This window comes from Capra hircus, chromosome 1, assembly GCF_001704415.2.
Source record: "Capra hircus breed San Clemente chromosome 1, ASM170441v1, whole genome shotgun sequence".
NCBI lineage: Eukaryota > Metazoa > Chordata > Mammalia > Artiodactyla > Bovidae > Capra > Capra hircus.
This window is the reverse complement of record NC_030808.1, coordinates 134,329,264-134,473,442: the sequence shown is the minus strand read 5'-3', so window position 1 is coordinate 134,473,442 and position 144,179 is coordinate 134,329,264. Positions and strand designations below refer to the sequence as shown.

The 144,179-nt window shown below is 40.9% G+C and overlaps 2 protein-coding genes across 12 annotated transcripts; one reads left to right on the top strand and one right to left on the bottom strand.

The window, feature by feature from the left end:
- ANAPC13 (anaphase promoting complex subunit 13) lies at nucleotides 48,718–54,653 on the bottom strand. 7 transcript variants are annotated; one of them, XM_005675549.3, is made up of 3 exons: nucleotides 54,632–54,653; nucleotides 53,187–53,317; nucleotides 48,718–49,121 (listed from the first exon to the last, which is right to left on the bottom strand). In XM_005675549.3, the coding sequence occupies exons 2-3, from the start codon at nucleotides 53,283–53,285 to the stop codon at nucleotides 48,996–48,998; spliced, it is 225 nt and encodes a 74-aa protein (XP_005675606.3). In that variant the 5' UTR covers nucleotides 53,286–53,317; nucleotides 54,632–54,653; the 3' UTR covers nucleotides 48,718–48,995. The 7 variants fall into 7 exon arrangements, with proteins under 7 accessions (XP_005675606.3, XP_005675601.1, XP_005675603.1 ...); XM_005675544.3 differs by lacking the exon at nucleotides 54,632–54,653 and adding an exon at nucleotides 54,285–54,399; XM_005675546.3 differs by lacking the exon at nucleotides 54,632–54,653 and adding an exon at nucleotides 53,998–54,189.
- On the top strand, nucleotides 54,396–138,558 carry CEP63 (centrosomal protein 63). 5 transcript variants are annotated; one of them, XM_018050943.1, is made up of 15 exons: nucleotides 54,396–54,473; nucleotides 64,873–64,941; nucleotides 67,423–67,600; nucleotides 84,833–84,928; nucleotides 85,761–85,883; nucleotides 94,052–94,165; nucleotides 118,086–118,319; nucleotides 118,576–118,715; nucleotides 122,146–122,283; nucleotides 125,567–125,681; nucleotides 126,978–127,175; nucleotides 128,491–128,577; nucleotides 134,214–134,419; nucleotides 135,197–135,482; nucleotides 137,340–138,558. In XM_018050943.1, exons 1-15 carry the CDS (start codon nucleotides 54,442–54,444, stop codon nucleotides 137,496–137,498), a joined length of 2,175 nt encoding a protein of 724 aa, XP_017906432.1. In that variant the 5' UTR covers nucleotides 54,396–54,441; the 3' UTR covers nucleotides 137,499–138,558. The 5 variants fall into 5 exon arrangements, with proteins under 5 accessions (XP_017906432.1, XP_017906449.1, XP_017906459.1 ...); XM_018050951.1 differs by lacking the exon at nucleotides 54,396–54,473 and adding an exon at nucleotides 54,718–54,850 and having other exon boundaries at nucleotides 137,340–138,557; XM_018050960.1 differs by lacking the exon at nucleotides 135,197–135,482 and having other exon boundaries at nucleotides 54,398–54,473; nucleotides 137,340–138,556.

Sequence of the window (144,179 nt, the reverse complement as noted above, 5' to 3'; positions counted from 1 at the left end):
ATGAACCATCCTTGGTGAAGGAGAGGAAAAGCAGTGCACAAAAACCCTCGGACTGAGGCTGTGGTGGCCAAGGTCAGGCAGGGGGAGCTGGTGACCTCAGCCTGTGCGGGGTCGACCAGGAGTCCAGCTGGCACGGCCACAGGAGCTGGTGGGAGGTCTGGCTGGAGTGTAAGACTGAGTCATCCTGGGACGGCGGAATCCAGGGGAGTCACCCCTGTGAGTGATGATCACCTTGAGGAAGGATGTCACGGATGTATGTGTCTGGAAGGTGAGTCAGGGACCCACAGAACAGAGGTCTCAGCAGTCCTGGGAATGGCTTCCTCTGTCACCTTGTTCTGATGTGTTTTCTCTCCTGAGTGACTTCAAAGGAATGAAAGCTTCACAAGTGATGTTTCTACAGCAAAATGAGCGGGTGTGCATCAGCGCTCGGAAATTGTGCAATTAGAGGTTGATAACGCTCCTCTCCCTCCCTCCCTCCCTCCCTCCTTGCTTCCATCATGTCTGTATGCGTCTTTTAGATATTTACTAAACATCTGCCACATGCAGGCACATGACTGGGAACAGAGAGACGATCGAGACACGAATGGTCCCTGCTCTCACATCGCCTGTGCCTAGAGCAGGAGAAGGACACGAAACAATCCCAGATACCCACCAACAACCTGGACCTAGTCTGGGGGCTCTGAGTGCCTCTAACAGGGGCCTAGGCAGACCTGGAGGGCCAGGAAGGACAGCACACTGAGGAGGAGACAGAAAGGGAGCAACATTCCCGGGAAGTGTGCTCCAAGCAGAGGGGCAGAGGAAGTGGAGGCTTTGAGAAACAGTGTGGTCAGCGGACCTGAGAGAGGGGAGTGACCGCAAGGGCAGGAGTCAGGCCAGGCAGGGTCTGGGGCTGCGCTGAGGATGCTGAGATTTATCCTAAGAGCAATTCTCAGGTAGGGGACGGTGGAGGATGGGTCCCCAGTAGCTCTGCAGGGTGGCTTTGAGATCCTGCTGGTGGACTCTTCTGACCCCACCATCAGTCACACCTGTGGAAAGGTGTGAGCTCACAATCAGGGAGAGGCTCAGGACTGGGTGTTCTGCTCCAGGAGACTGGCTTCCAGGTGTCATCCTGCCCAGACCCATGGTGGGTGACTGTGGGCAGATGCTTCAGTCTCCCTTACTGTAAAGTGGCTTGAGTATGACTTGGATCAGTGTGTTGAATTTCGAAGGATAAATGATTGCAGGAGGCAGGGGGAAGCCTCGTGCTCTTTCAGTGGAGAGTCTAGGCCCAGACAGAGGATACTGACAGCCCTGCTCCAGCCAGCAAACTCTGGGGTCATAGAACATAGCTGTCTCTTCCTCGTGAGGTGGTACCTTACTCCAGGTATTGGAGAAATCCCAAGGAAGAACCAAGTAGTTCCCAGAGACTTTGACATAGGAAGGAGTCCAAGCTCTGGAGTCAGAAAGGACTTGGACTTGCTTTGTGGATCTGCTTCTAGCTGTGTGGCCTTGAGCAGATCACTTCATGTCTCTAAGCCACATGTCCTCATCTGTGACATGGGGACAGTTGCAACAAGTTGCAATGCTTACCAGTTGTTTCAAGATGGTGTTTGTAAGTAGTGGAGGTGGGGAATGTTCTGAGAGAGGGGGCTTCCCACCTGCATTCCTAGAAAGGAGACGCTTCCTCTGTCATCAGAGCCCTGCAACAGTCCTTATTACATCAGCCATCTCTGCCAGGAAGTCCTGCCCTGTCTCTCTCTGCATGGCAGCTGGAGCCCATCTCCCTTGATGTGTCCTAAGTCAAGCCTGGCAGCATATGGGCTCCAGGACCCCTCTCCTCCTTGCCCCCTTGGAGTTCATGGAGACAGGGAGTGTTGGTCCCACTGAATCCAGTGCAGGAAAGCTCCCTGGATTGAACCCTGTCAACGCAGGCACAGAAACTACCCCCTCATCCCTATCTTTGGGCCACATGCCAACACCTACGCCTACAGCTCTAAGCCTTCCCAGGACCAGCACAGGAGAGACCCACCTTGAGATGAGCAGGGGGCCAGGATGAGGATATGGGGTTTCTGGGGCTGCAAACACACACAGACATATGAACCAACATGGACACACATAATTGCATAATGCATATAAATATGTGTCAGGGGACCCAGAACCTAGAAACTCCCCCAGATAATTCAGTCCATGAACTGAACACATAATTGTGTAACACACACAAAGATGTGTCAGGGGACCTAGAACCTAGAGACCTCCCAAATAATTCAGTCCATGAAAATGTTACCTAACTTTTCCAGATCTCAGATCTCCTGTCTGTGAACAGGGATGGTAGTAAGAGGGTAATGTGGTTAAGGTCACACATAAGGTACATGGAACCTGGCAGGGCTCAGAGTGGATGCTCAAGTGTTCCTTAGCTGTGATTCATTACAGCTAGAAACCCTCCTAGGACACAAACAGACATGGGAACACCAGGACACCAGGCCCGTGGGATCGGATCACAGTTCGGTTCAGTTCAGTCGCTCAGTCATGTCCGACTCTTTGCTACCCCATGAATCCCAGCACGCCAGGCCTCCCTATCCATCACCAACTGCCAGAGTTCACCCAAACTGATGTCCATCGAGTTGGTGATGCCATCCAGCCATCTTATCCTCTGTCGTCCCCTTCTCCTCCTGCCCTCAATCTTTCCCAGCATCAGAGTCTTTTCCAATGACTCAACTCTTCTCATGAGGTGGCCAAAGTATTGGAGTTTCAGCTTCAGCATCAGTCCTTCCAATGAACACCCAGGACTGATTTCCTTTAGAATGGACTGGTTGGATCTCCTTACAGTCCAAGGGACTCTCAAGAGTCTTCTCCAACACCACAGTTCAAAAGCATCAACTCTTTGGTTCTCAGCCTTCTTCACAGTCCAACTCTCACATCCATACATGACCACTGGAAAAACCATAGCCTTGACTAGACAGACCTTTGTTGGCCAAGTAATGTCTCTGCTTTTGAATATGCTGTCTAGGTTGGTCATAACTTTCCTTCCAAGGAGTAAGTGCCCTTTAATTTCATGGCTGCAATCACCATCTGCAGTGATTTTGGAGCCCCCAAAAATAAAGTCAGCCACAGTTTCCCCATCTATTTCCCATGAAGTGATGGGACCAGATGCCATGATCTTAGTTTTCTGAATGTTGAGCTTTAAGCCAACTTTTCCACTCTCCTCTTTCACTTTCATCAAGAGGCTTTTTAGTTCCTCTTCACTTTCTGCCATAAGGGTGGTGTCATCTGCGTATCTGAGGTTACCGATATTTTTCCTGGCAATCTTGATTCCAGCTTGTGCTTCTTCCAGCCGATCACAGGTATACACATTTCCCAGGTCTGGCCACAGACACAGGTGCAGGGGCCCATCCGAGAGAAGCCCATTGGTGGCCAGTGTGGTGGGGCTCATCTGGTTTGGCCTCGGCCCAGTGAGGCCCGCTCTGTCTCAGTCAGACTGCAGGAAGAAAAAAGAATGAGAAAAGAATTTGCCTGGCAACTTCTAACGAGCAGAATTTTGAGACAGAGTGTGGAGGGAGACCAGGGAGAGAATGGTGTGAGGAGGGTCCGAGGGCTGGGCCTGAGACATCAAAGCTTCTTTCAAGAGGTCAGTTAGTCAGTTAGTTTGCTTTTAGCTCATAGCTGGGCTTGCTGTGTAGCCCCCACCTTAGCCTCTGCCCCTTCAGTGGAAGCTGTATTGCCAGCAGCATCTGGCGTGACAGGTGTTTCGAGATGATCCAAGAGAGCGGGCTGCGTCCCCATCTGAGTTCCTGCAGGATAGGCCACTCTTCAAGACTGAGATGAAGAAATTAGAACCTGCTGACCAGCACAAAGGGAAGGGGCCTGAGGCCTCTGGGAGATGGGGATTGGAGTCGTTTCTATGGCTGGAGGGCTATTCAGGTGACCAACTTCTGGATCATAAACACAGCAGAACTCTAAGCACATAGGCCCAACTCTCGCAAAAACAATATCCCCAGCTGCTAAGGGTGGAGGGAGGGTGTGGGGATTGTGAGGGTTTAGTAGGAGGAAGCTCTGTGAAAGGTGAGTGTGGGACAGCGGGGGAACCTGAAACAGGGTTAGACATGAAGGGCTCCTCTAGGAACCTTCTCTCAGTTCACCAAAAGACTTACCATGATCCCACACTACTTACATTTAAAAGGAGTCTGTGAGTGAATAATTAGTCCCTATCATTTTTTTCTTTCAAGGATGAAGTCCTCCCCCCTCCCCCGCCCCCATAATCTGTGATTAACACGCACTGACTCTGGATGTCAGGGAGGATTAAAGGAGGGGTTAGGCACTTTTGAACAAAAGGTGGCCATCTGGCTGCTGCAGGTGCAAGGGCTGGGCTGGAAGGTGGCAGATGGTTTGGTTTTCTGAAGACAAATTAGGGAATATGGAAGATGACAGATGGGCAGGTGTTGTGAAAGAGTTTTGCCCAGGTGAAACAAAGATTTTTTTTTTCATTTAAATTGGGGCTAAGCACAAGGATTTCATCACTGTTTATTAACTGCCTTTCAAACTTTGCCCGCAAATGCAGGAGGAATCTCTCTATGGCATATTAATTTGGGAAAGAAACAATAAAAAGAAGAGAAAGGAGAAACGAGGCAGGCCTAGCATCCCTTATCTGCAATTTCAAAATGTAAAACAGTTCTGAAAACTGCAAGTTTTTTAAAAACTCATTTGGCAGCACGATCTGACCTGAACTGACCTGCAGCTCTTCATTCTCTTTATCCCATGTAGTGCGAACGTTTGGTGCTGAAATACTGATGCATTTGACTACTGAGTCCTGCCAAGGTTCCACTGGGGTTTTACACAATAAAAGTAAAATATATTACATTAACTTTCTAAAATTCCCAAAGTTCTGGATTCTGAAACACATTTGGACCCAGGGGTTTGTGGATGGGTCCCAGCCACTTCAAGACTGAGATGAGGAAATTAGAACCTGCTGACCAGTACAAAGGGAAGGGGCCTGAGGCCTCTGGGAGATGGGGATTGGAGTCATTTCTATGGCTGGAGGGCTATTCAGGTGACCAACTTCTGAATCATAAACACAACAGAAATGTAAGCACATAGGTCCAGGCGGGTGGTCTGCCTAGTGGTGGGTCTCAGCCTGGGACGCCCAGGTGAAAGACAGTGGAGGAGAGGCTTCAAGAAAAGGCTGCAACTCTTTGTTGAGCAGGTGGGGGACACTTGGGGAGGGGATGGGGCCATTTGAGGAGGATTAGAGAAGGAAATGGCAACCCACTCCAGTGTTCTTGCCTGGAGAATCCCAGGGATGAGGGAGCCTGGTGAGCTGCCATCTATGGGGTTGCAGAAAGTCGGACATGACTGAAGCAACTTAGCAGCAGCAGTGGGGGATACTTATGAAGGGGTGGGGGACAGGGAGGGGTGGGGGACACTTGGGGAGGGGTGGGGGACATTTGGGAGGGGGTGGAGGGATACTTGGGAAGGGGGACCAGAGGTATACTTGGGGTGGGAAATGGGCATACATTTGGGTTGGGGGAGCTGGGGGTTGGTGCATGCCCAGGCTGGTTCTGCTGACTCAAGGATGTGACATTAAGAAAGGAGAGAAGCCCTTAGGAAAGCTGTCTTCCTGTATGAAGTGATAGTACACTTTGAAATAGTACTAGCAAAGTATTTTGATGGCAGTTCTCTTTTTAACAGACTCTTTAACAAATGTCCACCTGCCAAGCCATCCCCACTCCTTTTATAACACCTTTCAGCAGTCTAGGGTGTGGTTTTTCTATTCCCTGACTTGCCTTTTCGTCTCCATTAGGTGGGTCCCAGTCCTGTGTCCCTGCAGTGTCCCTTCCTGGGCAGTGAGGAGGAAGGTGGAGGTGGGAGGGAGCAAGCAGAGCCAAGGAATCATAAATAGATTCCACCTTTCTCATTCTTCTCACTGAGGCGTCCTGAGCTGCCCCAACAATAGCAGAAGCTGCAGCCACGGCCACAGAAGTGTTGTGTTACCCAGGACCCAGCATCAGGTAAGAGCGGGTGGCTGCAAAGGAGGGTGGAGTCAGAGGGGTCCTGCTGGCTGGAAGCTCCAGAGCAACTGATGAGAAAGGCTAAACAAGTAAACAAGTGAACATCCAGAGAGCTCTCATAATAAAGGAGAAAGCTTACCCGTTTCTTGGACAACTTTTAAAACGCAGAGTGTAACTCAAAAAGGAATATTCTGTGTGGTGTTTGTGCAGAGAATGCTGAGTGACTTGCATCTTTAAGAGCGGTTTTGCCATTGATACAAAGGTAAATTCTTAATGATTTCTTGTTGACATGATCAGCAATGGAAGACCTGAATGAGGCTCCAGACCAGTGATTCTTCAGGGGTCACTGTAAATGTGCAGCATAAACACTCCTGTTACAAAGGCAGCCGGGCAGCATCTGGGAGGTCCCTGCACAGGGCGCAGGAAGAGATGCTCTGGGGCAGGGCTTATCGCCAGGAGAGGCTAAGGCTCTGGGTGGGAACCTGGAATCCTCTTCACAGACTGAAGAACTTCCAAAAGGAGGAGGAATCAGGGAACCAGGACCAATGGAAGGAGTCTCCATAGTCACCTTCTGTCTGCCTCTGTTGAGTCACCTTCTGTTGGCCTCTGTTGAAGGAAGAGTCCTTTGATGGGGTGGGCTCTGGGGAGAAGAGATGGGCTCCTCATCATCAGAGGTGGTGAAGCAGAGATTGGCAACTCCTTGCCAGATGGGCTGCAGAGGGGATTCACGTGTCAGGTCGGGGATTAAAACATTCAAGTTATTGAAAGACAGAGGATTTCTGAATCCATGGGTGTAGGGGGTTAGGATTTAAAGTTATCTTTGGAGCCACTGATCGGTCCTTCCTCAAATCTCAGATTGTGAGTTTCTGAAGCCAGTGGCTAGGCACTGTGTCCCTCAGCTGCTGGGGAGGAGAGGTTGAGGACCTCTGGGCTGCTGATCTCCCCTGAGGGACTTGGAGCAACAAGTACCTGGGTAACTAAAGACAAATACTGAGTAAGAGCTTCCTAGGAGTATTTCAGTCCAGGAAGGGAAGCTCATCTCACATTTGACAACAAACATACTTTCTAGGGGGTGGCTTCTTCCCCATGTAAGCAGGGACCCCCCCAAACCCCGCTGCATCCATTGGCCTGGCAAGGGGCTGCTTCTGGTTTGTGGGTGATTGAATACAAAAGATGGATATCTGCTAATACTTAAAAGCAGGGGAAATGTGGCGCTATCTAATTTATGTCTAGTACCCACTGCCCGTCCCCACTCTAAGCACCATCCAATGGAACTCTTCGCAATAATGGAAATGTTTTCTGATCCAGTATGACAGCCACCACCACAGGTGGCCACTGAGCGCTTGGAATGTGGCTAGTGTGAATGAGGGACTGAAATTTTAGTTTCCTTAATCTTCATAGATGTAATTTAAATGCTGCCTAAGTCATTCGGTTGGTAAAGAATATGCCTGCAATGCGGCAGATCCAGGTTCAATCCCTTGGTCAGGAGAATTCCCTGGAGAAGGAAATGGCTACCTACTCCAGTATTCCTGCCTGGTGAATTCCATGGACAGAGGAGACTGGTGGGCAACAGTCCATGGGGTGGCAAAGAGTTGGACGTGACTGAGCAACTAATACTTTCACTTTCATTGTCTATTATACCAGACAGCACGCTGCTAGAGTATCTTATTTGTGGGTTCTTTGTTCATAGATTCAACCAACCTCAGATCAAAAATATTCAGAAAAAAAAATTCCAGAAAGTTCCCCAAAGCAGAACTTGAAATTTCAACTATTCATATAACATTTACATTGTGTTAGGCATTAAAATAATTTAAAGTATACAGGAGGATGTGCATAGGTTACATGTAATTAGCATGCCATTTTATATAAAAGACTTGAGTATCCTCGGATTTTAGTATCCCAGGAGGTCCTGGAACCAATCCCATATGGATATCGAGGGACAATTATACTTATTCTCTGAGAGCAGAATTTGTGTTTTAAAACAATCTTCCTATCTCCAACTCCTTGATTAATACCAGTAAGTAAGTATTCTATAAACAGATAGTAAATGAAAGTGAGGACCTTCTGGGAGTTTTCTGGAGAGGGCATGGTTAGAATCTGAAAGCCCAGGCACTGCATTTAGTAGATTAATATAGAAAGCGAATCAATGGAGATTGTTGGCTGGTTTGTCTGCAGTTTTGTTCTCATCACTGGCTTTGGAAATTGCTACCATTTAAACCCTAGTTCACTATGCTTTGACAAATGTACACAAATGTGTCAGTTCAGTTCAGTCGCTCAGTCGTGTCTGACTCTTTGCGACTCCATGGACTGCAGCATGCCAGGCCTCCCTGTCCATCATCAACCCCCGGAGTTCACTCAAACTCATGACAATTAAGTTGGTGATGCCATCCAGCCATCTCATCCTTTGTTGTCTCCTTCTCCTGCCTTTAATCTTTCCAGCATCAGGGTCTTTTCAAATGAGTCAGTTCTTCATATCAGGTGGCCAAAGTATTGGAATTTCAGCTTCAGCATCAGTCCTTCCAATGAATATTCAGGACTGATTTCCTTTAGAATGAACTAGTTGGATCTCCTTGCAGTCCAAGGGACTCTCAAGAGTCTTTTCTGACACCACAGTTCAAAAGCATTAATTCTTCGGTGCTCAGCTTACTTTATAGTCCACCTCTAACATCCATACATGACTACTGAAAAAACCATAGCTTTGACTAGACGAACCTTTGTTGACAAAGTAATGTCTCTGCTTTTTAATATGCTGTCTAGGTTGGTCACAACTTTTCTTCCAAGGAGCAAACGTCTTTTAATTTCATGGCTGCAATCACCATCCACAGTGATTTTGGAGCCCCCCAAAATAGTCTGTCTCTGTTTCCATTGTTTCCCCATCTATTTGCCATGAAGTGATGGGACTGGATGCCATGATCTTAGTTTTCTAAATGCTGAGTTTTAAGCCAACTTTTTCACTCTCCTCTTTCACTTTCATCAAGAGGCTCTTTAGTTCTTCTTTGCTTTCTGCTATTAGGGTCGTGTCATCTGCATTTCTGAGGCTATTCATATTTCTCCCAGCAATCTTGATTCCATCTTGTGCTTCCTCCAGCCCAGCATTTCTCATGGTGTACTCCGCATAAAAGTTAAATAAGCAGGGTGACAATATACAGCCTTGACGTACTCCTTTCCCGATTTGGAACCAGTCTGTTGTTCCATGTCCAGTTCTAACTGTTGCTTCTTGACCTGCATACAGATTTCTCAAGAGGCAAGTCAGGTGGTCTGGTATTCCCATCTCTTGAAGAATTTTCCACTTTGTTGTGATCCACACAGTCAAAGGCTTTGGCATAGTCAATAAAGCAGAAGTAGATGTTTTTCTGAAACACTCTTGCTTTTTTGATGATCCAGCGGATGTTAGCAATTTGATCTCTGGTTCCTCTGCCTTTTCTAAATCCAGCCTGAACATCTGGAAGTTCACAGTTCATGTACCGTTGAAGCTTGTCTTGGAGGATTTTGAGAGTTAGTTTGCTAGTGTGTGAGATGAGTGCAATTGTGTGGTAGTTTGAGCATTCTTTGGCATTGCCTTTCTTTGGGATGAGAATGAAACTGACCTTTTCCAGGCCTGTGGCCACTGCTGAGTTTTCCAAATTTGCTTCCATATTGAGCACAGCACTATCACAGCATCATCTTTTAGGATTTGAAATAGCTCAACTGGAATTCCATTACCTCCACCAGCTTTGTTCATAGTGATGCTTCCTAAGGCCCACTTGGCTTGGCATTCCAGGATGTCAGGCTCTAGGTGAGTGATCACACCATCGGTATTATCTGGCCATGAAGATCTTTTTTGTTTAGTTCTTCTGTGTATTCTTGCCACTTCTTCTTAATATCTTCTGCTTCTGTTAGATTCATAACATTTCTGTCCTTTATCGAGCCCGTCTTTGCATGCAATGGTCCCTTGGTATCTCTAATTTTCTTGAAGAGATCTCTAGTCTTCCCGATTCTATTGTTTTCCTCTATCTCTTTGCATTAATCACTGAGGAAGGCTTTCTTATCTCTCCTTGGTATAATTTGGAACTCTGCATTCAAAGAGGTATATCTTTCCTTTTCACCTTTGCCTTTCACTTCTCTTTGTTTCACAGCTATTTGTAAGGCCTCTTCCAGACAACCATGTTGTACACAAATGTATAATCACCACCAAAATCAAGATATAGAGCATTTCATCCCCACAAAAGCCCTCTTGTACTCAGGGTTAGTTTCCTGGGTGTGTGACTTGTGCGTTTATATGGGGGCTCACTGGTGGCTCAGATGGTAAAGTGTCTGTCTACAATGTGGGAGACCTGGGTTCGATCCCTGGGTTGGGAAGTTCCCTGAAGAAGGAAATGGCAACCCACTCCAGTACTCCTGCCTAGAAAATCCCATGGATGGAGGAGCCTGTTGTCCATGGGTTCGCAAAGAGTTGGACACGACTGAGTGACTTCACTCTTCACATTCAGAAGGGCCATACACTTGGTTTAACGCTCTGCTGCCCCTGCCTTGACATTCTTAATAATTTTTTAATAGGGGGCCCCATGTTTTCATTTTACACTGGGCCCCCACAGATTATGTAGCGCCTCACTGACTCGATGGACGTGAGTCTGAGTGAACTCCGGGAGTTGGTGATGGACAGGGAGGCCTGGCATGCTGCGATTCATGGGGTCGCAAAGAGTCGGACATGACTGAGTGACTGAACTGAACTGAACTGTTAGTCCCCCTTCAAAACTGATCCCCTTCAACCACCCCAACCTCAGGTAATCACTGATCAGTTTTTGTTGCTCTGGGTCAAATTTGTCTTTTTTAGAGTTTTGCTACTGAACCAAATCTTGGGTTTGCTCATCTGGTGTGCAGCAAAGCCAATGTACTGATACCAGGTTGTGGTAAAGGAAAGTACAGTGTTTATTATGGGACTAAGCAGGGAGAATGGGCAGTTCGTGCTCGAAAGACCAGAACTCTCCAGTGACTTTTAGGAAAGGATTTTTAAAGACAGTGTGAGGGAGAGGGTCACAGGGTATATGATCAGCTCATGCACAATTTTCTGATTGGTGGGTGGTGAGGTAATTGGGAAGGTCACAGAGGTCAATGTTATCAGTTTTCAGGCTCCAACCAGCTCATGGGGGTTCAGTTCAGTTCAGTTTAGTTCAGATCGGTTGCTCAGTCATGTCTGACTCTTTGGGATCCCATGAACTGCAGCACACCAGGCTTCTCTATCCATCACCAACTCGGGAGCCTGCTCAAACTCATGCCCATAGAGTCGGTGATGCCATCCAACCATCTCACCCTGTCATCCCATTCTCCTCCTGTCTTCAATCTTTCACAGCATCAGGGTCTTTTCCAGTGAATTAGTTCTTTGCATCAGGTGGCCAAATAGGGGGTTCATCTGGGGGTTATTATGCAATTAGCTTCATCTGCTTGGTGGGGGTTTTAGTATCTGTGGAACCACTCAAGGATATGGCTCAGGATATTATCTACCGCTTGAGGAGGAAATAAATGTCCTTGATTTTGTTTTATGGCTAAATTATTGTTATTTTGTCTTGCTCAAGTGTTTTCCTTTGTTTCTGTATTTTCTCCCTTCTCTGGTTAAATTTGCTCTTTGGAACTTGAAGAAGTCCTAGGAAGCTAAATTAGCTTTTCTATAAATTAGAGCTGTGGGTCATGGAGTGTGTATCTGGGAAGGCCTCACAGAATCCCACTCAGTTTCAGTTTCGTACAAATGGACTTATAAACTATGCACTTTGTGTCAGGCTTCTTTTACTCAAAGCTCTTGAGGTTTATCCTTTTTTTGTGATTAGCAGTAGTTTGTTCCTTTTTTATTGTTGACTCTTGTGTCCTATTTTATGGATATGCCATAATAAGCCTATCCTTTCACTTGTAGGTTGTTTACAGTTTGCGTATTATGAATAAAGCCTTTGTGTGGAAGTAGGTTTTAATTTCTCTTGAGCAAATACCTGGGCATGGGACTGCTGTTGTAGGATAAGTGTTCCCCTTCATGGATCACAGCCTTGTCATGACGAAGGGGCTTAATTAACTCAGTAAAGCTATAAGCCATTCTGTGCAGGGCCACCCAAGATAGATGGGTCATAGTGGAGAGTTCTGACAAAATGTGGTCCACTGGAGGAGGGAACGGCAAACCTGATTCTGGGAACGATTGAAGGCAAAAGGAGAAGAGGGCAGCAGAGGATAAGACGGTTTGATAGCATCACCAACTCAATGGATGTGAACTTGAGCAAACTCCAGGAGATAGAGGAGGTCAGGGAAGCCCAGCATGCTGCAGTGCACAGGGTTGCAAAGAGTCAGACACAACTTAGGAACTCAACAACAAAAACAACAAGGATAAGTGTACGACCAACTTTTCAGAAAGTGCCAAATTATTCTCCAGTGTTCGTACCATTTGGTAAGCTCACAAGAGATATGTGAGAGTTCTGGTTGCTCCACATTTTTGCTAGTACTTTGCCCATCTTTTTAATTTTAGCCATTCTAATGGGTAGGTTATATCTCTTATTGTGGTTTTACTTTGCATCTACTTGGCAATTAATGATGTTAAGCATCATTTCATGTGTTTTTGATAATTTGTACATCTCCTTTTGTGGTTTCTGTCCAAATCTTTTGTCCTTATTTGTTTTCTTATTATTGAGTTCTTTATATATTTTAGATCTACATTTTTTTTGTCAAATGTATGTATTTATCAGATATATTTTCTGCCATGTTGTGTATTACCTTGTATTCTTAATAATGTCTTTTAAAAGTAGAAGTATTTTTAACTTTGATGGACTCCAATTTAATAATCTTGTCTTTTATGGTTTGTGCTTTTTGGTATCCTAAGAAATTTTGCCTACCCCAAGATTACACAAATTTGCTCTAAGTTTTCTCTTAGAAATTTTATAGTTTATTATTTATCTTTATGTCAATGATGCTGTTTTTTGAGTAAATTTTTGTGTATGGTATGAGATAAGAGTAAAGGCTCTTTTTCTTCTTCTTTTTAAAATATTCTATATTCAGTTGTTCCAGCACTGTTTTCCCAGAAACTTCTCTCTCATCATTAAATTACCTTTGTGCTTGTGTCAGAAAAGCAATGGCCACACATGGGTCCATTTCTGGATTCCCTGTTTTGTGCCACTGATTAATATGTATCCTTAATATGATATGTTAATACCATATTGTCTTGATAATTATAGTATTTAGCAAGTGTTGGAATCAGGTAGGTAAATACTCCAAATTTGTTGTTCATAAAAGTATTTTTAACTAATCTGGATCCTTTGTACTTTTTATAAATTTTAGATTCCACTCATGAACATCACATGATCAGTTTGGGTAGATTTGGTTTCTTAATCATATTGAGTCTTCCAATTCATGTACTCTCTCTCCATTTATTTAGTTCTTCTTTAACTTGCTTTAGTGATGTTTTATAGTTTTGAATACATGTCTGCACATTTTTTGTTAACTTTATTCTTAAACATATCATGCTTTTCCATGGTATTTTACAAATGGAATATAACATTTCTTTTCTAATTTGTATTGATACTATATAGAAATACTTTTGATTGATTTTTGCATATTGGCTTTGTATTCTGAGTTCTAGAACTTATTAATTCTAGTAACATTTTGTAGACTCATTAGATTTTTCTGTGTATGCATGCATGCTTAGTCATTCAGTTGTGTCTGTCTCTTTTCAACCCTATAGACTGTAGCCAGGCTTTTTCAACCCTATAGACTATAGCCAGGCTTCTCTGTCCATGGGATTTTCCATCAGTGATGCTATCTACGACTGCAGTTTTCCTTATGGAAAGATATTTATTTACAAATTAACTTTTTTTTAGTAAGCATGTGACTATTTAGACTCTATTTCTTTTTCTGTTTGGTAAATTGTATTTTTCAAATAATTTGCCTCTTTAAGTTGTCAGATTTATTGGCATAGGGTTGTTCTTAATACTTCCTTTCATCCTTTAATATCTATAGCATCTGTAATGATGTGTCCTCTTTCATTCCTGATATTAGCAATTTGTGTCTCCTCTCTTCTTGGTCAATCTAGCTTGTCAATTTTATTGATTTTTTTTTTAAAGAAACTAGAGGTTAAAAATTGATGTTCTTATTGTTTGTCCATTTTCATTGATTTTCACTCTTTTGACTTTGGGTTTAATTTGATCCTCATTTTTTAGCTTCTCAAAGTGGAAGCTTAGATAATTGATTTTAGACTTTTTCAAATATAAGCATATAAAGCTATTAATTTTTCTCCAACTACTGCTCCAGCTATATTGTGCTGATTTTGGTATGTTGTATATTCATTTTAATTCACTCTAAAATATATTCATGGTTTCTTCTTTGACCCATAGTGTATCAAAAAGTTTACTTTTAAATATCCAAATATTTGGGGAATTTTTCACCTAGATATATTTGTTACTGATTTCTAATTTAATTCTGAGTGGGCAGAGAATATATACTTCAATATATTTATATTTATTGAGACTTGTTTTGTGGCCCAGAATATGGTCTATCCTAGTGAACATTTCATGTGTACTTGAAAAGAATGTGTATTCTGTTGTTTTTGGTGTGAGTGTTCTACAAATGTTATTATATCAAATTGGTTAATTACTGTTCAAATCTTCTAAATACTAGCTGGTTTTCTGTCTACTTGCCCTATAAATTAATAGAGAATGTTGAAATATCCAACTGTAATTAAAGATAAATTCTAGTTCTCTTTTCAGTTTTGTTAGTTTTGCTTCAAGCTGCTTGAAGTTTTATTTTTGGGTACATAAACATTTAGGGTTGTTATGTCTTCTTGGAAATTGACCCTTTTATCATTGTGAAATGTCCATTTTTATCTGTGATTATATTCTTTGAACTAAAGCCTACTTCATTTAATATTAATATAGTATTGTTAGCTTTCTCATAGTTAGTATTTGCATTTTATATCTTTTTCTCTAAACTCTTTTTTTACTTTTGACTTCTATGTGTCTTTATGATTAAGGTAGGATTCTTACAGACAACATATACTAGGGACTTAAAAAAAAATCCAGTTTGTGTTTCACTTTATCTCCACTTTTAATTTTTAGCTATATGTCTTTGTTTTATTTTTAATAATTACAACAGGATTTATAATATATTGCTATGTCTTTAACTTATCACAGTTTACATTTAAATAATATTAATCACTTTGGGTATAAGATAGAACTTTACAACAATATATATTTTAGACCTTAATCCTTTGTACTGTTGTTATCATATATTTCACTTCTGTTACAATATATTATTGTTTCTTTGAACAGCTATCTTTTAAATAAATTTTTTAATGTGGTAAAAGTATTTTATATTTACCCACTTATTTGCTATTTTGGGAACTTTCATTCGTTTGTGTAGGTACAAGTTTCCATCAGAGTCATTTTCCTTCTGTCTAAAAAGGTTCTATTTATATTTATAAAAAAATTCTATTTCTATTTATAAAAATATTATTTTGCAAAGCAGGTCTGTGGACAATGAATTCCCTCAATTTTTGTTTGCCTGAAAATATCTTTATTTCACTTAAAATTTTTTAAAAATTTATTTTGGCTACACTGTGTCTTCATTACTGCACACAGGCTTCCTCTAGTTGCAGAGAGCCGAGCCACCCCTCAGTCACAGTGCCCAGGCCTCCACTGCAGCAGCATCTTTTGTTGCAAAGCACAGGTTCTGGAGTACAGGCTCAGTAGCGGAAGCGCACAGGCTTAGTTGCTCTGTAGCATATGGGATCTTTCCCAACCAGGGATCAAATCCATGCCCCCTGTATTGGCAGGCGGATTCTCAACCACTGAATCACCAGGGAAGTCCTCCACTTTTAGTTTTGAAGTATATTGTCACATCTTGTAGAATTTTGGATTGATTTGTTTTTTAATTTCAGCAGTTAAAAAATGCCATTTCATTGTCTTCTGGTTCGTATTTTTCCTGAAGATAAATTTATGAGAATTCTCTCTCTTTTTTTTTAAATGTTGTATGTGATTTTTTTCCCCCATCTGCCTTTAAGATTTACTCCTTATCCTTGGTTTTAGCAATATGCCTTTGCATTGTTTTATTTATGTATGCCCTTCTTTGAGGTTAGTTGAGCTAATTAGATCTATGATTTGAAAAAATGTATCAAATTTGGAAATGTTTCAGGTATTATTTATATATAGGAAGAAATATGTTCAACCACATGACATGTTTCATGGTTCACAGGCTCTGCTGATTTTTTATCAGTTTGTTTTTTCATCTTAATGTGTTAGTTTTAGAATTTCTATTCCATCTTAGAATTCACTTGCATTTTCTTCTGCAGTATTTTATCTGATGATAATTCCATCCACTAAACTTTTCATTTCAGATGTTGTATTTTTTATCCCTAGAATTTTTCTATTTGTTCTTTTTTAAATCTTGTATCTTTTTCATGAGCCTATTTATTTTAACATTTATAATATCCATTTTAATATAACTGTTTGCTTATTCCAAAATTTCTTTTCTAGAGATGCTTCTATTATTGATTTTTTTCTAGTTATGGGTCACGTTTTCCTGCATCTTGTATGTCTAGTACATTTTTAGGGGATGCTAGGTATTGTTATGGGCTTCCCTGGTGGCTCAGCTGGTAAAGAAACCATCTGTAATGTGGGAGACATGGGTTCGATCCCTGGGTTGGGAAGATTGCCCTGGAGAAAGGAGTGGCTGCCCACTCCAGTACTGTTACAGGGCTTCCCAGGTGGCGCTAGTGGTAAAGAACCTGCCTGTCAATGCAAGAGTTACACGAGATGCAGGTTTGAGTCCTGGGTCGGGAAGATTTGGACAGAGCAGCCTGGTGGGCTAAAATCCATAGCGTCGCAAAGTCGGACATTACTGAAGCAACTTAGCGCAACACAGCACGTAGCCATTGTCATAGTTGCCTTTCTGAGTAGACTTTTCTGTTTGTTTTTCTCTTTAAAGAATATTGAATTTTGTTTCAGTATGCACGTGGGGAATTTAGGATCAACTCAGTTTTTTGAAGGTTTGCTTTTAAATTTGTTGAGGCAGGTCTAGAATGGTCTTTACTTTAGGTCTATTTTAGCTCTGCTACTAAGATATAACCCTTCTAGGGCCTCTTAGAGTGCCCTGGGTGTCCAGTGAAATCAATTCCCCAGCTGGATCTATACCATTTTGTATCTCTGTGTAAGCTCTGGGACTGTTCACTACAGATTCCCAATACTTCTTTGCATAGCCTCTTGGTGTTTTACCCAAAGTATTCATAGCTTGGTTTTCAGCAATAGACTCAAGGAGCCACTCTGTAAATCCAGGAGCTCCTTCTTCACATAGTTCTTTCCTCTCTCAGTCCCATAAATTCCAGTCATTTCTGCCTCTCTGAACTCTGATCTCTGTTTGCTTGACTTGGCAAAACTGTAAAGCTATTCTGTACCACCATCTGGAAAAGCGGCTCCTGGCAGAAAGCCAGGGCAATCATAAGGCTCACTGTGTTTCCTAGCCCTCCTTGACCATTGTCCTGCACTGCCCATTGTCTGGTATTTGGAAACAGCAGTTTCATATATTTTGTCTAATTTTACAGTTTTTTTAATAATGGGAGGTCAAGGCTGGTACCAGTTACTCTGTCATGCCTAGAAAAGAAAGATGGTGTTTTTTAAAAGATCACATCCACAGCAGTGGTGATTCTAAACATTTTTTTCTAGAGTCACATACCAAGAGACTTTGGGAACTGGAAAGGACTTTGGAGAATCTGAGATATGGAGATTTGACAATCAGAGCAGAGGCCAGGATGCAGGGAGAAGGCTTTCAGCAGAAAACCTGACAGTTTAGGCTAGAACAATTATAATTCCTGGTGTGCAGGCTAAAGACGTGATAGAAAAAAGATCTGAGTATTTTTTATCTGAATATTATTTGCTTCTTCTTGAAGCAGGGAACCCAATATGAGATGGACTGAAGCCTTTTCTTCTAAGAACTGGATCTCAACATTGGGTACATATCAGAATCATCAGGGGAGCATTTACAAATCCTGCTGCTCAGAAGCACTGAAAAAAAACAATTCAGTCTCTAGGTGGGTCTAGTTATCTGCATTTTTTAAAGTGTCTTAGTTAATTCCAGTGTGTTGCCAAGGTTGAGGCAACTGCCCTGAGATGATCCACAGCCTGCAATGGGGCTGTAGATCTTTCTCCTCAAGGAGCTGTGTCAACTGCTCTCTCTGTATCACTGTATCAGATGTGCATTTCGCCTACTTAACACCCCCTTCCTTTACTTTCCTGAACATCTTGTCCCTTCCCCTTCTGTTCTCTCCCTTTCTTCCTCTGCTCCAGGCCCAAACGAGTTCAGAACTGGGCAGCTCCATTGGCGATTGTCCAAGGTCTTCTGCCCATACTTCCTGGCCACAATTCCCCTTTTGGAGTGATGAAAGAGCCCTGGAAGTCCCTTCCTATTTACCGAAGAAGTGTGGGCTCGTTTCCTGGGAACAGTGTCCACATACTTCTGTGATGAAAACAGCCCTGGGTCAGAGCTCCTGCTATTGTTGACTCCACAGTGACCTGGCTCACTTCTCCTCCATGCCCGTTTCTCCACCTGTAAAATTAGGGGCTCATGCTGCCTGTCTTCCATCTCTGACAGTGTGGACATGTGCAGGCAGCCTCTGTCCCATTGGGAAGGCTCCAGGATGTCTCCCGAGATGTGTGGCGTCTGGTGGGTGTGGTTCTGACCTCCCCTCCTGAACGTGCCCAGCTCTGAGAAACAGGTTGAAATGGAAATCTTTGGCAGCTGAGAAGCTGTCAGGTGGATCACTGGATGTGTGACAAATTAAGCAGTAGAACTGGATCAGAGCATGGTCTTTTCTGTTTTGTTTTTTTTTTTTTAACTGAGAAAAATGATTACTTTGAAAGGGTCATATTGGAGACAGACTAAATATTTATTTTTAAAGGAACCACGCAGTACTGCCACATGGTTCAGGGAGAGAGAGACCTGCTCTCTCATGGCTGAGCGGGTGCAATGGAGATGCCTGGGGATTAGGTTGGCAAGGGTGGAGGGCCATATGGAGCATGCCACAAGAGGTCCTCAGAGGATGTCTGGGAGCTGGGAGAAGCCAGCCAGCCATACAAGGGACTGGCACTCTCTGAGGAGATGCATGGAGCATCAGGGGAGGAGGGATTTCTGCTCCTGGGAGAGTTGGGTCTCCAGGCTGGCCTCGCAGTAAGGCTCTGGTGGGGCTCAGACCAGCCAGCAGCAGAGACACACCTTCACACGGATGTTAGGCAGAAGAAGCAGCAGTGCTGGGGCTGAGGACGAGTGGGGAGACTGGAAGCAAGTCTCCAGAGCGCCCCCAGGATCAGATTTCAGACAGCCTGGATTCCCTGACCTGGAGGCGAGGGCTGACGTAGAACAAGAAGCTGTCTTTCCTTTACAAGCCGGGGTGTGAGGGATGCTCCTCACAACACTTATGCTAAATACCCAGAGATCCACTCAGAACAGGGCAAACAGCTGATTAGGAGAGCTGAGAGTGTAGGACCCAAGGCCTTTAGGCGAGTTTATAGACCTGCGGCTGTGGTTGTCATCACAAATGATCTGTCATGGGAATGTTTTCATGAACTGTGGCCCAATTCATGTGGACCTTTTTGTTGACTTCTGCTCGATAACCAGGGTACCACTGTCCAGGTCTGTTTCTCACATTTGCGGAGCCCAGGCCAAGAGTGTGAATGGAGGGTTACGTACTGAAACAGTACAGATCCCACTAATGGCCAAATTTAATAGCAATGGGAATGATGTAATAAAATTGCAAAACGTTCCTTAGCTGTCATATATACACAACTGCTGTGAATATGGCCCTAATTAATGGAGAACATCTAGAAGCAAACACTGGAATAGGAAGAGAGCAGGAAATTAAGTGCTCGGTACAACTGAGAAATTATATTCTGTTATACAAGGATCTATTGTGTTCATACTCTCAGGGAAGGATCAGTTCAGTTCACTTCAGTCACTCAGTCGTGTCCAACTCTTTTTGACCCCATGGACTTCATCACACCAGGCTTCCCTGTCCATCACCAACTCCTGGAGCTTGCTCAAACTCATGTCCATCGAGTCAGTGATGCCGTCCATCCATCTCATCCTCTGTCGTCCCCTTCTCCTCCTGCCTTCATTCTTTCCCAGCATCAGGGTCTTTTCCAATGAGGCAGTTCTTCACATCAGGTGGCCAAAATATTGGCACTTCAGCTTCCCCATCAGTTCTTCCAATGAACATTCAGGACTGATTTCCTTTAGGATTGACTGGTTGGATTTCCCTGTAATCCGAGGGACTCTCAAGAGTCTTCTCCAACACCACAGTTCAAAAGCATCAATTCTTCTACGCTCAGCTTTCCTTATGGTCCAGCTCTCACATCCATACATGACCACTGGAAAAACCATAGCTTTGACTAGACAGACCTTTGTCGGCAAAATAATGTCTCTGCATTTTAATATGTGGTCTAGATTGGTCACAACTTTTCTTCCAGGGAGCAAGCATCGTTTAACTTCATGGCTGCAGTCACCATCTGCAATGATTTTGAAGCCCCCCCAAATAAAGTGTGTCACTGTTTCCATTGTTTCCTCATCTATTTGCCATGAAGAGATGGACTGGATGTCGTGATCTTACTTTTTTGAATGTTGAGTTTTAAGCTAGTTTTTTCCCTCTCCTCTTTCACTTTCATCAAGAGGCTCTTTAGTTCCTCTTTGCTTTCTGCCATAAGGGTGGTGTCATCTGCATATCTGAGGTTATTGATATTTTGATATATCTTGATTCCATCTTGTGCTTCATCTAGCCCAGTATTTCACATGATGTACTCTGCAGGGTGACATAATAATGATAAGCAGGGTGACAATATACAGCCTTGACATACTCCTTTCCCAATTTGGAACCAGTCTGTTGTTCCATGTCCAGCTCTAACTGTTGCTTCCTGACCTGCATACAGATTTCTCAGAAGGCAGGTAATGTGGTCAGGTATTCTCATCTCTTTAAGAACTTTCCACAGTTTGTTGTGATCCACACAGTCAAAGGTTTTAGCATAGTCAATGAAGCAGAAGTAGATGTTTTTTCAGGAATTCTCTTGCTTTTTCTATGATCCAATGGATGTTGGCAGTTTGATCTCTGGTTCCTCTGCCTTTTCTAAATCCAATTTGAACATCTGGAAGTTCTCGGTTCATGTACTGTCGAAGCCTGGCTAGGAGAATTTTCAGCATTACTTTGCTAGCGTGTGAGATGAGTGCAATTGTGCAGTAGTTTGAACATTCTTTGGCATTTTCTTTCTTTGGGATTGGAACGAAAAATGATCTTTTCCAGGAAAGGATCAGGCAGGTTAATTTGTCTTTCTTGATCTGAGCACTCCATCTCCACTTAAGTACACTGTATCTCTCTGCGGCTGTACCTTCACAACAATCAGTCACTTTGTTTTGAGGATTGAGGACAAAAGGTCTGGGGATAGGGTTTCTCTGGATCTCGGTGGTGCTCATCATGAGAGTGGATATTTAGGTTTTGTGTTTGTAATATGTGAGGTGCTCAAACTCATGGGGCCCTTCTTGCTGGATCAACATTGTTTTATTTCATCTTATTTTCTCTTTGGAGCTTAGCCACAGAGATTTTAGCCTGGAGTACTCCCTATTTCACAATACAATATAATCCTTGGTATGTCCAAGGGCCTCTTAATGTTGGATGTAATATTCAGGATGAGTTTTTTTCAGAGAATTACTAAATTAGACTACATGTACTGCTAAGATATTCTTTTCTATTTTGAGAAATATGATTTAGAATGTGTTTAGTATAAATTTGGCTTAATTCTTGGATTTTTTTAAATCAAAACAATTTTCAGGGGTTTTCTACGATGTAGTAACTCATGTTACTAAGTTCCTGGAGCTTCCCAAGTGGTGCAGTGGTAAAGAATCTTCCTGCCAATGCAGGAGATGCAGGAAGCATGGGTTCTAACCCTGAGAAGGGAAGACCCCCTGGAAAAGGGAATGGCAACCCACTCCAGTATTCTTGCCTGGAAAACTGCATGGGCAAGGAAGCCTGGTGGGCTACAGTCCGTGTGGTCCCAAAGAGTTGAACACGACTCGATGACTGAGCATGCACACACTAAGCTCCTGAGAATTGGAGGGTGAACCCCATTGGGTGTAGATGGATGTTTATAGAGGTAGATGTTTAGATTTGCCCTGAGGAGCATATAGGGAACCCAGGAAGAGGTGCTAAACTTGGGGGCTGGGCTGCCTGGCTGTGAGGATCATGTCCTGCATCCCCATTATTGGTTAGTCCATGTGGTCACTCCTGGCGATCAGCCACTCCCTGTTGCCCTGGCTATCACTGGCTGGCTTTCCCATTCTTGTGACCACCCACAACTATCATTCAGCCATTTCAGCCGGCACTGTTGGAGCCTTGGCAATACTTCTGGTGTCTCCTTAAATCCCAGGAACTGTGTCCTCTGTGCCCACCACCCCCATCTTACTGCTATTGTCTGCCCTGGAGGACAAAGGCTCTGCTATGGAAAGACTTCCTTGGTATCCAGGACGGCAGGGGAGACTGGAACTGTGGTGAGGCAGCTACAGGAGGGAGCCATGCTGCTCTCCCTTCAAGAGAGAACCTGTCCAGAAGAGCTCACAGGCTCCACTGCCATGCCTCCAGGATCCGTTGCTATGTTAGAGCCGAGGCCACACTCTCCTGGGCAGCGACAGGAAATGACCACATACAGTAGGGGTGTCCAGTCATGACAGGACCCCTCTCACAGGCAATCCTTGTTCCAGGGCTCCCAGTTGGGCTGACCAAGATTTCCTGGGGGCTGTACTGCTGTGTACTGTACTGATAGGGAAACCTGGCATGTTGCAGTCCATGGGGTCACAAAGAGTTGGACACGACTGAGCGACTGAACTGAACTGTACTGCTCTGAGGTTCTTCCTACTCAATTCTATTTCCTTCCCTCTCTCCTTTCAAGGGATGAGAACGGTATTGTGATCTGAAGGCTCTCCCTGCCTCCCATTGCTTCTTCCTCTCCGCCTTCTCAGTCATCTCTTCCAGGAAATCCCTCGCTCTCCTAACTCCATCTTGGTTTCTGCCACCTGGAGGACCTGAACTGATGCAACTTGTGAGGAAGTCTGTGTGAGAAATAGCACACGTGACTTTTCAGCTGTCGGCAGAGAGGGGAATATGGTTGAGGGCAGGGCAGGTCAACAACGCCCCGCCCAGAGCCTGAGCAGCAAGTGAAGTGGGGAAAGTTGCAGGCTCTTGGTTTCTGTGCCTCCCGAGATCTCCCCTTTCCTAGGGTCCAGGGCTGCTGCTCACCGTCTGCTGCTGACTGTTATTTGCTCCCATTCCTTGCAGTGTTTTTTTTTTTTTTTTTCTTTTTTTAGCAGTTGGAGTGTCACAGGGAAGAAACTGGCTGCAAGACTGTCTTTTCATCTGGCAAACTTACTTCCATATGAAGTCCTATCTGTATTAATTACTGGTGCAAATATCTCTTAAATGTCCGTCTTCCCCTCTACCATGTCAGCACTGTTAGCAAAGGGGCCCTGTCTGTCCTGTTCAGAGCTGATTTCTTAGAACCAAAAGTGGTCTCTGAAATGTCACAGTGACTCAATAATGACTGATGGATATAAGTGGCGGAATGCAGGATGGACAGTATTGTACTTCCAGCAGCTACAAAAGCAAATCAAGAAATAAAAGGCTTCCCAATGGTTTAGTATTCTAGCCAAAATAATGTACCCCATGGCCACCTTTCTAATGGGATGGTCCCTGTGGTATGTCTAGTTACCCTCTCACACCATCATGGAGCAATCCTTCCCTCCGGAATATCTGCACCTGCCCTAGAGATGCCATTCCTGTATTTCAGATATGTTTTTTTTTTTTAATTCCTTGTGGGAAGCCTGTTCCCCCACCTCCTGTGCCCAGACTTTCCTGAGAGGCTAAAGTCAGCTCTGTGTTGGCTAACGTGTTTAGAGTGCCCAGAAATTACTCCTAACTCAGGAAAGCTTGTGAGACTACATTCCAAAGAGCACTCCTCCCATCTTCTTTCATTTTAATAATTACAAGTCTCTTCCTCCCAAGGTCCTGAAAGAAGTTCCCTGTGGGGTAAAATCCTAGGAAGGTGATCCAAGTGGCTTTGCTGATGTGCACCCATACTTCACAAGCCATCCTCTGTCAACCATCTCAGGCACTGGGCAACATTATCTGTCTCTACTGAGAGGAAAAACAATGGCCACACACTCGAGTGTTGAACTCAAGACTGGGCTTCTACAGCAGAGGAGAGAGGGCTCTGTTCATGTCTCTCTTTACGGAGAACCAGAGGAGATCTGATGGATGGAAAAGGCAGTGCACATCCCTTGGGCTGGGCGTTGCTGAGCCATAGCTCCTTTAACAAATAAGGCCAGCTTGCTCCTGCAGAGTACGTTAGATGTGCTCTTGCGGAGTATCTTAGATACGCTCACATCCGTATGAGAGTGTATGTGTAACCGAATGTGCTCTGGATAAAGTCTTCTGTTACTTTCCTCCTTGCTCACCTCAGGATGTGAAGCCAATTAAAGGGCAAGTTGCTGTACCAGGGATGAGTCCTTTCAACAAATGAGTCTCTTTTATCTGAGTCTCAGTCACTTCTCTGTCTTCCAGAAAACATTATATCATATAGAAGGAAATTTCTCCAAGATCAGGGTGGGAAAGAGTAGATTCATTTAATCATTTACTCATTCAACAAATGTTCCTGACATGGGTACCATGTGCCGGGAATTGTTGCAGTGACCAAGCAGGGTTCCTGCTCCCACAGACCTTATGCTTTCATGGAGAGGTAAGACTGAAACAGGCAGAAAGTAAATGGGCAGGACAATTTCCAATAGTGAGAGACAATGAAATGGATGAAGTGAAGAAGAGAATGGTGCTCTTTGGGCACATGTTGAGGACAGAATTGCTAATTCAAGTTGGTAGTCAGGAAAGAACTCACTAAGGAGGTACTATTTGAGCTGACATATAAACATTCCCCAAAAGACAGCCATTCAAAGACCTAGAGCAGGGCTGGGCACATGGAAGAGCATGGATGAAGAAGGCTCCAAGATGGGACTGAGCCAGATGTACCTGAGGAATCAAAATAAAGACCAAGTGACTCAGTGCAATGGCCTTGGGGAAAAGGAAGAGGTCAGAGATGTGGATGATGAGGTGAAAATGGCCAACCTGCCATGCTAAGGAAAACATTAACTGTTCCATGCTCATCTCAATCTCCAGGTGCCAGTGGTATAGGGAGCTGACTTTGGTTACTACCACAGTCACATATATATGCAGGTGTATGTAGAATCCTTCGCTCCTACCAAGCTTCTGGCTGGTCTTTTCCGTATTTCACTCTCATTTTGATCAAGTCAACTGAAGTGGCTTTGCAAACAAGCATTATAAACCAACTACAGCATTCCCATTTAAACAATTTGTGTTCTTTGAGAAGGAAGTGGTTAGTACTCTATGCTTTCTGGTGATGCCTCTGACTTCCACCTAAACTCTCTTACCACGAAGCATCAGGTTACAGACCAAAGCTAATTCAAAGAACTTACACCAAAGCTTCTCACTGATCATGCCTAGGTATTGCAGAGTTTTGAGCACCTTCCCTAGAGATTGTATCTTCTACTTTATGTTGACTGCTAGGGCCAGAAGAGTCATTTAAAATTCACCTTTCCCACCCAGTGAAGGGATCTCAGTGCCAACATCTTTGTCAGGAGGCCATCTACCCTTGACTGGATTGTTCCTCTGATAAGGAGGTCACCTTCATCTGAAGGAGCTGGTTGTACAACTTTAATTACTAGCAAACTCATCTACCTGTTGAGTGGACACAGTAACATCCCTTGATATGGTATCTGAAGAGTTATTGTGTAGTCTTGGAATCTTCTCTTCTCTGGATTATATCACCAGTCCTTCAGCTCTTCTCCTCAGTGAAATTTCCAGATCCTTCTAAGTACTCAGATACACTTATATCAGTTAGGACACAAGTTTGTTACCCTTTTGGTAACAAATGACTGAAACTCCAAATCAAAAAGATTTAAACTCCAAAGATAAATTATTGGCCCAAGTAACTGAAAAGTCCAGGAAATGCTCCAGGACTGTCAATGTCCAGGCCCTGGTTTCTCCCTGTCTAACTGACAGACAGCCTTCCTTTGTGTTTGGTTCATTCTAGCACCTGATGTGATGGCCCTCAGAGCTCCAGACTCCAGAGTTTACCAGTGATACTCTGACTGCCTGGTCCTGATCACCTTCTAGTGGGTAGAGAAGGGGTAGGAATCCACAGCACTAGGGATAGAGACATTGACCACGAAGCAGAGGTGGTTCCCACAGAAAAGAAGTAAGGTACAGATACCTGGAGAAAGAGTGAATAGATGATTTAGACCACCGATTTAAAAGTAACCAATATGTTCCACTTTATCTGCTTGGGATACAATTGAGGTTGTCTCTCTTTGCAATATTCCAATTAAAGATCTCAAGGTCCCAATCTAAACTCACCTTTCCTTTCTTCCTGGGGTCTACCCTGCCAGATAAACCAAGAAGCATGCAAGTTGTTAACTTGTATTTACTTGTTTTATCCTGCCTCATGGTGGAGAAGAACTCATACTTATCCCAGAAGCCAAGAATCAAGCATGACAGTGGATGTCTCTAGTGTCCCTAGAGACCTCTGCTTGCCACTGGGGTACTCCTCACGGAAGGATGTCACACCACTGGTCACAAGTGAAAATCAGTGGTCAGCTGGGACTGAGTCTTCTCTTCAGGGACAGCTTCAGCAGAGGATCTGTAGGTTAGGATGGGGGCTGACTTCCCCCTTCTCCCCTTCCCACATCCTCATGCTGAGACGCATACTTTAGGATCCTCAACAAAGAATGGCCCAAGCTTTAAGCATGCACATAAACAATTCTTGAGAGTTTTTGAGGATGAAGAAGGATTACTACTCCTGTACTTTGTTTAACGGTTCACTCACTGATATTTCAAGTTTAATCAAATGATAAGCATTCCATTAATTTTAAATGTTCCATATTTCTCTACATATTCATTAATACTTACACAGTTGTAAATCAAAACTCATTGTCTTACAAATTAAATTTTCCCAGTCATTTTTCCACTGATGGGAAAATAATTTTCTAAGCATTTATCATTCTGTAAATCATATTCTAAAATTATAAATCCATTATATTAGACTTTCTTAATGCTTCAAATACCTTAAATAAACAAACTTCAAATATCACAGTCATTATAAAACTGATTATTAGATTTCTATTAAAATCATTTACAAAAATGCTAGCACCTGAATTTATTTATTATGCTAGTGTTTATCCTAATTCTTTATTCTAATATCTCACTGAAACATTCTTCCTAGGATTTACAATGATTGTAAAGGTTTTTTTTTTAAAAATAAAAACCATCTGTGCTTTCTCAATGTAGACTGCTTGTAACAAAAGATGCTTCTAGCAAATTCAGCTTCAAACTTGGTGAAGTCTCATTTACTTCACAGTGTTAATATAGGGTATGTCTGGGGAGTGTCAGTGAGAAAAAAAGAGGAGAAACTTTAAATTTTACTTTATATAGTTATATATTGTTGGAGTTTTTAATCAAGAATTTACTACCTTTGTAGAATATAATTTTACCCATTGGAGTTTATTTGACAGAGAATTGGCTAAAAGGAATGGACTATTGAGCTTTTATTCAATTAATAAATACAATTTTAAGTGCTCTGAATAGTAAAAACTAAAGCACCCATGGTAAACAATGCTAATTTTTTTTTTTGTGGTTCCTTCTAGTCTTTTATTTCTCTGAAGTATCTATTCCATTTTGCACCATTAGAACCATAATCTATATTTAATTTTCTCATCCTACTTTTAATTTGGCTTACCATCATGTCACAAGCACTTTCTCACTTTAAATATTCTTGGGAAACAAAGGGCTTGTAACAGCTGCACGATTCCCTATCATGAAGACACACCATTATTCACTGAGTCATCTTCCTTTTGTTGGCAAAGAATTGATTCAAATCTGGGAAGTACAGGAAAGATCACCCCATTGAGTTTCTTGTTTTCCAGATGAGAAAACTGCATTCCCTGAAGCTAGTAACTTGTCCAAGGATGGCCAGCTGGTCCAAGGCTCCCAGGCCCAGGCCTCTGCTCTCGCTGTCACCACACACTGCCTTCCTGGGCCTCTGCAAGGCGCTCCCGGCAACCTAACTGCTGGGCACTGCCTACATTCTTTCTAAATGACATTTTGTCATTTGGGGCCCATTATTCCTGCCTGTCAAGCTCATATTTTATCTTCTGGCATATAAACCATTAGCTAATGAGGGACACTGTAGCCAACATCAGAAATTGTGGTTTTTCCCTCTATCGAGATGTGCTTCCCAAATCATCTCTGTGCCAACAAAGAGGAAATATTGTCATAACTTTTATCAGATAATTCCGACAGTCACCAGCAATTAGAGGGTAGGGTGCTAGTTACCATGTTTCTTGGGGGTCCCATGGGTTATGACCTTCTGTGATCGACATGCAAGTGCTGGGCTCTGCCCAAGGGCTGGTGCTCGCAGATGGAAGAAGAGTAATAACTGGGTGAAGAGAGGAGGAAAAAGACAGGAGAAGGGAACTAACATCCGTGACCAACTCTGTGTTCATGCCCAGCTCCGGGCACCAGGGTGTGAACGACAGAGCATTACAGGAGAGTATCCTGGAGGATAGGATTGGTGGTTTGTGGGGAGACCAGATGTGGCTCCTTTTACTCAGACAGTCTCATCTTGAGGCTGTATTTGTTCATTTCTATGGAGGAACTCAGCATGACAGAGGAGATTATTCGGGGGGGTGGGGTGGGGCTTATTCTGCTTGTTCATTCACATTTTATGAAATACACTTTATCCAAACTTTACAAATGAGTCTTTGACATCAGTGTCTATCATCACTGTAGTCACTTTTTGAGTCATGTAATATAGCTTTATTCTGAATTCCATGTTCTCTCCCACCTAAGTTAGAGATACAGTCCCTTTAAAAATCCGTCTTTGGAAATGTTGTGGCTTGGATTTATCCTGCATTAACATTTTTTTGTGTGTATTGCTTTTCAGAAAATGCTTAATTCATACAAATGTAATTGGCAGGCACCACAGAATGTGATGGTTTCTATTTATGACTGATGTTAATCCATTGACCATATGGTAGTTTAAATTTCTGGTACAAATTCCTTTTCCATGATGTTGTAGCTCATTCCTGGACTGCTATAATTATGTAATTTATCAATGTGAAAAATGGACTTTGAAATATAATAGTCCAGAGCTAACAGGGAGAGCAGCAAAGGAATTTAGTATGCTTTGAGAAGAGCTGTTTCCATGGAAACTAATTCCTTTGAGCAAGGTCCCTGGTTCCCCTGTGATTTGTGCATCCAGGTGATACGATCTGGATTCCAGGCTCAGCTCTGACATGAATCACCAAGTGATGGGCAAGTCCCTTAACCTCTTTGGGACTTAATGTGCTTATCTCTGACTTGAAGAAGTCAGACAAGTGCAGTGTTTACTAGACTTTGGAGTATTAGCGACTGGTAATATATATTTCTAAAGCTTTTATTTTGGAAGAATTCTAGATATTTCTAGATAGAAAAGTTGTAAAGCTGATAAAGAGAGATTCCACATACCTTTTACTCAGCTTCCCCTAATGTTAACACACACTGTGGCACATTTGTGAAAACTAAGAAATTAACATAGATGCAATATAATGGACTAAGCTACAGACCTTACTTGGATTTTCCTAGTTTCTTTCACTACTATCTTTTCTCTGGTCCAGGATCCAATCCAGGATCCCACTTCGTATTTAGTTTTCACGCGTCCTTAGTCTCCTGCAATCTGAGACCATTTCTCGGTCTTTGTTTATTATGCCTCGTCGGTTTTATTGAGTACTGGCCAGCTATATGTAAGACACCCCAATGTTTTCAGGAAGCAAACCAAAATTGGAGGACCAGTCTAGGGCTGGAAAAGTTACATAAAGAAGGTCTCTGTGTTGCAAGTGACAGAAAACCAACCCTGAACCATCCTGTCACACAAGGAATTTATTGGCTCAAGAAGCTAAAAGGCCAAGGGCATATGTGGCTTCAGAATGGCATTTGTATCCATTTCTGCCTCTTGGCTTGATTCTTCTCTGAACAGTCAGATCATTCTCAGACATGCACTTACCACATAGTTATAAGACAGCAGGGCATATGGCTGTATCCATCCAGTGTGTGTGTTATACTCACCTCTGTTCCACCTTCCCAGCTATGCTCTTATTGGCTCTGATTCTGCCATCTGCCTATCCTTGAACCAGGTGGGAAATATAAATGGTTTTCTGCTTCTGAAGTGAGGATATGTTGCCCAGAGTTGTGACCACCATCTTGTGACTATGACAGGTGAGGAAGACACAAGAACCTTAAAAATGGACAGGAACTTGAGTTCTGGACGATGTCATTTGGCTGCAGAATTAAGCAACCCTGGATGTGGCCCGGTTATATGAAATAATAAATCCCCTTGCTTTAGCTTCTGTTAGTTGAGTCTCGTATTACTTGCAACCAAAAGCATCCTAATTGACACAAACATAGTGCTTGTTTCCTTGTTGGATATAAGATATTACCTTGCTTGATTCAGGCTTGTTTGGGGGCTTACATTTGACAGCATGATACAAACTGGAGTTCAAAATATTCTGATTCATGGTTTTTTTTAATCAAAGTTATTTTTGAAAAATCCAGTTTCACATCGATGTTTTGGCAAAAACAGAAGTGACGCTCCTCCACTTCACACAATGTAGAAAGGACATCTAAGTAGTACCTCCAGTGTTCCTCGTTACTTCTTCCCATGAAGGCTAGGAGCACACATGGTTATAGGCCTGGGGGAGGGGACAGGAAAGGGTCTGCAGGGTGTCCTCAGTCAGAGCACATCCACTATTTAGGCTCATCCAATGGGTACAGTCTGGAGTTGGTCAGAAAGGGCCAACTTGCCTGGAGAACACGTTCTCATGACAAATAACTGAGCACCCTGGGCTGAGATGATCTCGTCTAAGGCCCCTTCAAATCTAGTGCTGTGTGCTATAATGGGGTGGAGGCCACCATGCCAACAGCTGTGGGGTCCTTTCAGTGTAAATATAACTGAGATAATGAAAAGTTGGGCAATAAAGTTTTTTTGAATAAGATTTTTATGAAAGGATCAAAGGCTTTTTATAAAAGAATAAAAAAAGTGATTGTTTAAATCCTATTTAAACTCCCTTCTTAGAGTCACTGAGATTGAAAAACAACAACAGTGCAATTATCACTGAGAAAATAAACACTAGTCCATGATTTCCCATTAAGGAGTCATCTTTTCAAGGGCTAAAGGAATGATAATTTGGAAACGCATTGGCTTCTCCCATCTTTATGTCTTATACATTCACTTCCTTAATGATGTATATAAATAGTTTTTACTTGCCCCTCTAGGTTTTAAAAATTAAAACAGTTTCTACCCCTTCCCTCCCTCCCACACACACTTTCTCACGAGCAGACACATACTTACATGAATACACTCAGACCTCTTGTGGATCCACATATTTTGGGCATGTACATGAAGCCATTTATGGGGGTTTAATCCATGAATCATAAACAGAAGTTTCTCATTAAGAATGGGCAGTGGCCTCTTTAAGCTTGCATAGTGCTTACAGTATTATGTACTCTCAACACTTTGTGGGAGGCTCAGAGATTCACAACAGACACTGCATTTTAATATTAAAAACTCAGATATGGTGTGAAACCCAAGAGGCAATAATCTGATACCATAGCCGCACTTTATTCAGAGCCTGGCATAGAGTATGTTGTTAAAAATATTTGCTGAGGGACTTCCCTGGTGGTCCACTGGTTGGGACTTTGCCTTCCCCTTAAAGGGGTGTGGGTTTCATCCTTGGTGGAGGAACTATGATCCCACATGTCCTACGGCCAAAAACCCAGACCATAAACAACAGAAGCAATGTTGTAGCAAATTCAATGAAGACTTTGAAAATCGTTCACATCAAAAAAAAAATCTTCAAAAAAAGATTTGCTGAGAAAATGAATGACACTTCCCCCCATTTTTAACAACAAAATAAAGGAAATGGGGGTTTCAGGATTAAAAAGTATAGGGCAGAGCTTTCGGGAAAAACCAGTGACTTCAGGATAAATAGCAGCTATTCCTGAATTACGAACTAAAACAATTTTTAAGTTTCTGTATAAATTTCAACATGGCTGCGGACACTCTCAGGCAGATTTGTTATTTTTCTGTGAATGAAATTTCACTTTTAGTGTAAAACTGGCTCTGTTCTGGAGCCCTTTTTTCAGGGAAAGCTGATGCTCTCCACAGCCCACATAGACCTGCTATGGCCTGGGCACTCACACTCCTAAGCAGCCAACACTTTCCCTCTTGGGCTCAAATTAGTTTCACTGAAACCCTATCTTTATGTGGGTCAGGGCTTCCTTTTTCCTTAAAAACTTTTTTTTCCCACTTCGAAAACAAACAAAAGAAAACATCCTCTTATTTCCAAAAATTCCTTGCAATTCTTTATTTCCTGTTGGCTTCTTCAGGAGCATTTTTTTACTAATGAAGTTTCAAGATGATTTCTTGAAACTGTTATAAAGTTATGTAACTCTGGTGATTTAAAACTATCTTCTTTTCGAAAGAATTTAGCAAAGAATGGAGTCTCTTTTTTTCAGAACAGACACACCTTCTTAACTATCAATGGTCCTAACAGTGAAATTAGGAAGGACTGTACACCATATTGATCTCAGTTGCGAAGAATGCAAAGCTAAGCACTTTCCCCCCTTCTCTGTAACCATCCTCTGCTCTGTAATCGTTCTACGACCTCCTATTTTAACCCTGCTGATTCATCTGTTTCATCAAAACCCATTTTGGACTCCAAGGTCAACTATGGGCTTGTTTCCAGAGGTTCTGGGGACATGCTGTCCAGAAGAGAACCTTGTACCTGGACCTAGGACGTGGGGCCCAGCCCGACTCTACACTGGTTCAAATCCGCAGTGACTGCCTTAAAGTAATGGTACCAATGGCGCCCCACTCCAGTACTCTTGCCTGGAAAATCCCATGCACGGAGGAGCCTGGAAAATCCCATGGACAGAGGGCTGCAGTCCATGGGGTTGCTAAGAGTCGGCACGACTGAGCGACTTCACTTTCACTTTTCACTTTCATGCGCTGGAGAAGGAAATGGCAACCCACTCCAGTGTTCTTGCCTGGAGAATCCCAGGGACAGGGGAGCCTGGTAGGCTGCCGTCTCTGGGGTTGCACAGAGTCAGACACGACTGAAGTGACTTAGCAGCAGCAGGCCTGCTTCTGTCCAGGTACTCTGCCAGGCATTCTATTTCTAAAGGTTTCAAGAGAAGAAAATTCTAGGGTCCATAGGTTGTTTTTTCTTTGTTTTTGGAAGTACAGTTGATTTATAATGTTTCAGGTGTACAGCAAAATCATTCAGGTAAATATATATATGTATATATTTATATATACATCTTTTCCAGATTCTTTTCCATTGTAGGTTATTACAGGGACTATAGTCTCTGTGCTATACAGTAGGACCTTGTTGCTTATCTATTTCATGAGTTCTTTTTCTGCCTATTAACTCTAAAAATTTCTTCCTTCTATCACATACATCTTTTCCCATTCAATCAAGACCCACATCTTTAGCCACAAGGATAGCTGGCATATGTATGCTGATCCAAGCAATATAGCCTCTCTCCTTCTTGAATGTTGACTACCATAATTATTCATTCATTTCAGAATAAAGATTAAGGGTGGGATATTCTGGTGCGAGGAGGATGGGCCTGGGTTGGGCAGACCGCCCTCGAATCTTGGCTTTCTGAATTTCCTTCGCCTATGTGTTAAGTGGGGACCTGGCCACCCTGGTCATTGTGGGTTATTGTGAGGCTGAATTGAGACGACGTAGAAGGGGGCGTCCTCGGGATCTGTGATTTTCCTGCTGCTGGGGAAGGACAGGGATCCGACTGTGCACCGACACCCCTCAGGAGCGGCTTTAGACCTGGTGGAATGCTTGGTGGAATGCGGCGGGCTATAAATAAAGAGAATAAGGTGAAAATGGAGACTTCGAGAATCTGGCTCCCTGTGATTCCGCGGCGGTGCCGGCAGGGAGCGTTTATTCGGAGCACTGTGGCTCCCTCCAGCGCTTCCCTCCCGGCCCCCTCCCCATCCTAGGCTTAAAAACAAACAGGAAAACTTTCCCGAATTTTCCCATTCCTCCGTGGCCTGGCTGCGAATGCTGAAATTCCAGCCCGTGTTTGTTGTCACCCGCGGGCCCGTTTCCACGGTTACCCAGATTCCAGATTCCTGCGCTGGCCCCGGGCCCGCCACAATGCATCCCTCAAAGTCTCCTTGGCAGAGGAGAGACATTCCTCCTCTGCCGCTCGCCAGGGCAAAGAGAGGCGCTCTCCTCCTCCCCTCAGCTCTGCCTCACCCCCATCGTGTGTGATGTGCGTGTTCTAGGTGATTCTCTTCAGAGTCAGTTTTGGGGGGTAAGCACGATGTAATAGTTTCCTCCACTTCTCTTTTCCTCATTTAAACTAAGAATTACTTTCTTAGACCAAACATTACACCCTTGGCAAGCACTCCAGATGGTTCTCATTAAAATTCCTTTTTTTATTTTTGCAATTCCTTTACCCCCATTCTCCTCACCCTTCTATCCCAAAAATAAACACCAGGTGGAGAACAGATGAAGGGTCCTGTGGCAATGAAGGAGTCCCCAGGTCCTCTTCCTACCAGTGGCCACCTCTGCCCTTCCTGGGGTTGGCTGGCATAAATAGGCACTGGGGTGGGATATATTTCAAGTTAAATACAGCCTCTCTAGGGCTTCTCTGGTAGCTCAGCTGGTAAAGAATCTGCCTGCAATGCAAGAGACCCCAGTTTGATTCCTGGGTGGTGAAGATCCCCTGGAGAAGGGATAGGCTACCCACTCCAGTATTCTTGGGCTTCACTGGTGGCTCAGACAGTAAAGAATGCCTACAATGCAGGAGACCTGGGTTTGATGCCTGGGTTGAGAAGATCCCCTGGAGGAGGACATGGCAACCCACTCCAGTATTCTTGTCTGGTGAATCCCCATGGATAGAGGATCCTGGCAGGCTACAGTCCATGGGGTCGCAGAGAGTCCAACATGACTGAAGCAGCTAAACATAAAACCGCAAGTGGACTCTGCCTCTCTAGGAAGAGGGGCAGAGACTCAGCTAGGTCTCTGTGCCCCAGTAGGGACTGACCTGGATTCTGTCTGCAGGGAGACTGGGGAAGGGGCTTCTGACCTCTCCATTAATGCACACTGAGGTCTCTGCAGGCTACTCAGGACACAGAAGTGAGATGCACTGGCTCTAAGAAGCCAGAGGGAAGGATGGCCAATGCTTTTTGGCCCTAATTGCATCTGGGCAAGCCACAGGCTTTGCTCCCACATCTGGAAAAATTTGCTTGCGCAGGAAGAGTGTGTGTGTTTTGGATATGTTTTTATTTCCGACTTCATGAGACAAATTTTTAAATACAGAAAAGTTGAAAAAATAATACAATGAAAACCCATATCCCTCCACCTAGGTTCAACAAATTTTGACATATTTGCTTTCTCTCTCCTTGTCCTTCTAGATAGATGGAGGGATAACAGATCCATCTCTGTATCTAATGTCTAGGCATTTGGAAGTTGGGATCTTGCCCTTGTAGTATTTTATAAACTTTCAATTCATGTATTATAATAATTTAATATATATGAGTGCATTCTTATTGTAAAATATTCATATGTTCAAATAATACAGATTAGAGAGTAAAAGCAAAACCCTGCACTGGTCCCTCCTCAGCCTTCAGGGTACTTTGATTTGTGTTCTTCTTGACCTTTGTCTAAAAGAAATCAATCCTGAATATTCACTGGAAGGACTGATGCTAAAGCTGAAGCTCCAATACTTTGGCCACCTGATGTGAAGAACTGACCCATTGGAAAAGACCCTGATGCTGGGAAAGATTGAAGGCAGGAGGAGGAGGGGACGACAAAGGATGAGATGGATGTTGGATGCCATTACCGACTCAATGGACATGGGTTTGAGCAAGAGCCAGGAGTTGGTGATGGACAGGGAAGCCTGGGGTGCTGTAGTCCATGCGGTTGCAAAGAGTCAGACATGACTGAGTGACTGAACTGAACTGACCTTTGTCTGATTTTTTGCAGACATAAGCATATTCAAATAGAAACTTACACTTCTGTTATATGTATTTTTAAACATAAGTGAGACTATACTACACATGCTCTTGCAATTTGTTCTTCATTTGAAAATATGTTTAAGACTTTCTATATCAGTACTTGGAGCTCTGTCTTATTCTTTAACTACTGTGGAGAAGTTCCAAAGGATAGTTGTACATTAATTTTCTTAACTATTTCCTCTTGATGGATGTTTCAGCTATTGTTATTTTTCCATTTCTCACAATGATGCTATTAATATCCTTGGAAGATGTTTCCTTCAGGATATGTGGTAGTATTTCTCTTTGATAGATGCTTGGAGGTGGAATGCTGGGTTGAATGTGATGCATATTTTATATTTGGATAAATACTGCCAAACTGCTTTTCAAAAGGCGGCTCCAACAGCCACCAAGAGAACGCCCATTTCTTCTCATTCTCACCAACGATGAATTTTACCAATGTTTCTAAGTGTTCATGGGCTTCCCTTGTGGCTCAGCTGGTAAAAAATCTGCCTGCAATGTGGGAGACCAGGGTTCAATCCCTGGGTTGGGAAGATCCCTTGGAGAAGGGAAAGGTTACCACTCCAGTATTCTAGCCTGGAGAATTCCATGGATTGTATATATAGTCCATGGGGGCAAAAAGAGTTGGACACGACTGAGTGACTTTCACTTTAAGTGTTCACATTCTGATGAATGAGAAATTATTTCATTTTTGGTGTAAGTTGCATTTCTTTGATTATTTGTAAGGTTGATCATTGTATCAACATTCAACTACAGATACCAGAAACCACTCTACCAGTTTATGTAGAAAGATAGTGGGGTAGGGTAACTACTTGAATTAAAATAGGGAATTGGGTGCTTATAGTTTTGTCGGATTAGCTGGAAAAGCAGGTTCTAGTTTGGTCTTATAGGACTGACTCCTGGAACTCCAGCTCAAAACAGATCTAGCAAAGGAGTCTCTCCTGCCATGACCAGGAAACTTGGGGGTTGGGAAAGCTGCGTACAAACTGCTGACTCAGCAATCTGTAAACCAGGACACCTCAGCCAGGCCTGGTCTCCAGGACCACACTGCCTCAGCTGCCTAAGAAATGCCCTGCACCCTGTCCACAACACCCATGAAGCTGGAGATTGCATCTAGACCTAGATCTCTACTATACTGATGAACCAAAAAAAAAAAAAAAAAAAAATCAAACTCGTCACGAAAAATAAGAAACTCTGTATCTTTAACTCTGTTAAGGGAAGGAAAAAAAAAAGAAATCCTTAACTCTGTGTACCAGCAGAGTCAGTAGATCTCCTGGAGGGTGCATCTGCCCAGGGAAAGCCAGGGCACATGCAGAAGCTCAGCCCTAAAGAAACTGGAAAATTGTCGGCATTAACTTTTCAAGCTCCAGCATGTGGCGAGGCAAGCTACAGAGTGGTAGGCAGAGTTGAGTGACTCAATCTGAAGAGTTTGCCATAATCATATTTTCATGTTTTGTACCTTTGTTTTCTTTCTGTGAATAGCCTGACTAGACCTATTGCCTATGTTTCTATTTGGGTTTTTTTTTTTCTTATTAATTTATAGAAGTCTTATGGGTTATCTGGGAAATGATCTTTGTTATATAAGTTAAAACCAACTTCCATTCTTTCAATGTTATACCTTTTGCATGTAGAAATCTTAAGCTCACCTATTTTTGTACTTTCTGATTCCTGGGGTTTGTAGCTTTAAGAAGGCCTCTCCTATCTTAAGTTTCCTAAAGTATTCAACTACATTTTCTCCCAACATCTTTAAAATATTTTATGCTGAATTCTTTAAACCATCTTGAATATGTGGTGTGAGGTATGGATCTAACCTAGGTTTTGCTTTCCTTGTTGAATGAATTTACTTTATTATACTTCAAATTTGCAGAAGTTTAAAAAAATATAGGAAGACTGCCTAGCATTGGCTGATGCAGAACCAGGGTAGAGCTGAAAAAATTTAACTTATCACTTCATAATCTGGTTCTCTTTAAGATAAAGATCTGGCATTTCTTAAAGTGGAGGTTTCATGGGAAATAAATGAGGAGACAGTGGAAACAGTGTCAGACTTTATTTTTTTGGGCTCCAAAATCACTGTAGATGGTGATTGCAGCCATGAAATTGAAAGATGCTTACTCCTTGGAAGAAAAGTTATGACCAACCTAGACAGCATATTGAAAAGTAGAAACATTATTTGCCAACAAAGGTCTGTCTAGTCAAGGCTATGGTTTTTCCAGTGGTCATGTATGGATGTGAGGGTTGGACTGTGAAGAAAGCTGAGCACCGAAGAATTGATGCTTTTGAACTGTGGTGTTGGAGAAGACTCTTGAGAGTCCCTTGGACTGCAAGGAGATCCAACCAGTCCATTCTGAATGAGATCAGCCCTGGGATTTCTTTGGAAGGAATGATGCTAAAGCTGAAACTCCAGCACTTTGGCCACCTCATGCGAAGAGTTGACTCATTGGAAAAGACCCTGATGCTGGGAGGGACTGGGGGCAGGAGAAGAAGGGGATGACAGAGGATGAGATGGCTGGACGGCATCACTGACTCAATGGACATGAGTCTGAGTGAACTCCGGGAGATGGTGATGGACAGGGAGGTCTGGCGTGCTATAATTCACGGGGTTGCAAAGAGTCGGACACGACTGACCGACTGAACTGAACTGAACTGAACTGAACTGAAAGTGGAGGTATGACAAGATCATTCCCCTAATCAAAGACCTTGATTGTGCCCCCTTTTCTTCAAGACCTAGGTTTAATCACTGTGGACTAGCCATCTGCCTGCTCAACACCCACCATGGTACTTTCCAATCTTATTTCCTTCTCCTTTGCCTGGAAGAAACGTCACAACATTCGATTTGGCTGACAAAAGCAGAAAATGTGCATGTATCTGTCAGCACTTTCTTTATGACACTGTAAAAATCTATTTATGATGCTTCTCTCACTAACTGGTATTTCTCAGCGTGGTCACCATTAATATTTTAGAACAATTCTTTACTGCGGTATATTTAACAACTCTGGCCAACATACCACTAAATGCAGTAGTAACTTTTGACATCTCCCTTCCCCACCATCCCAGTTACTAACAACCAAAATAGCTTGTTTCCAAACACACTAGCTCTGTCTCTTAACTGGAAGGAAGTGAGAGAGGGAAGGAAAAGCTGGGATTGAATCAGAAATGACAGGATACCGTCACTAAGGGACCCTCCCATCTTTCTAACTCCCCTTCTAATCTCTAGATGTCGAAATCTAGCCCATGTTTCAGAGGCTATCTTTCCTACAAAGCTTCTCTAAATTCTCTCTGATTTTCTATTTCTCTTCTGATTTCTTGCTTTCATGGTGTTATCTTCATCTGTTCATCCATCCACTCATCCATCCATTTATCCACCCATCCATCCACCTCTGTGTCCATCTATCCAGTAAGTATTTATAGTACCCCAGGCACACTGACCACTGTATTTTTAGATTATGACCCTTTGCCTCAGTGTCTTATCTGATCTGACATGTTGTAATCTCAGGTAAAATCCCACATCTGATCTACTTTTGCATCCCCCAGAGTGCTTCACACCAAGCTGGTGTTGTGCTGAATGTCAGTAGAGTGAGTTATCAAAATCTGATGCAAGTTTTAACGTACTTTCCAAATCTTTATTCAAAGGCAGCAAGAATACTTTTTAAAAAGCAATGCCATTCTGACTTTCACAATATCTACATTCTTATTTTCAAAGGTTACCCATAACCTCAGCACTATTCTTTTCTAGAAGGAGCTAGAGTTAAGAGGTGCCAATTTCTTTCTTGGCTGGTCTAACTTTGTTCCTAGAGGTAACAATTACCAAGAATTTGTTGTCTTTCCTTCCAGATTTGTAAAAGCATGTTTACCTACATACATAATTTGTATATAGATTTACTTACATGTACATTTTCTGTGTTTAAATTAACACATATGTTAAGAGCTATAAGAAATATGAATTTTAGAATAAATTTCAACTTATGAAGCAAATAAATTATAATGTTTAACACAAGTGTATACAGTTCTTTATAACTACAAAACAGTTTTGAATTTATTGTACACATTTTATTCACTAAGTCTGTGATGTAGGCTCAGAGAGGTTGACAGGCAGGTTCCTGGTCACGCAGCTGGTAAATGGTGGTCTAGGATTTGAACCCAGATGTTTTGCCTTCTAATTCATTGCTGTTTCTACTATATAAAAGAATCCCCAAGGATTATTTAGAAATGATTATTTATATAAGAAAATTAATTATCCTTTGTTTGACTTCAGATGGTCAGTGTAGAAAATTTTTGGAAACGCTTATTTTATTATAGTGAAAACAAATAACAGCTAATATTTATCAAGTGCTCCCCACGTGCCAGAAACATTTCTAAGTCCTTCACTTGCATTGTCTCATTCAGTCTTCCAGTAAGCCATCACGTAAGCAGTATTGTCAACTCAGTTATCAATGTGGAAACTCAGGTTCAGAAAGATAACTTGTTTGGGGGTGCGCACCTGATGTGCTTTTTTTTTCTGCTCTGGGTTTTGAACCTAGGTCTTTCTGCCTCCAAAGTCTGTACTTTTAGCCACTATATTTTGCAGCAGCCTATATATGTTTTGCGTGTGTGCATGCTAAATCACTTCAGTTCAGTTCAGTTCAGTTCAGTCGCTCAGTCATGTCCGACTCTTTGCGACCCCATGAATCGCAGTATGCCAGGCCTCCCTGTCCATCACCAACTCCTGGAGTTCACTCAGACTCATGTCCACCGAGTCTGTGATGCCATCCAGCCATCTCATCCTCTGTCATCCCCTTCTCCTCCTGCCTCCAATCCCTCCCAGCATCAGAGTCTTTTCCAGTGAGTCAACTCTTCGCATGAGGTGGCCAAAGTACTGGAGTTTCAGCTTCAGCATCATTCCTTCCAAAGAAATCCCAGGGCTGATCTCATTCAGAATGGACTGGTTGGATCTCCTTGCAGTCCAAGGGACTCTCAAGAGTCTTCTCCAACACCACAGTTCAAAAGCATCAATTCTTCAGCGCTCAGCTTTCCTCACAGTCCAACTCTCACAACCATACATGACCACTGGAAAAACCATAGCTTTGACCAGATGGACCTTTGTTGGCAAAGTAATGTCTCTGCTTTTGAATATGCTGTCTAGGTTGGTCATAACTTTTCTTCCAAGGAGTAAGCATCTTTTAATTTCATGACTGCAGTCACCATCTGCAGTGATTTTGGAGCCCCCCCAAATTAAGTCTTACACTGCTTCCACTGTTTCCGCATCTATTTCCCACTTCAGTCATGTCCAATTTTGCGACCCTATGTAATGTAGCCTGCCAGGCTCCTTTGTCCACGGGATTTCCCAGGCGAAAATAGTGCAGTGGGTTGTATATATTTTACTTATATGTAATTTCACATAAGTAACTTTTATGTAAAATAAAACAAGATGTAAAGGTGATGTGGGTTCTATTAAAGGAATTTACAACATGAAAGAAGAAAGATAAGTCTAATGTATAGAGAAAGATATTTAGGTAAATAAGTGAAAGGGAGATAAGCAAGAACAGAAATGGGAACATACACAGAGAAAGACTGATTCCTTGATTGATCTTAGAGAAAGTAATTGGGTGAAAGAGGCAGGAAGCAGTCAATAGGAGGAGGGGGACCAGAGGCACAACCCTTCCACTCCTGTCTCGAGTCCAGTCTACCTGGAATCCTCCAGCTTGGCCTGGGGCTCATTTCTCTTATACTCCTGGAACCACTACTGCCTGTCCTCCAGGGCTAAGAACTTGGACTTGTGAGGACTGAATCTCCTAGAGGGCAGTCCTGGGTGAGCAGGAGCTGTGAATGGAGCAGAAAGAGTATCTTTCAACACCCACAGAGCCGTGAGAGTTGAGAGCCTGGGCGGGAGAAGAGCAGCTGGAAAAGCAAAGCCAGGAAGATGGGCCAGTATACAAAACGTATCTTTCTCTTTCTGACTTATATGGAATCTAGAAAGATGGTACTGATGAAATTATCTGCAGGGCAGTAACGGAGACACAGACATAGAGAACAGAATTATGGACATGGGTAGCGGGGAGGAAGGAGAGGGTGAAATGCATGGAAAGGGAGTAACAGGGAAACTTACATTACCATATGTAAAATAGATAGCCAATGGGAATTTGCTCTGTGACTCAGGGAACTCAAGCATGGCCTTTGTGACAATCTGAAAGTCTGACAATCTGAAGGGGTGAGATGGGGCGGGAGATGGGAGGGAGTTTTAAAAGGGAGGGGATATATGTATACCTATGGTTGTTGATTCTTGTTGCTGTTTGGCAGAAGCCAACAAAATTCTGTAAAGCAATTATCTTAAATTAATAAAACAAAAAGATGGGCCAGGAGAGAAGGGCCTCACCAGGCACATCTGTCTGGGCTGCGCTGAGGGAGGATGAGGTGGGGGGGTGTCTTATTGGATGACAGATACAAGGGTGTTCCCGCTAGTGATCTCCCTCTTCCTCAAGAAGTTCGGACAGTTAGACTGCCTGCCAGTTAAAGTGGATACCAATCTGCCAGCATGGCAAGGGGGTCGGGGGAGGGCTTGAGACTGAGCTGACAGAGGAGGAGGCGGCGCCAGGAGCGGTGCCTGGAGAGGGGCAGCAAGACCACGGCGTGGGCGGAGGAAAACCCCCTTGTCCTTGGGTGGTGGCCACGATAAAGGGGAGCTGAGTCACAGGCTAGGCATGGAATCACGGGGATGGGTTTACACATCAACCTCTCTCACTTCCTTTCCAGTCATTTGGCTGTTTTCAAATTCTCCACCCTTTGCCAGATCCTTGCCTCCCTCATCAAGTCTGGTTTGTGTGCCTTGTGTATGCTGTGTCTTTGGGTGTATTCATGCACAGTTGGCTCTAGGAAAGAATAATATTAGCTAAAAACAGAGGAAACGGTGACTATTTTGACCTATAAAAATAGCTTTTTCATATGGCCCAACACAGAAGGTAAACTAAAGAAAAACCTGGGTAGAACTGTCCTGAAGGAATGCACGGACTGAAGTTCCCAGCTCTGCAGCTGTGCCCCTCCTCTTAGTCAGACGCCCTTTTCTGAGCCAGCTGCACTGCTGAACTCAGGGCCACAGGGTACACATCCATGTAGCAGTTGGCTGAGCTCCAGATGAAATTTGGGCAAAAGCATACCTAGGATTGGGTGAACACCTCTCTTGAGGTTTGCTTAGCCGTCCACAAAACCACCTTGTTGCACTTCCAGCATTTCTCTACATACCCCTCACCCCAGGGGCCACTTTCAGGCAACAAGAATGACATAGGAGCTCAGGAAACACTTTCAGTAACGCATTGTAGACATAGGAGCTCAGGAAACACTTTCAGTAACGCATTGTACGATTTTGTGAGGAAACGGAATAACTTTCAGGACTCCATAGGAAGCCTGAAGGTTGGCCTCAGGTTTTCTCTGACTTTCCTGCCTGCTCTTCTATCACCCCTAAGGCCAATGCTCATGGTGTCTTAAATTGTCACTCCCAAGGTGAGGGCACCATCCATCATGGAACCCCATAGATGGGTGCCAAGAACCAGCTACATAATTTCGGGAACCTAGAACAAAATGAAAACGTGAGCTGCTTGTTCAAAAATGATTAAAGTTTTCAAGACAGCCACGGTGGGGGCCTTCTGCATGTGGGGCCGGTGCGTCTGCACAGGCTGTGCGCCCATGAAGCCAGTCCTGGTTGGTGCAGGTGCAGAGGTCAAGGCCAGGAAGGGCACAGATGGGTGTCTTCTCAGGTGACCATGCAGTTGCCCTCGCCTGCCAGCCCCTAACTGCCCACCCCCCGCCACTTTCCACAGAAGCCCACAGATGGGGGGAAGCGTGGCAAGGGACTGGGGGATGAATTTAACTGTGGGTGAAGCGGGGTTAAGTCAAAAAAGGAAACTTTGGGAAATAGTCTTTCTAGAGCCTAATGGTTCATTTTACGATGGTGAATAACATCTCCAAATAACACAAAGAGCTGGAGAACAGCATAGCAAGGAGTCTCCAGGCCTGACTGTGAGTATGAGCTTGAGTCTCAGGTGGGCAAAACCCTGATTCTGGCTCTTTTTCACTGTAGCCCAAGTTCTGAACTGCCCACAATTTCCACGTGCCTTCTTGGATCCTTACAAAACGGGAGTATGGAGCCCACTAGGTGAGCTGCCCAGGCCGCATATGGCTGGCCGAAATTCCAGGGATGCACAGAAGCCCATACCCAGCACACTGGAACCCAGATATGCAGAATTACTCCCAAGCAAAACACCACATTTATTCATGACCTTGAGTTTAGAGTTTAAAGGTCCACCAGCAATTCAGACTTTCTTAAAGAAAGTGAGTGCCCCCTGCTGGGGACCAGGTAGCATTGACATGAGGCTGTCAAAGCACCAAAATCTGAAAACACATCTGAAGGGCTGAACCAGTGAACCAGTGAAGTTGCTCAGTCCTGTCCGACTCTTTGCGATCCCATGGACTGTAGACCATCAGGTTTCTCCATCCATGGAATTTTCCAGGCAAGAGTACTGGAGTGGGTTGCCATTTCCTTCTCCAAGGGATTTGACCTTGTATACAAAACTGTATAACAATATAACAATGATAACAATATAACTCATAATGGTAAAATTAAGAGTTACATGAATTATATATGGGTTTGGTAATAGGTTGTATTTGTAAATGTTTCATGACTCCTGTGCTTAGTAGCTCACTTGTGTCCAACTCTTTGCAACCCCATAAACTGCAGCCTGCCAGGCTCCTCTCTCCATGGGGATTCTCCAGACAAGAATATTGGAGTAGGTCGTCATGCTCTCCTCCAGGGGATCCACCCAACCCAGGGATTGGACCCAGGTCTCCCACACTGCCGGTGGGTTCTTAACCAGTTGAGCCACCAGGGAAGCCCACGAATACTGGAGTGGGTAGCCTATCCCTTCTCCAGGGGATCTTCCCAACCCAGGGGTCAACCCGTGGTCTCCTGCTTCATGACTCCTGGGATCTGAATAAAAATTATTTTTTCAGTTCCTTCTCTCAATTATAAAAGAAGGTAAACATTTGGAAGTTCTAAATGATCGGATAGGATTTTCTTCCCAGTTCAGAACAGAGTGGTCAAAAGTTTTTCAGGGGGCATAACATGGTCCAGGGAGAGGATGTGGGTTTTAGGATCAGTAAACTTAGGTTGGAACCCATTTACTATTTAAGTGACTTTATCTTGGAAGAAGCTGTTCAATGTTAAGCCTCCATCTCTTGGTCACGTGTTTAGAACATGAATAAGTGCTCAGTTAACAGTATTATTTTTACTATAGTATTAAGAATTGGATTTAGGTTGGACTTCAAAGGATGGGTAACTCCTGGACTAGATCCTCCGTTTCTAGAGGACAGAGGCTGCATCCAGAGCCCTGGGTCTGGCTCAGAGAATTGCCTCCTGGTCACAGGTTAGTGCTCACACTGGACACCCAAGCCTCTTTTGAACCACACAGCCACCACCTAGGGTGCTTGCTGCCTGATAGACACCTCTCACTCAGCATGTGAGGACAGGTCCCTCTACTGCCACCCTCCATCTTGCTGCTTCAAGCCATCACCATTCCTCGCCTGAGCCAAGGCAAAACCTCTTCTTTCTGTTTCTGTTCTTACCAACTCAAACCCAGAGTGATCTATGTTTAAAAAATAAAATGAAATCTGATCAGGCCTTCCCCTACCTTCTCCTGCCTCCCCGCCCACCTTGCTTGTGATGCCAGTTTCACCTCTGGGCTTTATGTAATTTGCTCTCGGCCATCAACCCTCACCCTCCAATTCTTCCCCTGGCTACTCCTATCCATCTGTCAGTTGTTGGCTCACAAACTCAAGGAGAGTACAAGAAATACCACGTTTTCTAATTTTTTCAGAGCAAATTAAGTATTTTTGGCTCCATTCTGTTGTGCTGCAGCAGAAATTAGATCTCTGGTCACTGAGGCATCCTTTCCTCTTTGAGGGTCTCACAAGCATTTAGTATGCTCAAAAATGGGCAAGGACCTCCGGTCCATCTGCATGCCTGCTCCTATCCTCACTGACAACTCTGAGGGCCCTTGAAGGAGGTGGTTCCAGTCCTCAGGGGTCTTTGCTCTGGCAGGGAGACTCAGGTTGACTTCAGATTTCCTCTGGGGGACCCCCAAACCTCAAGCCTCTGAAGATCACCGTCTCGCTGGGTACCACCAGCCACTGGGGCACAGACTTCCACTGCTCCTAAGAGGCTCCTCCTCTGCATCCCTTCTCTGCTCCTCAAACAAGGATGAGGGTTGGTTTTGAGCATGTGCTCTCTGCTGTGAACAGGAAGCACTAAGGACCTGGCCACTTCACTGGAGAATGGGAAAAATTCAGAAACAAAATATGTGCTATAAAATCTACTTACCAAAAGGGTTTCACTGTGATCATCTAATCTAAATCAGGTCCCCAGTCATACTCTCTACTTTCTATACCCTGCAATTGTCTCTGTTAGGGCCCAGATCCCCTCTGCTTGGTCTGTCTGGGCACCTACTCCCTCACTGTTGACTGTCAAGAGCTACACTATTCCTTGGAGAGTCCTGTCCCCTAGCAATGCCTGGTTATGCCCTCCTTGGTTAGTCCCTCAGTCATGTTGGACTCTTTGTGACCCCATGTCAGGACTGCAGCCTGACAGGCTCCTCTGTCCGTGAAATTCTCCAGGCAAGAATACTGGAGAATTCTTTCCCTTTTTCAGGGGATCTTCCCTACCCAGGGATCAAACTTGGGTCTCCTGCATCGCAGGCAGATTCCTTACCATCTGAGCCGCCAGGGAGGCCCAAGAGGGCAGAGGTGATGACTGACCACCAGATACTGGGCTCAAAGGCCTAGGACCCTGCCTCAAGGTGGGGAGACTCTCGTGACATCATGCTCTGTAGCTCCCAGGAATGAGGCACAGGCCAGACTCCAGCTGAAGCCCTTCTTTGCTCAGGTTTTTCCTCGACCCCACCCTGCTTCCCTCACAGGCTTCTCCAGGGAGCTTAATCTCAATAAACTCCTTGCAGAAGAAACCGCTTCTGATTTTGCTTCTAGGAACCTAAGGGACATCCTTTTTCTCCCTAGTATGTGTCACAATTTAAAACCATAGATGCGTATGCCTATTGGTTTAATACTGTTCCCCACTAAATGAAGGCAGAAGCCGTACATTTTGTTCACTGCCATTACCAGTACCTAGTGGGGTGCCTCCCACAGAGAGCAGCACACATGCGCTGAACTGGGAAGCACAGCAGCCAAGGCACAGGAACCACAGGAGGGCCACGTGGACACAGCCCTTCAGCCCCTCTGCAGACACCTTCCTCTGCGGGTATTTCAGCTCCTGTGGTTAGGGAGGCACCCTACAAGGGCAGCTTAGCATCTCTTGTGCCCATCATCCAGCCAGGCCTAGGTGGGCAGATTCTAAAGCTGCAGTTGACAATTTGGCCTAGAATTGGTCACCTAATTCCTTGCAGTGAGCTACTGTACTGCCACCCCATCATGGGTCACAAATGTGTTGTGGGAGCAGTTCTCAGATGAGGGTCACAACCAAGCAGATAAACCAACAACGGTCTAGTTTACAAGTCTCATACTGTGAGACTGGTCTACCAATACTCCTGGGAAAGGTTGGGCCCACAAGCAAGGCTGGATTTCCAGATGTCAGTGTCTTGGGTATTGCACACAAGTAAAGCTGTAGTAAAGCTCTCAGTTACCTAGAATGTGGAAGAACTGTGGAATTTTAGGTAATTTTTTGAAAAACTTTGTTTTCTCTTGGTATGTTTTTTCTGAACATCGTAATTTTCTTTTTTACTGAGCTGTCTTTGGTTACTGAGGGACTGGTGAATTGAGCCCTTTATTCTGAGATGAATGACTTCTGGGCAAGTCACTGATACCCAGGGACCCCATCAGCCTGGGTGTGTCTGGATGACAGGTGAGTTGTTACAACCATGTTTCTGATTGAAAGCCTAAAATCAGCTCATTTGTTTTGTGGTATACTTCTTATTCTTAAAAGGTATGTAAATAAAATGACCCAGTTAAAAATGATAAGGGAGATTTCAATTATTCAGTGTTTCCAGTTTTATGATGAGAGGTACAGATGTAAAAACCAGGGCCTCTCCCTGCAGAGTTTACAATCTGGGGAGAGAATAAGAGTGATACCACGTAACAGAGGCAAATAATTCTGGGAAATAAATGTCCATCAATGTGTTATTCAAAATACAGGTTCTTACTCAAATGTGTAACCAAATATTGACTCTACAGTGCTTCAGTTACACCTTAAAGGGCTTTGAGAAAATAAAGAATCCTGTTACTGGGTAAAACTAGTGGTCCATCTTACCTTTCCTAAGGCACCAGAGAAAGCTGTAGGGAGAAGAGAAGTTAATTGTCAAGATAGCTTTTAATTTGTAAATTTATTCCAAAGTTTTGAAAATTTCATGGAGAATTTTAGGAATCCCTGTAGTCAGTGACCAGGCTAGGTATCCACAACATCTACAGACTCCACATATACCCACTCAGATGAGTCTCAGAATGGGTGTTCATTCTCATGTCTGACTTCATCTTTCTTCACCTTTCCCTCTCACATCCCCAGGCACCTGTGTCACAAGTGATGAACTCTGAAAGCAAAATCAGAATTAAAGGCAAATGTTTAATGAATCATGTTCAAACACAAGCTAGTCAATGAAGAACTTCAGGTTCAAAGGGCCAGATGTTCTCCATCCCTAAGAAACTGCAATCAGCTTCTCAACCTGATGGAGTATTTTCACATTGTATTTCGCTGCTACAAAATTAGTTGCACATTTTTGAATGTTAATCTATCACTAAAAGATTTAAGTTGGAGACAGAAAGAAAATGTTTTGTATCTGTATTAAAAAAAAAAATCTGTTGATGAACAAGGAGCCAGGAGTCAGTTTCCTATGGGGGGAACGTTCTCATGGAGGTACTGTAAGGCCAAGTCGGTCCACTTCATCTCTTGTTCTTTAACAGATTCTGTGGTGCCTCCATTGTCCTGTTCAGGTTCAGGAAGCTCATTCTGAAAGGTACAAAGGACATTCAGAACGATGGCTTACTTTGCATTAACAAACCCCTTAAAACTCAAGAACACTTAGAATGAAAACCTGTGAGTTCCTGAAACAGGTAGTATAGAAATATATCCTACAGAAAGAGCAAGAATCAAAAAAAGTGAGGAAAAAACATCACAACTTTGATCAAACGTGCCCCATCCACCTCCAGTCAGAACAACCGCATCATGACTCTGGGGCCTGTATGGGAGGCACTGTGGCAGAAGGCTAAAGACACAGGATTCCTGGACCACTGGGATCCTAGCCCATGATGCCACCATTTCCTGGGGTACTAAGGCGAGGTATTCAGACCTTTGGAGGCTCTGATTCCTTTTCAGCAATGAGTAAAAAGTAGCCCTCGCCTCACAGGACTGCTGTGAGGGCTAGGTGAGGTAATGCAGGTCAGGTGCCCAGCATTGCACGGGCAGGGCATGAACTACTAGCCATCCTCACTAGTGGCTGCTGCTGCTGCTGCTGCTAAGTCGCTTCAGTCGTGTCCGACTCTGTGCAACCCCACAGACAGCTGCCCACCAGGCTCCGCCGTCCCTGGGATTCTCCAGGCAAGAACACTGGAGTGGGTTGCCATTTCCTTCTCCAAAGCATGAAAGTGAAAAGTGGAAGTGAAGTCACTGAGTCGTGTCCAACTCTCAGCGACTCCATGGGCTGCAGCCACCAGGCTCCTCCATCCATAGGAGTTTCCAGGCGAGAGTACTGGAGTGGGGTGCCATTGCCTTCTCTGCACTAGTGGCTAGGAACAATGAAATCAGCCGGCACTAAATCCTTTGGAGCGGGTGGAGTGGGGAAGCTGCTTTATAGAATGCCACATCTGCTGGCATATTCCTTACGCACGAGAAAGGTATTCAAAACAATCCAATTCAAAACAATTCAAAGGTATCCAACGTGCCTCTGTTACATAACGGAGGTAAGTGGGGAGCATGGAAACATAAGACGATAGAAGAGACTTCCCTCTAGTGCTGGAGCAGGGCAACAGAAAGCAACACAGCTTACCTACAATTGTCTGAAAATGGTAAGCCATGGGCCACACTTAGGGTAGAATCTGGGGTAGTGTCCTTATGTATTTCCAGGTTTACTGAGATTCAATTTACATGTAACACTGTGTAAGTTTAAGGTGTACAACATGATTTGATACACGTATATATTGTGAAATGATTATTGCAGTAAGGCTAGGTAACACGTCCATCAACTCGCATAGTTCATCAGTTTTTTGTAGTGTGATGAGAATTTTTTGATAGTTTCCTTGTATTTAAATTTGTTACTACCAGAACTCTGCTTAGTACTAGAATTCTCTGATACCAATATATTTCTTTTCATTTATCTTAATTTAGACTTTATTTTTAAGGGCAGCAAACTGTTACTCAATATCCAGACAGGATTTTCCACTGGACTCCAACTTGCAGTATATGAATATAATAACTTTTTACTTCAAAATGACATTCAATATGAATAAAATGATTTAATTGTAAGATGTACAAGTATATCTGAATCACATACATTTTGCTCTACAAAGGTAAAACTCAGATTCAAACATACTTGTACAAATTGAAAGGAATGATCATTTACTGTAAAGCAATAATGCACTCAAAGAGAAAATTTGGTTTCAATTACTACTTATAGCTGACAAAGCATAAACATGTCCTTGGTTAATCAATTATTTAATTTCATCTCATTCTAAAATAAGCATGTCTTTAATTTGGTCACTATTGTCTCTTGCAACAAATGCCAACATATAAAATTGCCTATGTGCCTGGAAAACAAACACAACGTATCAAAAAATGGCCATAATTCTTTGCAGCTACTCCTATGAAATGTCAGAGTTTATTTCCCCAACCCTCAGCTGGGGTTGGTCATGTGACTTCTGGGTCTAGGCTTCAGGAAGCCTTGCAGTCTCTTCTCATCCTTTTCTTAGAATCTGAAAATGACTATGTGAAGTCTGGGCTAATCTGCTGGATAATGAGACTATGGCCTAGTTAGCTCATCATTCCAGCTGACAGCCTGCTAACTGTGAGACATGTCAAAGCCTCCAGAATTACTTAGCCACCAGCCAGTCTGCTGGCCCACTGTAAAACACCACCAAGTCCAGCAGGGATCAACCATGCTGGCAAAGACAATAAGACTCAGCTGAGTGACAAAATCATGACATAAACAGCTATTGTTTCAAGCCACCATATTTTGGGGATATTTGTTAGGCAGCAGCAAAAGCTAACTGACACAAACATTGCCTTAGGGGAAAAGACATTGCCTGGGGAAAAGACATGGATTAGCAACAGGGCCAGGCTACAGCTTGGAAGTCAGCATAGACATTTCCCTCTCCCTGAACCCCATCCACACAAATGGTCCCCAAATCCTGCTGTTAGCACGTCCAGAATTCAGCAATTCCTCTGCACTTTCTTGCCTTTGTTTAGGCCCTCCTCCTTTGTCTAGACACTGCATTAGCTTCCTAACTGGCCTCTCTGCCCTGTCCCTGGCTCCTTTCTCCTTGGCAGACATTCTCTAATAATGCTGCTGAACTGATCGTCTAGTATTTTTGAACATAGCACATCTCTACTTTGAGGATCCTCACTCCTCAAGATGAGGGGTAAGCTTGGTATCAAATGCTCCTCTCAAAATAAGGCCCAAGACCAATTTTTCTTCTTACTTAAAACAGTTATATTCTCCATCCACACTGAATACCTTAGCATCTCCCAAAGCCATTCAAAACTTTTGCACATCTGTTCCCACTGCTTGTCTACCCTCACTAACCCTCTGTTCCTCCCCTATGACCAGCTTAAATGTGATTTTCCTCTCGAAGCCCTTTCTAATGCCCACCAGGCAAGCAGTCACTTTTTAGACTACATAGCTGTTCATGACCTCCACTCAGAACATTTACTATTACAATTATTTTTTGATGTATGTTGCCTTTCTAGACTCAGAGGGGCAGGAAACATCCTTATGTTTACCTAGTCTTAAGGCACACAATAGGCTTCAAAGAACTGCTTGTGGAATGAAAGAACCAACAAAAGTCCACAGGACAGGATCTGGAGCCTCACAGACCTCAGTGTGAAGTCTAGCTTATTAGCTACCAACCTTTGGGCAAGATCTCCTCTTTGATCCTATTTTCTTCCTGTACAGTGGGGACATCATCATCACCCCTGAAGGTTCTTTTAAGGATATAGATAAAATAAGTCAGGTTTCAACCTCAGCCCATGGCACAAAACAGGTATTCAATGAAAGTGGAGCTATAATTCTTATTATGCTCTTTTGATTATTTTTCTAAACTTGAACTAAGCTGTCATTTATTATCTGTTACGTGTATTATTCCTTGAACACATTACCTCTTATTCTTAAATGAAAACATGTATGGCCACCGCAGACTACCTGCTTGCAAGTTCTATTTAATCAACAACTCTTGGCAGGCTCTAAAGAAAAACAGTCCTTATTCTTCTTGTTAGGCTTCTATGACAAAAATTCTATGACAGAATTTTAAGTAAGCATTTATTCGAGTAAAACGTTTAGATCTTATGACGTGAGGCTTAACAAACTCCCTGCAGAAGAATTTTCCAGAGATTAGGAAAGAAAAGAGCCTGATGATCTAAATGTAAAAGAAGAAAAGCCAGGTCTCTTCTGAATATTTTCCAGGGAACCTAGAATAGATATGTGTTCCAAAACTGTGAGTTTCTAAAAATGACAGGCCACAGGTAGAGAAATTAAGTGCATATACCACTGCTTCCTATTCCTCCTCATGGTGTGCATTAAATTCTTTACTCCCTTTTTATGTGGTGGACAGAACATGGCTCAGAGGACCTCAGTTCTAGTTCTCATATGACCTCTAATTGAGCTAGTCACCTCAGCAATCTGAACCACATTTCTCTTCAAATACAAAGTTGAGCTAAATACTCTCCAGAGGTTTCTAGAGTCAGAGGACTCCATAGTTTTGATTTCTTTGACTTTAGTTTATTTGTCCATTGATAACCTACAGCTACTAGGGTCTACCAGATCAGACCTTTAACCCATCACCCTCAGCACACATTACAGCCTACCAGTGGTATTGCAACATCCTCATAAGGCAGCTTGTCTTCTCGCCAAGCATCGTCAATCAAATCCAAGATCCTTCCATCTCTCTGTACCTCACTGTCCATTCTCTTGCAGCTTTGATCTTGTCGGATGGGACCTGTAAACCAAAGAGGTTATTTCTTAAACATGAAGAATGAAAAGATGATGTAATCCAGCCACTAGGGTTCTCTAGGCTTTCTAGTGTGGATGTTTTGGCATTGGATCATCCAGGGAGACTCATCTCACCTGGATTAGATTACAGTTTCTTTATAACATCACAGTACCCCCCAGCTGATCTTCCTAGTCACACACAGATTCCATCTTTTGGTAAAGTTTTCTCGGATCACTCAGCGTCAGCATGCATTCTGCCCTTGAATGGTTCCTTGTTTTTATGATTCACTAGGCAAGTTAAGTTGGCTTTATGACTGATGGTTCAAGCATTATTGTTTTCAATTGCTGTGCGTAAATTTTTTATTAATGATTCAGCATGTTTTCCCCCAATTTGGCCTGAAATAGTTTTTCACCTATTCTTCTTTAGAATATATCTAACTTGTCACACTTTCCAGCCTTTGCACCTAAAAAGGTCTCTTTGCCCCATCACGAACACCTATTTTTCCTTCCAAACTCAAAGTTGGATGTCAGCTCATCGGGGCTAACATCTCATTTCCAGAGTTAGGCGCTAAGGTGCCGTCACTCTTCAGGGGCTGGAAGCGTGTAAAGTACAAGGCGGGCAATGACCAGGTCACAGCCAGCGTCCCAGGCACTTGCCAGTCCCCATAATTAACTGTTACCACTTTCCTGAACAAAATCTTACACACGTGACTGTCCCAAAGCTTGGAATGCTCTGTCTTCTTTTTTCCTCAGCTAACCCCCAGTCACTCTAAACAACTTAGCTCCCAGGTTGCCTCCTGCAGGAAGCTTTCTCTAAGCTCCAAGAAGAACGCGGTATCCGCCCCTCCGCAGGTTCCATATTTCCCTGGGCGCAGTGAATGGGCTCCATCAGGGGCTTGTTACATTGCCCGTTACAGGGTCTTCCCAGACAAGCGGTACGTGCGTTTCTTCGGGACAGGGGCAGTTTTATTCACCTCTGTTTTAGAGTTCCGTAAACTTGCAGTTAAAAGAGCAAACCTGGAATGCCCTTTCCCCCCCACTAAATATGACCCTCTCGGGCCACCACCGTCCGTACAGGCGTGGGATCCCGCCCCATAGCCTCGGCTTCCGGTCCAAGGCGGGCTCTACCAAATGCGGAAGCGGGGGAAGTCCAGGGCCTTCGTGTAAGTCCTTTTCTACCCTCCCGACGAGCGGTAAGGGAGGTAGTTACGAGGATGAGGTGAGGACAACGACCTCTGCCGATAGGATCGGCCGAAACCCGAACATGCGCCTCTCCTACACTACCTAAGCTAGGGCGCGGGAAATCTTTACCAGCACTGACCCAGCGCGGCCAGAACCACGCCCCCAGCGGTCATGTGACCGAGGCGCCCTGCTCTCCGATCCCCGGATGTCGGTGAGCCCATTTGGCGGGGCGGAGGGGGGGGTCGAGGAGGACGTTGCTTCAATCAAAAGTCAGGGAGCAGTAGGCGGAACGAATGTTCCGAAGACCGTGACTGGACGTCAGGTTGGCGGTGACGCGCGTGCGCGCCCCCGTCCGGAGGTAACGGCGGGAAGATTCGGGGGCGCGCTCGTGGCAGGCCTGTAACCGCATGTGTGAAAGTCCAACAGGCGACGGGTGCCGGTGTGCGGAACCGGAGGCCTCCCTGGCTGCAGTGGGGCCGCAGACTGAGCGGCCGAATGGCCGGGGGCCGACTTCCTCAGCCGCCGGCTGGCCTCCAGGCTCGCCTCCGCCGGCCCGGCTCCGCCCCGGCGCCCCGCCCCTCCTCGCCGCAAACGCTTCGCAGACCCGCGAAGCAAGATGTGGCCTTCCGCGGCGCGCAGTCCGGGCTAGCCAGGTGGTCAGCCCTTCCCCTGAGGCCGGCCGGCGGGAGGGCGGCGGGGTGGGCGAGCTGCTCCGCTTCTCCCAGCGGAGTCGGCAGCGAGTCAGGCTGCCACTTCTAGGGAGGTACCCCCGGCCCAGCCCTCCCGCCTGGGCTGCCTCATCTGGCTAGCTTCCTAGCCTTGTTGCGGCTTAGGTTGCTGGCGGCAGGTGATAGTGGTTCATTTATGGGTGGGAAATTTAGCAAGTTTTTAAAAATAATTGACTTAAAAACCTTAATGTTAGTTCCAGAGGTATGGTAATGTGGCAGGAATCATGAAGGACAGAATTGGGGGAACCCTGAACTTACTGCTCCATAGAAATCAGGGATGCGAAATAAAGTGAGAGAAAAAAAGGGATGGGCCCATAAAGCACTATAATCATGAACATATTTGCTTACTAGGAAGCAGTAAACCTAGGCTCATAATGTAGTTTTTACAACATAGAGTAAAAGTGAGCTTGCTGTCAGCGACTCGTGTTCATTTACAGCGTCTAGTTAAAGCACACGTATTGCAGTTTTTATTAAGCCTTACAAACGGTTCCTTAAACCAGTGTTAACATTTTTTTCCTTCCTTTAATAAAACAGTACTGTAGGATTTGTGCCCTGTAGTTATACAGTTCCCCACATGCTTACATTTAACTATTTTCTAGATACGAAGAGGAAACCATAAGGATCATTAACTACATGTTACCTTCAAATTTTTTCTATACTGATCATAGCTGTAGCTTAATGATATAATAAAGGGTATGTATTTTCTTATTTGAAATGTAGTATCATTAGCTTTTTATCTTGAGCTTCTTGCCTTTTGACTATATCATCAGTGATCAGTATAGTAAGAACAACTGAAATTAAAATGGGCTAGATATTTATAAACATTCAGTTACACTACTCTTTAAAATGGATATAGATTCAGGTTTTAACAGTTATTGTAGTTGTTGTATGTATGTATTGTATTGATGCCAGTTGTCTCCAGTTAAAAGGTAGAACAACTTTGGCCCTTCCCGTTCTCAGTTAACGTAGTAGTGGTACTGGATGGTAACAGCATCAGTAGTCAGCTTTATTAGAGCTTCCTACTTTTAGGAAGCTTGTTTGAAATTCAGCTAAAACCGACACTGACCTGGGTTTCAGGAATTGAATTTTTGGTTTCTGTGTTACTTTAAATATTTTTCTTTAAGAACTCAGATTGTGTTTTCAGCTTTACAAAACCAGTTTTGTCATCACATCTATGAAAATTAGTAAAAATCCTATAGACTGATGCTGGGAAAGATTGAGGGCAGGAAGAGAAAGGGGCAGTGGAAGAGGATAAGATGGTTGGATGGCATCATTGACTCATTGGACATAAGTTAGAGCAAACTCCAGGAGATAGTGAAGGATAGGGAAGCCTAGCGTGCTGTCCATGGGGTTGGAAAGAGTTGGATATGACTTAGCGACTGAACAACATTGTCAGTATTCAGTCTGGGTTCAGATTTTCCCACCTGTCCCATATATGCGTTTTTAAAATCAGCTTGTTTGGATTAAAATCCCATAGAGATCCATGTGTTGCTAAGATTTTTTTGGTTTGCTTTGATGAAGATCATTTTAAAAGTCTTTTATTGAATTTATTACAATATTGCTTCTGTTTTATATTTTGGTTTTTTGGCCACTTGGCATTTGGGAGTTTAGCTCTCTGACCAGGGATGGAACCAGCAACCCACTGCACTAGAAGGCAGAGTCTTAACCACTGGACCTCCAGGGAAGTCCCTCAGTCTTATTTAATGTTACAATTTAGTTACCTCCCTTTTTTCCCTTAACATTCTAGATTTAGTTCATTGCATCCAGATGCCATCTTTTAACTAGTACACCTGTTCCCTTTATTTCCTTTAAAGGGAATAAACTGGTAGTGAGGCACAGCCCATATAGTAGGTGTCAGCCACCTGTGGCTATTTAAATGAATTAAAATTAAATAAAACTAAAAATTTCAGTTTTCTAGTTGCATTGGCCACATTTCAAGTGTCCAGTAGTCACATATGCCAAATAGCTACTCTTCAAATGCTGCATATATAAAGTGTCTTCATAATTGCATAAAATTCTGTTGAACAGCACTGATCTAGAAGCTTGATCAGATTCAACCTTGACTTTTTTGGGGGGGAAGCAGAGGAAGATTTCATTGTTGGTGCAAAATACTTAAGTGAGGCATGGTATTTCTGAGTTTCTCTCTTTCTTAATGTTAAGATTGAGCAGTGTGGGTTTAGGTATTGTTAGCCCAATCCATTCATCATGAAATTATCCATGAACCATTCACTTAATGGTGAGATCCTTTCATGGATTTAAATTGCTTTTATCCATTGCATTAGGGGCTGCAATATAGTGATTTTCTGATTCCATCATTCCTTAGTATTTATTAGCTGGAAATTTTTAATGAAGAACTTTTTAACTCACCAGCTGTTTGATTACCCCACCAGCTATTTGAAATACAGTTTGTATAGGAAAGGCAAGAAAAATGCTTAATTCTTTCCCTCTATTTTCAGAGCACAGTAATGAGTTGGTGGCCTAGCAACCTTCAAAGGTAACCATGAGGATTTTCTTTTTTTTTTTTAATCATCATGAATTTATAGATTTGAGTATATTTTAACTGTCTCAACCTATTGCAGTCTTTTTTTTTTTTTTTTGCATACTTAAGTTGTTGGCAAGTGGCAGCCTGTTTAAGTTGGCTCCTGTCCACTTTGATATGACCAGTGGTAGTCTTTGAGAGTTTCCTTATTTTCTTTTAAAACATGTTCCTGGCTCACTTATACATTCTGGCCACCAAGAAGCCCTGGTTCCTTGAGGTGATTTGAGAGAGAAGTCTGGATGCCAGAGGTGCTCTTGCTACTAGGTTGGTCATTGGTTTTAGGATTTACAGTAGCCAAAGTTAGGAAATAGGTACATTTTAAAAACAAGAACCATACAGAATTCACATTGATATTGCCAGTTTAATTTCATAGCTTTTTAAAAACACTTGATTTTATATTTTTTATCTTTTTCTCTTTTGCTTATTAACATAGTTACTTTTTTCCTGTATGTAATTCTTTCAAATTAAGGATACCAGATTTACTGTTAACTGTTTCCTGAATGGTGTTTAGGATTTCTTTGTAGTACTTTTTTGTCCTTAGTACCTACCCGACTTGAAATATGTACAGTAAAGTTGTGTTTTCAAAGCATATAAAGCAATTTGTTAAATGGTAAGGCTGCCAACTTGGTATATAGTTGATAGTTTATTTCATTTCCAGTAATTTTCAATACTGCTTTTTTTCTTTCTTCATTTGGATTTGTTTCATTAGAAGTAAAACATTGGCATAGTGCCTATAAAACAAGTACCTGTTAAGGTCCATCCTGACAAGTTTAGCTTCCTGTTTTCTCCACCCTGACTATTTTCCCTTCTTATAGGTATCATATTTACTAGCCTGGGGCTTGTCCTTACGTAAGAACAAATGCACTATATATCTGTATATAATTTTATATGCTTAATGTATTTTGACAATCATGCATACCATGTAGTTTATATTTCTCTACTGTGAACAGGGTTGAGGGTCTTTTCATATGTTTAAGTTCATTTGGATTTCTCTCTCTGTGAACTCTGTGTTCATATCTTCTGTCCATTTTTCTATAGATTTCTTTTTTCCCTTCAGTTTTTAGAAGCTCTTTATACATTTGGATAATTAACCCTTGTGATAAAACTTTAAGTATTGTTGTCATTTGTCTTTCAGCTTTGCTTACAGCATTTTTACCATGTAAGACTGTATTTTTATTTACTAAAGATTTCTTAGTCTTTGCCCTTATTTTTTTGAATTTGGAGTCATAATTTAGACCATGTTTTAAAATTTCACTTTTATTTTGGGAGGTTTCTTTAATCTTTTATCTGATAATTTTCTCCCTTAAGTTTAAGTAGGAACCCTTCTGGGCATTTGTAAATGATACTGATTATTTATTGGAGCAGGTACAGTTTTTCAGTCATAGTATATCTGACACAGCCATAGATCTTTGTAATCACAATAACACCAAGGCAGTTAAGGGACAAAACATTGTAATCCTCCTTAAAAATGAGACTTGATGAATAGACATATTCTTTCTCTTAGGATTAATTAATAATTCCAACTAGATTTATTTTGTTTCTGTGTCCCATTTTGTGAATATTTTGATCTCAGGCACATACCTCTGGCTATTTTTCCTGACCTATAAAGTGAAGAAGCTAAATTGGAGGCCTTCCGGTCCTTTCTAGCTCTTAAATTCCAATATGTTAATGAATTTCAAAGATTTGCCCATTATTAGATACCCTGTTTAGATTCTTTTTCTCTAAGATTTAAAGTATGTTTTCCCAGCTTTCCAGACTTGATGAAAAAGCCTATATTTCTTTTAACCACCTTATTCTAGATTTCACTGATTTAAAACAAGTCTTCATTCCAGTGGAGATTTTTAATTATAACTTTTGTTTGTTGATGTCTTGGTCTAAATGCTGAAATGACTAAGCTTGTCCTGTACCAATTATAGAGCTACAAAGTTTCCATTTAACTACTTTAACATTTTATGTTAATGGCAAGGAATAACAGATTATCAAACTAATTAACAGGTTGGTGCAAACACAATTGTGGTTTCAGACTGTGAATTTTAAATCATTATAACTAGGCTCAAGTGCATCTTTATTAATCAAAATAGTGTGTTAAGTTGCTCAGTCATGTTCGATTCTTTGCGACCCCATGGACTATAGCCTGCCACGCTCCTCTGTCCTTGGGATTCTCCAGTCCATTGGAGTGGATTGCCATTCCCTTCTCCAGAGGATCTTCCCCACCCTAGGATCGAACCCATGTCTCTTATGTCTCCTCCATTGGCGGGCAATTTCTTTACCACTAGTGCCACCTGGGAAGCCCAATCAAAATAGGAACCATTACAGTCAACATATTTTTGCCAACAACAAATAAGTTTGTTTATTCCTGTAGCATAAAAATTCATGCCTTGGGATTCCATGAGCTCATGGAAAGCATTTTCTGTCACCGCGCTGGTTGTGGAAGCATTTTCCCTGCAAAAAATTGTTAAGATGCTTGAAGATGTGGTAGTCCGTTGAGTCAGGTGAATATGGGGGATGAGGCAAAACTTTGTAGCCCAATTAGTTAAACTTTTGAAGTGTTGGTTGTGTGACATGTGGTCAGGCGTTGCTGTGGAGAGGAATTGGGCCCTTTCTGCTGACTAGTGCCAGGTGCAGGCATTGCAGTTTTTGGTGCATCTCATCAATTTGCTGAGCATTCTTCTCACATATGATGGTTTCACTGGGATTCAGAAAGCTGTAGTGGATCAGACAGGCAGCGGACCAGCAAACAGTGATCATGACCTGTTTTTGGTGCAAATTTGGCTTTGGGAAGTGCTTTGGAGCTTCTTTTCAGCACAACCTCTGAGGTGGGGGTTGCCATTTATCCTACAACATCCACTTTTCATTGCATATCACAGTCTGATTGAGAAATGGTTCATTGTTGTTGTGTACAATAAGGGAAGATGACACTTCAGAATGACTTTTTTTTTTTTTTTTTGATTTGCAGTCAGCTCATGCGGCACTTACTGAGCTTTTTCACCTTTCCAGTTTGCTTCAAATGCCAAACAGCTATAGAATGGCTGATGCTGAGTTCTTCAACAACTTCTGCTGTAGTTGTAAGAGGATCAGCTTCAGTGATCCTTTCACTTGCTTGTTGTCAACTTCCGATGGCTGGTCACTATGCTTCTCATTTTCAGGCCTCTCGTCTCCTTTGCAAAACTTCTTGAACCACCATTGCACTGTACGTTCATTAGCAGTTCCTGGGCCAAATACATGGTTGATGTTATGAGTTTTCTCTGCTACTTTATGACCCATTTTAAACTCAAGAAAATTGTTCAAATTTACTTTTTGTCTAACATCATTTCCCTAGTCTAAAATAAATATAAAATAAATAGCAAGTAATAAGTCACTAGCAAAAAAATATAAAGTGAGAAATTGCATTAAAATGATGTATAACATAACCGCATTTATACAAAAATGTATTCCAACATCAAAGGGCAAAGTTTGACAGTGCAAAAAGTTTTGCACCAACGTAATACTTAAAATTGTATTTATTTTGGACAAAGAATAAACTTCACATAATTATTGCATGGAACAGGCCAAAAAGGAAAGCAAAGTAATGTACTGCATGCAGCTGAATGAGGGTCAGATTGTTTAGAAAAGGAGTCCGTGATACAGCTGCTGGAGAAACTCAGAAAAGTCCATAGAAAATCTGAGTTCTTGCTATTTACCTGATCCTCAGGAAGGAGAAGGGATGGTGTTTGTTAGCTGCTCAAGATGATGGTGAAAGTATTTTTAAAAAAACATTATATATTAGATTATTTTCTATAGCAGTTGTTACTTACCTTCCCGCCATCACCCCCACCTTTTGTTTGAAACAGAGCTCATTGTCTTGGACTCAGACCGTGGCTTTAATTTCTGAAATGGGCCCTGTTCACTGTTGTGCTACTGCCCTCTGGTGTCCATGGAGGTGGTGTCATAGTTCAGTCTGTATTTCTTCCTGTGTCCAGACTTTTCAGTTTGGTTTCATTTTGTTTATATCAGGAAGATATTATTAAATCAAAAGAAGATATGCTGATATATTTTAAGATCTGGAATACTGTAAAATATATAAAGATCACCTATTGGCTGGAGCTTAGGAGCCACACTGTCTAGGTTTGAGTCCTGGGACTGTGGTTTGTAGTTTACCATAATCAAGTTAACCTTTCAAGCCTCAGTTTCCTCAAAATGATAGTATGTATCTTGTATGATTGTTACGAAGATTGAATTAGACAGTATAGACAAGGTAGAACAGTTGAGCATTCAGTGACTTTTCGCTTCTCACTGGACGTGATTTTGAGTAACTCCTGAAACTAATGGAGGACAGAGGAGCTTGGCGTGCTATAGTCCATGATGTCAGACACAACTTAGCAACTGAACAACAACAAAGTAAATATTGCTAGTTACTAAATAATGCCATCCAGAAAATATATTGTGTATTATGTTACTAAATCTAAATATCCACATAGAGTTGTCAAGAGCATGGTGCTTACAGTATGTATGTGTTTGACCATTAGAATCCCTTTAAAAATGGGAAAAAATTTTGAAGACTATATAGGTCATGCCCCTTCATAAAGAAAGAAAGTGAAGTCCAAGGACACAAAACTAGTTAGTTGCAGAGTAAGACTCTGTCCTGGATCTTCATCTGCATAGTACTGTCTGAACTGTGTACTGCCATTCAGTTCCCTGCAGTGGAGCAAAGCAGAATCTTTGTCTTGTTGTAATTGACTGTATCATTGTTTGAAAGACAGTGGAATAGAACATGAAAACCTTTAACTTTTTATTTTATCTAATTTTGGTATAATAAAAATGATAAACCAACTAGAAAGAAATCCTCTCTGCCATATTTATGCATGAATAGTTATTTAATACTCCGGATAGTAACTTTAGAAATAGGTGCAGACAATGTGCCGTGGTTGTATTTTCCAGTCTTCTTATTCTCCTGTGTTTGCAGGATACCCTATGCATATCTCTATCACTGTATTTATCACTTTAGGGGAACATTTTAGTAAATTTTTTTTCTTTCCCGTACTGGACTATTAATTCCTTGAAAGGGGCTATTTCAGTTTCAATACTGTATATGTAGTGGTTTGTTCAGTTCCGTTCAGTTCAGTTGCTCAGTTGTGTCCCGACTCTTTGAGACCCCATGACCGCAGCATGCCAGGCCTCCCTGTCCATCACCAACTCCTGGAGTCCACCCAAACCCTTGTCCATTGTGTCAGTGATGCCATCCAACCATCTCATTCTCTGTCGTCCCCTTCTGCCCTCAGTCTTTCCCAGCATCAGGGTCTTTTCAAATGAGTCAGTTTTTTCTGCATCAGGTGGCCAAAGTATTGGAGTTTCAGCTTCAACATCAGTCCTTCCAGTGAACACCTAGGGCTGATCTCCTTTAGAATGGACTGGATGGATCTCCTTGCAGTCCAAGGGACTCTCAAGAGTCTTCTCCAACATCACAGTTCAAAATCATCAATTCTGCATTCAGCTTGCTTTATAGTTCAAATCTCACATCCATACATGACCACTGGAAAAACCATAGCCTTGACTAGATGGACCTTTGTTGGCAAAGTAATGTCTCTGCTTTTGAATATGCTATCTAGGTTGGTCATAACTTTCCTTCCAAGGAGCAAGCGTCTTTTAATTTCATGGCTGCAGTCACCATCCACAGTGATTTTGGAGCCCAGAAAAATAAAGTCAGCCACTGTTTCCACTGTTTCCCCATCTATTTGCCATGAAGTGATGGGACCAGATGCCATACTCTTAGTTTTCTAAATGTTGAGCTTTAAGCCAACTTTTTCACTCTCCACTTTCACTTTCATCAAGAGGCTCTTTAGTTCTTCACTTTCTGCCATAAAGATGGTGTCATCTGCATATCTGAGGTTATTGATATTTCTCCCAGCAATCTTGATTCCAGCTTGTGCTTCTTCCAGCCCAGCATTTCTCATGATGTACTCTGCATGTAAGTTAAACAAGCAGGGTGACAATATACAGCTGTGATGTACTCCTTTTCCTATTTGGAAGTCTGTTGTTCCATGTCCAGTTCTGTTGCTTCCTGACCTGCATATAGGTTTCTCAAGAGGCAGGTCAAGTCCTCTTAGAGCAATATAATTTGAAGAGGATTCAGAGTTGAGCCTCTGAATTTTGAAGGAAGAAAGCAGTTCTTCAGGAATGAGTAGTGGTTTGACACATGAACATTCTGAAGATTTCTGATAAGTGAGAAACCTACAGCAGTTAGCGTTCATTGGCATATCCAAATTTAAGGGCGGTCTTTCTCGTCTCATCTGCCTTTCTTTATGGTGTGTCTTTCTCTTTCTGTGATAGTCTGTTCTGTCTCCCTTCCCTTCTTTCTCTGCTAGATTCTCTGCAGTTCTCCTGCTATAGACCAGTTTATACAGGGGGCTAGGTAAAAAAGGGAGGGGAATGGAGATAAGCCAGCTGAAAGCATTCTGCGCAGATCAGGTTGGAATGCCACACTAAGCCCTGGAGCTGCAGGTATAAATAAAACTGGTTTTCTGCCCTTGAGGGTGGAATAGTAAGGGGAAAAGGTGTGAAAAAAGACATTTCCAGTGTGATGTAACTGTAGTGAAATGACCTGTTAAGGACTAAGAACAATGAAGTGCAGAGGAAGGAGGTCAGTAGTTCCCTCTTAGGGGATGGAAGCTGTTCTAGGAGCTTCATGGGCCTGTCATCTAGAGTTGAATAGGAGCTCCCATGATGGACCAATAAGTTCAAGCACAGAACATTTACTTTTTAACACTGTCTCTTTAAAAAAGCTCACTTTTCCTCTGACTTGTTTTGTTAGTGTCTGTGTCCCTCTGCTGCTAGCACCCCACTTCCACTCAGACCTGCTCTTATGTGAGACAGTAGGGATGCCACAATAAGGTATTTGACTTTAGTCATGCGGGGAGTGTCACTGGCAGCACAGATCATTGTAAGTTACTTTGAAGTGTGTTCATTTCTGCTGTTTCTTGAAGGGATATTCCTTGACTCTTCTACAGTTATCCTAAGGAGTGCTACATTTTCTCATTGTTAATTTGTATGCTTTCATGCACACTCTTAAGTTTGTAACGTGGAATGTTACAACATAAAAAATGAGTTTTCTCCTGACTGACATTTTTGCTTTCCCAGTTGCCAAAAGAAAGGAGATTTGGCGATGGAGGCTTTGTTGGAAGGAATACAGAATCGGGGGCATGATGGGTAAGTTTGCTTTTGACCCTAAGTTTCTTACTGAGTTTAAAAAACATGTCTGAGTTATGCCTCTGAACATTTTGTGCTTTGGGTACAGAAGCAGAAACGTGAACAAAATCTAGGCTGATCCATGTCATGTTTGTGGACAGCATCTCTCCGTGGGGTGTTTCCCTCATCTCAGCAGTGTGAAGCTGGATACTTTCTGCCAATCCACTTTAAATTTTCAACTTTTAAAAAACAAAAGGATTTTGTGACACTAAGAGCAAATGATTTTTTTTTAAGTATTTAAGTCTTAGTAGTTATCTCTCTTGGAGAAGGAAATGGCAACCCACTCCAGTACTCTTGCCTGGAAAATCCCATGGACAGAGAAGTGCTGGGGTACTGCCCTGGTGGATCCAGGGAATTCGAAGGGGAGACGGTGTAGGCGAGGAAAACTTATTTATTTAGAAATATAAAAGAAATTAAGAAGAAAATAGTATAGTAGGAAATTTTAGTGGAGAAAAGAGGCTGAATAACTTGGTTTACGTGGAGAACTAATAAAATCTCAGGACAAGAGATCTGCACCATCTACGTTGGGCCACCAGCGCCCGTTTGAATAGCGGAGGGTGCCCCGCCTTGGGCTCCCTCTCTCATGGATCTTAGAAGCCGGGGCAAGTAAGTAGACATGGTGAGCCTCCCCACTCCAGATGGGAATTCAGCCTGAAAATAGAGTAAAGAAGACGCAAGGGAAACCAGTCCAGTGACTGGCCCCTCCTCTATTGTTGTAAAGGCTTTTTATACCTTTTTTTGTGCATAGAGATCAATGGATAATATAAAATTATGCAGCGTCAGCAGCCCTGACTCTTATCAAGACCAGGCTTTCTCTCTGCATACCTAGTTGTATACACAAGTCTTAGGTGATTTACATCATCTTCTGGCCAGAAGGCCAATTAACATTTTACAGCCCTTTTCTGATAAGGGTTTGTCAACCAGAAGACTTACTTGTCTTAAAAATGTTGTTCTTCCCAAAGTCTGGTGCCACTCTCAGAAAGCACTAAATAAAGTTACATTCTTACATAGCAAGGATACAGTTTATAACAATGAAAGAAGTACAGTGATTTATAACAAAGAGAAAAGTAGTTAACTCAAAAGTCTAGTGTTGCTAACATCAAAACTACTATATTCCTGTTTTTGCATCCCAATTACATTGATTAATATCCTCCCAGGTGCCTAAAAGATAAAGGATATGGAGGCCTGGCGGCAAACATTAACTCAACAAATTCTTCGCCAAACTAATTCTTAGCTCTAAAAGGCTCTATATCTTTAAGATGTTTTGAGCTTGTGCCTCTCACAGTTGGGGGCTGTAAACAATCCATAAGTTGTAAAGTCCGGTCAGACAAGTTAGAAAGCCATCAAAAGGGGTTTAAGCCGAGACATTCTTTTTATATGCAGGAGACTGTTAACTGGAGCTCTGAATTAACTCTTTCCAGAGAAAAGGTGGTAATGTCAGAAGAGTATAGTATAGCAGGCAGTAAACAGACAGATTTTGGTTTCGGGGTAGATGCTCAGACAGAGGACCCCTTGAGACCTGACTCGCCTTGCCCATCAGGCCTCTCCGCATGACCTTGTCATGGGTGGGATCTCCTGTGCTGGCTCCCGGCAGAGAAGCTCTCTGTGGCCATTCCTGGAAACCTCGTTGAATCCAATACATTTGTGTCCACTTGTATTTTTACCTTTGTAATATCTCACATCTCCTGAAATACTGAAGGACATCAGTAAGTTTACTGGAAGATAGATTGTAGTAAGTTGTTAATAATAAGTTGGAAAGAAGTAGTTGAAATAAATTTGGCTCAAGGATGAACTCCTGTGCTGGCTCCCGGCAGAGAAGCTCTCTGTGGCCATTCCTGGAAACCTCGTTGAATCCAATACATTTGTGTCCACTTGTATTTTTACCTTTGTAATATCTCACATCTCCTGAAATACTGAAGGACATCAGTAAGTTTACTGGAAGATAGATTGTAGTAAGTTGTTAATAATAAGTTGGAAAGAAGTAGTTGAAATAAATTTGGCTCAAGGATGAATTTCTTAAAACAGTTCTTAAAGTTATATTGTCATTTTCCTACTTGTTTCCAAAGCTTTTTATTTGCTTGGCTAGCTGAGAATATGACATACGCTTGCCGGTATTCTTCGGAAAGCTTCCCTAAAATGTTAAAGATGAGATAGTTGTTGGTTGTGGAAGTCTTACTCCCAAACCAGACTTCCACCAGTCTGTGTTTGCCCACATGATGTAGGCTTTAGGTCGGCTGCTGGAGGAAGACTGTTCTGTGGAATAGGTGATCACCTTATGTGCCTTAAAGGGAAAAGCTCAGAGATCCTGTTTTTTACTTCTGATTATTTGTTGACATTGTTCCACCTTAGGTAGGTTTACATTTGCTCTGTTTTTACACGTGAAAGATGAAAAGCCACTTGGAGATATGTTCTATGTTCTTAAGGGTCTGTTCTTATTTATAGGGGATTTTTGACATCCTGTGAAGCAGAACTGCAGGAGCTCATGAAACAGATTGACATAATGGTAGCTCATAAAAAATCTGAATGGGAAGGACAGACACACGCTCTAGAAACTTGCTTGGACATCCGTGAACGGGAACTTAAGGCTCTCAGGAGTCAGTTGGATTTGAAACACAAAGAGGTAATGCAGACGATTTGCTGCTCTTATTGATATTTTCACTTTGCCTTTTATTAGGTTGGTACAAACGTAACTGTGGTTTCAGACCGTGAATTTTAAATCATTATTCATTCATTTCACTCAGTCGTGTCTGACTCTTTGCGACCCCATAAACTGCAGCACGCCAGGCCTCCCCGTCCATCACCAACTCCCAGAGTTCACCCAAACCCATGTCCATTGAGTCGGTGATGCCATCCAACCATCTCATCCTCTGTTGTCCCCTTCTCCTCCTGCCCTCAATCTTTCCCAGCATCAGGGTCTTTTCAAATGAGTCAACTCTTCGCATCAGGTGGCCAAAGTATTGGAGTTTCAGCTTCAGTGTCAGTCCTTCCAATGAATATTCAGGACTGATTTCCTTTAGGATGGACTGGTTGGATTTCCTTGCCGTCCAAGGGACTCTCAAGAGTCTTCTCCAACACCACAGTTCAAAGCATCAATTCTTCTACATTCAGCTTTCTTTAAGTCCAACTCTCAAATCCATACATGACCACTGGAAAAACCATAGCCTTGACTAGATGGTCCTTTGTTGGCAAGTAATGTCTCTGCTTTTTATTATAACTATGCTCAAACACATCTTTATTAATCAAAATGGGAGCCATTATATTCAGCACATTTTTGCCAATAAGAAGTTTATTCCTGTAGCATAAAAATCCATTCCTTGGGATTACATGAACTCTTGGAAAGCATTTTCTGCCTCCTGCTAGTTGTGAAAGCGTTTTCACTGAAAAAAGTTGTCAAGATGCTTAAAAAAGTGGTAGTTGGCGAGAGGTCAGCTGAATATCACAGATGAGACAAAACTTCGTAGCCCAGTTCATTCAAATTTTGAAGTGTTGGTCGTGTAATGTGCGGTGGGGCATTGTCATGGAGAAAAATTGGGGCCTTTCTGTTGACCAGTGTTGGCTGCAGATGTGGCAGTTTTTGGTGCATCTCCTCAATTTGCAGAGCATACTTGTAGATGGAATGGTTTTGCCAGGATTCAGAAAGCTGTAGTGGATCAGACGGGCCGCAGACCAACATACAGTGACCATGACCCTTTTTTTTTGGTGTGTCTGGCCTTGGAAAGTGCTTGGGGCTTCTTTGTGGTCCAGTCACTAAGCTGGTTGTCTCTGGTTGGCGTGTGAAATCCACTTTTTGTTGCACGTTACAGTCAGATCAAGAAATAGTTCATTGTTGTTGGGATTTTTTTGATTTATGATCAGCTCACAAGGTACCCACTTATCAAACTTTTTCACCTTTCCAGTTTGCTTCAATGTCAGATGACTGTAGAATGGTCAACATCGAGTTCTTTGGCAGCTTCTCACCTAGTTCTAAGAGGATCAGCTTCGACGATCCTCTCAGTTGGTCGTTGTTAGCTTCTTATTGCTGGTCACTGTGCTCCTCATCTTTAAAGTTCTTATCTTCTTTGCAAAACTTCTTGAACCGCCACTGCATTGTAAGTACATTAGCAATTACTGGACCAAATGTGGTGTTGATGTTGCAAATTGTCTCCATGGCTTTACAACCCATTTGGAACTCAAATAAGAAAATTGTTCAAATTTGCTTTTTGTCTAGCATCATTTCCATAGACTAAAATAAAGGTAAAATAAATAGCAAGTAATAAGTCATTAGCAAAGAAATATAAAGTGAGAAATGTGCATTAAAACGATGTATAACCATCACATTTAAGAATGCATTCCAATATCAAATGGCAGAGTTCAAGAATGCAAAACCGCAATTACTTTTGCACCAACCTAATATGTTTCTCATATATTTGTTGAAGAAAGCATTAAAAATTTTTTAAAACTCCGTTTATTAAAACAAAACACTGATCACTCATTTCTTCCACCATCTGATCCAAGTTTTGCCTCTTGTAGCCACCAATGTGTTTTCTTTATCTATGAGCTTATTTTTTGTGTGTTTTTGTAGATTCTACATGTAAGAGAGATCAGACAGTATTTGAGTATCTGTTTTTCTTTGTCTGAATTACTTCATTAGTGTAATGCCCTCAAGGTCTACCTATGCTGTGGCAAGTGGCAACTTTTTTGTTTTTTATTGCTGAGTAATACTCTTTATATATACACATACCCCATGATCTCTTTATCCATTCATTCATCAATAAATACTGAGGTTGTTTCCACATCTTTGTATTATAAATACTTCTACAGTGAACACGAGGATGCATGTATCTTTTTGAATTAGTGTTTTTTAGTTTTCTTTAGAAAAAGACTCAGAGGTGAAATTACTAGATTGTATGGTAGTTCTATTTTTAATTTTTTGAGGAATCTCTGTATTATTTTCCACAATGGTTACACTAACTTAAGTGTTTGCAAACAGTGCACAAGGTTTCCCTTTTTGTCTGCATCCTTGCCAATACTTGTTATTTGTTGTCTTTTTGATACTAGCCATTCTGCAAGGTTTGGGTTGCTCTCTCATTGTGGTTTTGATTTTCATTTCCCTGATGATTAGTGATGTTGACCATCTTTTCATGTCCCTGTTACTTATCTGTATGTCTCCTTTGGAAAAATGTCTATTTGGATCTTTTGCCCATTTTTTCGTTAGATGATTTGTGGTATTTTGCTTTTGAATTGTGTAAGTTCATTGTGTGTTTTGGGTATCAACCCTCTATCAGTTACTAATGTGCAAATATTTTCTCCCATTCGGTAGGTTGCCTTTTTCATGTTGTTGATGGTTTCCTTTGCTGTGCAGAAGCTTTTTAGTTTGATGCAGTCACAGTTGTATATTTTCCCTTTTGCTGCTTTCAATTTTTTTACTTTTGCTTTTGGTGCAGTTTCAAAATATTATCACTAAGACCTATATCAAGGAGCTTACTGCTTATGTTTTCTTCTAGGAGTTTTATGGTTTCAGGTCTTAATGTTCAAGTCTTTAATCCATTTTGAGTTAACTTTGTGAATGGTGTAAGATAGTGGTTTAGCTTCATTCTCTTGCATGTGACTGTCCAGTTTACCCAACATCATTTATTGAAGAAACTGTCTTTCCCCATTGTATATTCTTGGTTTGTCATAAATTAATTGACCATATGTATGTGGGTTTATTTTTGGGCTCTTTATTCTGTTCTATGGATCTAAGTCTCTGATTTTATTCCAATAAAACTTTACTGTTTGCATGTAATAATAGCTTTATAATATACTTGGCAGTTAGGGAGCATGGTGCCTTCAGCTTTGTTCTTTCTCAAGATTGCTTTGACTGTTCAGGTCCATACAAATGTTAGGATTTTTTTGCTTTGTTTATGTGAGAAATGCCATTAGAATTTTGATATCTGCTTCACTGAAGTTGTATTTTGCTTTGGATAGTATTGCCATTTTAACAATAGTGATTCTTTCAGTCTTTCATCTTTCCATTTATTTGTGTCTTTTTCAATTTCTTCTCTAACGTTTTATAGTTTTCAGTATACACATATTTCACCTTGTTGGTTAAATTTACTCCTAGGTATTTTACTATTTTTATGCAGTTGTAAATGGGATTATTGTCTTCGATTTCTCTTTTTGATAGCTTGTTTTTAAACACAATAGATTTTTAAATTGATTTTGTATCCTGTAGTGTTATAGAAGTCATTTATTAGTTCTGTTAGTTTGTGATGGAGTCTCCGGTTTCCTAGCTATGTTCGTGTCATCTGCAAACAGTGACAGTATTGCTTCTTCCTTTCCAATTTGAATGCCTTTTATTTCTTTTTTTGCCTAACTGTTCTGGCTGCAGCTTCCAATACTGTGTTGAATAAAAGTGGTGAAGTGAACATCCTTGTATTATACCTGATCTTAGAGGAAAAGCTTCGAGATTTTCAACATTGAGTACGTTAGCTGTATGCTTGTCATGTGTGCCATTAATTATGTTAAGGTATGTTTCCTCCATACTTGCTTTGTTGAGAGATTTGAGATTTTTATCATAAATGAGTGTATTTGAGTTTTGTCAAATATTTTTTATGCATCTATTAAGATGATCATAGCATTTTTGTCTTCATTTTGTTATATAGTGTATCACATTGAATAATTTACAGATGTTGGACCATTCCTGCGTCTCTGAAATAAATTTCACTTGATAATGGTATGTGATCCTTAAATTTTAATGTATTGCTGAATATTTTGTTGAGAATTTTTGCATCTATGTTCATCAGGGATATTAGCCTGTAAAAAAAAGTCTTTTTTTTTTTTTATAGTACTCTTGTCTGGTTTTGGTGCAGGGTAATACCACCCTCATAAATTGTGTTTTGAAATGATCCCCCTCTTATATTTTTTGGAAGAGTTTGAAGAAGATTGATATTGATTCTTCTTTGAATGTTTCATAGAACTCACCTGTGAAGCCGTTTGGTCCTGGACTTTTGTTTTTGATTATGATTCAATCTGCTTGCTAGTGATTGGTCTGTTCAGACTTTCCGTTTCATCGTCATTTAGTCTTTGAGCATATACGTTTGTAGGAGTTTATCCATTTTTTCTGGTTTGTCTAATTTGTTGGCGTATGATTGTTAACAGTAGTCTGTATGATCCTTTGTATTCTGTGGTATCACTTGTAATATCTCCTCTTTCATTTCTGACTTATTTGAGTCCTTTCTCTTTTTTTCTTAGTCTAGCTAAGGTTTTGTCAATTTTATTTGCCTTCTAAAAACTAGCTCTTAATTTCACTGATCTTTGTTGTCTTTTTAGTCTCTATTTCATTTATTTCTGTTCTAAAGGATGACAGAGGGTGAGACGGTTGGATGGCATCACCACCTCAATGGACATGAGTTTGAGTAAACTCCTGGAGTTGGTGATGGACAGGGAGGCCTGGCGTGCTGCAGTCCATGGGATTGCAAAGATTCGGACACAACTGAGTGACTGAACTGAACTGAATCCTTATTTCTTCTCTCGTACTAACTTTGGGCTTTGTATTTTCTTTTTCCAGTTCATTAAGGTGAAGTTAGATTGTGTGTGAGTTTTTTTTTGCTTCTTGAAGTAGGTATTTATCACTGTAAACTTCCTTCACAGAACTGTTTTTACTGTATTTTATAAGTTTTAGCATGTTAATGTTTACATTTTTGTTTTTCTTAAGGTATTTTTTATTTCTCTTTTGATTTCTTCTTTGGCCAATTGGTTATTCAGTAGCACGTTGTTTAATCTCCACATAGTTGTATATTTTCCGTTTTTCGTCATGTAATTTCTCATTTCATGCCATTGTGATTGGAAAAGATGCTTGATGCGATTTAAATATTCTTAAATTTATTAGGACTTGATCTCTGGCCTAACATATGATTTATCTGTCTATTGTAGATGTTCAATATATACTTGAGAAGAATGTGTATTCTGTTGTTTTTGGATGGAGTGTTCTATAAATATCTGTTAAGTCCGTATAGTATAATATGTTGTTTCAGGCTGATAGCTCCTTACTGACTTTCTGTCTGGATGATCTTTTCATTGATGTAAGTGGGATATGAAAGTCCCCTATTATTATTGTATTGCTGCCTATGTCTCCATTTAGGTCTGTTAATAATTGTGAGACATATTTAGGTGCTTCTATTTTGGGTACATAAATATTTACAAATGTTATATCCTCTCATTGGATTGACCCCTTGATGTAATGCCCTTCTTTGTCTCTTATTAAAAAGTATGTTTTATAGGTTTGTTTTTTGTTTGTTTTTAATACAGATATAGCTAATCCATCTTTCTTTTTTGGTTTTCATTTGCATGGAATCTCTTTTTCCACCCCTTTACTTTCAGTGTGTCCTTATATCTAAAGTGTATCTCTTGTAGGCAGCATATATAGGAGTGTGTTGCTTTTTATTTCTTCAGCCTTTCTATGGCTTTTGGTTGGATAATTTAGTCCATTTACAGATAAAGTAATTACTAATAAGTATGTGCTTATTGGCATTATGTTAATTGTCTCCTAGCAGCTTTTGTAGTTTTTCTCTGTTCGTTTCTTTTGCTCTCTTCCTTTGTGATTTGATGACTTTCTTTAGTGGTATTCTTATATCTGTTTCTCTTTCTCTTTTGTTTATTTATTGTAGGTTTTTGCTTTGTGGTTACCATGAGACTTACATTTAACAACTTATATCTGTAACAGTCTATTTTAAGTTGATAATATCTGAAGTTTGATCCCATTCTGAAACTCAACATTTATTCCCATGTTGCATGTCTTAATGTCACATTTTATATATTTTTATCTTGTGCATTTTTAGCTAATTATCATAATAGTTTTTTCATTTAACCATTATATTAGCTTTATTAGTAATTAACCTGCTGCTGCTGCTGCTGCTGCTGCTAAGTTGCTTCAGTTGTGTCCGATTCTGTGCGACCCCATAGATGGTAGCCCACCAGGCTACCCCATCCCTGGGATTCTCTAGGCAAGAATACTGGATTGGTTTGCCATTTCCTTCTCCAATGCATGAAAGTGAAAAGTCAAAGTGAAGTCGCTCAGTCGTGTCCGACTCTTAGCGACCCCATGGACTGCAGCCTACCAGGCTCTTCCATCCATGGGATTTTCCAGGCAAGAGTACTGGAGTGGGGTGCCATTGCCTTCTCCAATTAACCCACTACCTTCACTATATATTCACTTTTCCAATGATAATTATCCTTTCGTTTGTGTTCTTGTTACTAATTATAATTAGCATCCTTTCTGTCAGCTTAAAGGAGTCCCTTTAAAATTTCTTATTTGGCCAATTTAGTGGTGGTGAACTCCTTTAACTTTTGCTTGTCTGAAAACCTTTATCTCTCCTTTGATTCTGAATGAAAACTTTGCCAGGCAGAGTATTCTTGATTGGACATTTTCTTCTTCCGGTACTTTGAATGTATCATGCTTTCTGGCTTACAATGTTTGTGCTAAAAGATCAGCTGATAGCTTTATGAGAGTTCCCTTGTACAGAACTAGTTTTTCTCTCACAGCTTTTTAGATGATCTCCTTATCTTTAACTTTTGACATTTTAGTTATAATGTGTCTTGGTATGGGTCTCTTTGACAGCTTCTTTTTAAGTATAATTGTAGTTATTTATCATTTATCTTTGGCTGTGCTGGGTCTTTGTTGCTGCGTGAGCTTTCCTCTGGTTGTGGCGAGCAGGGGCTGCTCTCTGGGTGTGGTGCGCAGGCTTCCCCTTAGAGTGGGTTCTCTTGTTGCAGAGCGCAGGCTCTAGGGCATGCAGGCTTCAGTCGCTGCAGCACCAGCGCTCAGTAGTTGCGGCTCCTGGGCTCTAGAGCACAGGCTAAGTAGAGAGTTGTGGCCCATGGGCTTAGTTGCTCTGAGGCATGTGGCATCTTCCCAGATCAGGGATTGAACCCATGTTTCCTGCATTGGCAGGCAGATTCCTTACCACTTAGCCACCAGGGAAACCCTGGTAGCCTCTTGTTTGCAATGCTCAGGACTTCTTGGATCTGGATGCTTGTTTTCTTCCCCAAGTTAGGGACGTTTTCAGCCATAATTTTTTCAAACTAAGATTTCTACTCCTTTCTCTCTTCCTCTTTTAGGAGCCCTATAAAGTAAAAGTCTGTTTGGTGTTGTCCCATAAGCTCCGGAAGCCATCTTTACAGTATTCATTCTTTTTTTCATTTTGCTGCTCTAATTGGGCATATTCCATTGCCTTGTCTGTGAGTTGACTTCATCTAGTCTGCCATTGTGGAGAAGGCAGTGGCACCCCATTCCAGTACTCTTGTCTGGAAAATCCCATGGATGGAGGAGCCTGGTGGGCTGCCGTCTATGGGGTCACACAGAGTCGGACACGACTGAAGTGACTTAGCGGCCGCGGTAGCAGCAGTCTGCCGTTGAACCCCTTTAGTGTGTTCTTCAGTTCAGCTGTTGTATTCTTTGGTTCTATGATTTCTACTTGGCACTTTCTTATATTTTTCTTGTTGAAGTTCTCATTGTGTTCTTCCATTCTTCTCCCCAGTTCAGTGAGCATTTTTGTGACCATTACTTTGAACTCTTATCAGGTAATCCCAAGTTACTTACCTCCATTTCATTAAGGTTTCTTCTGAGGTTTATTTTCATTTGGAACATATTCCTCTGTTCCTTGACTCTCCATTTGTTTCTGTATAGTAAATGAAATAACCACCTCTTCCAGTGTTGAAGGAGTGGCCTTGTGTAAGAGATGAACCTTGTAGTTCAACCCTGCCTCAGCTTCTGGTTGTTTCTCAAACATCTGTGCTTGTCTAGGCAGCCTGTTGTATTTTTAGTAGCACCTAGTAGTTGAGGATGTGCCAAGACCTGTCATTGTCCCAAAGTGGAGAATCTCAGCACCTAGATTCAGACTGACTGGAAGCTGGGGCAGCAGCATTTAAAGTATGCAAATATATATAGTTCTGAAGGGCTGCAGGAGTAAGCCACACTGGTCCTCAGAGCCGGGCGATTTGGAGGCCATCATGTGGGCTCCATGTGAGCTGTTTTCTGGGTAATACTTCTGGGCTAGAGCAAGGCAGAGGAAGAATGCCAAGAAGGTGTCACAGCCTATGTTCTTTGAGAGCAACTCCATAGGCCACTAAATGTGAGCCAGACTTGAAGCCTACTCCTTAGGACAAAGGTCCAAGACAAGTAAAGGGGACTCTTTCACAGAAAGCTTGGGGAGTGTGCCTCATTCTACTTTCTGTACAGTGCCTTAAGGGTAGTAGCCTGCTAAGAACTATCCCTCTGATTGCCATAGTGGGATCCCGGAATGCAGGTCCTCCCACCTACAGCTAGGTAATCAAAGGGAGGCCCCTGGGCACAAGCCATGTGTACAGCCATGCCATCTGTGCACTGGAGATGCTGTTGCTTCAGTCGTGTCCAACTCTGTGTGACCCCATAGACGGCAGCCCACCAGGCTCCGCCGTCCCTGGGATTCTCCAGGCAAGAACACTGGAGTGGGTTGCCATTTCCTTCTCCAATGCATGAAAGTGAAAAGTGAAAGTGAAGTCACTCAGTCGTGTCCAACTCTTAGCAACCCCATGGACTGCAGCCCACCAAGCTCCTCCATCTTTGGGATTTTCCAGGCAAGAGTACTGGAGTGGGGTGGAAAGGATTGCAGTCAACGCCAAGATGCATGCCTAATCAGAAGCTTGTCCCTTAGCAATCATGATGATCCATTAATAGTCTCCCTTCACAGAAAGAATGCAACTCCAGGGTCTGTTGCCTTTTGCTGTGCCTTTGTGATAGTAGCTGTTTAAGAGCTCTTTCTCCTTGGGTTGCAGTCCTGTAAGACCCACGAGTATAAGCCCCACTGACCACCTTTGTTTAGTCGCTCAGTCATGTCCAACTCTTTGTGACCCCATGGACTGTAGCCTACCAGTGGGGATTCTCCAGGCAAAGATACTGGAGTGGGTAGCCATGCCCTCCTCCAGGGAATCTTCCCAACCCAGGGATTGAACCTAGGTCTTTTCCTCATTGCAGGCAGATTCTTTACCATCTGAACCACCAGGGAAGCCCAAGAATACTGGAGAGGGTAACCTATCCCTTCTCCAGGGGATCTTCCCAACCCAGGAATTGAACCAGGGTCTCCTGCATTGCAGGTGGATTCTTGCAAATCCACCAGGGAAGACCCCACTTACCACCAGAGCCAGTTAATGTAGACGTGTTCTATAGCAGCAGTCACAAAAATCCTGGCACCTGACTAGAGCATCAGCTCCTTTCTGGGTGACACTGATTATAACAGTTCCTTAGGACCCAGAACACGAAGCTTCCTTGGTCTCTAGAGCCAGGTAATCTAGAATCATATCCTGGGCAGGAGCTGTAAAAATCAGGACATCAGAGAAAGCTTCTTTTCCAGGAGATAGTGGTGATCTGGAGCATGACAAAGGTGGTACCTTCCAGTCTTTGTTTCCAGAGTGTTCCAACAGGATCCTAGCTGTGTGTGTGCTGAATAAGACCCCTGTCTCTTTAGCTGAGGTTTTAATGGTGGGCCTTACTCACTTTAAGTCTAGCCCCAATTGGCTGCCTCTGAGCTGGACTCTGGGATGGGTGAGTCCAAGCACATGAGCCTTCTAAGAGGTGTTTCTCAGGTTGCTATCATTTTGTGGATCTTGGGACACAAGACCCATTGGTTTTCAAAAATTAGATGTTTGGGGGCTCACCTCTCAAGTGCATGTCTTAAAAGTTGGGGTGCCCAAGGTGAGGTTTGAACCCTTTGCTCCTCAGGGAGAAGCTCTGAGTTTTGAGTTCCCTTCTGGTTATGGTTGCTACACTAGGGGTGAGATTTATGGTGAGATTGTGTCTCCATCTCCTCTACAGGTTTTTGTATGGTTTTCTTTTCTTTTGTCCAACATGTAGTTGTCCCTCAACCAAGCTTTAAGTTTTTTTCTGAGAAGAAACTGTTCCATGTTTAGCTGTAGATCCAGTGAGTCTGAGGAGGGAGGTGAGTTCAGAATCTTCCTACATCGCTATCTTGAATTGTTAATGCTCTTTTTTATAATGCATAGAAAGTATTGGTATGTCAAATTCTGGTGTTTTTTTTTTTCTTTTCAGAAGAAAAATTCATTGGTGAAAATGCATAAGAATGTTAATGTTTTTAATATTTCAAAGATCATGTTACCTTGGTCACATGAAGTACATATGTAACTTCTTTAAGAAAATGTAAAGGGAGTCACATGATCATTCTATTACATGCCCACGTTAATAATCACTGAGTTTAGTGAATGTTGTTTTTGGCCACATTGTGTGATTAGTGTAAAAAGTTAAGCCCAGTTTCAACAATTTGCTTCTTTTGGTTAGGTTTAAAATAAAATTCAGAAAACTTAAAAAAAAATGTATATTTACACTTGTTGAAAAGAAAAGGGGACATAGACTGGCGATTCGTTTCTTACATGATAGTATACATGTTTCAATGCCATTCTCCCAAAGCCAGTCTGTGTCCGATGCGAGATACAGGATGCTTTGGGCTGGTGCACGGGTATGACCCAGAGAGATGTTATGCGGAGGGAGGTGGGGGGGGTTCATATTTGGAAACGCATGTACACCCGTGGTGGATTCATGTCAATGTATGGCAAAACCAATACAGTATTGTAAAGTAAAATAAAGTAAAAATAAAAATTAAAAAAAAAGGGGAAAAAGAAAGAAAAGAAGAAAATAAGTATTATTTATGATCTCACCTCCCAGTGTTATTGATGATTTTTGGGAAAAGTTTAATAACATCTGCTAATTGATTTCTCTTAATTTAGCTGATACAATAAAAAGAACGTTAAATATTGGAAGAGAAGAAGAAAGCATATATAAGTGCAAGAACGTCCCCTAAATTTCTGGCATAAATACTAATCTCAGAAGGATTGGAAGGACTGTAGGTAAAACTGGTCCCAAGCCCCACTTGGATGGGCTTTCCCACCAGTAGGATCACCACTCATTAGTGCTGTTGTTCTGGTTCTTAAGGGCACTTCTGTGAGTGATACACTGAGATTTTGATTTTGTTGATGGTACTGCACTTATCAAGAATATCTTAGAAATGTTTCATGTCACAAGGAAAGTGTTAGGCTTCATAAAGTGTTTTTTTCCTTGTCAAGAGAATCTGTCAGTGGGTTGGCCTTTTGCAGTTTGGGTCATAGCAGTACAGTTGACTCTTGTACAATGTGGGCGTTAGATGCATTGACTCCAGTGCACTCAAAAGTCCACATAGAACTGTATAGTCAGCCTTCTTTATAGTCAGCCTTCTTTATCTGGTGGCTCAAATGATAATGAATCTGTCTGCAGTGCAGTAGATCTGGGTGGATCCCTGGGTTGGGAAGATCCCCTGGAGAAGGGAAAGGCTACTCACTCCAGTATTATGGCCTGGAGAATTCCAGCCCGTGGGGTTGCAAAGAGTCCCACACAATTGAGCTACTTTCACTTTTACTTTCTTCCTCTTTATCTGAGAGTCCACATTCATGAATTCGTGTAGCTCTGTAGTATTTATTGAAAAAAATCTATATATAAGTGCACCCATGAAGTTCAACCATGTTGTTTAAGGATCAACTGTACATAGTTACGTTGGCTATGTTAGATTGTGTTCTGAGATGCCACCTGCTAAACTGGAGTTTATTTTAAAATTTGGGTAGACTTTTGAGAATGTATTTTAAAGTTATATCTCATGAAAAGATACTGAAGTTATTGAAAAAGTACATGGAATGATAATCATATATATATATATATTTTGTAATTTAGGTAGAGTCAGTGCTCCTTGGTAAGTTACTTTAGTTACCACTTATTTATTTCTTCTGGGGCAAAACACAGGTAGTTCCATTTAGTAAGTTAAGGCGATAGTGGTTTCCTAGTTAAACACTGTACTGTTGACCTTTGAACAACCTGGGAGTCGGGGCACCAATCCCCCATGCAGTTGAAAATCTATGTACAGTTTTACAGTTGACTCTTTTATCTTGGGGCTTTCTTGGTGCCTCAGATAGTAAAGAATCTGCCTGCAGTGCAGGAGACCCGAGTTCAGTCCCTGGGTCAGGATGATCCTCTAGAGAAGGGAATGGCAATCCACTCCAGTATTCTTACATGGAAAATCCCATGGACACAGGAACCTGTCAGGCTACAGTCCGTGGGGTCACAAGGAGTCAGGCACGATTAAGCGACTAACATTGTAACTTGTATCTGTAGTTCTGAATCTGTGGATTCAATCAACTTTGGATAGTGCAGTATGTAACACATGTTTATTGAAAAAAATTCCCATATAGGTGGATCTGTGCTGCTTAGACCTATGTTGTTCAAGGGTCATATCTATATATGTAGATGTCTAAGTTGTTTATTTTGTTAGAAACTCCCATGTATGTTTCTGTGAATTAAAGAAATTCCCTTGTGTGTAATCATGAGACTGTTTTGTCACTCCTGGGCTGTTTAAATTTATTCCTGTAGGTCAGTTTTGATGTCACAGGCACTACTGCACTACAGGCAGACTTCATCTTATTGTGCTTCACTTTACTGCACTTTGCAGATACTGCACTTTTTACAGATTGAAGGTTTGTGGCCACCTTGAGTTGAATTCAAGTGTGTAGGCATCTTTTTTCTAACAGCATTTGCTCACTTCATGTCTCTGTGTCTAATTTTGGTAATTCTTAAATATTTCTTTTTTTAAACAAATTATTTATTTATTTTCGGCTGTGCTGGGTCTTTGTTGCTTTCCTTTAGTTGCAGGGAGCAAGGGCTACTCTAGTTGCAGTGCATGGCTTCTCTTTGTTGTGACTTCTCTTGTTGCAGAGCATGGGCTCCAGAGCACACGGGCTTCAGGAGTTGTGGCACATGGGCTCAGTAACTGTGGCTCCTGGTCTCTGGTGGTGGTGGTGGTGGTTCAGTTGCTCAGTCATGTCTGAGTCTTTGCAACATCATGGTCTGCATTTGCAACATCATGGTCTGCAGCACGCCAGGCTTCCCTGTCCTTCACTATTTCCCTGAGTTTGTTCATGTCCATTGAGTCAGTGATGCCATCCAGCCATTTCATCCTCTGTCGCCTCCTTCTCCTTCTGCCTTCAGTCTTTCCCAGCATCAGTCTTTTCCAGTGAGTCAGTTGCATCAGGTGGCCAAAGTGTTGGAGTTTCAGCTTCAGCATCAGTCCTTCCAGTAAATATTCATGGTTGATTTCCTGTAGGATTGACTGGTTTGATCTCCTTGTTTTCCAAGGGAACCTCAAGTGTCTTGTCCAGCACCTCAGTACAAAAGCATCAGTTCTTTAGTGCTCAGCCATCTTTATGGTCCAACTCTCACAACTATACATGACTACTGGAAAAGCCATAGCTTTGTTAGCAAATGATGTCTCTGCTTTTTATTTGTTGTCTGGGTTTGTCATAGCTTTTCTTCCGAGGAGCAAGCATCTTTTAATGTCATGGCTGCCGTTACCATCTGCAGTAATTTTTGAGCCCAAGAGAATGAAATCTGTCACTGTTTCCACTTTTTCTTCATCTATTTACCATGAAGTGATGGGACAAGATGCCGTGATCTTAGTTTTTTAATGTTGAGTTTTAAGCCAGCTTTTTCACTGTTTTCTTTCACTTTCATTAAGAGACTCTTTAATTCTTCTTTGCTTTCTGCCATAAGGGTGGTGTCATCTGCGTATCTGAGGTTGTTGATATTTGTCCTGGCAATCTTGATTTGAGCTTGTGATTCATTTCTTAGGAATCACCCAGCATTTCTCATGATGTACTCTGCATATAAGTTAAATAAAGCAGGGTGACAATATACAGCCTTGACATACTCCTTTCCCAATTTTGAACCCTCTGTTGTTCCATGTCCAACTGTTGTTCCATGTTAACTGTTGCTTCTTGACCTGTACACAAGTTTCTTAGGGGACACGTCAGGTAGTCTGGTATTCTCATCTCTTTAAGAATTTTCCAGTTTGTTGTGATCCACACAGTCAAAGGCTTTAGCATAGTCAATGAAGCAGAAGTAGATGTTTTTTGAAATTCCCTTACTTTTTCTATAATCCAGCATATATTGGCAGTTTTATCTCTGATTCTGCCTTTTCTAAATCCAGCTTGAACATCCGGAAGTTCTTGGTTCACATACTGCTGAAGTCTAACTTGAATTTTGAGCGTAATCTTGCTAGAGTGTGAAATAAGTGCAATTGTACAGTAATTTGAACATTCTTTGGCATTGCCTTTCTTTGGGATTGGAATGAGAACTGACGTTTTCCAGTCCTGTGGCCATTGCTGGGTTTTCTAATTTGCTGACATATTGAGTGCAGCACTTAACAATATAATCTTTTAGGATTTGAAATAGCTTTGCTGTAATTCCATCACCTCCACTAACTCTGTAGTGATACTTCCTAAGGCCCACTTGACTTCACACTCCAGGATGTCTGGCTCTAAGTGAGTGACCACACCATTGGGTTATCTGGGTCATTAAGACCTTTTTTGGTACAGTTCTTATGGTAGTCTTAATAGTTGTGGCCCATGGGCTTAATTGTACTGTGCACAGGATGGAATTAAACCTGTGTTTCCTGCATTGGCAGGAGGCTTCTTTACCACTGAAGCCCCAGGGAGACTTGATTCTTGCAATATTTTAAATCCTCTATCAGCATAAAGATTATGACTTATTGAAGATTCTGATGATTGATAGCATTTTTTTTTAGCAATTCAATGTTTTTTAAATGAAGATAGATATATGCATTGCTTTTTAGACATAATGTTCTTGCACATTTAGTTGACTATAGGACAGTGCAAACATAACATTTATATGTGCTGGGAAACCAAAAATATTTGTATGACTCAGTTTATCACAAAATTTGCTTTATTGTGGTGATCTGGAAGGAACCTGCAGTATTTCTGAGGTATCTCCATACTTAACACTTAAAAAGATAAATTGACGGGATTGAGCAGATGGGCTCCTTTGTAAGGATTTGAAGATTACAAGTTTGGGCATGAAGATGTAAAAGATATTTAGAAATGTAGCTGTCAGTGATTTGCTGCTTCATTGATTGGGTTGCTGGAACTTGATTAAGTTTCTAGAGGTAAAGTGCATTTACCAAATACTAATTATAAGAATCTGTTCCATAGAGTTGATCTGTGAAATTGTAATGTCACTGTTGTTGGTAGTAATATATTTATTAATCTACTTGAACAACAAATGATAGAAGAACTAGAATATAGGCCTTTAAGTTTTTGTCATTTTTGATTGTAAGTTTCAGGCCTAGGAGCAGTTAGCCCCATGGTATAAACCAGTGCTACTCAAATGACAGGTTCACGGTGAGGTAACACTTGCATCAGAATGTAAATCAGTGCATTGCATCCTTCACATCACAGAAAGTTTTGCTGTATAATAATGTCAGTTGCACCAAACAGTGTTTTTTGTGTCATAATTGGTTTACATTCTGCTTCAAGGTTCTTAGCTCATCTTGGATTGCTGTTGTGACCAGGTCCAGCCCATCTGCAGCTCATACTTGGAGGAGTACTAGTATAAACAGCTCATTTCATAAGTGAATGCTTTATCTGTCTTCTGATTACACTGTTTGGATTGGATTGGTTTTAATGGACCTTGCTGCTGCTGTTGCCTTCCAATGCCCTACAGAGCAGGTAGACCTAATGAAACAAGTAAGGGGTTTGGAGGCCTGGCTGTGCATTTTTTCACCTGAATGGTGGTGGACAAAATAATTTAACGTCTCTGAACCTGTTTCATCCTGTGCAAAACAAGGATGTAATTCCTACGTTCCCATGTTGTGAAGATTGAGTTACGGTTTAAGAAACCACTATAAAAACTCTAAATTGTAGTTACAGTGATATCATCCATACTGACAGTTTTCAAAATTTGACCTCCTTTTCTCTGCCTAATGCCTATTGCTGAGAGTGAGGGAGTTGTTTGTACTAGTAAGAAATATACTTTCTTTAAGAAATTTAAATATTGTTGCTTGATTATTATGAACAGGACCCTGGTTAATAAATAAAATATAATAATTGTTTCTTCACATTTTATACTAATGTTTTGACTCTTATAATAAATGAAAAGAAAAATAGTTCTTTAAGTCTCATAAAAAAAAAAAACAATGATCATCTGCCCTCTTCCTCTGAACCTAGGATTCTTGCTTCTCTAAGACAGTTCTTTTGGTATCTTTAACTCCTTTTTTTTTTCTTTTGGCATTCTCCTCTTATTTCTAAATAACATTTTATGGCATATTCTTAGGTTTTAGTCTTAGCTATTTATCTAATAGGGCTTCCCAGGTGGCTCAGTAGTAAAGAATCCACCTGCTGATGCAGGAGATATGGGTTTAATACCTGAGTGGGGAAGATCCCCTGGATTAGGAAATGGCAACCCACTCCAGTATTCTTGCCTGGAGAATCCCATGCACAGAGGAGCTTGATGGGCTACAGTCCATAGAGTTGCAGAGAGTCGGACACGACTGAAGGACTTAGCACAACACTAAATTTATGGGTAAATCTAAATGAATATTGACTGTATATACCAAGAGCTTTCAGCCTCCTGGGGTCTTTCTGTCTAATGTTAGTATTCTGTGCTTTGCTTTATAGAATTTATTCTTGAACTCGCATAGATTTTTGTTCAATATTTTTAGATTCCAAGGTTCTTGGAACTTGTTAATTTTTTTGTGAGGTTTTTTTTTTTTTCTGGTAAGAAGGGTTAGGAAGAATAAATGAGATAGAGCAAATTTTCATCTAAACCTAGAAATTTTAGAACAACTGCTTATTTTCTATTTTTTGGAAGTGTTATAAATTATTAAATAATTAGGTATTTGACTTCCCGAGAAGTTGTACAGTTGAGAATATGTCTTTACAGATAAGTACAAAGGTTATTTTCTATTTTTATGTTTCAGGGTAATTGTTTCAATGGTAATAATGAGAAATACTACCACCTCTCTGCTTTTAGATTGGAATGTTGCGTCAGCAGGTAGAAAACCATGAAAAGGTCAAGCAAGAGATGGCCATGGAGTATAAGCAGGAGTTAAAGAAACTACATGAAGAAGTAAGATTTTAATTCTATTATATATTGTGTAGTTCTGTCTCTTCAACCTTGAGGATTTTGTTAATGAGCTGGTTTCTACTTTATAAAGTGGATGTATATATTCCATGGAAGATATTGGGGTAGAAATCTTTCTCTATTCTTAAACCCAGAATTTTGCCTTTTATATATTTGATGTTCTCTACAACAGTGATTCTAAAGTATGTTTCTTGGTTGAGTATCTGAAAGAAATAGAGCTATTTTTGTATAATACCATGAAATGCTGATACCAAAAGCTTATGTTAAATGTTTTAATTTTTGAGTTGAGTCAGTAGATTTTAAATAATGGAAGATTTAACGGTTTCAGAAGCATTTGGGGATAGATTAAAAAGGTAAGAAAATTCTACCAGTTAACTGAATTATATTCTTCAGATTGGCAAAAAAATACTTTTTGTTCAATTCCGAAGCATTCCCCTCCTGCATAGTGAATATCAGTGTTCCACTGGGGAATGGTTCAAGAACCACAGGCCTGGAGAAAAGAAAAAGAGTGTTTATTTGCTGCTTTTATTGTGAGGATGGGTTGTGGGGCCCCTAAGTGCAGGGCTATTATATATTATAATAAAAAATTAGACCTTTGTTTTATTTATTTATTAAACTTTTCTCATTTTTTCTTTGACTTTTTTTTTCCTCTGGTGTTTACTTTTTGTATGTAGTTTTAAGTTTTGTGTTTTATCTAATGTGCTCTATTTTCAGGGATGCTAGTTAGCTCTACTTGTGCTTTCATAATGCCAGTTTGTTTTATCAGCACTGTTTACACATTCTTAAATTCTAAGTCTAGAAATAACTGTGTCTACAGTTAGGCAGACTGAAGAGAAGCTATGAAAAGCTCCAGAAAAAACATGTAAGAGACTTCAGAGGAAATGCCAAAAATCACAGGGAAGATCGGTCTGAAATTGAGAGGTTAACTGGAAAAATAGAGGTATGTTCACAGTACTGATTGGCTTGTAGTGATTGTCAGCCTTCATGTAGGAAGACTCTGTTTCTAATAGTGCTATTTCATGAAGCCAATTTCCTCTCACCTGCAGGACTACCACTGAGCTATTTCAAAGGTGGGAGGGTGTCCTGTCGTCATCTGGTTCCCTGTGGTTACTAGCTATCAGTAGTTCTCAAGAGGGTGGTGCCATCCTTTGAGGGCACTGGAAATATTTGAGACACTGTTTTGGTTGTCAGAATGACTGGGAGTGAAACTGATGAGTAGGGCACAGGAACCAGGGACACTAACATGACTGGGCCTATTCCACACAGGAAAGACCTATGGTACCCCAAGTGCCAATACTAAGGAACATTGATAGCAGCTACTGGCTGTCCTCTGTGGGTATTGTCTTTGTTTTATTTATCACCTAACAGAAGGGCTTAGTAAGTGTTAAAGGTATGTGGCTTTTTTGTACACAGTACTTTGCATATCAGATTATTTATTCTTAGTTCCCAGTTAGATATGATAAGTCACTTGCCTCCCTCTGGGCTAACTAACTTTTTGTTAAGTTTGAGTAACTCCATGATTATTGTATATCTTGATTCCCCAGAGGACTTAAGGAAGTTGAGACACCACCACCAAGAACAGCACGGGGCTGTCACTTTCTCCCCCTTGAATCCACCACTCCTCTCCTCTGTCTTTGCTCTTGGTTCTCAGGTGTACCTAAGTGTTAACCAGGGTCCTCTTTAGTCTCCGAGAGATTCTGATCCAGTAGTAAGGCACGTGAGCTAGGACTCTGCATTTTATCTAGCTTCCCCAGCTGATGTTAATTTGAGAAACATTGTTCAGCATCTTTGTATGATTACTTACAGTGTTTCTACTCAGAGTGACCTGTCACCCACTAATACTGTTGTATTATTACTACCTAGAATTTTAATTTCTACTTTTAATATTTTTTTACATCTCAATATATTTCTATGTTTGAAGAGCTTAGAATCAGATTTTGCTTTCTGTCCAGCCTTCTTCACTGGTACCTGGGTTTTTGCACAAAACCCCTCATGTTCTTATTCCCCATTACCGCTTCCAGACCATTCTGTTTTCTTTGTACCTCAGAGTCTCCATCTTTGATTTTCATGTCATCAGCATAAACCACCATCCCTGGTGGCTCAGTGGTGAAGAATCTGCCAGTCAACATAGGAGACTCAGGTTCCATCCCGGGGTTGGGAAGATCCCTTGGAAAAGGAAATGGCAATCCATTCCAGTATTCTTGCCTGGGAAATCCCATGGACAGAGGAGACTGGCAGGCTGCAGTCCTTGGGGTCTCAAGAGTCAGACGCAACATAGTGACTAAACAACAAGAAGAACAATGTACATTCAGGCAAAATTAGTCATCTTCTGCTCCCTGGTTACTCCCCTGGTTGATTGTCATTCTCTCCAACATTCTCTTACCATAATTCTTGAGGATTTTGGTGTCCACGAGGATGATCCTTATAATACTGTGGTCTTTGGTTCATTGATGTTCTTTCCTCCAGAGATATTTTGATCTCCTGTCTGTCTCTTTTCCCTTTTCCCATTGCACTTCCTTAGGTGTTGTCACTAGCAATACTTGCAACCCTCCAAGAATCACATTTTTAAGCATCTCATTCTTTCTGACTACCATCCCCAGCTTTTCAGCTTGCTCCCTCTTATTCCTAATGCTCAATAATCACCTGATTCCCCATTCCTTAAAGTGCTTGGATCCGGCCACTTGTCACTGCTCCATACCTACCTCCTGTCCGCACTTACCATTCCTTTTTTTAAATTTTTTTTTTTTAATTTTTTTTTATAGTTTAGTTTTTTTATTTTTTTAATTTTAAAATCTTTAATTCTTACATGCGTTCCCAAACATGAACCCCCCTCCCACCTCCCTCCCCATAACATCTCTCTGGGTCATCCCCATGCACCAGCCCCAAGCATGCTGTATCCTGCGTCAGACATAGACTGGCGATTCAATTCTTACATGATAGTATACATGTTAGAATGCCATTCTCCCAAATCATCCCACCCTCTCCCTCTCCCTCTGAGTCCAAAAGTCCGTTATACACATCTGTGTCTTTTTTCCTGTCTTGCATACAGGGTCGTCATTGCCATCTTTCTAAATTCCATATGTATGTGTTAGTATACTGTATTGGTGTTTTTCTTTCTGGCTTACTTCACTCTGTATAATCGGCTCCAGTTTCATCCATCTCATCAGAACTGATTCAAATGAATTCTTTTTAACGGCTGAGTAATACTCCCATTGTGTATATGTACCACAGCTTTCTTATCCATTCATCTGCTGATGGACATCTAGGTTGTTTCCATGTCCTGGCTATTATAAACAGTGCTGCGATGAACATTGGGGTACATGTGTCTCTTTCAATTCTGGTTTCCTCGGTGTGTATGCCCAGCAGTGGGATTGCTGGGTCATAAGGTAGTTCTATTTGCAATTTTTTAAGGAATCTCCACACTATTCTCCATAGTAGCTGTACTAGTTTGCATTCCTACCAACAGTGTAGGAGGGTTCCCTTTTCTCCACACCCTCTCCAGCATTTATTGCTTGCAGATTTTTGGATTGCAGCCATTCTGACTGGTGTGAAGTGGTACCTCATTGTGGTTTTGATTTGCATTTCTCTAATAATGAGTGATGTTGAGCATCTTTTCATGTGTTTGTTAGCCATCCATATGTCTTCTTTGGAGAAATGTCTATTTAGTTCTTTGGCCCATTTTTTGATTGGGTCGTTTATTTTTCTGGAATTGAGTTGCATAAGTTGCTTGTATATTTTTGAGATTAGTTGTTTGTCAGTTGCTTCATTTGCTATTATTTTCTCCCATTCAGAAGGCTGTCTTTTCACCTTGCTTATATTTTCCTTTGTTGTGCAGAAGCTTTTAATTTTAATTAGATCCCATTTGTTTATTTTTGCTTTTATTTCCAGAATTCTGGGAGGTGGATCATAGAGGATCCTGCTGTGATTTATGTCTGAGAGTGTTTTGCCTATGTTCTCCTCTAGAAGTTTTATAGTTTCTGATCTTACATTTAGATCTTTAATCCATTTTGAGTTTATTTTTGTGTGCGGTGTTAGAAAGTGATCTAGTTTCATTCTTTTACAAGTGGTTGACCAGTTTTCCCAGCACCACTTGTTAAAGAGATTGTCTTTACTCCATTGTATATTCTTGCCTCCTTTGTCAAAGATAAGGTGTCCATATGTGTGTGGATTTATCTCTGGGCTTTCTATTTTGTTCCATTGATCTATATGTCTGTCTTTGTGCCAGTACCATACTGTCTTGATGACTGTGGCTTTGTAGTAGAGCCTGAAGTCAGGCAAGTTGATTCCTCCAGTTCCATTCTTCTTTCTCAAGATTGCTTTGGCTATTCGAGGTATTTTGTATTTCCATACAAATCTTGAAATTATTTGTTCTAGTTCTGTGAAAAATATGGCTGGTAGCTTGATAGGGATTGCACTGAATTTGTAAATTGCTTTGGGTAGTATACTCATTTTCACTATATTGATTCTTCCGATCCACGAACATGGTGTATTTCTCCATCTATTAGTGTCCTCTTTGATTTCTTTCATCAGTGTTTTATAGTTTTCTATATATAGGTCTTTAGTTTCTTTAGGTAGATGTATTCCTAAGTATTTTATTCTTTTCGTTGCAATGGTGAATGGAATTGTTTCCTTAATTTCTTTTTCTACTTTCTCATTATTCGTGTATAGGAATGCAAGGGATTTCTGTGTGTTGATTTTTATATCCTGCAACTTTACTATATTCATTGATTAGCTCTAGTAATTTTCTGGTGGAGTCTTTAGGGTTTTCCATGTAGAGGATCATGTCGTCTGCAAACAGTGAGAGTTTTACTTCTTCTTTTTCAATTTGGATTCCTTTTATTTCTTTTTCTGCTCTGATTGCTGTGGCCAAAACTTCCAGAACTATGTTGAATAGTAGCGGTGAAAGTGGATACCCTTGTCTTGTTCCTGACTTTAGGGGAAATGCTTTCAATTTTTCACCATTGAGGATAATGTTGGCTGTGGGTTTGTCATATATAGCTTTTATTATGTTGAGGTATGTTCCTTCTATTCCTGCTTTCTGGAGAGTTTTTATCATAAATGGATGTTGAATTTTGTCAAAGGCCTTCTCTGCATCTATTGAGATAATCATATGGTTTTTATTTTTCAATTTGTTAATGTGGTGAATTACATTGATTGATTTGCGGATATTGAAGAATCCTTGCATCCCTGGGATAAAGCGCACTTGGTCATGGTGTATGATCTTTTTAATGTGTTGTTGGATTCTGATTGCTAGAATTTTGTTGAGGATTTTTGCATCTATGTTCATCAGTGATATTGGCCTGTAGTTTTCTTTTTTTGTGACATCTTTGTCAGGTTTTGGTATTAGGGTGATGGTGGCCTCATAGAATGAGTTTGGAAGTTTACCTTCCTCTGCAATTTTCTGGAAGAGTTTGAGTAGGATAGGTGTTAGCTCTTCTCGAAATTTTTGGTAGAATTCAGCTGTGAAGCCCTCTGGACCTGGGCTTTTGTTTGCTGGAAGATTTCTGATTACAGTTTCAATTTCCATGCTTGTGATGGGTCTGTTAAGATTTTGTATTTCTTCCTGGTTCTGCACTTACCATTCCTTACCCAGCTTCTATCCCATGGTTACACTCCTTATATTCCCCTTCTATTCCTGTGCCCTCTCTTTTTTTGTTGTTGTTGCTTTTTAGTGGCTCAGTTGTGTCTGACTCTTTGTGACTCCATGCACTGCAGGGCTTCCCTGTCCTTTACCATCTCCCTGAGTTTGCTCAAACTCATGTCCATTGAGTCAGTGATACCATCCAACCATCTCATCCTCTGTTGCCCCCTTCTCCTATCCTCAGTCTTTCCCAGCGTCAGGGTGTTTTTCCAGTGAATCGGTTCCATCAGGTGACCAAAGTATTGGAGCTTCAGCTTCAGCATTAGTCCTTCCAACACATATTCAGGGTTCATTTCCTTTAGGATTGACTGGTTTGATCTCCTTGCTGTCCAGGAGACTCTCAAGAGTCTTCTCCAGCACCACAGTTCAAAAGCATCAATTCTTTAGTGCTCAACCTTCTTTATGGTTCAGTTCTCACATCCATACACGACTACTATGGAAACCAGAGCTTTGACTGTACGGACCTTTGTTTGCGAAGTAATGTCTCTGATTTTTAATACACTGTCTAGGTTTGTCATAGCTTAGTTAGTCACTTCACTTCAGTCGTGTCTAACTCTTTGCGACCCCATTGACTATGGTCCACCAGGCTTCTCCTCTAACTTTCGTTAAATCCAGCTTTCTCCCCACTGTCTACCTGTCATTTGTGGCAGATCATGGCTGGAGAAAAATGTGATCTTGCTGACCGGCCTCATTTTCAATTTGTATTCACTCACCTCAGATGGGTCCTCATGCTGTCCAGAATCATATTTCTCTTCACTCTCCCCTTATTTTTCCATAATGACTGTTTCGTACTTTCTCTTTTCTTGAATTTTTAACACTTTGCCCCACATCCTCACTTCTGGGTAATGACCTTTATATTTCATTGAGAAAACTCAGGCAATGAAAAGATAATTTTCACAGCTTCCAGCCTTTCTGGCTTCCTATTTGCAACTGTTTCCATATACTTTGCTTTCCTACTGAAGGATCTGTCCATGCTCTCCCTGTTCCCTTTCCACGACACCACTCCAGAAATTCTCCTCCATTCTGCGTCCTTAGGTTCTTTCTCCCTACTGGATATTTTCCACCAACATGCAAATTTTCCCCCTCTTAAATATCCTTTGTTGACCTCTATTTTTGTCCTTTGGATACTGTCTCATTTTTCTCCTTCATTTTATAAAAAATGAAGTTGTTTAACTAAAGTTGTTTAACTAGTCATTTAACTAAATGACTTTAGGTACCTATATTTGTCTCTAGTTCCTTTCCTTCCATTTTTCTTACACTCACTCAGTAAGCCTTTCTGTCCTCTGCAGAAGCTATTGGCATGGAGGTCACCAGTGAATTCGCATTACTGAAGCCTGTGTCCACCCTCATCTTCCATATCCTGTCTGCTGCATTGGACTCAGCTGGATTTGGCCTGGAGAACGATTGTACTTTCCTGGATTTTCTCCTGCCTTGTTTGCCACTCCTTCTCAATTATTTTCTCTCCCCGACCTTTTAGCATTGGAACACCCTACGACTGTGCTGTTGTACTTCTTTTTTCTGTCGAGGCTACTCCCTTGGTGATACTACTCAGTCTCATAGTTTTAAGCACTGTGTATATGTTGGTAATTCCTATATTCCTATATCTAGTCTTGACTTTTGGCTACAGAATAATTTCCAGCTTCCCATTTCACATCTCCATACGTATCTAAAGCTGTCTCAGACTTGACATGTCTAAAATAAAGGCCCTGACTTTCTTCTTCCTCATCTTCCAGCACCATTTCTGTTTTAGTTAATGTAACTCCATTCCTCAGATTGCTGAAGCCCAAAAACCTTGGAGTCACCCACGATTTCTCTTTTCTCAGCAAAACAGCCAGAGTGATTCTGTTTAGTTTAAGTTAAATCATGTTCTCTCCTATACATAAATTTACAGTAGTTTCTCTTAAAAGACAAAGTTATCATAATGACTATAGAGTCTTACTGCCTGTTAACTCTGACCTTTCCCTTCCTTTTTTCCCTTTTACTCACTCCCCCACAGCCACACCAATCTTCTTGCTCATCCTTGAACATGCCAAGATGCTTCCATGTCAAGGCCTGGTACTTCTCAGAATAGTATAACTTCATCTCCATCTCCCTGGTGTTTATTTTCATGTTACTCAGTCTAACCACTCCTTTTGCAAACTGCAACCACCAACTCTGAGTACTCCATGCTCGATTTCCCTCAAAATGGGTACAGTTGGCTCTCTCTATCTATGGGTTCTGCATCCGTGGATTTAACCAACTGTGGATCTAAAATATTCTGGGAAAAGCAAATTCCAGAAAGTTCCAAAAAGCAGACCTTGAATTTGTTATGCACAAGCATTTATATTGTATTTATAGTTATTTACACAGCATTTACATTGTATCAGGCGTTATAAGTAATTAGCAATGATTTCAAGTCTGTGAGAGGATGCACATTAGTTACATGTGAATAACATACCATTTCTTATAAGGGATGTGATCATCTGTGGATTTAGTAACCACAGAGGTCTGGAACCAGTCCTGCACAGATACTGACAGATGACCGTATTGCTATCTAATTACTGTACAATAATGTGTTGCCTGTCTCCCTCCAGTTGAGTGGGGCTAGAATTTTTTTTTGTTTTGTTAAATATTGTATCCCTAGCACTAGAACAGTACCTGGACTATATGTGGTAGAAACAATGAGTAAGCGAATATCAGCTGGTGAACAGTAATTACCTTAAGCTAGCATGCTTCTGGGGTTGAGACTCTTGGAGGACAGTGATAGAAAGGCTGAGTTTCCTTTCCCTTTGATATGCCTCGTTTTCATGAATATTGGGCTCATTTTCTTGATCGTGCAACTTGAAGTTATTATTGATCCATCATTAATTTTGAACTCTTTGGCTTTGGGTTATAGATATCTGTTAAAATTTAATACAGATTTTTTTATTATTCATGTCTTTATAGTTCTGTTGAGATAATAAAAATTTGGATATCAGAGGATACTGTGTTAACTGAATCTGTCTGGTTCCTGAGTTTTAGGCTCTGATGAGAATTGGGCTCCCCAGGGATTTATCTGAACATTTGTTTGAATCTGTTCAGTTCCTGGGTTTGGATATCAAGAATTTGGGTAGTGAGTGATAAGTATAATCGTATTTTGAAATTTTCATTATCTTAACATCAGTTTTCTGAAAAATCACTAAAAATTATAACAACCCTTAGGTGGCAGCAGATCTTTGAAAATCATCTTGAATCCAGTGTTTAGTATCTGTGTTTCGTACTCTTCACCATTAGTGTGTTAAATTTAGAAAGACAGATATCCAGAGGCACAGTATGTAAGGAATTTAGTATTACTCTACAGTTCTATCAGTTAAGTGAGTAATGGGGCTCCTGCTGTGGAGAAAGGTGCATGTGTACCCAGGGACCTGGGGAAAAATTAAAGTAAATCTGGAAGGTGGTGACAGCAAGGGGAAGCACTTAGAAGTTAAGTACCTTAATTGCCTCTTCAGGAATTTCGTCAGAAATCACTGGACTGGGAGAAGCAGCGCTTGATTTATCAGCAACAGGTGTCTTCTCTGGAGGCACAAAGAAAGGCTCTAGCTGAACAATCAGAGATAATTCAGGTAAGTTTAAGACATCTTTGGAATAATGAGAGGCGGAGAGGTTTCAGTTAAATTTGAACCAGCTTAAAAAATGCAGCGCCGTGTGCTCACTGTGCTCACCCCATCCTCACGCCCACTGCTCTTTGCTTGCTGCTTTCCTTCACTGGTTCCTTCCTCCCCCACTCGGGCTCACTCTTGTTCTCTCAGTCTGTCACTGAGTTGCATTCTCCTGCTCACTCCACGCTTTCATTTCACTCTCCCTTCCTTTCTCTTTCTACCTCTGCTCTCCATCTCCCTTTCCATTTCTTTCTGGCTCTGACTTATTCTGGCTGTTTCTTGCTCTTGTCTTGGCCCCTCTTCTGTCTGTGTCTTGTTCCATCTCTGATAGCTGGGCGTGCCTTAGCTGAGGTTCTCAGCCAGGGAGCTTCGGCCAGTCAGCCTGTTTGAACACAAATGCTGAAAGATTTACGCTAACAAAAAGCAGTATCTTTGTGGGAACAGAAACACTTTTTACAACATTACTAGAAACTTTTTTAATGAAGAACTGATGGCTTAAGCAAAACAAAAAATTAGCTACCTAATTTAGGAATTTTCTTCTTGGAACATATTCAGTTTGTTTGCTTTTTCAATTAAAAACCAAGATCAAAAGGGAAGTGAACATAGAAGGTAATGAATATTTATGACCATGGGGTTAGAGAGAGTCAGATATGACTTAGTGACTGAACAACAACAACAGCAATGTGCTAGACACTGTCTCAATGCTTCTTCTAAGTGTAGTTATCTAGAATATGTAATTATATGTTGTCTGTTTAATATCATGATAATTTGTCAAGGTTGGTAGAAATCTCAGTTTTATACAAGAGGGAATTACCAGAGAAATTAAGAAGAGCTAGAGGGACGAATTAAAAAAGGTAAAAAACAATCTGCATTATTTGCTGCTCCAAGTCTTAGTAATACGTTGGCTTTTAATCATCTACCCTGAAATATCAGTGGGCTAATAAACTGCCATGAATGGCTCTGCTGCTAGTGACTCCACTCAGAATGGCGCAAGGGGCCCACAGCAATCTAAAGGATCAAAATTATTTACTAGGCTGCAGCAAGCTGTGCAGCCAGCGTGGGCCAATAAAACCCTGGAAGTGTAGACCAGAGTTTTCTTTATTTTTACCTGAATGCTAAAGCACTGTACAAACATAAATAGCTATAAGATATTATAGGCTTCAGATTGGCAAAAAAGAAAGCTGAGTCCTAGTTTTTAAGTTCTCAATTATTCTTCTATGTAGTATGCTTATTGTTGATTGTAGATCCTTTTTTTAATTTGCTATTGTGATTACTGAACATAATTAAAGCTTCATTGTTAGAAAAAATGAGATTTTTATTTACCATAATTCAGCTAGAGCTAGAGTAAGAAGCCTTTAAAAAGCCAACATTTGTTTTCTGTATTTGAGCTCTTCTGATAGTTTTGTTCAAACTAAAACTGCTCTGATTAAGGAAAAACTGTTACTTTTATGTCTTTCTCCCTTAGCAGTACTCGCTGGTCCTCATTTTAAAAAAAGTTCTTAAAAGAAATTTCTGTATACCCATTACCCAGCATTAATAGTTACCATTTTGCCAATCTTCAAAAATTGGTGGTAAAAAGTATTAAAACATACAGTTTTAACCATTTTAAAGAGTACAGTACAGTATTAACTATATGTCCATTTTTGTGTAACAAATCTCTAAAACTTTGCAACTTACAAGAGTAAGACTCTATATTCATTGAACAGCAACTCATTTTGCCAATTTTATTTCATTCTTCTCTACTTTTTTTGGCTGAAATATTGCAAAGCAAATTATAGATATTATCTTATTTCCCAGCAGGTTAGGACTTAAAAAAATTAAACATACCACTGTCATGTTATCAGACTAAAACACTTCTTAAGTAATTTAATATCTAATCTTTTCAAATTTCCCAAGTTGTGTGAAATAATGTTTTGAACTCCACTTAAGGTTGAAACATTGTATTTTGTTGATAAGTGAATCATCATTGAACAATAAGAGTAGAAAACTTTGTAGATTGGATAAATGGATATCAATAGCCGAATGCATGCTAAGTCGCTTTAGTCCTGTCTGACTCGTTGTGACTCTATGGACTGTAGCCCACCAGGCTGCTCTGCCCATGGGGTTCTCCAGGCAAGAATACTGGAGTGGATTGCCATGCCCTTCTCCAGGGGATCTTCCTGACCTAGGGATTGAACCCGTGTTTGTAATGTCTCCTGTGTTTGGCAGGCAGGTTCTTTACCACTAGCGCCACCTGGGAAGCCCTTAACAGCCACACTTACCCCCAAATTTAAAAAAAAAAAATGATAAAAAATTTTTTCTTTTATATTTTTTAACATCTAAAATTGGAGTTCAGGGAATTCCCTGGCAGTCCAATGGCTAGTACTCAGTGTTTTCACTGCTGTGGGCCTGGGTTCAACCCTGGTTCGATAACTAAGATCCCACAAGCTGCCTGGTGAAAAAAATAAAAGGAAAAGTGGAGTTCCAAATAACTTTTCACCCTTTGAGTCATATATTTGCTCGAGTTCTTTTGTTTTTGTCAGCTATTAAAATGACATAAAACATGTTCATTTTAGAAAACTGAGAAAATGAGAATGAAATAAAATCACTCATAATTCCATCCTTTAGAGATTTACCATAATTAGCATTTGCATGTAAATTTCTTACTTTTTCTGTGCTTATATGCAGTATAAGCATTCATGTACATTGCATTCATGTACATTTGATAGGAGAAACTATATGTGTGTATGGGAATGGAGGAATAGTTGCAAACTTAAAAAATTACTGAAAATAGCAAAAAGTTGATAACTGTTGAAGCTAGGTGATGAATGTTTAAGGGTTCATCATCTTATTTTTCCCATATTTCTATACCTATGAAATTTTCCATGAACATAATGTAAAAATGCAAATTATTTGCTTACAATGTGACAGGCAGTATGCTAAGCATTTTACAATATTTTATTTAATTTTTACCAGTTAAAAATTTTTCTCTTTAAATAAGACATGTCAACAAATATGAGTCATAATGATTGTATAGAAGCTTAGTCTACCATTAAATGCCTTAATTCATATAACCAATGTTTTGTTGTAGAAGTTTTAGGTTTTTATTTTTTTCACTCTTAAGTAGAGCTTGGGTGAACATCCTTATTTAAATATTTAGGTGTTTATGTCCATTTATTTTCTTAGGAAATGGCCCTAGAAATAAGATTACTGCATCAAAGTAGTCATACATTCTTAGAGATTCTAATGCATATTGTCAAAGTACTCTTCAAAGATGTACTGATGCACACTTTCACCTGCAGTGTTTGAGAATGTATGTTTCCTCACACTTTCTCATTATTGAGCACTATTATTTATTTAAATGTTTGTTTTAATTTCCCCTACTTTTAGGCTTGTCTTTGCCAATCTGATAGGTGGAAAAAAATGGTATCTGATTATTTGTTTTAATTTGCATCTTTAATTATGAATGAGGCTGAGCATTTTTTATCTACCTATGACTTTCCATTCTTTTGTAAATTATTTCTGTCCCTTGCTTATTTTTAAAGAATATTTATATTATACTATGAAAGAGCTCTTAATATATACACTGAATATATTAACTCTTTGCTGTTTTGTTGTAATTGTGTGTGTTTTCCCAGTTTACCTTAATTTTGCCTAGTAATTTTCATGGAAATACAGTTGTTTTACAGACAATTTTTAGAATGGGTTAAGTCTATTAATTTTTCTTTAAGGTTTTTATCTTTGCTGTCATACCATAAAGACTTACATAAGCCAAGATTTCTTCTAATGCTTTATAACTTCTTGTTAATATAGTTGATCTGAAAATTCTTTTGGTACAAGGAATTTGATAGAGATCTATATTTTTTTCCAAATGGTTATCCACATAATTTGTTGTCTGTTAACATTTTGAAAACTTTGCAGAATGATTCTAAAATTCATGTGGAAGGATAAATGAATGGTACCAGGGAACATTTTTTATAAGGGTGATGTTTGTTCTATCAAACATTAAAATATATTAAATTTAAAAGTACAGTTGTTAAACAGTTCTAAGTACTTTATTAGATGCAAAGACAGAGTGATGATTGTATAAGCGAAGGAAAACATCAGAATAATCACTAAAACATAAGGTCATTTCTGTTTAGAGGGCAAATAATCACTTGCCACTTTCCCTCCTGTCCAAATAATACAGTGAGTGAAAAGGAAACATTCAGGTAAGTCTTAGAGAACATTAAGAACATTTGAAAAAAATTAAAATTTTAAGCCAGCTCAGAATGTAAAATATTTAGCTTATAAATGGTATGTGAGAAAAGTAAAGCCTGCATTGTATATGTTTTCCTTTTGAAGTATTTAGATGGGCTATGTGATATTGTTCAGATTTGAATATATATTATATTTTTAAAGGCACCATTTTCCTTATGAAAAAAAGATGATCCTAACACAAATGTTAATCTACTGTCTTGGTAGAATTATCATATACTTAATTGAATTGGCTCAGATTTACTGCTTAAAAGTTTATGATGACAGAGACACAGTAGTGATACCGTCTTACTGGGAGCTATACCTCTGATGGGCTGCCTTTCAAGATGTTTCTTTAGTGTAAATGCTGCAGAGCTGTTGTCTGCACTGACATGTTTGGAGTTTACTCTAACGGAGAGTGTGGTAAAAATTGAAGCCTACAGTGGCATAACTTCATTTTGGGGTTCTTTGGAAAATTAAAAAAAGAACACTTGTTGCTTTGTATCATATTTTTCTCAGTAATCTCACTATATGGGAAAGTTATTTTCTTGAAGCCCAAGGATTATATACCACAAAGCCAAAGGAGGATTTGAGTTCAGTCCCCAATCCCCAGCCTTTTCCCTATTCTCACACATTAGCTGCCCACCCTTGGCTTTTATTTTTATCTCCATGACATAAATTACTTTCTTAACTATTTCTTTATTTTTAATCACCTCTGTTGTGATTTGTATTGTTGAAGTAATTCCACCCACTCTACTAGAATGGTAAAGAATCTGCCTACAATGCAGGAGACCCATATTTGATCTCTGGGTCGAGAAGATTCCCTTAGAGAAGGGAATGGCTACCCATTCCATTGTTCTTGCCTGGAGAATTTCATGAATAAAAGAGCCTGGTGGATTGCAAAGAGTCGGACACAACTGAGCAAATAATACACACACATGCTCCACTAGAATAGTTAAAATGCTATATGTTATATTAATAAGAGAAAGCTCTGGTTTTCAAAAAAATTAGTGGCAGTGGCTAGTGGGGAAAAAAAGGCTTAAAAATATATTGGCTTTAAGATACATCTAACACTAGATATTTAAGAGAAGTAATCATTTTATAAAAGTTTATATTTTTCTTTCTGACTTTTCATATTGGAAGAGGTAGTCTTAAGATATTCTAGTGTAGCTCTGTCCAATAGAAATATAATATGAACCACCTATGTGTAAAATTTTCTGGAAGTCACATTAATAAAGTAAAAAGAAACAGATAAAATTAATATATTCTATTTATCTCGGTTTTGTTGTTCATTTGCTCAGTCATGCCTGACTCTTTGAGGCCCCATGGACTGCAGCACACCAGGCTTCCCTGTCCTCCTACAGCTTCCCACTATCTCCCATAACTTGCTCAAACTCATGTCCATTGAGTCTGGATGCCATGCAACCATCTCATCCTCTCTCGTCCCCTTCTCCTCCTGCTTTCAATCTTTCCCAGCATCAGGGTCTTTTCTAAAGAGTCAGATCTTTGCATCATGTGGCCAAAGGATTGGAGTTTCAGCTTCAACATCAGTCCTTCCAGTGAATATTTAGGATTGATTTCCTTTGGGATTGACTGGTTTGATCTCCTTGCAGCCCAAGGAATTCTCAAGCGTCTTCTCCAACACTACAGTTCAAAAGCATCAATTCTTCATTACTCAGCCTTCCTTATGATCCAGCTCTCACATCCATCATAAATAACTACTGGAAAAACCATAGCATTGACTATATGGATCTTTGTCAGCAAACTGATGTTTCTGCTTTTTATTATGCTGTATAGGTTGGTCATACGTTTTCTTCCAAGGAGCAAGCATCTTTTAATTTCGTGATTGCATTTACCATCTGTAGTGACTTTGGAGGGCAAGAAAATCACTGTTTCCATTGTTTCCCCATCTATTGAAGTTATTGGACTGGATGCAATGATCTTGGTTTTTTGCATGTTGAGTTTTAAGCCAACTTTTTCACTCTCCTCTTTCGCTTTTATCAAGAGGCTCTTTGGTTATTCTTTGCTTTCTGCCATAAGGGTGGTGTCATCTGCATATCTGAGGTTATTGATACTTCTAGTAATCTTCATTCCAGCTTTTGTTTCATCCAGCCCAGGATTTTGCATGAGGCACTCTGCATATCAGTTAAATAAGCAGGGTGACAATATACAGCCTTGATGTACTCCTTTTCAATTTTGAACCAGTCCATTTTTCCATGTCCAGTTCTAACTGTTGTTTCTTGACCTGCATATAGGTTTCACAGGAGGCAGATAGGTGGTCTGGTATTCCCAGCTCTTGAAGAATTTTCCACAGTTTGTTGTGATCCACACAGTATAGTCAATGAAGTAGAAGTAGATGTTTTTCTGGAATTCTTTTGATTTTTCTGTGATTCAGCAGATGTTGGCAATTTGATCTCCAGTTCCTTTGACTTTTTAAAATCCAGCTTGAACATCTAGAAGTTCATGATTCAGGTACTGTTGAAGTCTAGCTTGGAGAATTTTGAGTATTACTTTGCCAACATGTGAAATGAGTGCAAGTGTGTAGTAGTTTGAACATTCTTTGGCATTGCCCTTCTTTGGGATTGGAATGAAAACTGACCTTTTCCGGTCCTGTGGCCACTGCTGTTTTCCAAATTTGCTTACTGAGTGCAGCACTATAATAGCATTATCTTTTAGGATTTGAAATAGCTCACCTGGATTTCCATCACCTCCACTAGTTTTGTTCATAGTGATGCTTCCTAAAGACCCACTTGACTTTGCAGTCCAAGATGTCTGGCTCTAGGTAAGTGATCACACCATTTTGGTTATCTGAGTCTTGAAGATCTTTTTGTATAGTTCTTCTGTATATTCTTGCCATGTCTTCTTAACATCTTCTGCTTCTGTTAGGTCCATACCATTTCTGTCCTTTATTGAGCCCATCTTTGCATGAAATGTTCCCTTGGTATCTCTGATTTTCTTGAAGAGATCTCTAGTTTTTCCTATTCTATTGTTTTCCTCTGTTCTTTGCACTGTTCACTTAGAAAGGCCTTCTTATCTCTTCTTGCTATTCTTTGGAACTCTGCAGTTGTTATGATAGGTATATTTTTCCTTTTCTCATTTGCCTTTAGCTTCTCTTCTTTTCTCAGCTATTTGTAAGGCCTCCTCAGACAACCATTTTGCCTTTTTGCATTTCTTTTTCTTGGGGATGGTTTTGATCACTGTTCAGCCTCAATGTTCCACCTGTAAGTGTTACAAACCTCCATTCATAGTTCTTCAGGGACTGTCTATCAAATCTAGTCCCTTGAATCTATTTGTCTTTTCCACTGTATAATCATTTAGGTCATACCTGAATGGCCTTGTTTTGGTGGAATCCAACATTGTCCTGTCAATGGTTGTTCAGCAGCTAGTTGCAGTTTTGGTGTTCTCACAGGAGAAGATGAGCGTACATCCTTCTGCTCTGCCGTCTTGAGTGCATTATCTCACGTTATGAAAGTATTATTATAGCATTCACAGTTTTAAAAAGAATGAATCTTTGACCCATTATGCTTGAGTACATCTCAATTAGCCATAATTCAGGTGCTCAGTGTCCCCACATGGCTGTGACTGCTGTATTGGTCTAGTGTATTTATTCTGGTTTGGCCTTCCCTGATGGCTCAGCTGGTAACAAATCTGCCAGCAATGTAGGAGACCTGGGTTTGATTCCTAGGATAGGAAGATCCCCTGGAGAAGGGAATAGCTACCCACTTCAGTATTCTGGCCTGGAGAATTCATATACATATACATATACATTCAGTCGGACACGACTGAATGACTTTCACTAAGACTAATTAATTCTGGTTAATGAAAATTTAGATTTTCACTATGCTTAAAAACTGTATTTGTATGTAATGGAAATACTGAATCAATTAAAGATAGGCTATGCCTGCCTGCAGCAGTCATAGCCAAGCTTTACAGCCAGCTGGCTTGGGGACCAGTCCCATCTACCAATGTGCCTGCAGTAATCATGGCTCAATAAAAACAGGAGAGCACACATACCCACATGGGGGATATTGCTGGAGCACTTGGCTGGAGACGTAGCTAATATACCTCATACATAGAAACAAACAATGAGAGTTAAGGAAAATGAGGCGACAAAGAAATAGCTTCCAAATGAAAGCTAAGACCGAACTTCAGGAAAAAGAAAAAAAAATGTATATATAAAGCAGAGATACTGCAATTTACCACATAAAGGATTCAAAGTAATAGTCATAGAGATTCTCCAAACTTGGCATTCGAATGGATAAACTCAGAACTCAAAGTGATAAATATATATATATTTATACAATAACTGAAATGAAAATGCACTAGAGGGAATCAACAGCAGATTAGAGGATGTAAAAGAATCGATCGGCAATCTGGAAGACAGGGTAGTAGAAATTACTCCAGCAAAACAGCACAAAGAAAAAGATTTTTAAAAAGTTAGGATAGTTTAAGAGATTCCTGAGTGGGGGCTTCCCAGGTGGTTCAGTAGTAAATAATCCACCTGCCAATGCAGGAGATGCCGGTTTGACCCATGGGTCAGGGAGAGCCCCTTGAGTAGGAAATGGCAACCCACCCCAGTATTCTTGCCAGGCCAATCCCATGGACAGAGAAGTCTGGCATGCTACAGTCCATTGGGTTGCAAAGAGTTGGACACAACTGAGCGACTGGGCAGGCATTCACAAGATAACATCAAGCATGCTATCATTGGCATTATAGGGTTCCTGGAAGAAGGAGAAAGAGGAAGGGACAGAAAACCTATTTGAAGAAATAATGGCTGAAAACTTCTGTAATCTGGCAAAGGAAGTAGGCATGCAAGTCCAGGAAGCACAGAAAGAGTTCCAAACAAGATGAATCCAAAGAGACACACATATATGAACCCATAAAGACACAATATAATTAAAGGTTAAAAGTTAAAGAGAATCTTAAAAATATACACGCATGCACACACAAATGCACGCGCACACACACAGAGAAACTAGTTGCATAAAAAGGAATTCCCATAAATCTCTCTGCAACTTTATCAACAGAAACTATAGGCTGCTGGCATGATATATTCAAAGTGATGAAAGAAAAAAAAAAAACTTACAACCAAGAGTAGTCTAACTGGCAATGTTATCATTTAGAATTGAAGGAGGGAAAGAGAATTTTCTGGAGAGCAAAAGCTAAAGTTCACCACCCCTAAACTAGCCTTGAAAGAGAGTTAAAGGAACTCCTGTAAGTGGAAACCAAAAGCCAATTTCTAGAAACAAGAAAATTATGAAAGAAAAAAAATCTTACTGGTAAAGACAAACATATAGTAAAGGTAGTAGATCATCCACCTATAAAACTAGTATAAAGGTTAAAAAATAAAAGTAGTAAAATTATATCTAAAATAATTAAGATGGAGAGATGAAGGTGGCAGAAATAGAGGATATAGAGCTCACCTACTCCCATAAATACATCACAAATACTTTACGTGTGAAACAGTTCTCATAGAATACCTACTGAATGGTGACAGAGGATCTCATACAACCATAGTTGCAAGAATGATCACCATGTACTTGAGTAGGATGGAAAAAATGAGGCGGAAGTATCTGAAGTGCCCCTGGGAGGGAGCTGTGAAAGGGGAAAGATTCCCTCATCCTGGGAACTCCCATTCGTCAGCTAGGAGGTCAGGCAGGACAGAAAGGGAGCTTCAAAGGCTCAGAGGAGAGTGGAGAAGATATCTTACGGCAGGCAGAACAGAGACCAGATACACAGATAGATGATCTGGGCCACCTCACTGCACTCCCCAGCCTGTGATACATATCTGATGGTGCCTGCAGGGGCTGGGTGCTAAAATTCAGGCTTCAGAGGTCAAACTATAGGACTGGAGTTGGCTGCATGGAGACACCCTGAAGGAGTTGGGAGTGTGGGCCAGAACTGGGAGTGTATGCAGGACAGAGCTGAGGTCCACATAGAAACTGCATGGTTAACAAGCATGCAGAGGAGGAGGTGGGGCCTCACTATAGGAGCCTCATTTTTGGCATGCTTGCAGTGGGTATGGCTCTGCCTCTATGAGCTTTGGGAGCATGCAAACACAGAAGGGTTGTCCAACACAGAAGCAAGGCTGAAATCAGAGCAGGTCCTCAGGGGCCACATGACTTTGGAAGCAGGGCTGAAATCTGAACTTTATCTGGTGGCTTTGCAACTTCAGCAGATTTACACCTGGAGTGTCTTTGTAAGCTCAGTGGTGGTGGGACATCTGAGCAGATTTCTGGTTACTGGTTGAGGTGGGTCTGGAGGTAGTGGCTGTGGGCATTGTGGGCAGGGACATGTGGAGCCAGGGCCAGGATGATACTGTATCTCCCATAGTGGGTCCAGGTGTGCAACTACTCATGACTGTGGTGGGTCCCAGTGCCTGACGTTAGTAGATCTGTGCCAGTGGATCTCTGCTGATGACTTTGTGAGCACAGCGCCTGAGGGACATCCAGTTCCTACATTTTCACAGCTGAAAGCAGTGCCAGCAGCAGCGTAACAGCAGTGTACTTTGTGAGCATGCACATGGGGTAAAAGCTGACACCAAAGAGAGTACTTTCTGGTGGATAGCTCCTGTGGAGGAATAATCAGCAACTCCTCTCCCAGTGGAAGTACACCAGTTACACCTACCCCACACTGTAGCTCATGAACAGATCTATGGGCATCTGCTCCAGCAACTGGGGAGCAGATCCTGCTCCTGGCAGGGCTTTGACAGCCACAGAGCAAAGAGGAGGCCCTGCTCAACGTGCAGTGCAGGCTCTGGTTACAACACCATTGACACCCTGTATCAAGGGGCTAACAGCCAGCAAACGCTGAGGAAAGACACGGGAGGCTTCTATACTAAAAGCCCTTGCACCAAAAATATTAGACACATGCAGGCCACACACAGATGCTCCTACACAAAAACAGCCACAAGTAGGTAACTGTTTCTCCTAAATTTATAGAGTTAGAAATATAAGTATAAAGAAGCAGAGGAACCACTCCTAATTAAAAGAACAAGAGAAGTCTCCTGAAAGAATAAACAGTGAAACAGATCTCTCCAGTCTACCACATCCTGAGTTCAAAAAGGAGGTAAAAAAAATACTAAACAGCACAAAACTCCTAGAGGAGAACATAGACAAAACATGGTGTGACATAAATTGTAGCAATGTTTTCTTAGGTCAGCCTCCCAAAGTAATAAAATTTTTAAAAAATCAAATGGGACCTAATCAAACTTAGATGCTTTTAAGGAAATCATAAACAAAATGAAAAGACAACTACAAACAGGGAGAAAATATTAGTAAACAATGTAATTGACAAGGCCTTAACTTCTAAAATATAGAAAGAGTACATAGAACTCAATAACAAAAAGATAATATAATAAAAAATGGGCACAAGTAGACATTTTTCCAAAGAAGACCTACAGATGGCCAGTAAGCACTTGAAAAGATGTTAAACACCACTGATTATTAGAGAAATGCAAATCAAAACAAGGTTGTACCTCACACTAGTCAGAATGGCCGTCATTAAAAAGTCTACAAATAGTAAATGTTGGAGAGGATGTGGAGAAATAGGGACCTTTCTACACTATTGTTGGCAGGTAGTGTGAATTGGTGTAGCTGTTATGGAAAGTAGTATGGAGGTTTCTTTAAAAAGAGAGTTACCGTATGACTCAGCTTTATCCTGTTCCTGGGCGTATATCAACAGATAGCTGTAATTCTAAAAGATACATGCCCCCCACCCAGTGTTCATAACAGCACTGATTATGATAGCCAAGACATGGAAGCAACGTGAGTGTCCGTTGGCAGATGAGTGGGTAAAGAAGATGTGGCATATATATATATATATAAAGGAAGCTATAAGAAGGTGAAGAGACAGCCCTCAGAATGGGAGAAAACAATAGCAAATGAAACAACTGACAAAGGATTAATTTCCAGAATATACAAGCAGCTTATACAGCTCAATAACAGAAAAACAACAAAAGTGGGGAAAAGATCTAAACAGACATTTCTCCAGATAAGACATACAGATGGCTAACAAACACATGAAAAGATGCTCAACGTTGCTCATTATTAGAGAAATGCAAATCAGAACTACAGTGAGATATCACCTCACACTGGTCAGAATGGCCGTCATCAAAAAGCCTACAAACAATAAATGCTGGAGAGGGTATGGAGAAAAGGGAGCACTCTTGCACTGTTGGTGGGAATGTAAATTGATACACCCACTATGGAAGACATGGAGATTCCTTAAAAAACTAGAAATAAAACCACCATATGACCCAGCAATCCCACTCCTAGGCATATATCCTGAGGAAACCAAAATTGAAAAAGACAGTGTACCCCAATGTTCATCGCAGCGCTATTTACAATAGCTAGAACGTGGAAACAACCTAGATGTCCATCACCAGATGAATGAGTAAAAGTTGTGGTACAATGGATATTACTCAGCCATAAAAAGGAACACATTTGAATCAGTTCTAATGAGGTGGATGACCCTAGAGCCTATTATACAGAGTGAAATAAGTCAGAAAGAGAAAGATAAATATCCTGTACTAATGCATATATACAGAATCTAGAAAGATGGTACCAAAGATTTTATTTGCAGGGCAACAGCAGAGAAACAGACATAGAGAACAGAGTTTTGGACACGGGGAGCGGGGAAGAGAGAGGGAGGGGGAGGAGAGGGTGAGATGTATGGAGAGAGTAACATGGAAACTTATATTATCATATGTAAAATAGATAGCCAATGGGAATTTGCTCTATATCTCAGGGAACTCATATAGGGGTTCTATATCAACCTAGAGGGTTGCGATGGGAGGGAGATTAAAGAGGGAAGGGGACATACGTATATCTGTGGTTGAGTCTTGTTGATGTTCGGCAGAAACCAACAAAATTCAGTAAAGCAATTATCCTTCAGTTAAAAATATAAATAACTTTAAAAATTAAAGATGTGACACACACACACACACACACACCCACCCACACACACACACACACCACCCCCACCCCTACCCCCCAGAGGGAGGTAGTGACCAAAACCGTCCCAGAGAAAACGAAACGCAGTCAGGCAAAATGGTTCTCTGAGGAGGCTGTTCTGATAGCTGAGAAAAGAAGAGACACAAAGGGCAAAGGAGAAAGGAAAAGGTAAACCCAACTGAATGCAGAGTTCTGAAGAATAGCAAGGAGAGAAAAGAAAGCCTTCTTAAGTGAACAATGCAAATAAATAGAGGAAAATAATAGAATGATAAAGACTAGAGGTCTCTTTAAGGAATTTAGAGACACCAAGGGAACATTTCCTGCAAAGGTGGACACAGTAAAGGGCAGAAATGTTAAGGACCTAACAGACACAGAAGAGATTAAGAAGAGGTGGCAAGAATACACAAGAACTGTACAAAAAGGTCTTAATGACCCAGATAACTATGATGGTGTGGTCACTCTCTAGAGCCAGACATCCTGGACTGTGAAGTCAAGTGGGCGTTAGGAAGCATCACTACGAACAAAACTGATGGAAGTGGTGGAATTCTTCTAGCTCAGTTCTTCACAGTCCTTAAAGACGACGCTGTTAAAGTGCTGCACTCAATATGCCAGCAAATTTGGAAAACTCAGCAGTGGCCACAGGACTGAAAAAGGTCAGTTTTCATTCCAATCCCAAAGAAAGACAAGGCCAAAGAATGTTCAGACTACCATACACTTGTGCTCATTTCACATGTTAGCATGATAATGCTCAAAATCCTTCAAGATAGGCTTCAGTAGTACATGAGCCAAGAACTTCCAGATGTACAAGCTGGGTTTAGAAAAGGCGATGGAACTAGGGATCCAATTGCCAACATCCGCTGGATTGTAGAGAAAGCAAGGGAATTCCCCCAAACATCCGCTTCTGCTTCATTGACTACACTGAAGTCTTCGATGGCATGGATAACAACAAACTGTGGAAGATTCTTAAAGAGATGAGCATACTAGACCACCTTACCTGCCTCCTGAGAAACCTGTATGCAGGTCAAGCAGCAACAGAACCTGACACGAAACAATAGGCTGGTTCAAAATTGGGGGAGAAAGCACGTCAAGGCTGTATGTTGTCACCTGCTTATTTCACTTCTATGCAGAGTACATCATGTGAAATTCCAGGCTGGGTGAGTCACAAGCTGGAATCAAGATTGCCAGGAGAAACATATGCAACCTGAAATATGCAGATGACACCATCTAATGGCAGAAAGTGAAGAGGAACTAAAAAACCTCATGACAAAGGTGGAAGAGGAGAGTGAAAAATCTGACTTAAAACTCAACATTCAAAAAATTAAGATCGTGGCATCCAGTCCCATCACTTCAGGGCAAATAGAAGGGGAAAAAGTGAAAGCAGTGACATTTTGTTTTCTTATGCCCCAAAATCACTGCAGATGGTGACTGCAGCCGTGAAATTAAAAGACGCTCCTTGGAAGAAAAGCTTTGACAAACCTAGACAGTGTATAAAGAAGCACACACATCATTTTGCTGACAGAGGTTCAATATTTTGGCCACCTGATGCAAAGAGCTAACTCATGGAAAAGACCCTGATGCTGGGGAAAATTGAGGGCAACAGGAGAACGGGGTGACAGAGGATGAGATGGTTGGATGGCATCACTGACTCAATGGACATGGGTTTGAAGAACCTCGGGGATATAGTAATGGACAGAGAAACTTGGCATGCTGCAGTTCATGGGGTCGCAAAGAGCAGGACATGACTTAGCGACTGAACAACAATATATGAGAAACCCACAGCTAGAATAATATTCAACTGTGAAAGGCTGAAAGCTTTTCTACTAAGATTAGGAAACACACAAGGATGCCCATCCTCACCAGTTTTATTCAACATAGTATTAGGAATCCTGACCATTGCAGTCAGGCAAGAAAAAGATAAAAGGCACCCAGACTGGAAAGCAAGAAGTAAAACTGTTTGCAGGTGATATGTTACTACATACAGAAAACCCTGAAGCCTCTACAATAATAAAAACAAAAAATGGCTACTAATGAATTCAGTGAAGTTGATGTCTTCAAAAATCAGTACACAGAAATTTGTTGCTTTTTTGTACACTAATCATGTACTATCAAAGAAATTAAGATTTCAAGCCCATTTACAACTGCATCAGAAAGTTTAAAAGTTTAAAATACCAAAAAATGTGAAACACCTGTACTTTGAAAACTAAGATGTTAAGAGAAACTGCAGATGGAGATGACACAAATAAATTGAAAGATATACCATGCTCATGGATTAGAAGAATTAATACTGTTAAAATGTCCATACTGCCCAAAGCAGTTTACACATTCAGTGCAGTCCCTATCAAAATTCCAATGATATTTTGCACAGAACTGGAACAGATAAATCTAAAGTTTGTATAGAATCACACACACACAAAACCAAACCCCAAAGAGCTAAAGCGATCTTAAGAAGAAAGTTATAATTATCATATTCCCTGATTTCAAGCTATTGTACAGATCTATAGTAATCAAAAATATAAGGAAGGTGCTGGCATAAAAACAAGACACAGATCGATGGACCAAAAGAGAGCCCAGAAATAAATTTACATTTCTATGGTCATTAACTTATGACCATATAAATTGGGAAAGGAGTATGTCCGGGCTGTATCTTGTCGCCCTCTTTATTTAACTTAGATGCAAAGTACACAAGCTAGAATCAAGATTGACAGGAGAAATATTAATAACCTCAGATATGCAGATGACCCCACTCTTATGGCAGAAAGTGAAGAGGAACTAAAGAGCCTCTTGATGAAAGTGAAAGAGGAGAGTGAAAGAGTTGGCTTAAAGCTCAACATTCAGAAAACGAAGATCATGGCATCTGGTCCCATCACTTCATGGGAAATAGATGGGGAAACAATGGAAACAGTGACAGACTTCATTTTCTTGGGCTCCAGAATCACTGCAGATGGTGACTGCAACCATGAAATTAAAAGATGCTTGCTCCTTGGAAGAAAAGCTATGACCAACCTAGACAGCATATTAAAAAGCAGAGACATTACTTTGCTGACAAAGGTCAGTTTAGTCAGAGCTATGGTTTTTCCAGTAGTTATGTATGGATATAAGAGTTGGATCATAAAGCTGAGGGCCGAAGAATTGATGCTTTTGAACTGTGGTGTTGGAGAAGACTCTTTGAGAGTCCCTTGAGCTGCAAAGAGATCCAACCAGTCCATTCTAAAGGAAATCAGTCTTGACTATTCATTGGAAGGACTGATGCTGAAGCTGAAGCTCCAACACTTTGGCCACCTGATGCGAAGAACTGACTCATTAAAAAGACCCTGATGCTAGGAAAGATTGATGGCAGGAAGAGAAGGGGACGGTAGAGGATAAGATGGTTGGATGCATCACTAACTCGATGGACATGAGTTTGAGCAAGCCCCGAGAGTTGGTGATAGACAGGGAAGCCTGGTGTGCTGCAGTCCATGGGGTTGCAAAGAGTTGGACATGACTGAGTGGCTGAACTGAAGTGAACTAATTTACGACAAGGAAGCCAAGAATATACAATGAGGGAGAAGACAGTCTCTTAAAAAAATGGTGCTGGGAAAAAAGAATGAAACGACAGCTTTTTATACCTTATATAAAAATAAACTCAAAATAGATGACACATAAATGTGAAACCTGAAAGCATAAAGCTCCTAGAAGAAAACATAGGCAATATGTTCTTTGGCATTGTTCTTAGCTATATCTGTATATCTGTATGTTTGGATCTGTGTCTTCAGGCAAGGAAAACAAAAGTAAGAATAAACAAGTGGAACTGTGTCAAACTAAAAAGCCTTGCACACAAACTGATGGCAGAGGAACTATCAACAAAATGAAAAGGTATACTGCTAAATCAGTTATGTTCAGTCGCTCAGTTGTATCCAACTCTGCAACCCCATGGACTGCAGCACACCAGGCTTCCCTGTCCATCACCAGCTTCTGGAGCTCGCTCAGACTCATGTCCATTGAGTCGGTGATGCCATCCAACCATCACATTCTCTGTCGTCCGTTTCTCCTCCTGCCTTCAATCTTTCCCAGTGTTGGAAGAAGAGTCAGTTCCTTACATCAGGTGGCCGAAGTATTGGAGTTTCAGCTTCAGCATCAGTCCTTTCAGTGAATATTCAGGATTGATTTCCTTTATGATTGACCGGTTTGATTTCCTTGCAGTCCAAGGGACTCTCAAGAGTCTTCTCCAACACCACAGTTCAAAAGCATCATTTCTTTGGCACTCAGCTTTCTTTATGGTCCAACTCTCACATCCATAGGTGACTACTGGAAAAACCATAGCTTTGACTAGACGAACCTTTGTCAGCAAAATAATGTGTCTGCTTTTTAATATGCTGTCTCGGTTTGTCATAGCTTTTCCTCCAAGGAGCAAGCATCTTTTAATTTCATGGCTGCAGTCATCATCTGCAATGATTTTGGTGTCCAAGAAAATTGAATTGGAGAACATATTTGCAAATGATTTATTTTATAAGGAGTTTAATATCTAAAATATACAAAGAACTTAAAGAGGTCAAGGTCAAAAAACAACCTGATTTTTAAAAATTGGCAGAGGACTTGAATAGACATTTTTCCAAAGGAGACATACAGACTTGAGAAAAGATATTTAGCATCACTAATCATCAGGAAAATGCAATTCAAAACCACGGTGAGATACCATCTCACACGTGTCAGAATGGCTATTATCAAATAAGTGTTGAAGAAGATGAAGAGAGGGGGAAACCCTCATGCACTGTTGTGTGTATGTACTCTATCATGTCCAACTCTTGCAACCCCATGGATTGTAGCCCACCAGGCTCCTCTGTGGAATTTTCCAGGCAACAATACTGGAGTGGATTGCCATTTCCTACTCTGGGAGATCTTCCTGACCCAGGAATTGAACCTAAGTCTCTTGCATCTCCTGCATTGGCAGGCGGATTCTTTATCATTGTGCCATCTGGGAAGCCCCCAGGCAATGTTGGTGGGAATATAAATTGGGAGCACAGCATAGAGATTCCTTAAAAATTAAAAAAAAAGAGCTATCATATGATCTAACAATTGAAATTCTGTCCATTTTTTGCAAAAAAAAAAAAAAAAAGACTAATTCAAAAGGACGTGTGCACCCCTAAGGTCCGTCTAGTCAAGGCTATGGTTTTTCCTGTGGTCATGTATGGATGTGAGAGTTGGACTGTGAAGAAGGCTGAGCGCTGAAGAATTGATGCTTTTGACCTGTGGTGTTGGAGAAGACTCTTGAGAGTCCCTTGGACTGCAAGGAGATCCAACCAGTCCATTCTGAAGGAGATCAGCCCTGGGATTTCTTTGGAAGGAATGATGCTAAAGCTGAAACTCCAGTACTTTGGCCATCTCATGAGAAGAGTTGACTCATTGGAAAAGATGCTGATGCTGGGAGGGATTGGAGGCAGGAGGAGAAGGGGACGACAGAGGATAAGATGGCTGGACGGCATCACTGACTCGATGGACATGAGTCTGAGTGAACTCTGGGAGTTGGTGATGGACAGGGAGGCCTGGCGTGCTGCGATTCATGGGGTCGCAAAGAGTTGGACACGACTGAGCGACTGAACTGAACTGATGTTCTTTGCATCATTATTCACAGTAATAAAAATACAGCGGCAACCCAAGTGCCCATTGATAGATGAATGGATAAAGAAAATGTGATATATGAGTCATAAAAAAGAATGAAATTTTACCATTTGCAGCAATATGGATGTCCCTAGAGGATATTATGCAAAGTGAAAAAAGACAGAGAAAAACAAATTCCATATGACTTCACTTACATGTGGAATCTAAGAGATGAAACAAAACAGAAACAGACTCATAGATCCAGAGAACAAACTGGTAGTTGTCATGGAGGAGAGGATGAAGGGAGTTGGGCAAAATAGGTGAAGGAAATTAATTTAAATTTCTAGTTATAAAATAAGTCATGGGATGTGATGTGCAGCATAGGAAATATAGTCTATAATATTGTAATAGCTTTGTATAGTGACAGATGGCTATTAGGCTTGTCATGGTGATCAGTAATAATGTATATGTGTCGAATCACTATGTTTACACCTGAAACTAACATACTGTATGTCATCTGTCGGTTCAGTTCAGTTCAGTCCCTCAGTCGTGTCCAGCTCTTTGCGACCCCATGAATCGCAGCACGCCAGGCCTCCCTGTCCATCGCCAACTCCCGGAGTTCACTCAGACTCATGTCCGTCAAGTCAGTGATGCCATCCAGCCATCTCATCCTCTGTCGTCCCCTTCTCCTCCTGCCCCCAATCCCTCCCAGCATCAGTCTTTTCCAATGAGTCAACTCTTCGCATGAGGTGGCCAAAGTACTGGAGTTTCAGCTTTAGCATCATTCCTTCCAAAGAAATCCCAGGGCTGATCTCCTTTCTTCAATGTAAATAAAAGGGAAAAAAGGCTGTATTTTTGATGCTGTAGGACTAAGATGTTGGTTAGTTTTTATGTATGAAATCTAGACTTGCTGGTTAAACTATAGCTTAGTTAAACTATTAATTTCAACACCAGTTTACTTTAAGATCACAGATTTGAACTGAATGTTAAATAGCTGTTACAGTGTTAAAAAGACAATGCTAATGTTTTGCAATCACGTATTGTTTTCATCCTGAGCATCCAGTTGAGCAGTGGTTTTCTAGCTGTGTTCTGCCAAGCCCCAGGGCTACTGTGCAATTTAAAATAGGATTGGGAGGTTCAGTAAGCTGGGCTCTTTCTCTTACCACCATCATTCAGTATCTTCAGTGTTTAATTCTGTGCAGAATTCTGCGTAAGGTTTCCCCTTGTTGAGGTGGGTAGTTTATGTGGTATTTTAAAAGTTTGGAGCCAGTTGCATCCTGGCAGTTATTCCTGTGCCTCTAAACCTATTTGATGTTCTTTTTTTCACACTATTGTAGGAATCTGGTAAAAAGTTTTTGATTCTTTTTGCTGGAATCTTGGTCTGTAATTTATATAAGCAATGTTTTTCTGCCTCTTTACCTTTCTCCTCCCCTCCTCTCTCTGGCTTATGGATATCATTGAACATCTACTTTTGTGACCATAGTAGGATTTTTGCCCTGTACTATATACAATAAAAATCTTTAAATACACAGCAGATAGATATCCCAGAGACTTAAATTTCTAAAATAAAATTGTGTGCTTTACCTTTTAAAAATACTTAGAATATGGGAAGTTTTACTTACACAAATGCTTTATGTCTATCTTCAGTGTGAAGATGAAGTACCTTTCAGGATGCTGGAATTAAACTTGTGAAAAACTAGGAAGTTGGGAGCTAAAAACCAGTATATATAAAAAAAAAGTATAGCTGGGATACAAAGCCTAAAAAATCATCCAAATCTATAGGAATTGGATACTACAGGTCCATGACACAGTTGCTAAAGTGGCTTGTCTTCTCATTCTCTTGACATTGTCTTTTACAGAGCAAAAGTTTTAAATTTTGATGAATTTCAGCTTATCAGTTTTTGCTTTCAGGGATCATGTCTTTGGTGTTGTATTTACAAAGGTACCACTATACCCAAAGTTAGCTACATTTTCTCCTATATTATCTTCCAAGAGTTTTGTAAGTTTTGCATTTTACATTTAGGTCTATGATCCATTTTAATTAATTTTTGTGGAGAATGTAAAGCCTTTGTCAGACATGTCATTTTTTTCCCTTGCATATGGATGTCCAGTTATTCCAGCACTATTTGTCGAAGAGACTATCTTTGCTCCATCTTATTACCTTTGCTGTTCTATCAAAGATCAGTTGACTACATTTATAAGGGTCAATTTCTGGGCTCTGTATTCTGTTCCCTTAATCTATTTGTCTATTCTCTTGCTGATACTACACTGTTGATTACTATAGCTTTATCGTAAATCTTGAAGTTAGGTAACATCAGACAGCCAGCTTTGTTCTTCTCTTTTGATATTGTATTGGCTATTCTTATTCTTTGCCTCTCCCTATAAACGTTAGAATCAGTTTTTTGTTGATATTCACAAAATATTGATAACTTGTGATATTTTGATTAGGATTGTATTGAATCATAGATAATATTGGGAAGAACTGACATTTTGACAGTATTGATTCTTCTTTCCATGAACATGGAATATCTCTTCATTTATTCTTTGATATCATTCATCAGAGATCTGTAGTTCTTCTTTTATAGATCTTGTACATATTTTATTAGATTTATACTTAAGTAATTTCTTTAGGTGTTAATATAAATAGTGCTGGTTTTTTTTTTGTTTTTTAATTTTTATTTTATTCATTTGGCTGCAGTGGGTCTTAGTTGCAGCATCATATCGGCTTCTGTAGCTGTGGTACATGGGCTTAGTTGCTCCAGGGCATGTGGGATCTTGGCTGCCTGACCAGGGATTGAACCTGTGTCCTTTGCGTTGCAAGGCAGATTCTTACCACTGGGCTACTGGGAAAGTCCTGTGTTTTGTTTTTAATTTAAATTCCACATGTTTACTTTTGGCATATAGGAAAATGGTTGACTTTTATATATTAACTTTATATCTTGCAACCTTACTATAGCTGATTATTAACTTAGGGATTTTTCTTTTTTTTGGTTGATTCTTTCAGATTTTCTACATAGATGATCATATCATCTGTGGATAAAGGTAGTTTTATGACTTCTTTCCTGATCTGTATACCTTTTATTTCCTTTTCTTACTCCATTAACTAGGACATCCACTGTGATGGTTGAAAAGGAGTGATGTGAGGATAGATTGTTGCCTTATATCTGATCTTTGTAGAAAAGTGTCAAGTTTCCCAATATTAAGTATATATAATGTTAGCTGTATGGTTTCTGTAGAAAGTCTTTGTCAAGTTGAGAAGGTTCCTCTCTATTCCTAGTTTTTATCATGGAGTTTTTTTTTTTTTCTATCATGAATATATTATATATACACATATATATGTATGTATATATATGTATTTTAAATTGGAGAACAGTTGCTTTACAATGTTGTGGTGGTCTCTGTAGTACATCAGTGTGAACCAGTCATAATTATATATATATCACCTCTCTCTTGAGCCTCCCTACCTGCCGCATTCCACTCCTCTAAGTTGTCATAGAATGCCAGACTGGGCTCCTGTGTTATGCAGCAGCTTCCACTAGGAAGGTTACCTGTTTCACACATGACAGTGTATATATGTCAGTGCTACTTCCTCAGTTTGTCCTACCCTCTCCTTCCCACGCCATGTCTACCAGTTTGTTCTTTACATCTGCATTTCCATTTCTCTGTAAATAGGTTCATCAGTACTATTTTTCTAGATTCCATATATATGCATTAATATATGATATTTGTTTTTCTCTTTCTGGCTTACTTCACTCAGTATAATAGGCTCTAGGTTCATCCACCTCACTAAAACTACTCAAATTCATTCCTTTTTATGGCTGAGTAATATTCCATGGTATATATGTACCACAACTACTTGATTTTTATTTCTAGCTTTATACAATTTTTTTTAATTGGTGAAAATTGCTTTACAATGTTGCATCAGTTTCTGCCATACAACAATGTGAATCAGTCATAATTTTATATATATCCCCTCCGTGTTGAGCCTTCCTCCCCTCCCCACATCCCACCCCTCTAGGTCATCACAGAGCAGCAGACTGGGCTCCCTGTATTATATAGCAACTTTCCTCTGACTGTCTGTTTTACACATGATAGTGTATGTATGTCAGTGGTACTTGCTCAATTCATCTCACTCTCACCTTCCCCCACTGTGTCAAGTCTGTTCTCTACTAGTTTCATCAGTACCATTTTTCTGGATCCCATATATATGTGTTAATATGTAATACTTGTTATTTTCTTTCTGACTGACTTCACTCTATATAAGAGGCTCTAGGTTCATCTACCTCACTACAACTGGCTCAAATTTATTCCTTTTTATGACTGAGCATATTCCATTGTACTACAACTTCTTTATCCATTCATTTGTTGATGGACATCTAGGTTCCTTCCATGTCCTGGCTATTGTAAATAGTGCTGTGATGAACATTGGGGTACATGTGTCATTTTGAATTGTGGCTTTCTCAGGGTATATGCCCAGTAGTAGGATTGCTGGGTCATATCATAGTTTGGGGGCTTCTCTAGTGGGTAAGTGATAAAGAATCTGCGTGCAATTCAGGAGACCACCTTCTATGCAAGGGACATGGGTTCGATCCCTGGATTGGGAATATCGCCTGTAGAAGAAAATGGCAACCCATTCTAATATTCTAGCCCCATGGGCTACAGTCCATGGGGTCACAAGAGCCAGACATGACTTAGTGACTAAACCACATGGTGGTTTTATTCCTAGCTTGTTGTGAATCTCCATACTGCAGTGGCAGTACCAGTTCACGCTCCCACCAGCAGTGCAGCAGGGTTCTGTTTTCTCTACCTCCTCTCTAGCATTTATTGTTTGTAGTTTTTTTGCTGATGACCATTCTGATTGGTATGAAGTGATACCTCATTGTAGTTTTGATTTTTATTTCTCTAATAATGAGTGATGTGAGCATCTTTTCATGTGTTGATTGGCCATCTGTATGTCTTCTTTGGAGAAATGTCTGCTTAAATATTTGTTCATTTTTTGACTGGACTGGTGAATGAATTATATATTTTTAATGATCTATTGCTGTATGTTTTTATGGAGGTAAAATTCAGTTTCATTTTAGTCTTCCTTGTTCATTGATTATTCTTTTACTTTTACCAATTGATAATTTGTGTATTTTTAGGCTCAGCTTGCCAATCGGAAACAAAAATTAGAGTCTGTGGAACTTTCCAGCCAGTCAGAAATTCAGCACCTGAGCAGTAAGCTGGAGCGGGCCAATGATACTATCTGTGCCAATGAGTTGGAAATAGAGCGCCTCACCATGAGAGTCAATGACTTGGTTGGAACCAATATGACTATTATGCAAGAGCAGCGGCAGAAAGAAGAAAAATTGAGGGAATCTGAAAAACTACTAGAGGTATATTTTTAAATTTTTATATACTATAACTGAGGAAATGTGTGTATATCTGTTTTAAGAGAAACTAATTAACCTACAACTAGGTTCCAAAATCTGCAGTTTCTTACCTACTCTGTAGCCAATGGATCAGATATTGATATTGGGCCTATTAATACTGTATCTGTTATATAATTTACAGTTTGACTCCTGGCTTCCTTTTCTCATGAAATAGAAAAAGTGTAATAACATCTGACTTTTTTTCTGAGTATTTTTACAGGTTCTTCAAGAAGAAAAGAGAGGATTGAAGGCAGCTCTTCAGACTCAAGAAAATTTTATCCATGATGCAAGAATACAAAAGGAGAAGCTGCAAGCAAAATTAAAGTCAGCTGATACTCAACACACAGTAGAGACCATAAGGTATAACCTTAAATATTATTAGTCTTAGCCACAGGGTGGTTTGGCATTAAGCATGAGTACGTCAAGGCTGTATATTGTCACCCTGCTTATTTAACTTATATGCAGAGTACATCATGAGAAATGCTGGACTGGAAGAAACACAAGCTGGAATCAAGATTGCTGGGAGAAATATCAATAACCTCAGATATGCAGATGACACCACCCTTATGGCACAAAGTGAAGAGGAACTAAAAAGCCTCTTGATGAAAGGGAAAGAGGAGAGTGAAAAAGTTGGCTTAAAGCTCAACATTCAGAAAATGAAGATCATGGCATCTGGTCTCATCACTCCATGGAAAATAGATGGGGAAACAGTGGAAACAGTGTCAGACTTAATTTTGGGGGGCTCCAAAATCACTGCAGATGGTGACTGCAGCCATGAAATTAAAAGATGCTTACTCCTTGGGAGAAAAGTTATGACCAACCTAGATAGCATATTCAAAAGTAGAGAGAGACATTACTTTGCTGACTAAGGTCCATCTAGTCAAGGCTATGGTTTTTCCTGTGGTCATGTATGGATGTGAGAGTTGGACTGTGAAGAAGGTTGAGCACCGAAGAGTTGATGCTTTTGAACTGTGGTGTTGGAGAAGACTCTTGAGAGTCCCTTGAACTGCAAGGAGATCCAACCAGTCCATTCTGAAGATCAGCCCTGGGATTTCTTTGGAAGGAATGATGCTAAAGCTGAAACTCCAGTACTTTGGCCATCTCATGAGAAGAGTTGACTCATTGAAAAGACTCTGATGCTGGGAGGGATTGGGGGCAGGAGGAGAAGGGGACGACAGAGGATGAGATGGCTGGATGGCATCACCGACTCGATGGACGTGAATCTGAGTGAACTCTGGGAGTTGGTGATGGACAGGGAGGCCTGACGTGCTGCGATTCCTGGGGTCGCAAAGAGTCAGACACGACTGAGCAACTGAACTGAACTTAATATTACATATTCATATTTTGTGCTTGATCATATTATAGGTTTTCTTAGTTTTAATTTCTGAGTTAAAATTTTAGGGTATTAGATAATAATGTATGGCTATTTTTTTCCACCTTCAGTTTGGGTCCCCTAACCAAGAAATTCTGATGTTTAGAAAGTTAGAAACCCTTTTGTCACTCTGTATGGACTTCCCAGGTGGTGCAGTGGTAAAGAATCCACCTACCAATGCAAGAGACGTGGGTTCAGTCCCCTGGGTTGGGAAGATCCTCAGAAGGAGGAAATGACAACCCACGCCATTATTCTTGCCAGGGTGATCCAGTGGACAGAGGAGCCTGGCAGGCTACAGTCCATGGGGTTGCAAAGAGTCAGACATGACTTAGCGACTCTTCTCTCTCTGTCTCCTGTTAATTTGTACCCTTGTTGAAACTCCAAACGTGAAAGGAATTATAGTCTTATGTCTCCTGGGAGGCTTACCTTCTCTGGTAAGATAAATCATGATTAGTAGCTGGTAAGGACATGTGCTTATCTTCTATCAGAACTCCAAAATTACAACTTGCTGCTGAACAACCATGAACAGAAGAATGTTGGCTCCCACCAAAAAGGTACCCCACTTCCAAGGGCAAAGAAGAAGCCCTAGCAAGATGGTAGGAGGGGCACAATCACCTTTAGAATCAAACCCCATACCGGCCAGAGACGCTCAGAGGGCTCAAACAAACCTTGTGCCACTGGGACCCAGAGACCCCACAGAGACTGAGCCAGAACTGTGTTTGAGTGTCTCCTGCAGAGGTATGGGTCAGCAGTGGCCTCCCACAGAGGCAGGGGCTCTGGGTGCAGTAGACCTGGGTATAGCATAAGCCCTCTTGAGGAGGTCACCATTAACCCCACCATAGAGCAGCCAGAACTTACACAGGACTGGGAAATGGACTCTTGGAGGGCCCAAACAGAACCTTGTGTGTAGCAGGATCCAGGAGAAAGGAGCAGTGACCCCACAAGAGACTGACCCAGACTTGCTTGTGAGTGTCCAGGAATCTCTGGCAGAGGCATGGGTCAGCAGTGGCCTGCTACAGGGTCAGAGGCACTGACTGCAGCAGTGTGTGCATGGAACCTTTTGAAGGAGGTCATCATTATCTTCATTACCTCAGGTCAAACAGCAGGGAGGAAACATAGTCCCCCCTCCCCATCAACAGAAAATTGGATTAAAGATTTATTGAACATAGCCTCGCCCATCAGACCAAGACCCAGTTTCCCCCTCAGTCAGTCTCTTCCATCAGGAAGCTTCCATAAGCCTCTTATACATCAGAGGGCAGACAGATTGAAAACCACAATCACAGAAAACTAACCAAACTGATCACATGGACCACAGCCTCGTCTAACTCGATGAAACTATGAGCCATGCCATGTAGGGCCACCCAAGATGGATGGGTCATGATGGAGAGTTCTAACAAAACGTGTTCCACTGGAGAAGGGAATGGCAAACCACTTCAGTATTCTCACCTTGAGAACCCCATGAACAGTATGAAAAGGCAATCCCCAGGTCGGTAGGTGTCCAGTATGCTACTGGAGATCAGTGGAGAGAAAACTCCAGAAAGAACGAAGAGACGGAACCAAAGCAAAAACAGCACCCAGTTGTGGATATGGCTGGTGATGGAAGTAAAGTCCGATGCTGTAAAGAGCAATATTGCATAGCAACCTGGAATGTTAAGTCCATGAATCAAGGCAAATTTGAAGCGATCAAACAGGAGATGGCAAGACTGAACATCAACATTTTAGGAATCAATGAACTAAAATAGACTGGAATGGGTGAATTTAACTCAGATGACCATTATATCTACTACTGTGGGCAGGAATCCCTTAGAAGAAATGGAGTAGCCATCATAGTCAACGAAAGAGTCTGAAATGCAGTACTTGGATGTAATCTCAAAGACAATAGAATGATCTCTGTTTGTTTCCAAGGCAAGGCATTCACTATCACAGTAATCCAAGTCTATGCCCCTTCAGTAATGCTGAAGAAGCTGAATGGTTCTGTGAAGACCTACAAGACCTTCTAGAAGTAACACTCAAAGAAGATGTCCTTTTCATTATAGGGGACTGGAATGCAAAAGTAGGAAGTCAAGAAACACCTGGGGTAACAGACAAATTTGGCCTTGGAATACAAACAGCAGGTCAAAGGCTAACAGTTTTGTCAAGAGAATGCAAACACCCTCTTCCAACAACACAAGAGAAGACTCTACACATGGACATGACCAGATGTTCAGTATCGAAATCAGATTGATTATATTCTTTGCAGCCAAAGATGAAGAAGCTCTGTACAGTCAGCTAACTTTTTTTTTTTTTTTGGTAAACCAGGAAACAGACTAAAGAATTCTGAAGAGTTTCATTACTAAAGAGTTGGGAAAATATGAATTGCCTCTGTGTTGTTTTTGTTTGCGAAGATGCAGGCCTCAGTCCTTCTATGTCTTCCCTTAGATCACTGGAGGAACCTCTGGCAGAAAGGAGGTATGCTTCTCAAGGGCAGGGGGACTTGCAGAACGTGCTCTGCCAACTGGATTTTACCCACACTAGTGAAGAGCTTCTGCAGGCAGAGGTGACGCGTCTGGAAGGCAGGTAGATAATTACATGCATTTCAGCAATGTTCAAATTGTTAGAAACTATTTCAATCATTGTATTGATAAAGTAAGCTAATATAACAAATGAAAACATGTCTTTTCCTCCAGTTTTCACAAATTGGCCTAACTTCTGATTTCATTGAGATTAAAGGAGAACTTTGATTTCAATTAAAGTAGAACTTCCTAATCTTTTTACCACCAAACAAATCTACCAGTCAGCCTGCACCTGTCTGTGCCCTTAATCTGTTAAGAGTGGATGAATCAATGGATGACATGTCTGTGCTTCTAAGATTCCACTTATGTATAGTTTCTACAGTTTTTTCTTTTCTTTTTTACATTGTCAATTCTTAATATCTGCTAAATCATTTCCCCTGGTATAAAATGTGTTTTAATATTCCTCATCTTGGGAAAAAGATGAAAACCCTCCTTTAATCCTACATCCCTATCAAGTTACTTCCATATAGCTCTGCTCTTCTTCAAAACCCAATTCTTCAAGAAGTGTGTGTATTAACTCTCTGTATGTCTTCACATTTGTCCCATGCAGAAGGCCTTCAGTTAGACTGGCTTTCCCTCTACCAGCCACCTCACTGGAGCTTCTCTTGGGGAGGTCTCACTGGACATGTGGTGCTCCTTCCTTCTGTTCTGAAATGCTGTTGATATGTCCTTGTGTGTAGATTGAATCCTTATTTATGCTGTACTATGCCCAGCTCACTTGTATTACAATACAGTGGACTTTTGTTTTTGGTCATACTGCAGAACTTTTTGATTGGGAGCAGTGTGATATTTTATTTTAAACATAAACCACAGTCATTTGTACGCTAATGTTTTCTGCATGTAGAAGATAAAAATATATAAACTGTTAGCCTGCAGGGAAACAAACAACCAAAAAATTTCCAATTTGCCTTTTTAAGTAACAAACTTTTATCCCTACTCTAACTAATATATCTTTTATTTCTGTTTTTGGAAACCACTAAGTATTTTCTTTGCATAGTAAATATACATGCATCCACAGAGTTTTTGCTTTCTTTCTCACCTTGAAATACTTAAGATATTCTTACCTCTCATTACTGAAGTATATTTGCACACTGTAGATTGAATAAAATAAAGTTTAGCATTCTTTTGATGGGCTTCCCTGGTGGCTCAGACAGTAAAGAATCCGCCTGCAATGTGGCAGACCTGGGTTCAGTCCCTGGGTTGGGAAGATCCCCTGGAGGAGGGCTTGGCAACCCACTCAGGTATTCTTGCCTAGAGAATCCCAATAGACAGAGGAGCCTGGTGGGCTACCATCCATGGGGTCGCAAAGAGCTGGACGCAACTAAGCACAGCACAGCACATTCTTATTGACATGGCTTCCCTAGTGGCTCAGCAGGTAAAGAATCCATTTGTACCAGTGAAGAAGACACAGGTTAAATCCTTGAGTTGGGAAGATGCCCTGGAGAAGGTATGGCAGCCCACTCTAGAATTCTTGCCTGGGAAATCCCACAGACAGAGGAGCCTGGTGGGGATCCATGGGATCACAAAAGAGGTGGACACGACTTAGTGGCTAAACAATAATGACAAATTGTTATTGATATTAGAGCTAATATTTATATTTTTTATCATAGATTTTCCATTGATTAACTTTTTAGTGGTCTTTTACATGTTTTGCTATGCTTTCAGCAGACTCTGAAGACTTGTGTCTTGCTTCTGACACACTGCCCACTTGGAACAGCTTATTCTCTTTAGGCCTCAATTTTCCCATCTTTAGATAGGACAAGATTATTTCTGATTTTTCTTCTCTCTGTACCTCAGTGTTTTATTTGGCATATTATAGCCATGTACTAAGTACCACATAATAAGCATTCTAGGATTTTTAGAAATAAGGTTGGAATAAATGGATACAAATACCCCTGTTCAGTAATAAAACTGAATGACTTTAAACATTATTTTTATATAGCAAAAGACAGGTAGAAAAAGGAACCCTTTTAGACAGCTTATTTGTATTGTTCAGTTTGAACAGAATACTCCCTGAAACAGGAACTGGAGGAATGTACATGATTGTTTTGTGTTGTTGTATTGCCAAGGTGATATTTTGAACGATAGCTTATCTGGTAAATTGACTGTGTGGGGGAACAGTCTAACAGTTATTAAGCCTTTATTGAACAGTCTGGAACCGAATGATGAAGGGCCTGAGAGTATGGTGGACAAAGTTAAAGGGAGGTGAGAAGTTAAAGATATTACTTTAATTATAGAATTTGTAGTTTGAGAGACAGAATATGTACATTAAAAGACCTAAGAACAATTTAAAGTGAAAGTTCTAGAAAGTGTCTACATTCAAAGTCTAACAATTGAAAGTAGACTGTTTTTAAGATGATTTAGGAGAAGTCAATGGCACCCCACTCCAGTACTCTTGCCTGGAAAATCCCATGGACGGAGGAGTCTGGAAGGCTGCAGTCCATAGGGTCGCTGAGGGTCAGACATGACTGAGCAACTTCTTTCAATGCATCGGAGAAGGAAATGGCAACCCACTCCAGGGTTCTTGCCTGGAGAATCCCAGGGACAGGGGAGCCTGATGGGCTGCCGTCTCTGGGGTCACACAGAGTCGGACACGACCGAAGTAACTTAGCAGCAGCAGCAGGGGAATGAGAGTCTGGGTGGCTCCATCCAGGTAAATGCTGATTCGATTCTTGAAAGGATGTTGACTGTCCGTTGTCAGGTGGTAGGGGGAGGTGCTGTGTGGCCAAGTGGGTGGTATGTGAAAAGGAAAGAAGTCAGGCTTAGCACATGGCACAAGGCAGACTGTAAAGCCTAGCAGTTTAGGAGCAAAACGACTTTATAGTGGGTCTGAGCTGTGAGATAAGAGAGGTATGGTGTCCCTGAGGTTCTTATATCTGATGAGGGATAAATAAAGGTGACAGGTTGGAAACTCATGATTATTTTGGCAGCTGTGTGTAGGATGGGATTGTAATTAAGCATGGTGAAGACTGACATTATGATGGCAGTTCGTGTACTACTAGAGAGAAAAAATTGCCTAAGTTGCTATAACATTTAGAATTTTGTAACCAGTAGTATTTTAAGCAGATAGAAGGTATATAGATGAACACAGAAGTCAAAAGTATCTCCCCAGAAGTGTGGATTGGATTTTGCTGACTCCACTGATATGGAAATTGGAAATGAGTTCTATTTTGGGGTGCAAACTGATGTTTATTTCTTGGACATTAAGAGGGTAGTTAGATAACTCAACTTGTGGGATTCAGGGTTTTGTTTTGTTTTAATTATGTGACCTTATTTTTGTCATAAAGCTTAGAATCTGTGAGTGCAACATGTAAACAGCTGAGCCAAGAGCTAATGGAAAAATATGGAGAGCTGAAGAAGATGGAAGTGCACAACAATGAGTACAGGGCTGAGATCAAGAAGGTGAGAGGTACAAACCCCACTGTGTTTGTAGACTGAGCAGTGGGTTGGGAGGTTATAGTACTGAATTTTAATGAGAGAAAAATCTCATCCAGAGGCCATGTGATGCTCATGAGTAGAGCACCTGTAAGGTGCTTAGGAGAATATCTTACTGTGTCATCCTCAGGGATGCCATTTAAGTATTTTCAAGATAATTGAAGCCTGCTCCCTTTGAACTCTACAACTTTTTTTTAAATATGTCTTGATGAAAAATTTTCTAAAAGATAACACACCTTCTTGCTTGCATGAACACATGAACATATTAATTGAGATAGCATTTAGTATTTTCTTACTGACTGAAGGTGGTGATGGATGTGTATTCTCTTCTGTACTGTAGGTAGTTATATCCTCATTGGCATTTGAAGTTTGTGGAATTTGTCTCTGTATTAGTGGGCCCTAACTGTCCTATTTGTTGAGTCAGTTTTTTTTTTTTTATTATTATTACTTCTTTGAGGTTACTTCTAGCTCCTTTCTTTTTCTCTTTCTGTTATCTTCTGTGGACCAGGAAACCATATATGCAAAATTTTTAGATTTGCAACCAGAAAGAGTGAAGGTAACAAATGTCCTCTAAACAATGTGTGTTCGACACAGTCAAAGGCTTTGGCATAGTCAGTAAAGCAGAAATAGATGTTTTTCTGGAACTCTCTTGCTTTTTCCGTGATCCAGAGGATGTTGGTAATTTGATCTCTGCCTTTTCTAAAACCAGCTTGAACATCAGGGAGTTCACGGTTCACGTATTGCTGAAGTCTGGCTTGGAGAATTTTGAGCATTACTTCACTAGCATGTGAGATGAGTGCAATTGTGCGGTAGTTTGAGCATTCTTTTGCATTGCCTTTCTTTGGAATTGGAATGAAAACTGACCTTTTCCAGCCCTGTGGCCACTGCTGAGTTTTCCAAACTTGCTGGCATATTGAGTGCAGCACTTTCACAGCATCATCTTTCAGGATTTGAAACAGCTCACACGACTGAGTGACTGAACTGAACTGAACTGAAACAATGTGTGCTTCAGCTCTTTGATGCTGGTTCTCAGCATTTGAGTCAGCCATTTCTCACTGTTTGGAGATCTAATAAATAATTGTGGGCATAACTACCTGACCTTCAGTACAGATATGCAGCTTGGTAAATTGCTAATTTTTTGCAGATTTAATTAGGGAAAATTTATGACTTGAGGCAAGGTAAAAATTACTCTATTATAAATATTATATTTTTCTATCTAACATGTCTTCTCTCAATTTGTAATGCTTTCTGTTTTTTTTGCAGTTGAAAGAACAGATTTTACAGGCTGAACAGAGTTATAGTTCTGTACTAGAAGGAATGAAGATGGAGATATCCCAGCTAACTCGAGAGTTACATCAGCGAGACATCACTATTGCTTCCACCAAAAGTTCTTCCTCTGACATGGAAAAGCGACTCAGAGCAGAGATACAAAAGGCAGAAGAAAAAGCAGTCGAGCATAAGGTGAAACTTGAACAAAAATTTTCTTTATTTGAAGTTTGTTTTTGAAGGTTCAATTTATTAAAGGTATAATTTCCATAATGTTTAATTCAGTAAATTTTATTAACCCTCTTCTTTAGGCTGGTTAACAAGTAGTCTAGTGAAGGTTGGCAGGAGTTAAGAGTAGTTCAGACAAGTGAAAAGACTATTTCTATGGTGAGTGGTGAAGGTTACCCTGTTCACTGTGGCAGGTGGGACAGGTGGTGAGGGATGAAATGGGAAAGCAGGGATTAGCTCCCGAAGGGCCTGCCTGCCCTGTGCAGGAGTTTTCATGTTATCTTGGGGTCTGTAGAGAATGGGTTAAACAGGAGTAAAAAGTTTCTGTGGTTGTATGGAGAATAAGCAAGGAGGCAGAGAGACCACTCAGATGCTGTCACAGCAGTGAGATGGTGGCCTGAGCACTGCGCAGGGGAGACCCAGGGAAATGGATGCATTCTGGAGACACTTGCTTGGTAAGATTGACTAGACTTTGTATTTGACTGGACAGGGAGAGTGAGTTAGAGTTAGGGAAGAATGTCACTAGGATTCCGGCTTGGGCAACTGATTAGAGAGAGTGATGCTCTTTAATGAAATATAGAAAAGATAAGGAGCAGGTTTGGGGAGGATAATGAATTTGTATGAAAGGGACAAAAAAATGGGGAAGCTGGCAGATGGGACACTGGTTTGAGATAAAAGCTGGACTTTCATATGGAAATATCTAATAGTTGCACAGACGGCCTGGAGTGCAAGATTAAAATCAAGGTAAGACATTTAGCCATGGAAGTCTTTACATGAAGTTGGCATTTGAAACTCCAAGAGACTTAGATATTGTAAGGAGAAGGCATAGAGTGTGAAGAGGAGAGACTTGAACCCAACTTAGGAAACTACTAGGGTAAAAAAGTGCCAGAATGATGCTAAGAAGGAAAGAGACAATAAGGAAGAAAACCAGATAGTTTTCACAAAAGAAGCAGGAAGCCAAGGAAGGCAGGAATCTTCAAGTAGCAATAAGCTACTACCCTTGAAAGGAGTACAAATTACAAGATGCTGGAGGCAGAGGCCAGGAAGAGGAGTGCCAGGGCGTCACCAGTGCCTGGATTGATCTGTTTAGAATAATACTCTTAATTGCATGGGTACAAATTCATGTTGAAACACCTCTTCAAAAAATGTTTTAGAAAGTATTTGTATATATGAATGAAGAATGTAACTTCACCGAATGAAAATTATATATAGAAAAAATTTTTAAGATGCATTTGATTTATTCATTACATTTATTTAGTTTTTTCTACTTTTCCCTTCTCAGGAGATGTTGGGTCAGCTGGAATCACTGAAGTTAGAAAATCGTCATCTTTCTGAAATGGTGATGAAATTGGAATTGGGTTTACATGAGGTACATATATAGAAACTTGCTTTTCTGCTATACAAGCCTCTTGTATAGCTTTTCTGCTGTACAAGAAATTACTTTGTAAATACTGATATTGTAGAGAAAGCTAAGATCAAACTATGAAGTGATCCTTCTGCAAAAAGTTTCTCAAAAAGAAGTCAAGACAGTGATAGGAGTGAGCAAAATATCACTCTTCACTCCAGCAACTGGAAGATTTTAAAAAATACTATGTGTGATAAAAATACATGTAAAATAGAATATATATAAAGGGTTTAGCATAATGTCTGGCATTTAGTAGGTATATAATAAATATTTAATGCTGTTATTATTACTGTAATGACTATTTTCACAGTCTTTTCATTATAAAGTATGTCACCTTTTAAGTATTTTTGTTTTAAATATATTTCTACAAGGTAAAAGTGTTAAGTGAAAGGTTTAGTTGCTCGGTTGTATCTGACTCTGCGACCCCATGGACTGTAGCCCTCCAGGCTCCTCTGTCCATGGGATTCTCCAGGCAAAAATACTGGAATGGGTAGCCATTCCCTTCTCCAGGGGATCTTCCCAACTCAGAGATCAAAGCCGTATCTCCTGCATTGCAGGCAGATTCTTTACCATCTGAGCCACTAGAGAAAATACACTTCATTTAATCAAATATTCTAGAATCTTTTATGCTCAAAGTATTTAGTAAATGGTGTAATAGATACAAGGATGAATAAGATTCTTGTCTTTACAAGACTGAGGGTAATCCAGTAGGGAGGATAAGAAATGTAAGCAAGCGTCTATGAAACCAGAGAACAGGATTAGCTAACAGAGTTACCAACTGTGTGGGTGCTCTTTTAACTATTTTGTTATAAAATTGTTATTTTTGCAAAATGACCCATCTGTTTCTTACCCCTCTTTTCTTGATATGGGTCAAATGCCCAGAGATTTTAGAAATTCTTCTTTTCTGTTTTTCTGGAGAGTCTATGCCTCTGAAAATTCATGGTTATACAATGGCCCTGTTGGCTCCTAAGTAGTTTTAGTTTCACTCTCAAGGATTGTGGAGGCTGGGGTGTAAGAACATGCAAAACACTACACAAATACTTTATTTCAGCTAAAGGAAAATACAGGGAACCATTTTTATAATCTTTTGAGAGGGTGAGACTCCCTTAGCATCTTGAAACCACAAAGAATTTTACAACATAAAGAATTCTACAACATAAAAATATAAAATTTCTGGACTACAAAAGGCCCCATTTAAAAGACTGATAGACTAGAGGAAAACAATCTGTTAACAGACAAAAGGTTAATATAAAATATTAATATATAAGGCCTTATAAAGGTAATACAGTCATTGGGATCTAGTAGGAAAATAGGTTCAGTTCAGTACAGTTCAGTCACTCAGTCGTATCCGACTCTTTGAGACCCCATGGACTGCAGCAGGCCAGGCTTCCCTGTCTATTACCAGTTCCCAGAGCTTGCTCACACTAATGTGCATCGAGTCGGTGATGCCATCCAACCATCTCATCCTCTGTCATCCCTTTCTCTTCCTGCCTTCCATCTTTCCCAGCATCAGGGTCTTTTCAAGTGAGTCAGTTCTTCGCATCAGGTGGCCAAAGTATCAGAGCTTCAGCTTTAGCATCAATCCTGCCAGTGAATATTCAGGAGTGATTTCCTTTAGGGTTGACTGGATGGATCTACTTGCAGTCCAAGGGACTCTCAAGAGTCTTCTCCAGCACCACAGTTCAAAAGCATCAATTCTTCGGCACTCAGCTTTCTTTATAGTCCAGTTCTCACATCCATACACAACTATTGGAAATACCGTAGCTTAGACTACATCGACTTTTGTCAGCAAAGTAATGTCTCTGCTTTTTAATATACTATTTAGGCTGGTCATAGCTTTTCTTCCAAGGAGCAAGTGTATTTTAATTTCATGGCTACAGTCACCATCTGCAGTGATTTTGGAGCCCAAGAAAATAAAATCTCTCACTGTTTCCATTGTTTCCCCATTTCTTTGCCATGAAGTGATGGGACCGGATGCCATGATCTTAGTTTTTTGAATGTTGAATTTTAAGCCTGCGTATCTGAGGTTATTGATATTTCTCCCAGCAATCTTGATTCCATCTTGTGCTTCATCCAGCCCAGCATTTCTCATGATGTACTCTGCATATAAGTTAAATAAGCAGGGTGACAATATGTAGCCTTGACATACTCCTTTCCCAATTTGGAACCAGTTTGTTGTTCCATGTCCAGTTCTAACTGTTGCTTCTTGACCTGCATACAGATTTCTCAGGGGGCAGGTAAGGTGATCTGGTATTCCCATCTCTTGAAGAATTTTCCACAGTTTGTTGTGATCTACGTAGTCCATAAATAGATAATCATAGGAGTAATGCAGAAATTCAGCAAGAAGAAAAGCAGTTACATCCCTTTAATAGTCAAAAGAAATAAATATTCTTTGGTTTATTGACATGACAATGATTTTTTAAAAACTGATATAACCAGTGTTGGCAGGGATATAGAGCAACAGGCTCTTTAGTGCTCTGTTAATGAGAAAGTAAATTGACACAGCTATTGTGGAGGGCAGTTTAGCAATGTCCATTAAACCGAATGTAAATACATGCAGTCTATAAAGTCCTGAGTCATGTGCATTTCTGATTTTGGTTGTCGTTGCTGAATTGTTCTCCTTTTGTCATCAGTTTGCATTCCCAAAGAACCCATCCCGGAGAAGCAAATGCATGAAAACGGTCATTTCAGTGTTGTTTGCAGTATCCAAAATTTTTTAAAAATGTAAATGTTAGTCTGTAGAGGGATGGTTTCTTGATTTTCTTTACTAGGAAAATGTTATGCCGTCATTTATGTGGCAGATGAACATATGCTCCCTCGCCAAATGCCTCTAAAACTAAAGTGAAAGGACTTTGTTTTTTAAAGCAAACCAACAAGGATGGAAAAAGTAGGAGAGGAGACAACAGCTAAATATTTTGTAAGGGGGAAGGTGGATGGAAGGAAGGAAAGAAGAGAGGAAGGATGCATAGACGGAAGGAAGGAAAACAACTTTATACACCTTAATAAGCAATACGAAGCTAGTGGTGGAGAAAACCAAGAACCTGGTTTGCACCACAGAGTCTTCAAAAGGCTCAGGAGTTCAGTTCAGTTCAGTTCAGTTGTGGCTGATTCTATGCGACCCCATGCACTGCAGCACACCAGTCTTCCCTGTCCATCACCAATTCCCAGAGCTTGCTCAAAGTCATGTCCATCGAGTCGGTGATGCCATCCAACCATCTCATCTCCTGTTGTCCCCTTCTCTTCCTGCCTTCAATCTTTCCCAGCATCTTTCCCAGGGTCTTTCCCAGTGAGTCAGTTCTTCACATCAGGTGGTCAAAGTATTGGAGCTTCAGCTTCAGCAGCAGTCCTTCCAGTGAATATTCAGGACTGATTTCCTTTAGGGTTGACTGATTGAATCTCCTTGCAGTCCAGGGGACTCTCAAGAGTCTCCAGCACCACAGTTCAAAAGCATCATTTCTTTGGTGCTCAGCTTTCTTTATGGTCCAGCTCTCACATCTGTGCATGACTTCTGGAAAAACCATAGCTTTGACTAGATGAACCTTTGTTGGCAAAGTAATGTCTGTGCTTTTTGATATGCTGTCTTGGTTGGTCATAACTTTTCTTCCAAAAGTCTTTTAATTTCATGGCTGCAGTCACCATCTGCAGTGATTTTGGAGCCCAAGAAAATAAAGTCTGTCACTGCTCAGGATTTGGAAATAGCTGATTGAGACTTCCATCTTATGTAATGTTCATATTTAAGAGTTGGGAACTCTCAGAGGTGCTTAACCCAGACTATGGCCAGAGATTCTGTTCAGCTCAATTTCTCCTGAAACCTCTTAACAGTGGTAGTGATGTCCTTTCTTCACACAGCCAGGTGTGTGCTTGCTATGCACTTTTTATATTACTTTTCACATTCATTTGTTTGTAATTTTTATTAATAGTAAATTTGAGAAAAATTTAAATGATGCCTGCCTGGAAAAAGCAAACATTATCTTCTAAAAGATATCTTTAATGATATCAGATATCAAACTCTGGCTGTTGAGGATCGTGTCAGCAGTTTAGACTTCTTCTGATTTTGAAGTTACAGTATAAACATGATGTATGTATTAAGAACAATTATTAGAAAGTTCCATTTTGCATTTACCTTCCTAGGAAGGTGATATTACTTTTACAAATGAATAATTTTCGCTAAATAACTCTTAATAAAAGTATCTAATTAGCTTTGTAATGAGAGCAATAGCTCTGATAAATTATTTACCACAGTGAAAATAAGTCTCCAGTAGTTCATAGTGTTAACTCCTATGTCCTGCATATTTTTTTTTTTGAGATTTTACCTGTCAACAACTTGCTGAAAGATTTTATAACTTATTGTCACTACTAGTACAGATAGTTAAATGGTTGTATTTTAAGCTTTATTTTTTTTGTTAGGTAAATTGTGTTTGTCAAACTACTTGACCAGCTTATTTTCAAAAAATTCTTTATAGAGAAGGGTAAGCTAAACATCATATTAAATTCCAAAGATGATAACCATAATTTTTCAGAATGCTAATGAAAATATTTTGTCATTAGGAAAAAATGGTCCAGCCTTCTGTTTTTTTAGGTACTGTATTACTAGGAAACATCTAGAATTGAAGAGCAGTAAAATCTGTATTACAGAATTCAAACCATATCAGAGTAGTAATTTGTACCTTATCCTTGTTGAATACTGACTTACGTCAAAATCAGTCTCACATACCAGAATAGGTACAACATTATGTAAAAGTTTTTAAGACCAGAGAGTTATGTATTTAAAAGTTGTCCATGCCAGTCAGAATTCCTTTTCAGAACCTTATATACAGATTTCTTTCTTTGAAATAGGTCTCTTGATTTTCTTCCACAGGTATTGTGGGGCTATTCAACCTCCTGTCTCCCTCTTTTCTTCTTTTTTTTTTAAGTTAAACTATGGTAGTATAATTGCATAGTTACAATATTATATCAAAGTGTACAACATAGTTATTCAATATTTTTATAGGTTATACTGTTTAAAGTTATTATAAAATAATGGCTATATTGTCTGCTGTGTAATATATCCTTATAGCTTATTTATTTTATACATAGTAGTTCGTGCCTCTTAATCCCCTTCCCCTGTCTAGCCGCACCCCCCTTCCCTCTCCCCGTTGGTAACCATTCTGTGTCTGTGAGTCTGTTTCTGTTTTGTATTATCCATTTGTTTTATTTTTTGGTTTCCACATATAAGTGATAACATAGTCTTTGTATTTCTCTGTCTGATTTATTTCACTAAGCTCAACTTTCTCTTTTCTTAAAAAAGAATTCATGGTTACTGTTTTCTTTCTTTTTGTCTGTATTTGATTCTCATTTATAGCTTTCTTCCATCCTAGTTCCAGCCTTCCTCCAGCTCCTTGGATATTCCTTCACACATCAGGGAAGCCCATTGTGCTCCTACCCCATTTACTGTAAGAAACACATCCTTTTTTTTTTTAAGGTGCCAAAACCAGATCTATACTTTTTCCTAAGTGAAACCATAGATTAACTAGTCATAGCTAAAAGTAATTTTCCACCAGAAGTATCACAGATCACAAGTATTCTTTTACAAATTAAGTGCCTCTGTTCTTTTTTATTAGGCAAAAGAGATTTCACTAGCAGACCTCCAGGAAAATTATATTGAGGCATTAAATAAATTAGTATCTGAAAATCAACAACTACAAAAAGATTTGATGGATACCAAAGGTCAGCTGGAGATTTCTACTCAGATATGCAAAAAAAACCGGGACAGGATCTTTAAACCAACACACAGCAGAGTACCTGAGTTCAAGAATACAGAGTTCAAGTAAATTTTCTTCATAGTTTATTTAAAATATGTATCTTTATTATGTAATGCTCATTTCTTTGAGAATAATTTCCAATTTATAGAAATTAAATCCTTATCAAAGGACCGTATGTTTAATTCTGAAGTACAGTATGTACAAGTAAAGCTGTTAGGTTAAAAAGTGCAGGGGGTTATATATTACTTTCAAGTAAACTTCTAGATGTAGGTGAGAATAACAGCCTAATTCCCCTGAGTTTTGTCATGCTGCTTCCCACCTTTCTAGCTTCACTTGTCCCATAAGAAGTGGAAGTTAGCTTTTTATAAAAAGCTTCTTTTGTATTTTTGGCGAACTAATAATAGATTGTTACCTAAAACATCAGCATTCAATGAAGAACCACCCGACTTCAGCTCTTACATGTTTTCCTACCAGGAACCTTTGCTGACACCCTCTCTGCCACTCCCACCTCACCCCCAGATGAAGATAAGGGACTTCTCTCTGCACAGTACTTCCCTCTCTCCTACCACCAACCCCACTAGGGCACTTAGATAGCTTAAGTGTCTTCCTTGCTGTTGTGTAAGTCTGTGGGGGCAGGGACGTGGTCATGGGGATTGGGTATTTGGGGCCAGGGTGATGAAAAGAATGCCTGGTCTGAACGGGCTTCTGAAATTTTGTAAATTATAGCCTTCTCCTTAGTCTGGTTCTGTATTTTTATTGAACTTCCAACAATAAGTCTGTTTCTTTAAAGGAGGAAAATTGCTACAATGTTTATCTGCTTTATTTTCTAATCTGCTATCCAGTTCAGCCCATGGCCAGCACAGGCATGATGGGATGAAGGCTGAGCCCTACAAAGCAGGTCTTCATTCTCCGCAAGGACAAGCGTCGGATAGCATAGAGCCTGTGTCCCTGTCCCGGGGCTTCAGCCCCCCGAGCCATCAGATCAGCTCTTGCTGCTCCACTGTCTCCCTGCCATCTAACTTTCTGTGCAAAACTAACTCTCTGCCTTCAGTGCTAGATACAAATGAAGCCAACTTTTCTGACACTATCTCTGAGAGTATAAATGACCCAGAAGACTTTACATCTTCGGTATGGAAACTTTCTGATCTTACTAGTTTATTAAGTGTGTTTAGTTTGATTTTTTTAAAATTTTAAGGCAGAGGATTTTTTTTTTCTTTTTGTCTCCTTACTGGTTCTTTCTCTTAAGTACCCTTTGTTATTCTCATGTATTTCTGTCCTAAGATTTTGCTTGTGAAGACTTCAGCCAAAAGTACTTTTCAAAATGTGTCTTATTAAATATAAGTTATAGGGACTCATTTATTTTTAGCCAAAATTGAAAATTCCCTTCCTGCCTTTTTTCAGAGAGGGTCACCTTTGTATTGGACATGATTGGTTCAAAGAATATCTCTGCCTGCCAGGATAGTCCTGGGGTGTAGACAGAGGTGAAGGAAGAAAGGAATGGCTGGAAAGGGAAAGAGTGGGTCGAGGCAGAGGAAGTAACGGCAGCTGATGTGTCTGTTATAGACCACAGACTGGGCCGCCCCACGGGGCCCTGGTGGCAGACGCTGCCCTTCGACAGGGCTGGCCCCTTGTTCCTGCAGATGGGAGGACTCCTCTCCACCCTTGTTTTTGCCTTCTGTGCTGAAGCACTCACGTCTGGCCATTCATTCTCATCACCGTAATGGTCCTGTATCTGTGAAAGTTCAGTATTTTTGACTTTTTAATGTGCCAACAAGTCCATAGGAGTTCTCTTTTAGTTGTTGAAATAAAGGTGCTATATATGTAATTCTGAAATCCAAAAAAGACCTGATGACTAACTTTCTTTTTAAGTTTGGCACTAAGACCTGACCTGGCCTGAACCGATATGATGTGATAAAATGTTGATTGATCCCACTGAACATTTTATGTCAGAAATACCAATGTGTTTGATGATGGGATGTTACCTCAGACTCATCATAGGTCCTGTATTCTATATTTGTGAATTCATCTACTTGCTAAACTATTAGTTATCTGTAAACAGAACTCATAAGCACTTCCACAGTTATTCTTGAACATGGCAGAGCTGGACAAAATGTATCACTGGACTTGCACGTTTACAGCTAAGGTCAGCCAAGGTGGTACGTTACCCTCTTGTTTCAGCTCTTGTGCTGAGAGGCCCAGAAGATAAGAGTCATTCAGGGGCAGTACAGTGCATGAAGCTCAGATGCTGGGCTTGAACAGGGTTTGAACCCCAACTTTGGCACCCATTAATGGGGTGGCCTCAGGAAAGTCACTAAACACTGTGAACCTTGTTTTTTTGTGAAATAAAGCAAACAGAATCTACCTGGTGAGTTATTTTTAGGAGTTGGGATTATAATCTTATGTGAAGTTTGTATGTATGTGTTTGTGTTTCCCATAAGAGCAGTGTTTCAATATTGATTAATTCAGTGTTTGAGATGACGTTATAGAAAATAACTACTGCAGATAAGGATCAACTGAATATGGTACATCTAAATTCTGAAACCAGTGATCTCAGACAAGGGGCTGTAGACTCAAATTTTGGAGGAAGGAAAATATTAATTTTTAACTGGTATCTAATTTATTACCGGTAGATTTTCTATGCTTTAAAAAGTAACATTCAGATTTTTATAAGTGAGTTTGAAATAAATAGGCATTAAGTATATCTCTTCTAGTGTATAGAAGGCTCTGAAAGTCTTCAAATGAGTAACTAATATATTTATATGACACTTTACACTTACATAACTATGTCAGAAAGGAAGAGATCTGTGTTAATTTTTGTGGAACTTTTTTTAAAAAAAAAACTATTATTATCATTAGGATAAAGACAATATCTTGTCAGAGGAAAACATTCTCCTTTTGATATTGGTAGTTAGAAAATATCATGAATACTGTGTCTTAGAAATATACTGTTCAACTTATGTATGTCAAAATTTGTTTCTCTTCTAGTGTCCCTTGCCTCTGTCTCCTCTTGGTTCAATAGCCACAAGATTTTTGGAAGAGGAAGAGCTGAGGTCTCATCACATTCTAGAGCGCCTAGATGCCCACATCGAAGAACTAAAGCGAGAAAGTGAAAAGACAGTGAAACAATTCACAGTCCTAAAGTAGCCTCTTAAAAATCACAAACTTGGAAATAAAAATAAACTCTGAAGAGTTACTGTCATCATGAAGTAGCAGCTCTTTGAAAACCTGAACATATGACTATATAGAAGCCATAAAAATGAAATGTACTAAAGCTGCCGTGAGGAATCTGAGAAGCTGATACTTAGCTCTAAGGTGTTTTCTCTGCACTGTCTTGTTTAAAGGACTTTTTCCAGCAATAACATGTAAATAAACCACTTTGCTAGACTTTTTTCTCACATTAATATTTATTATCATAAAGTAGTACTTTCTCTTGCTGACTTAAATGTAATAGCTGTAGACTAATTAAAGATTTTATGATACATGTTGGAAATAAAGTAACTGTAGGAACTTCCTTTGGGAGCAGTGTCTGTAGTGGAAGCATGGATCGCAGAGTGATCCAGATTTTGCTGGGTTTTGTACTGGTTTTGCTTCTCATTAGTCAGTTGGGCTGGTACTGTGTGAGGCTAGGCAGAATTATGTGAAGGGGCTAGAGAAGTTTGACAGGAAGCCTCTCCTATTCAAAAGACAGATGTGGGAAAGAGATGGGTGCAGGGCCTGGGACTGGGCTAGCGTGGGAACCTGGGGACACTCAGTAGAAATCTCGGCATCTGCATTTCTGAGGAGAGGTTTGAAGGGAAGACAAAGATGTCAAGGTGCAGAGGCATTTGAAGCTGTGGAGATCTGGAGGAGGAGGGCAAGGAGAGAGAAGAGCAGAACCTGGGGCCCGGAGGACACCAGCACATGAGCATCGTGTGGTTAGATCCAGCAGAGGAGCTGGAATGTGCAACCAGAGACCAGAAGGCGAGGTGGAGGGCTCTTTCACCCAAGATGGGGCTCCTATGATCCAGCCCTCTCTGTGGATCTTTCCTATCAGCAAGCAAACATCCTGTTGTTTCTCCTTTCTTTAAAGCAAAACAAAACCTCAGTTCCACATCCTCCCTACTGCTCCACACACTTGTCCTCTTCACACAAATGTCTCTGGCGAGAATTGTCTGCAGTGACTGTTGCCACTGTCTTCTTTTTTTTTTTTTTAATTTATTTTTAATTGGAGGATAATGGCTTCAAAATGTTGTGTTGGTTTCTGTCATACAACAAAGTGAGTCAACCATAAGTCTACCTGTGTCCCCTCCCTCTTGAACCTCTCTCCCATCCCCCATCTCATCCCACCCCTCTAGGCTGTCGCAGAGTACAGAGCTGAGCTCCCTGTGTTACACAGCAACTTCCCATTAGCCGCCTGTTTTACACGTGGTAATGCGTATGTTTCAGTGCTACTCTCTCAATTCATCCTACCCTCTCCTCCCCCAAACTGTGTCCGCAAGTCCATTCTCTTCATCTGTGTCTCTGTTCCTGTCCTGCAGAAGGACTCATCAGCACCATTTTTCTAGTTCCATATATATGTGTTAACATACTATATTTGTTTTTCTCTTTCTGACTGACTTCACTCTGTATAGCAGGCTATAGATTCATCTACCTCACTGCAACTAACTCAGATGCGTTCCTTTTTGTGGCTGTGTAATGTTCCATTGTTTATATGTACCACAACTTCTTTATCCATTCATCTGTCAGTGGACACCTAGGTTGGCTCCTTATCCTACCTAGCTATTGTAAATAGTGCTGCAGTGAACACTGGGGTACCTGTATCTTTTTCAGTTATGGTTTCCTCAGGGTATATGCCCAGGTACTGGGATTGCTGGGTCATATGGTAGTTTGGGCTACCCAGGTGGTGCTAGTTGTAAAGAACCTGCCTGCCAATGCAGGAGATATAAGAGATGTGGGTTTGATTCCTGGGTAAGGAAGATCCCCTGAAGGCGACCATGGCAACCCACTCCTGTACTCTTGCCCAGAGAATCCCCATGGACAGAGGAGCCTGGCAGGCGACAGTCCATAGGGTTGCAGAGTTGGACATGACTGAAGTGACTTTGCATGCATACATGCATGGTAGTTTTATTCCTAGTTTTTAAAGGAATCTCCATACTGTTCTCCATAGTAGCTGTATCAGTTTGCATTCCCACCAACAGTGTAAGAGTGTTCCATTTCTCCACACCCTCTGCAGCATTTATTGTTTGTAGACATTTTTGATGATGGCCACTCTGACCAGTGTGAGGTGATAACTTCATTGTGGTTTTGATTTGCATTTCTCTAGTAATGAGTGCTGTTGGTCATCTTTTCATGTATTTGTTAGCCATCTGTATGTCTTCTGTGGAGAAATGTCTGTTTGGGTCTTCTGCCCATTTTTTCATGGGTTGTTTGTTTTTTCTGTTATTGAGCTGCATGAGCTGCTTGTAGATTTTGGAGATTAATGCTTTGTCAGTTGTTTTCATTTGCAATTATTTTCTCCCATTCTGAGGGTTGTTTTTTTCATCTTGTTTATAGTTTCCTTTGCTGTGCAAAAGCTTTTAAGTTTAATTAGGACCCACTTGTTTATTTTTGTTTTTATTTCTATCACTCTAGGTCAAAAAGGATATTGCTGTGATTTATGTCAAAGAGTGTTCTGCCCATGTTTTCCTCTAAGAGTTTTATAGTTTCTGGCCTTACATTTAGGTCTTTAATCCATTTTGAGTTTATTTTTGTATATGGTATTAGGAAGTGTTCTGATATTGTTCAGAGACTTTAAGTCGTGTCCGGCTTTTTGTGACCCCATAGACTACAGCATGCCAGGCTTCCCTGTCTTTAACTATCTCCCAGAATTTGCTCAGATTCGTGTCCATTGAGTCAGTGATGCCGTCCAACGATCTCATCCTCTGTTTTTCCCTTCTCTTTCTGTCCTCAGTCTTTCCCATCATTGGCATCTCTTCCAATGAGTTGGCTGTTCACATCAGGTTGCCAGGGTATTGGAGCTTCAGCATCAGTGCTTCCAATGAATATTCAGGGTTGATTTCCTTTAGGGTTGACTGGTTTGATCTCTTTGCTGTCCAAGGGACTCCCAAGAGTTCTCCAGCACAACAGTTCAAAAGCATCAATTCTTCAGTGCTCAGCCTTCTTTATGGTCCAGTTCTCACCTCCATATAGCTTTGACTATATGGATGTTTGTCAGCAAAGTGATGTTTCTGCTTTTTAATACACTGTCTAGGTTTGCATAGCTTTTCTTCCAGGGAGCAAGCATCTCTTAATTTCATGACTGTGTCATCATCTACAGTGGTTTTGGAGCCCAAGAAAATAAAGTTTGTCACTGTTTCCACTGTTTCCCCATCTATTTACCATGAAGTGATGGGACTGGATGCTATGAACTTCGTTTTTTGAATGTTGAGTTTTAAGCCAGCTTTTTCACTCCTCTTTGACTCTCATCAGGAAGCTCATTAGTGCCTCTTTACCTTCTGCCACTAGAGTGGTACCATCTGTATATCTGAGGTTGTTGATATTTCTCCTGGAAATTTTGATTCCAGCTTGTGCTTCATCCAGCCTGGCATTTCACATGATGTACTCTGCATATCAGTTAAATAAGCAGGGTGACAATATACAGCCTTGATGTACTCCTTTCCCAGTTTGGAACCAGTCCATTGTTCCATGTCTGATTCTAACTTCTTGACCTGCATATAGGTTTCTCAGGAGGCAGATAAGGTGATCTGTTAGTCCCATCTCGTGAAGAATTTTCCACAGTTTGTTGTAATCCAGACATCTAAGGCTTTAGCATAGTCAGTGAAGCAAAAGTAGATGTTTTTCTGGAATTCCCTTGCTTTTTCTATGATCCAACAGATGTTGGCAATTTGATCTCTGGTTCCTCTGCCTTTTCTAAATCCAGCTTGTACATCTGGAAGTTCTCGATTCATGTACTGTTGAAGCCTCGCTTGAAGAATTTTGAACACAACTTTACTAGCATGTTAAATGAGTGCATCTAATTTCATTCTTTTGCATGTAGCTGTCCAGTTTTCCCAGCACCACTTATTGAAGAGGCTATCTTTTCTCCATTGTATTTTCTTGCTTCCTTTGTCAAAGGTAATAGATGTGTCCCATTATTTTCTTAACTTAATCCTCTCTAACCCCACCTGCCTCCCCGCCATGAAACTGCTCTCCTGGCCTGGAGGTTGCCAGTGACTTTGTCAGTCCTGAGCATCATTTCACACGCTTGGTCTCCCGCTCACCGTCTCTTGGTTTCCCTGACCTGACACTCCTACTCATTCCATCTGATTCTATTCTTCTGAATTTTCCTCTACTAAAGGACCCCGCTAGGACTTCGATGTGAGTTTTCTCACTCAACATGCTTTTTCCCTAGACTATTGCATTCAACTTTTAAGCTTTTAATTCTGTCTGTAGGCCAGTGACCTCTTTGACCTCTCCTCAGAGCTCCTGCCTTAGAATATCTCCACTTGAATGTCTGATTAGAACCTTAGGCTGAAGATTTCCGAGAGCTCTTGAATCTCCCTGTTGCTTAGATTCCATGTCAGGGTGGCGTCATGTGTGCCAGTTGCTAGGAGTTATTCCGTCATTCCTTCCTTACCCACACCTCCGAGTCCAAGCCTTTGGGAGGTCCTGTCAGTTCTGCCTACTGTCTCAGACCCAACCATTTCTCTCCTCATGCCTGCCCCCCAGTCTCTCACCTGATTCCAGCAGTAGCCTCCTAATTGCTATTACTCCTATTCCTGACTCAATAATTCATTCTCCGTAATGCCTCCTAAGTTATCCTTTAGAAATGTGAATTAAACAGTGTCCCTGCTACCTCCCTTCCAATCCTGCAAAGGCTCCGTATTCCACCGTTTAAATGTGAGTTGCTTGTCATCTCCCATAGGACCCGCAATGCTCCATGCCCACCTCCATCACCCACTCCATCACTGTCCTTCCCTGTGCTCCAGCCTCCCTGGCCTCCTTTCTGTTCTTGAGTGCTGCCAGCCTTAGCCTGTGCAGGTCGTTGCACTTGCTGTTTACCAAGAGTCCCATTCTTTCACCCATGATAGGTTCTTTCTCCACATCCTCCCTGACTGCCATCTCCAAAATCCACATCTCCCAGTTTCTCTTGCTCCCTGCCCAGAGTTATTGCTTTCATAGTACTTAGCACTCTGCAATCCTTTTGTCACTTGATTTGCGTTTTTATTTCACTTCTGCCTTTAGAATTAAGCTCCTTGAGGGGAAGGACTTTGCTGTCTGATGGGGCCCTCACCACTCCACACAAGCCCAGCACTTGGAGCTACTCAAGTAGTTCAGAAACCAGGGAATACATGTCTTTCTTGAGATGCCACACTTTTTTTCCTTCGTACATGCTGCCAACCCTTCAGCCAGCCTCTCTTCCCACATACCTCCCGTCCCCATGCCCCAGTACCTTGCTTGGCAAAGCTTTCCCACACACATCCCGGGGAAGGGGCCTCCTTGTTTCTCACGGTGCTCTGTATGTGCATCTCTCAAAGCTCAAACCGCCCTGTGTTTCCTCTTCAATTTCTGTGTCTCCCACTGAACTGAAACCTCCTCAAAAGCAGGGGCCGTCCTCAGTCCACAGGTTGCCCAACATAGTACATACTAAGCAAGTACTAGGTGGATGAAAATCACCACCATTCTAGGTTTCATTGTAAAATGGATCGTACTTCAGGGGGTTGAGTCGATTTACTGAAAAGATATTTCTGAAAGGGCTTTCAGACTCTGAAAATACTGACTATTATGAGGGGATCCTGAGTCTCAAGACTGTCCCAAGCTTATGGAATGTTCATACTACCTGTTGACTAGGAGAAACGATGGCAGACTGTGGTTGCTGGAAATAAAGAGTCATGAGGTGCTATGTATTTTCTTAAATTTATACAGTACTGTGTTATTTTAAGTTGAAATCGTTAACTGATTGAATTTGTCAGAACATTTAATTGTAATTTAATCTCTTAACTTTATTCTTCAAAAAGATATGCCAAATATTAAAATGTGTCAAAATTAAATTTGAGTTAGTGTCTTCATATACATTTTATAAAACCTCCCAGTGAGTGGGGTGCCCGAATTAGCTGAAAAGATAAGGGTGTTGTCGTCTGGTTGTGGGTTTTCAGATGACATTTTCTTGGGTGAGTTATTCTTCTTGGCCTGGATCCTAGTGAAGTTGTGTCTGGATTTCTATGCAGATTTTAGCTGAAGAAGACAAAGATGAATTCCCACTATGGGTTGGACATGACCTTTCCATGGAGTCTCTTTTGATTTCAACAAGTCTAGGAGGCAGTGGGTGTCGTTGTCCCCATGTGCCAGGAAGGATTTAAGTGGCTTGGCTTTCTAACAGCGCCTGGGGGTAGAGAGTGTGGCCTCTGCAGGCACACAACCCTGTTCTGAATCCTTGCTCTGCCACTTACTAGCCCCGTGACCTTGAGCAAATTAATAACCTCTCAAAGGCCTTAGTTTTCTTATCTGTAAAGTGGGGGAGATAAAAATCGTATCTACCTCATAGTGTTTGTGAAGCACTTAGAACAGTGCTGATCCAGTAAAAATTATGGGAGTATCTTGTTGAATAGAAACAATACCATGCTCTGTATTTCGATTGTCGGTTTAGCTGCAAAAAAGTCTGTCTTCCTTTTCATACACAGACGTGTGACACCAGGCAAACTATAGGTGATGGTAGTCTGTTTGCAAAATGCCCTTGAGACCAAAACCTAAAAGTTACAGGTAAGAAAAATAACTACAGAAGCAGCTCTGTCATTGAGAACATACACTGAGTAAACAGTTGTCATGCACAGCACTTCATGAAGTACACAACATAAGGTGCAGAATGGC

Bases quoted from the DNA above. Each gene is read 5' to 3' on its own strand.
- CEP63 (XM_018050943.1), top strand. From the start codon at position 54,442: ATGCGGAAGCGGGGGAAGTCCAGGGCCTTCGT. The intron at 94,166-118,085 runs GTAAGTTTAAGA...GTGTATTTTTAG, and splicing joins AACAATCAGAGATAATTCAG to GCTCAGCTTGCCAATCGGAA. The intron at 135,483-137,339 runs GTATGGAAACTT...TTTCTCTTCTAG, and splicing joins CAGAAGACTTTACATCTTCG to TGTCCCTTGCCTCTGTCTCC.
- ANAPC13 (XM_005675549.3), bottom strand. From the start codon at position 53,285: ATGGACAGTGAGGTACAGAGAGATGGAAGGATCTTGGATTTGATTGAC. The intron at 49,122-53,186 runs GTAGGCTGTAAT...TGTACCTTTCAG, and splicing joins AGGATGTTGCAATACCACTG to AATGAGCTTCCTGAACCTGA.